Here is a 122,029-nt window from a genome sequence, read left to right on the forward strand (position 1 = left end):
TTTGAGCCAGTATTTAGCCTATACAGTGGAGTTGGCAGGGCTTTGAGCCATTAAGAAACCACCGCTCTATGATTTATGGGCCTAAACTGGGTCCGACATTTATTCATGGGGGGGGATAGTAGAATTCTAGTATAAGCGGCATTACTGAAAAATGTTCTTGTATAAAGCAGCGAGTAGATTTGGCTGGGCGGCCCACTCAAAAAGTAGGTTGAGGCATAGGAAAAACAACTCCACTTTCTTCGAGGCATAGGAAATAATCGACCGCTTGAGCCAGTCAACTTATTACTACGTAGTACGTACAACGATCCAGCCGTGAAAAGTATTGCTAAGCAAGTACTACTATTTGATCGGCGCAACAAAATTGATCAGGCTTTGCGGAGTAAGCCTTTCAGAAACGACCGCTTTACGCATGATTTATAAGGATAAACTGGGCTCCGATATGTATTCGAGGTGGGGGAACTGTAGCACTTCTTGACCTGGCACCTGCTCTACCGTACCAGGAGCTTTGCTTCCCCAGGCAGTTGAAGAGACCCGGTGACCATACCTACGGCCTCCTCGAACACTGGACGACGAAATAGCAGTGGGAGCTAGCGGGGTAGATTCGGAAATGCCTTCAATATTATGCGGAATAGTATATCCGATCGCCGGCTTGGGATGCGGCAGCAGTGCAGTGAACCTTTTTGACTTTTGGTTGAAGCTGGACCCTTACTTAGCTACAAGGCTTACCATACACAGCAAGCATTTTGCGGATGGCCGAATGCCTGTCTTAAGTACAGTATAGTAATATAAACGTATAGTACGTAGTACTACTAACACAAGCGCACATGGTCAACCCATTCACTTCTACAAGGGCTTACCATCGAATCAGAAATCCTCTTGCTGTTGTAGGTATGCTTATTAAAGTGGAGACGAAGCAAAGTTGGGTAAACACTCTGGTAGCTTCTCCGTATCGAGGTTGCCCCCATCCCTATTTTACGTATGGTTTACGTAGCAGTCTGCGGAAGTCGATCTTGCTTAAGCTTGCCCTCTCCCAACTTGTCCTATTGCGCATCATCACAATGCTCGCCAGCTCCATCGACGCAGCGACTTTGCTGTCGGCGCTTGCCTCGTCGGCTTTGATCTACGTACGTTCAATGCCCAACTGAACACAATCTGGGAAAGAAAAAATCTGACAGATGAGGCTGTATAGACGATCAGTCTGGTCATCTACCGTCTCACCCTGCACCCGCTCGCCAAATATCCTGGGCCATTCCTTGCGAAGATATGCGACTTAGATAACTTCTACCATGTCTGCCGCGGCGATCGCCACACGAATTTTTTCTATTGCCACGAGAAGTACGGACCAGTATACCGATATGGGCCAAATCGTCTGTCGTTCAACACCGCAAATGCGTTGCATGATATCCATGGGCATAAAGCCAATGTCCAGAAGGCGAGACTCTATAGTGCATTCGTGCGAGGGACGGCTGTAAGCACGTTAACGTGTGTTGATAAGGTGCGGCATGCGCAAAAGAGACGCGTTATCAGCCACGCATTCTCGGAAAGGGCGCTTAAGAGCATGGAACAGTATGTCCTTGAGCCCATCCGGGAGTTCTGCACTATCCTCCAGCAGAGCGGTGGGAAAGAGGCACTCAACATGGTAGCTCACGTCTCCGCACATCACCGTCCCCTTGCCTCTTGCGGGAATGGATATAGCTAACACCTCTCAGGATGACTGGGATACGTATCTCTTGTTCGATATCATGGGCGCTCTCGCATTTGGCCGCTCTTTCAAACTGCTTACATCGTCCGAGAACCGCTACGTGCCCGAGGTCATGCACACTGGTACCATCTTTGGAAATATCAACGGAAATGCTCTCTGGGCTCATTACACGGGCATCTCCAATCTTCTCATGCCCCAAGGCAACGCTGACCGCAAAGCCTTTCGCGCGTACGCCCAAAAAGAGGCCAGAGATCGCATGGCACTCGGAGCCGAGGGGACCGACCGCAAGGACTTCTTCCATTACTTGATTGAAGCCAAAGACCCGCAGACGGGAGAGGGCTTCACGCTCTCTGATCTGTGGAGCGAGGCCAACCTCATTCTCACTGCCGGCAGCGACACGAGCAGTACCGTCATGTCGGGGACCTTCTTCTACCTCACGCACAACCCGACGATCCTCGCTACCGTGACCCGCGAAGTCCGGGATGCGTTCGCGGGCGGCCAAGTAGAGGACATCGTCTCGGGGTCCAAGCTAAACAGCTGTGTATATCTGCGGGCCTGTTTGGACGAGAGCATGCGCATCTCGCCACCGGTGCCTGGCCCGCTGCCGCGAGAAGTATGCGCCGGGGGTGCCATGATCGACGGCATCATGGTCCCGGCAGGCATCGATGTCAGCGTCGGCACGTGGGCGATCCACCACAACAAAGACTACTACCCGTCACCACACACGTACAACCCCTCGCGGTGGATCGCGTCCGACTCGATCCCCGCGTCGGCCGGCTACGCCGGAGTCGCGAGAGCGGACGTCGAGAAAGCGCAGCGGGCATTCGCCGCCTTCAGCCTGGGACCGCGCGGCTGCATCGGGAGGAACATGGCGTACCTGGAGCTGACGCTGGCCATGGCCCGGGTGCTGTTCTTGTTCGATCTCGAACTGGCGAGCACCCTCGGCGAAGGCGGTCCCGGAGGGGAGTGGATGACCTGGGACCATTTCAATGCTTATAAAGAAGGGCCGGTGCTTCGCTTCCTGCCCCGGAAGGTGTAGGAAAGAGCAATATATCTACAGCCGATGTACTCGTGTGGCCAGCATATCTATCCCTACAGTAGGATTGGGTTAAATAATCGATAGTGGGGTCATTCGTTATTAATTAAATTCAACGCCTTCAGCCCGTTATTCGTGGTTCGGTAAACACGTGACCGGAATTATTATTAGACCGGCTCTGGGCTAATAAGAAGCCTCCAAGGCGAAAGGTCACGGAGATTGGCAAGCATTCGAGCTCTACTCCGTAACTAGCGATGGAAGAGATATAATTGAATGTAGAAGATCTAAACCTGGTGGAACGGGAGATGGAAGATGAACACGTGGAATGCTATAGGACTATTATTATCAAGTAAGTTGACGTAAATGGCAAGCAGCTTACGTAATATCAAAGCGAGCTTAGGAGTGCACCTACCAAGGTATATACGCGCAATTGAGAGTTCACAGAATTTAAAGAGGCGTATTTGTTTGAATGATTTGAAGTTCGAAATAATAGTATATTTCTAATCTTCAATTGTTAGTACCGGTACTTCAATCACGTTGTCTGCCATTTTGGGATTCTGCCTCCCGTCACCACGCGCACTTTTAAATGACCAATCAATTCCATTCGCTAAAAAAGGCTATTTGCATTTTTTCATGAGGCCACATTCCCCCTTATAGGGGAAGGAGCTCTCCGGTAATACAAAGCTTCGCAAGCTCGCTTTGATCATCATTTAACCATGCTTTAATGTGGTAAGCTAGCTAGCTATTTTAAATGTTTTCTTGGCGAGTCACTCGCGATCTTTTCCCGTTATTATTTGATGAGGGAAAGCTCGCTATTGCGTAATTAAATCATTACAGTTACCTAGCGCAGCCCTGTTTTTGAACGGCTTAAAAGCCTTGTCAACTTCATGGCATAGACCATAGAATTATTTATAACTGCTTAATTATTTCGCTGTTTACTTGATTGAAAATTCTTTGAATACCGTCGACGAGGTTAACGTACAAATTTAATCGCGTTTTAAAATCTCATTAACTCCTAAACTTTTTCTCAAAACAATCGTCGGTTACCTTGAATTTAATTTGTAAAAAATCCCGACCTGGCGAAGCAGGGCGGGACAGTAACGGTATACTATTTATTAAATAACAAGTATTAATGTAAATATATTAAAAAAAAAATTGTATGCTCAGAAAACTTTGTTTTAAAAATCTCAATTAAAAATATAAAAATGCAATCATTTTTGGTGATATAATACATTGAAATGTAGTGAAAATATTAAGTAAAAACCGTTTAAAATGATTCAAATTTACTTGTTTATTGCGAATATCTTAATAATTACAACCTTAATTAAAAAAAAAAAAGTCTTATAAACTAAAGATAACTAATTTAATTTATTCTTTTACTGAAGGTATTAATTATTAACTCAAAGTTGGTAGTGATACACGTATTTTTTTAATGGGTTTGAATAAAAGTCCGATTTTCGTGTTCCTCGCTTATTCTAGTATCTACACGGCAATTCTGATATAATCGTCGGCTCGCTTAGGTGGGCCGGCCTCCTTACATCCTTTCAGTCTTAGTCGGCGTAAGCGATTGCGGATCGGAAGCGAATTAAATCGTCTTTTATACAAGCTCGTCTTTTCGTTAGAAGATTATTATTAAAATAAGACCGTTTTAATCGATTAGCTCGTCATTTATAAAAGTCGGTTCTTTTACGAAAAGATCGTTTTAAGACCGTCCTATAGCCTTCTTATGGCCGTCCTAAGGCCGTCCCCGAACTTGAAACCGTCTCGAGGAACGTAAATTAGTAAGCATATCATCTCTTTTTCCTTTCAATTACCTGCTAGTCTACCCTCTGCTTATTACACTACTTTTTTAAAAGTTGACGAGGGCGTTTGAACGAGGGCAAACTTTTGCTAAATCGATCGATTTCGATCATAAAAGATTTAAAGCGTTGATATACCAGCCGTAGCAGCGATACCAAGAAATATCTTAGCATCGAATTTATTAAATTATTATTAAGACGATCATATTTAAGAAATGATTATTATCTATAACTATATCTTGTTTGAAATAATTATCGAACTATTTCAATTTTTTAGAGCGAGCTTATTAATAAGCTTGTTTTAAAAATATGGACGGGGACGGCTCCAAGACGGCCATAGGACGGCCCCGAGCTCGGGGATGATTAAAAAGATGAATTATTCTTAATTTGTAATTAATACTGATTTTGAACGGTCTAATAACCGTCTCTTGTAAAAGAGGATCAAAGGACCATCCAAATGACCCCTTACTACCCTTTAGGGTAGTTAAAGGGTAGTACTCCGACCAGGGGTACGATTAGCTCTTTTCAGCGCGATGTACGTAGTAGCCAGCTATCCTTTGAGCATTCAATCTATAGCAATAGCTCTTCTTAGCCCGACGCAGCCAGCTATCCCTCGAGAATTAAAGCTTCTTCTCGGCCCTCGTTAGAGCGGTGTAGCTAGCTATCCTTCGAGCATTCGATTCGTAGCAATAGCTTCTTACAGTGCGATGCAATCAGCTACCGGTATTCTTCGAGCATCCACCTTTTCCTATTATTAGGCGCTTAATCAAATCTTCCATTTTCCTCGATGGCCCAAGCTCAAGTGGATGCACCCAGTTCTACCCCCTCCCATGAATAAATGTCGAAAGTATAATTTCGCAAAGGATCTTACCAGGGCTTAAACCAATCAACTTACCACGGTACAGGCCTAAGTATTACCCCTCGAGGGTGCCTTAAAAGTTTAGTTTCCACTTTAAACCCCCTGTTTTCCCTACCCTCGAGGGGTAATACTTACGCCTGCGACGTAGTATATCTTTGAGCCAGTATTTATTCTATACAGTGGAGTCAACAGGGCTTTGAGCCATTAAGAAACCACCGCTCTATGATTTATGGGCCTAAACTGGGTCCGACATTTATTCATGGGAGGTAGTTAAACGGTTCCCCCGAATATCACGTGACAATATTCTCAACAGTTATATAGTGAAGTTGACAGGGCTTTGAGCCATTCAGAAACCGCCGCTCGGTGATTGATGGGGCTAATTATATTCTCCACACGAATTCATTGGGGGAGCACCTACCGGCAGTTGGCTAACAGTATTCTTTATTTGACTCTGTATTTGATTGTAGGATGATTTTCGACATGAGGAGCAGATACGCTGGCCGCACGAAATAGAAAGTCCGAATGCGGTGACTAATATTACTTTATTGGATATGACATCGAATAGAAATCAATCAGACAGATACATTATAAGAAGGGGATAGACATCCCTTTTGGCACTTATGTCAGATCCAGATCCGTACCTCTTCTTCCTTTTTCAAGCTTGTTTTCCTTCCTCAACTCGCACTATTGAAAGACTTGTAAGAACACGATGCTACCACTATCGTGGGTTCTCTACCCAATCTTGCTAGTCTTGGGCTTTCTGTTGAATACAGCTCAAACTGAAGAAGTGACCCTCGGTTATCGAACGGTTAGCCCGGTAAGTTCTATATGATCTATAACTATAGAGTACTAACCCCCTTCTCCTTCTACAAAGGGGATGGGGAGGGGTGTGGGGCGGGGGGGCAAGTATAAGGCCTCGCAATCATAGCATCCACCTATACTAATTACGCGAATTATAGGAGGAAGCCGCATTTACCAATATTTGGCGCAAACCTAGCCCTGAAAATTTCGACGCCCCGTTGCCTCACCAGTTAGGTGACGACCATTTTTACATGAGTGAGTTGATTTGTATTTACAGATCCTTACTTACCATTGAAATATTCGGGCTTTACCTTTTATATTCTTGTTGCTATTTCCTCTTCCTAAACCCTTAATCCTAATCACTTGTTGACGCGGAGGAGCTAATGGTCTCGATAGCAAACGTATCTCCTGGCGAGGCATTTCTCCCTGATGATTGGTACTGTATTATCAAAGCGGATGTTAAAGCTCTGAGTACTGTCGGCAAAATATGGATTCCTGAATACTACCCAGTGGCTAGACCAGGAGGACGTTTCAGACTGCGTATGTTGTGGGGAAACCTCGAAAGACGCATCGTAGACTACATCCGGATGTTCTTACCAAACCCCGAGAGGGCCTTACGCTTTTCATGGGTTCAATTTTTCAACGTTTTGCACGAACCGTTATTGCAGATGGTCATTCCAACTCAATTGCTAAGAGAAGATACGTTGCGTTTATGGGCTTATTGCGTTCCTACAGCCGAAATGATGTTAAACTATTCGAGAGTAACGGTTGATTGGCCGACATGGAATATTGAAGGAGAACCTGGGGAAGCACCTATTTCAATAGAACTAATAGACTAGTATAGGCTTTCTTGGGATTTGAACTACGAATGGAAAGCTACGAGAATTTGTTGTGAGCCCTTGGAACATGCTTTGTATTATAATCAGAATTGAATTAGTCAGAAGGGAAAGGCTCATCACTTTGATCAATATCGAACAAGAGACAACACTATCCAAATTATGGTTTTCCCTGCTATCGAGAAGAACCTTGCATGTGTCCGAAAAAAGAAAATAAGAAGAACAACGCAAATACTTCATTATTCCACGTCTTGGTGAAATCATTTAGCCAGCCAGTCAGCCAGCCAGTACCTCCGCTCCGGAACATCCTTGATACACTACAGTTGTATCCCAATAGCGAATATCCAAATAGCGAATTTATAATTGTAGAGACTGGCAGCACTGACAGACGGCTCGGCTAGGAGAACTAACGTGCCATCTATTTGTATTGAGCTTTGATATATCGAGGTCGTCTTCAACTAAGTCGAGGCCGCCAAGGCCGGCATAATGGTACCTACCTTATGCACAGGAGGCGCAAGGAGTCTTGCGGGGCCAGATGAGCGTCTAGTACCAATTTGTATAGCGGAACCATCTCGGGCAGCGAGATCTCCCTACGGACAAAGTCACGATCTTGGGCTGGATATCCGATAGGATGAAGGATGAAGATATGTTTGTTTACAATTACACGCCTGAGAGCCCTGAAACCCCTTCGAATCTACCATCCTCGCTGCCAAAAAATACGACCTTGAGGCTCACCGCGGCAGAGTCTCTTCCTCTTCTTCCTCCTCAAACCTTCCAAGCCTCGACCGGCGTCAAACGGCCGGGCTCATGCTCTCTAGCGTGCTGTACAAAGCGGTCGAGCAACTGTTATGCATCTTCGAAAGAGATATCAGACAAGGGGGGAAGGGGGATTGGCTAACTAATCATTTACTATAAGGCGCTACTCGCCCCAGCAGCCCTGCCCCCTCCTCCTGTACATTGAAATAGGTATGCGTGCCTCAGGGACATCGACTTGGTTCAAGACGACCTCGGTATATCAAAAGTTCTTAGTATCCCAACGTACCAGTATAAGACAGCCAGCTAGCTAATCGTCGGTTTCCTTACATTTCCCTCCGAGAAATTGACCGACGTGCTGTAGCAAGTCGGCACCACCAAGGCAGGACAGTACCGGTATACCACTTATCATTATCAAACAACAACAATCAATTTAAAAAATAACCAAAAAATCAAAAAATCAAAAAATCAAAAAATCAAAAAATCAAAAAATCAAAAAATCAAAAAATCAAAAAATCAAAAAATCAAAAAATCAAAAAATCAAAAAATCAAAAAATCAAAAAATCAAAAAATCAAAAAATCAAAAAATCAAAAAATCAAAAAATCAAAAAATCAAAAAATCAAAAAATCAAAAAATCAAAAAATCAAAAAATCAAAAAATCAAAGAATTTTCCACGCTCAGAAAACCTTTCTCTACCAGCGTGAATTGAACATACAAAGATGCATTCATTAGTAGTGATCTAATAGATCAAAAAGGCAGTGAAAATATAGCTAGAGAGAACTATCTTGAAGGATTTCAAATTTTTACTCGTTCTACTGCGGATATCGGAATAAGTACAACCTTCATAAGGAAAAAAAAAAAAAAAAAGGAAGAAGAAAAAACAACAACAAATGATTTGATCTAATCGTCGGTTACCTTGAATTTAATTTGTAAAAAATCCCGACCGGGCGCAGCCAGGTCGGCACCACCAAGGCGGGACAGTAACGGCATACCACTTATTTAAAAAACAGGTATTAATATAAATAAATAAAAATATGTTCTTAAAAAACTCTGCCATATAAATATAGATTAAAAATATAAAAATGCATTTATTTTTGATGATATAATAGAATAAAATGTAAAGTAAATATAGCTAAAAACTATCCCAAATAATTCGAATTTGCTTGTTTATTGCGAATATCTTAACAATTACCACTTTAATTCAAAGAAACGACATATAGATCGAAAACAAAGGATTCAATTTATTATATTACTTAAAGTGATAATTATTAAATAGAAGTTGATAATGATGCACGTATTCTTTTGATAGGTTTGAATAAAAGTCCCATTTTCGTGTTCCTCGCTTATTCTAGTATCTACGCGGCAATTCTGATATATACTCATTACTAAAATCGAAAAAAAAAAAAAAAAAAAAAAAAAAAAAAAAAAAAGATACTATTTTTACTACTTTAACTTATCATAATAAGGGGCTACGATTCTTTACCTGTACGAGGTGCCCCTTACGAATCTTCAGCTCTTTTTCTTTCTTTCTCTTGCGGTAAAAAGAAAGATAAAAAGTCTAAAGAGCCGAAATTGAATCATCGATATACGACGTCTTTTCGAAAAGATCTTTTTTTACCGGCGATTCCGAACCTCCTTCTTCTTTCTTTTTTTATCAGTCATCTGGTGTCTTCGCGGAAATGCTTCCCCATCATCGCAATGGGCGTTCCTGAACGTCCAAGGGGTGATGGAGACTCGAGACGTGCGAATACGATGGTCCTCAGGGCACATGGGTATCAAAGGGAACGAACGGGCGGACAAGCTTGCAGACCTAGGGGCAAGGAAACCGGACTAGGACACTGGTCTAGCATCGCAACCTACGATCAGCGGCATCCGCACACTCTTCCGCGATATACGAGATAAAGCACGAGAAGCTTGGTGGAGCGCAAGCTTTCTTAAGCTCTCACGCTCGTATCGGAAATGGGGCCTTCTATACCTAGTCAAGCCCCTCTCGGAGCTAGAACTCCTACGACATGTCTTACACAGACTACTTGCGATCCGAACTACGCACGGAGACTTTACTTGGTATCATACCAGGTTCTAGCACTACGACGCTAACTTAAGGTGTGCTTGCGGCAAACGCAAGTCCCCTTTGCACATAGCCTTCTGCCGATTCACGTAACGACGCTTCTTTTCTTGGCCTCACAAGACCCGACCGCGGACCCTTCCGAGCACGATCTTAGAAGCTTACGACTTCCTTAAGGGTCTCCTTAACAATCCGGCCGATTTTCAGGCCTTCTTAACCACTACGGAGTTCTACTTTAAGCATTGCACCCGATAAGGGTGCTACTCTAGCTAACTGATACTGCTTCGGTAAAGAGAACGGGGTACGCTCCGCCTTACTTAAGCTGTAAAGGCTCGTCAGATCAACCGCGTCACGGGACTAAGACTTTGGGATAGCGTAGTGCGCTCCCGAGGGAATTCTCTCTAGCACTAGTGTATTATATTAGGTTTTCTTTTAAAGTTTGGGCTTTCGTATTCACTTTTTCTTTTGTATTCGGCTGACCCCGGTCCGGCCTTGATTCCTGTCGCTACGCGACGTGAACAGCTCGCCTTTAGCTGGCTATAGCAGTTTGTATATGCTTGACTCTCTCTTTTGTGGTTTTCCCTTGATGAAAGGTTTCTTTCTATGTGATCCATCCTATTTGTAAAGGAAAGGCGCATGCGATAGTAGCTTTCGCTACAACACTTTGAATTGCTTTCTGAGGCCTTCTTGTATGTAACCCTTTAGCTTAGCACGTCGCCGTACCCTATAGGAGGTCTCAGGGCGGCAAGCTTCGCCTGCTACCCGCCCGACGTAAATAAATACAACAACAACAACAAAAAATTCTTCTTTCTTTTCGAATATTACGCCGATTACGATTTATACTTAATAAGCATACCGATTGAAAAGATTAAAAAGATTTGCGATAGAAAAGGAACGTATATAAAAGATAAGATAAGAAAGGCTTAATTCGATTGATCGAAAACATAATGTTGCGCTTTCGAAAGAGCGTTTTGCAAACACATCGGCTTTATTTAAAAGCTACGAACGCGAGCCTTTTTAGCCTTACGACGAAAGAGAACGATATTTGTATTATACGGATCGAAGCCGCTCGTAAAGCTATACGTATTCGATAATTGTCGAAAGAAAACTTAACGCATAGCATTATAAATTGCTTTTAAAAGGTTTATAAGTGTTCAGCTATTTAACGAAAGGTTTTCTTTAACGTGGTTTTTACTCTCGATTAAATAATACTTTATATATAATTCTTTTATTTAGTACGTCGCTATACTTTATAAAAGGTCCTTAAGGTCTAAGCATTGCGTTTTAAATACCCGCCCGACGTTAATAAATATAACAATAATAACAACAACAACAACTCAACATAATAAAAGAATATTAACTTGTAATCAAAATTCGATTAATTGATTAATATTAAACTCCATATAGTGCATCTTTCTATACAAAAATAATTACGATATGATTATTAGTTGATTTTTTATTTATTATAAAGAAGCAGATTTTACTGTCCCGCCTTGGTGGTGCCGACTTGCTACAGCAAGTCGGTCAATTCTTTCGAATTGAAATTTAAGGAAACCGACGATTATAATATTGCGGAAGGGATCAATGCCCAAATGAAAAGTCGGTAGCGATGCAATGCAATGCGATGCACGCATTCGTCTGATACGTACCGTAAGCGCGCGAAAGAATAAAGTCCGATTTCTCGCATCCACGCGCTGATTCTATTCTATCCTATCCTATCTACAGGTACTTAGGTATCTATCTATCTAGGTAGGTATCTAGGTATCTAGGTATCTATTTCCACGGCAATGCTGATAATATATACCTACCGACCTACCGACCTACCGACCAACCTACCGACCTACCTACTTCCTTACTTACTTACTTACTTACTTACTTACCGACCTACGCATCAAGAAAAGCGCAAAAGCACCGGTCCATATCCAAAGCCCTCACTCACTCACCCACCCACCCGCCTACTCACCATTTCTTCTACCGGTACTCCTCTCTTACTTACTTACCTTACTCAACCCAGCCCAGCCCAGCCCAACTAACATAACCAACCAACACAATATAACCAACACAACCAACACAACCAACATAACCAATACAACCAACACAACCAACACAACTAACACAACCAATACAACCAACACAATCAACCAAACCAACCAAACTAACCAATAAATAACAATAAAAATCCAATCCACTAATCTATTAATCTACTAATCCATCTATCCATCCACTAATCCACATCGACCTCTATACCATGCTATCTTTCCGCACTGAAATACCTACGAATATAATAAACAAACAAATAAACACCCAAACAAACAAATAAGTAAATAGCCATTCAATGAAATAAATAAATACTTGATTTCCTATTCCTTACAGGTAAGTACCTTAAAGGCAGGTAGGAGGTCATTTGAGCGGTCCTCTGACCCTCTTTTATAAAAGACGGTTATTAGACCGCTTATATTCAGTACTAAGCTCTTTTCAATAATAGTTTGCCGAGAAGACCGTCCTATTGAAAGAGACCGTTTTGTAGCCGTCTTATAGCCGTCCCCGTTTATATTTTCAAAACAGGCTTATTAATAAGCTCATTTTAAAAATTGAAATAGTTCGATGACCATTTGAAAGTAGATATAGTTATAAATAACAATCGTTTTTTAAATAAAATCGTTTTAATAATAATTTAATAAGTTCGATGCTAAGATTCTTCTCGGTATCGCTGCTACGGCTTATATATCAACGTTTTAAATTTTTTATAATCGGTATCGATCGATTCAGCCAAAGTTTGCACGCGTGATTTATGCGTGCAATGTGCGCCTTACGCCTATGGAAGAGGGTGATGTAGTAAGAGGTACCTTAGACTAGTAGGTAATACAATAAGAAAAATAAATAGATTATTTGCTTACTAACTTACGCTTTCCGGGACGGTTTTAAGCTCAAGGACGGCTATAGGACGGCTATAGGACGGTCTTAAAACGCCCGAGAACGGTCCTAAATCGGTTTTTATATAAAAAGACTAGTATTTAAAAAAGACAATTTAATTGTATTAAATAGTTTTATTTTAGCTACGATTTAACAAATTTAAATCGTTTGTTTTCAGATTCTATTTAATTTTAAGTATCGGCTTAAGGTGATCCATTAGCTATGCTAACTTATTAAAATCGTCCTTAAAAGAGATGGTTATCGGATGATCAGCTGACCGTTTAAATGTTCTTGCATTCCCCTTTAAGGTAGTAAAGGGTAGACTGCTAAGTAATTGAAAAAAAAAAATTTATTTGCTTATTAATCAACGTTTTCCAAGACGATTTCAAGTTCGAGGACGGCCTTAGGACGGCCACAGAACGGCTATAGGACGATTTTAAAACGGTCTTTTTATAAAAAGATCGACTTTTATAAACGACTATTTAATCGATTAAAGTAATTTTATTTTAATAATAATCTTTTAATAAAAAGACGAGCTCTAATAAAAAACGATTTAATCGATTAAAATAGCTTCATTTTAGCTACGATTTAAGTCATTTAAATCGTTTATTTTCAGATTCTATTCGATTTTAAGTATCAGCTTAGGGTGATCCACTAGCTATGCCAACCTCTTGGAATCGTTTCTTAGAGAGACTGTTATCGGATTGTCAGCTGACGGTTTAAATGACCCCTTACCTGCCTTTAAGGTAACCAACACAACCAACCAACAACCTATAATAATAAAAATCCAATCCACCAATCCACCAATCCACCAATCCACCAATCCACCAATCCACTAATCCACCAATCCACCAATCCACTAATCCATCCATCAATCCATCTACTAATCCATCCATCAATCCATCCATCCACTTACTAATTCACATCGATCTCTATACGATGCATCTTTTTATACCGAAATAAACAAACACCCAAACAAACACCCAAACACCCAAACAAACAAACAAACAAACAAACAGCCATTCAATGAAATAAAATAAGTACTTGATTTCCTATTCCTTACAGGTAAGTAGGTAAGTAGGTAAGTAGGTAAGTAGGTAGGTACTTACTCACTCACTTACTCACTTACTTCTTTACCTCTTTACTCACCCACCTACCTACTCACCCACCTACCTACTCACTCACCTACTTACTCACTCACTCACTCATTCAAACAAACAATCAAACAATCAAACAAATAAATCAAATAAATCAAATCAATCAAATCAATCAAATCAATCAATCAATCAAACAAATCAATCCATCAATCAATCAATCAAAGAGCAAAATAGCTTTTTCTCCCAGTCCCAGTCCCGCCGCCAGCCAGCCAGCTCGGGATCTATCTGTCTATCTGTCTGTCTGTCTGTCTGTCTGTCTGTCTATCTGTCTATCTGTCTGTCTATCTGTCTGTCTATCTGTCTGTCTATCTGTCTGTCTATCTGTCTGTTAATTGATTAATTGATAGGTTTGGTTTGGTTTATCTCTGGTCAATCTTTAGCTGCGACGTAAGGTAAACAAGGTAAGGTAAGTAAATAAGTAAATAAATAAATAAATAAACGAATGACGAATAAGTGTTCTTACCTAGTAGGCTTTTTGTTTTAGACCCTGACCGATCGATCGATACACACATCCACACACACACATCCTCTCCACACACACACACACACACACATCCACACATCCACACCCTCAGCGGCGCAAGTCAGGCTGCAATAATTATATATATATATATACATACATATTTTATTTTATATATTTTTTTTATATTTTTTTTTTAATTGCCTCCTAGACTAGACTAAGGTAGAAAGTAGCAGCCTCAGCCCGTAAAAGGGGTACGCACCGGCAGTAAAGAAACTCTTCTCTCGAGAGCGCTGTCGGTGACGTGCCAAGAAGCCAAGAAGCCAAGAAAGAAGGAACGCAATTCGAACTCGAATTTAGGATTAGGGAATTAGGGCGTCGCTGAGCAGATCCAGATCTCTTTCTTTCTTTCTTTCCCTCCCTAGAGTATCTAAATCCTTCCAAACCGCCCAATCCCAGCGAAAGCAAGTATCTACGTGCGAAATTCTGCCGGTGGGAGATAAGAGGTACAGGAATGAAGGCAAGCTGTATTCGAGAGACGGGAAGGACATTTTTAGGGGGGAGCTAGGTGGCTGGGTAGCTAGCTAGCATGTATGTATGTAGGTATATATATATATATGTAGGTATATATATAGGTATGGATGCACGCACGCACGCACGCACGCACGCACGCTGGAGCCTAGCAGGCAGACGCGGGAAGAAGAGACGTGAGCGTTTTGGGGGAGGGAGAGCGGCTGCTGCTGCTGCTGCTGCTCTTGCAGTTGGTATGTTTGTGTGCGGCGGTGGGATCTCGGATCTCAGAGGGGGGGTGATTGAGGGCTTGCAGATGCTTCGGACGGTTGGTTCACGTGGGCTTAGGTAGGGAAGAGGGGGGAGGGAGAGTTATTAGGATAGATAGAGAGACAGGTAGGTAGGCAAGTGCGGGATATCACTTTTTACTACTCCGTTTGATTTCGTGTTGAGGCTCGCTTAGTAGATGGGTAACCGTCGACGGCCGTCCTGCGGGAGCACTCTTCGTTACGATGCATACCGCATACCATCATCTTTGAAGCTTATATCATCATCATCATCATCATCATCATCATCATCATCATCATCATCATCAAGCTTTCGCTTTATTTTCCCGCGCCTCGTGAAGTGCCTAGCGTCATTATGAAAATCAGTCCCTGCTTCACTCGCCGTTTCCGCTGAACTGCCTCGGAGGGCAGAGGAGGGAGGAGGCTAGAAAATAAGAACATACCGCCATCAACTTTTTCCGCGCCCCAATCGAGCAGATCCCGCGCTCGATCAGGTCCTCCTCCTGGTCGTGCAGCTCCAACAAGCGAGACGGGCTCAGCCCTTCCAAGCACGCCGTGTACTTGTGCAGCCGCAGCGCGTGCAGCCACTTGCGCAGCCAGCGCGGATCCACCTCGTCGTCTCGCGGGTACGGAAGAGATTTCCGAGGGCGCGCCGGCGGGGTTCCTTCGGCCGCGCGGAGCGGGATGGCGGTGAGGTTGATGAGGGTGAGCTGGGCTGCGAGCTGGGCCTGCACGTCGTCGTCCTCGCGGGCTGGCCTTGGGTCGGGGAAGCGGTGGTTCCGGGACGAGGGGTGGCGCGGCGAAGGGGACCCGAGATAGTGCGGCGAAGAAGCGGCGGGTGATGGTGAAGAAAATGTCTCGGATGACCCGCGCGATGTCTGGGGTGGGGGGGAAGATGCAGATCCCGTCGAACGTGACCGCTGGTAATGGATCGGGCTCCGCGAGTGGAAGTATGCGATCTTGTTGCTGTTGCTGCTGCTGCTGCTGGGCGCTGTCGAGGTGGTGTTGATACTGCTCACGCTGCTGCTGCTCGGCGAAGTCGATCCGGGCGAGGAGCTGAGAAAAGCCGGAAAATCTACCAGGCGTGTCAGTGTTCTTCTCTTCCTCCCCCAGCACCCGGATGATAGGGATGATTAATGTACCTTTGGTGCAGAGCCGAGCGTCGGGGATGGGAATGTATCGGGTGGTAAGTTCGGCCTCTCGCTCCCGCAGCACCTGCATCAGGACGCGCACCTGCTCCAGCGTCGCGTCTCGCATCATCTGCAGCGTCGCGGTCATGCGCTGACTCTCGTCCAGCATCGATGTCCATCTCTGCAGCTCGCGCAGCTCCAGCGCCAGCTCGGACGCTTCTGACGAGTGGTCCATTCCGGGTATCTGTGCTGCCTGTTGGGTAGTTTTTTTTTTTTTGTTTGTTTGTTTTTTTTTTTTTTTTTTTTTTTTTTTTTTTTTTTGATTTTTCGCACGACAATATCGACGCGCTGGTGGATGGTGTGATTGTATGTCGAGGTCCGTCTTTGTTGCGTGCTGCGTGCATCAGGTCTACCGGTCGAGAGATGGCTCGGGGGAATTCCCACCTACTTGTACCGACGGCTGAGTCAATATGAGAAGGAAACGCGCTCGGGGAAATTTCGATCCCCCGCGAACGTTTGAGGGGGATTCGGCTTGGCGTCAGGGGTGGTGAGATTCCCCCACTCCTTTACCGTGCCCGGTATATAGGCTTCAAGCATCAGCATCAGCATCAGCATCAGCATCAGCATCAGCATCAGCATCAGCGAGAGTTAAAGGTAAAGGACCGCCTCCCATCCACGCAGAGCAAGTTGTAATCTGCGTGTAGATTAATTCTTGTTTCATCGTCACGATCGTCGACGGAGAGGCCAGGAGAGTGCCTCTGCGCGGGAGAACGACGGGTAGTGCCAGTTATGTGTATACTACGGGTGTAATACTGCGTAAGGTCTGTACGGTAATACTTCAGCTCCAGGGACGAGGAGGGTCAGGCGAATCAAAGAATCCGTGCTGGGATGGACGGAGCTTCCAGTCCCGCGGCTGGTGCGGGCGGATTTACTACGAGTACGAGTACGAGTACGAGTACGAGTACGAGTACGACAGAGCCCTCGAAGCCTGCGCGCCGGCCCACCCACTGCACATTCCCCCTACTACGTACATTGCCGACAAGACATCTCTCTTCGGCAGCCATTCTCGTCAGAATCCATTCGTACGACCTACGACCTACGACCTACTACCTACTACCTACTACCTACTACCTACTACCTACTACCTACTACCTACTACCTACTACCTACTACCTACTACCTACTACCTACTACCGCTACGTACTCCTCTCAAGCTCTATCCGGTTGAGTTCGTGCTGCTACAGGCAAGCCATGGTAATTTGTGGGTCATCGCTTCTCGCCAGGGATCTTCGGTCACAGCCTTGTTTAGGCTGAATAAGTATGCAAGGACGGATGACTGTCGTCGCGGCGTGGGAGGTAGTAGTACCGGTACTAACTAGTAGTACTAACCAGGGTGGATGATCATGACGGGCAGGAGATCAAGCCTACCTACGGGACGGGGGTGGAATCGGGCGGAGAGCCGACGGACATCTGCATCGCGTGTACGGCGGTACAGTAAGTAAGTACCGGTCCCTGGAGCGGCGAAGCACTGAGCATCACGGGAGCCCTTCACGACGACGTACGTAGTAGGAAGCCCCAGATATTGCATCTGGATGGTGACATGGACAGGTGGTGCCCGGCTAGGTTTCGCGAAAGGATAAGAGAAAAGCATACTGGAGATGCGAGAAACTTCCGAGAACCTAAAATACCAAAGATTGATTTTCCGCAGAAACTACCTAGGTACGTAGTAAGTGAACCGGTGGATACGGGGCCGCGCATTGCGCGCTCTCATCGGCGGGTATATTTCGCGGATGACACTGGTGCCGACCTCTGACGGCAGACACTGGCCGTAATACCTACGCGCTGCTGGTCGTGCAGCTTCCACTCGCACACGCGGTTGGGCCCGTCCAGCCACTCCCACCACACGGTAGCCCGTCCAGGTCTGGTCGATATTGATGAGGATTCCGGGGTCGGTGGGCTGTTGTCATCAGGACTCGGTGAAGCTGAGGTCTAAATGGAAGAAGTATGGAGAAGGATTGAAGCCTGAACCTTCAAGCCAGCCTCGGAGATCTCGAACCACCCACCACCCTACCCGACATCCACCGTCGCATCAGTCACTCTCTTCACGTATGCCAGCCATGACAGGTCCCTCTTTGCGTCAGGTGTGCGTTGCTTGGAATTGGCATGTTGCCGGACCTTGTGGCGCGCATCTATTCTATGACATCCGTAGCATCGCCTATCCAACATCAGCACAGCCCACCAGGGCATGTTGCCATCTTACTTGTCCACGCGTGTCTCCAAAATCGCCTTCACAGTCTCGCCAGCCTTGACGTGGATGATCTTGCTCGACGACATGCTGGGATTCGGTCCTCCATGACACGCGATGTCGTTTGAGCGGACGTCGGTGATTGGCTGAGAACATATCTAGATCTGTGAAGAGGACTCAGAAAGGGAAGAACGGACGCCGTCGTAGCTTGGAGTTCGAATGCCGTAGCTGACGGCTGGTTTGGGTCAGCGAGGAAGCCGTTGCCGCCCAAGAGGAAAGGAAGGGACGCCGTACGGTTAGTGACGCCGCCCGCTCCTAGCGGCACGAATATAGAATGCGCAAAAGTGAGAGACAGCGCCGAGGCGATCGGAATGGTGCTTTGGAATTTCACGGTGACACTTGGCGGGGGCACGAATAGCGAGGGCCGGAAGAGAAGTCACAAAGCCGGGACGAGTGCTCACCCAGGTAGGTCCCAGACGATACGAGAAAGGCAAACGCTGCTAGAAACACTCATACCAGAGGAAAGGAGCAGCACATCGGAATCGGGTTCCTGTCTTCCGCCACCATCCGACGCGCATACTCCCATCAGCAGAACAGCGGCAGCAGATGCACCAACGACGGCACGCCCAGGTCCCGCCCGCTGGCACTCCGCCGGCTCCATCCCACCGCTCGGAGCACCGAGCAGGAGCTCACGAAGCCAGCTTTTCACACTTGCAGCCAGCCACCACCGAACACGGCGAGGACGCCCCGCTCCACCCCACAGAGGGAATCGTGGAGGAGGAAGGCGTTGCGCTGCGGCCGCGGTCGAGTCGATTCCGTGGGCCCCACAGGCACGGCTTCGGGCGACGGTCCCGCATTGCCTGAGAGGAAAGCAACCCATCAATCAACCAGCGACTGCCTGTGACTCCTCAGCTGTTCCGGGGCGGAGAATGTAGCTTGCAAGAGGATGCCCCTGTCGCTGCCGGATAGTATCTGATGGCGGGAGGAGGTATACTGCCGGGGTATAGTCTGGAGGAGCGATGGACGAGCATGGCATGATTCAGCCCTCTTGTGGTTTTACGGGATGGATGTAGAGCTACCGGTACCAGCTTATGGGTTGCACGCGTTCCGTTCTCCGTTCCGGATGCGGGAGAGACTCTACCGGCAAAATCGGCAATAGAGGCGGGTGGTGAGACGTGTGGTAAACAAGCCCCTATTTATTAAGCGAGCTGGGCCGAGGATGGCCTCGGGGCCAGGAAGTTGGGCGGTATACACCCTTTCATCTGAAGGACGGTTAGGGATGAAGGCTGATACCGGTAGATCGAATACCCCCTTCCGGCAGTCAAGGGATATATATATATAAATATGTACATAGCATATCATGCGCTCGCTGACGTGGATGCTCGACTGAATGTCGAAGATGCTTTTTATCACATGTTTGATGCTCCGCACTCGAGATTTCGTGTCCCGTGCACCTCTCTCACAGCTGCTGGCTGCTGTTTCCCGCGTCCTGCTACGTTTTGCGACATCTTGGGTCGGAAGACGGGGGTACCATGTCTTATATCAGCAGACTTGTGAGTTTTTACAGCCGTCACATATCACGACGGCCCATGGCGTTGATATACCGGTACCGGTACCACCACCGCGCACACCGTTTTCCCAACACCCCCTCCGAGATCGATCTCTCTCTCTGGCGCATCCGCTTCCCGCGAAAGTTGCGTGGCAGGCACGATTGTCTCTCGGATTACCGGATGAGGAACAGCCTGTCCTGACCGGCTCGCAGCATTACCGGTACCGGTACCTCGCCGGCGAGGTAACAACAACCACAGCCAGGATCGCGAGGTGGCCCTTCGTGATGGCAGATGGGCAGATGGGCAGATAGATACGTAGTAGCTCCACTCGCTGGTATTCAGAACCTCGTTTATTTATTTACCTTATGCACGCCATGCGTGCAAGGACTTGAACTTGGATTTACATAGGTATACATATACATAGTAGTACGTAGATGAGAGAAGCCAACCCGTCGGAAATGCAAATGCAAATGCAAATGTGTGTCAACGCGGCAGCAGAGCACTTGCATCGCGTCTCGTCTTGCAAGTGGGTTCTTGGAAAGAGCTCCGTGTCAGCTACGCTTCGGGGCGCCTGCCGTCGGTGGTCTTTCGTTCCTGTTCACGTTGGGAAGAAGGAGGAGGAGGAGGGAGTGTTTGATTTTGGTTTTGGTTCTGTTGCTTGCTTTGGAGATGGGTGATAGAGCTGGCTGGCTGGCAGTGGCAATGCAGGGGGGGGGGGGGGGGGACGGAAGCAGGTTGATGGCTTGGTTATGATTGAGGGTTGATAGGGTAAGGTACTTACTAGTTGTTATTTTCATTGGTTGATAGTTTTTGTGGGGGGGGGGGGGGGGGGGGGGGGTTAGAGAAGGAAGGGAAGAGATAATAGAACTCGGTCCCGAAGATCGAGTCAAGAATGCGTTAGATTGTCGAGTTAATAAATCAGTTATGAGATTGCGTCGGTAGGTGCAAGTACTACGTAGATCCAATGCTTTTTAAAGATATGGTTGTGGGGATCCGGAGATCGAGACGCAAGGGATGGCGGATAAGCAAATAGCCGCCCCAGCCCCCACTACTGTACCGGTACCCCCACCTGCTCGCTTCTTCCAAGCAAACAGAGTTCGCTCCGGCCTTTCTTATCGGTTCCGGACACCGGCATAACGACAATCTAGGTCCATCCCTTCTGGATCGTGACTTCACTGTTGTATCAAGCCCCCTATTCTTTACTTGCTTGCCATGCGTCTTCCTTAATTCCCATTTCCAAAATTTCTCCTCATCTCAAACCCACTCACCACAGTCATTCAGCCGGACTGTGCGAGGATTCTCCGCTGGTTGCCAGAATCCAATCCACATCTCCCTCCGCCGTCGATCAGCACAGTAAGCAGGCGAGCAGGCAAGCGAGATACGATGAAGCACCACCTCATGGTCGGGACGTGGACGCGCCCCGGCGCCATCTTCACGTTTGCCTTTGACGACGAGACGCTGGGGCTGGAGATGGTGAAGAGGACGGAGGTGGATAGGGATGAGCCGATTTCGTGGATGGCGTTTGATGTTAGTGTTTTTGATTTGTTTTTGTTTTTCCAATGGAAAGGATTCTGTCAAGTGACAAATATTTGTGTGTGTGTATGAGAGAGAGAGAGAGAGAGAGAAATAATTGCTAAAAAAAAGATTTTATATCGGCAGCATGCGAAAAAGAACATCTATGGCGCGGCGATGAAGAAGTGGAGTAGTTTCGCCGTAAAGAGCCCGACGGAAATCGAGCATCTGAAGAGCATGGACATGACGCATGAAGGTACCCTTCCAGCAATTCGGAGTGTCGATGTTGATGTGGAGATTAATGTTGATATCCATATGAGCAGTGGCGGCCTCCAGTCCTGACACCAACACACGCGCAATCTTCCTCCTGCCCGCAAAGCAGCCACCGTACAACGTCTACGGAAACCCCTTCTACGACCACGCCGGCTACGGCAACGTGTTCTCCGTCACGGCGGCAGACGGGGGCCTGGACCAGTGCGTGCAGAACTATCCGTACGAGCCCCGGACGGGCATCCACGGCATGGTGTTCGACGCCTCCGAGACGTACCTGTACTCGGCCGACCTGAGGGCGAACAAGATCTGGACGCACCGCAAAGATGCCGAGGGCAAGCTGACGCTGGTCGGGTGTGTGGAGGCGCCGGATCCAGGCGACCATCCGAGGTGGGTGGCGCTGAATGGGCGGTACCTGTATGTGTTGATGGAGGCCGGCAACAGGCTCGCGGTGTATGTGATTGATGAGCAGAGCCACTGCCCGGTGTTTACGGGCTTGACGTATCCGTTGATCCCGCCAGGTGGGTACTCCTTTCTTCCTCTCTCTCCCGTTTCCCCCTCCCCTTCTCAATACCAATCTCAATATCAAGGCTATCATCAAAATACAAACATGGCCATAGCCCTGTCATATCCACCCCCCGTGAAGAAGAGCAAATAGTAATCCCTCCCATACTAACCCCCCCCCAGGCATCCCCAACCCCAAAACCATGTACCGCTCAGATGTCTGTACCCTCTCGCATTCGCGCCAATATCTCTTCGCGACCTCGCGCGCCAACTCCTTCTCCCTGACGGGCTACATCGCAGCCTTCAAGCTGGGGCCCGAGGGGAACATCGAGCGCCAGATCTGCCTGAACCCGACGCCGACGAGCGGCGGGCACAGCAACGCTGTCAGCCCGTGCGACTGGAGCGACGAGTGGCTGGCCCTGACGGATGATCAGGACGGCGGGCTGGAGATCTACCGGTGGCAGGGGGAGTTTCTGGCGAGGGTCGCGCGGTGTGAGGTGAAGGAGCCGGGGTTTGGGATGAACGCTATCTGGTATGACTAAGGGAGGAGGGAGATGAGACAGGTGGAGATGGGATAGAACTGATGAGATGGCTTGCCAAATAGATCGTAACTTTTTTTCATCCGGGCATGTTTATAGACCAAGCCGAAGGAGGCCAAGCACAGTCAGTCGTGCTTATAGAATCAACTCATTCGATTTCATCGGAGTTAATTTTCCTCTCATTCTCTCGATCCAATTGATCAGAATGAAGCATTTCTTAAGAGTCGCTTATCGATGTCAAGTCATGCTTTTTCCTCTGCTGTAATCGTCGCTCAACCTTGAACTTCATCTGTAAAAAATCGCGACCTGGCGCCAAGCGGGACGCTCATCAAGGCGGGACAGTAAAATCTCAAATCTGCCCCTTTATCATGAACATAAAACCAACCAGCTAATATCTCGTGATTGTTTCTGCACAGAAAGATGCAGCATATTGATATTGATAAAAACCCATTAATTAAATCTTAATCATAATTTGTTACTCGTTTATTGTGTTAGGTTAAAGTAATGAAAATGGTCCTTTGGGTGGCCTTTTCGGCCTGATTGGTTTTGGTGCATTCAAGGGCGTATATAAGGTAGGTATAGGTATTAGGTAGAATTGCCGTGTAGATAGTAGATGGAACAAGCGAGGAGCACAAAAAATCGGACTTTGGTTAAAGCCTGTGCATCGCTGCTAACTTCTCTTTGATAAGTAAGAGCTTTTGTAGTATGATAGATTAGGTCATTTGTTTTCGATTTATAGGACGGTTTTTTTTTTTTTTTGAATTAAGGCTGTAATTATTAAGATATTCAAGGCAGACAAGTACAATTGACTTATTCAGGACGGTTTTTAGCTATGTTTTCACTATATTTTAATATATTCAGTCACCAGAAATGAATGTATCTTTATATTTCAATGCACGTTTGTAAAGTAAAGTTTTTTTGAGCATGTAGATATATTTTTATCATTGTTTATATTAGTAGTTGTTGTTTGATAGGTTGTGTTCCGTTACTGTCCCGCCTTGGTGGTGCCGACTTGCTACAGCAAGTCGATCAATTCTTTCGAATTAAATTGAAGGTAACCGACGATTATCATACATACCGTATCTGCCCAAATCTTTCGTTCTCGTATCGGAACGGAACCTAAACATTTATTACCCCTCCATGACCTTGAAGACCCCGCACTGTCGTATTGCCGCCCCTCCATCAACCAGCATGGAGGGCACAGAGGGGAGAAGGTCGGTTAAGATCTCTTCCTTTGGGCCCTCTTTTCAATATCTTTTTTGGAATACAAAGCTTTTTATCTTCAAACTCGATTCTGTTTAAATTTATTTGTTCACGAAGATTTCATCTCTGGAGCAAGCAAGCAACGACTACCTCCAACGACCACCGAACGACTACATCCATCTACAGATACACACCCCTCTGCATCCAGCCCCCGAACACCGTAACCATGTCTCCCACGCCCGGCATCCTCTATGTGACTATGCAACCCAAGCCCTCTCTCCCACTAGACAAGTTCCACGACTGGTACAACAACGAACACGGCCCTACCCGACTCCGCCTCCCCTTCGTCTCAAACGGATTCCGGTACCGCGCCAACGACCTCGAGGTCGGGAGCACCGGCTCCGCTGAGAAGCCGGAATGGATGGCCATCTACGACATCGCCGACATGGCCGAGCTCACCCGGGATGCCTACCTGCGGCTCCGGGACCCGCCGGTCAAGAGCCCGCGCGAGGCAGACACCATGAAGGAGATCACGGTGGACCGGAAACTGTACGACCATCTACAAACCTGGGCGAGCAAGGACTTCACCGCGCTGGAGGAGGTGCAGAACGAAGGGCGGGGCAACGTGGTCGTGGCGGTGTTCCTGACGCTGCAGCCGGGCGAGGAGAACAGCGCCGAGATCGAGAAGTGGTACCAGGAGGAGCACGTCCATATGCTGTCGAAGATCCCGGGTTGGCTGCGCACGCGCCGGTTCGTCACGAGCAGCATCGACAAGAGCGCCGCGGTGGAATATCTGGCGCTGCACGAATACGCTCCCCAGAACGGGCTCGGCGGGGAGGAGTTCCAGGCCGCCGTGTCGACGGACTGGTCGAAGAAGATTATGACCGGCACGTCGGTCGTCAAGGGTAAGAGGAGACGGGTCTACGACTTATACTACACCTTTGGGCCAGCGCCGCGGTATCTTGCCTCGAACCTCGCGAGTTGGGAGTCCTCGGATGTGAAGAGCTCAATTACGAGGACGATGCCGGAGTCGAGCGGTGGGTTTGGCGCTATCGAGAGCTTCGTTACCATGAGAGATGGGGTGGAACTCCCCTACCGCCTTGAAGGATCGCAGGAGACAGACGCGCCGCTGATCGTCCTGAGCAATTCCATCTTGGTGGACTACGGGATCTGGGACGGGTTCCTGGCGGCGTTCTTCGCGGTGCCGGCGAACAGGAAATACCGCGTCCTGCGCTACCTCACGCGCGGCCGGTCGTCCTCGACCGGCAGCGAGAAAGTCACGGTGGATGTTTTGGCAGCCGACATCATTACCCTACTGGATGCGCTGCGGGTGAAGAAGGCAGCGGCCGTCATTGGCGTCTCGCTAGGGGGCTGCACGACCCTCAACACGGCGCTGAAATACCCTGAACGCGTAGCCGCTTTCATATCCTGCGACACGTCTTCCAAGTCCCCCGCGGGCAACTCGAAGGCGTGGGGAGAGCGCATCGCGCTCGCGGAGAAGGGAAACGCATGCGCGGCCTCGGGGGAGAAGATCGTGGGCGACGAACTGGCGGAGATCACTACGCGCCGCTGGTTCGTACCTGAGAGCTACGACGGCGGCGCGATGGAGAAGACGTGTTTGAGGGTCAAGGAGATGGTGAAGAGCAATAGTCTAGAGGGTTTCAAGAGCAGCGTGAATGCGCTGTTTGAGTATGATCTCCGGGAGGCCATGAGGGGGAGTCAAGTCAAGGGCGCGTTTGTGGTGGGTAGCAAGGACGGCGTGCTGCCGGGCACGATGAAGGAGATGGCTGCTGCGTATGGGGAGGGGGCGGGGGCGGGGGCGGGGGCGGGGGCGGCCTATGAGGTTATCGATGGCGCGGGACACCTGCCTATGGTTGAGAAGCCTGGGGTGTTCGCGGATGTTGTTACGAGGTTTTTAGGGTAGATTGGAGCGTACATGCGAAGGATCGATTGTAAGTAAGTACGGGGATCGAATCTACTACCTACCAGGTTGCAGCGGAAAATCGGTCGCGGTGGTGGATCGATCTATTTACTTCTGATCAAACTCAAGACATCAGCAACCATTATTTTGTGTATTCGAGGTAGCGCGTCGAAGGTAGCTCTCCATTCGCATATCGCGAGATCTCGGATCAACTACCTACCTACCTTACTTCGTCTCCTTCCTCTCATCGCACTACACTGATCGTCACTATTGAACAACTGAACCGAAGCACGAAACAGAACTCATCGTATGATACCAGGCTTTCTCAACCTCTCTCTCATCTTTCTTTCCTCTTTCAAGTCCAACTAAATGAATGGTAGCTAGCTAGCTAGCGATCCCCTCTTAGCCTTCAGCCATAACCACGACATCGATCGTAGATTGAAGGCCGAGAAGATCTACGTATCAACTGCGGAGGGACGAGCGAGCATCTGCCGTTCTGAAATACCCTTTTGGAATCACTGATTGACTGACTGGCTGGCTACGGAGAGAAGCAGAGATGGAGGGCGAGGAGATTGGGGATTCAAATTTATGATGTGTTAGTAGGTCGTGGTCGAAAGTTTGTTTTGGTGTGACTTCCATGTTGTGATTTTACTTCGTCGCTTGGATTTCCTTTTCGTCTTCTTGAGCTATTTATCTTTTACGATGGGGTTTAGTACGTTTATATTTGTTCATTTCATAGCGAGGGATTCTAGATCTTGGGGGACGTTTTTTTTGTGGGGGGGTATTTTTCAATCTTCATTCGATTGTTTAATTTGTTTATTTTCGTTTCGGCATGTCTGTTGAGATCCTACTATCGCATCTCTACGCACACCATCTCGAATCAAATCTCCAGCGCCGCCGCCGCCGCCTCGCCCACCAACCGCTGAATGGCCTGCCCGGGATGGTAATCATTGAACCAAAGACAGCTCACCCCATCCTCGTTGAAACACGTCGCATCCGGCGCCCCATAGGCCGCGGGATCGTTCAACACGCGCTCAAAAGCCGGCGTCGAGTCGACCACCCACGTCCTCACCTCGTCGCCCTTGGACGCGGCAAACTTGGCGACGGCGTCAGTCAGCAGGGCGTTGTACTTCGCCACCGCCTGGGTCACGGAGTCCCGGGCGTAGGCGTCGTTGGTGAGCATCATCGGCGTGCGCTGGATGGGCGGCACGGTCAGCGCGAGGAAGTTCCGGGCCCCGGCCGCGAAGAGGGATTCCAGCTGCGCCGTGTAGGCGGCCATCAGGGCGGCGGGGAGGGTGGTGGCCCAGCTGGAGGTGTACCAGCCGTTGCCCACGTCGTTGACGCCGATCCAGATGGCGAAGAGGGAGTTGGAGGAGGTCCAGGCTGATGCGGCTGGTGATGGCGATGATCCGCCGGGGTTCAGATGGGTGTTGAAGAGGGCGACTTGGTCGGTGAGGGAAAGCACGGTGGGAGCGAAGGGGGTGACGAGGGAGGCGTTGGTGGTGGCGCCCCCTGAGGCGAAATTGTAGGTGAGGATGTTGGGAGTCCGGCTGGTGAGGAGGGTGATGAGCCAGTTGGGGCCGCCGCTGGTGGTGAAGCCTGGTAGCGGAGGGTTGCCGATGGGGTTCTGGGCTGACGGAGGGGCGAGCGTGATGTCGAAGCCGGTTTGGGTGTAGGAGTCGCCGCTGAGAAGAGAGGTGTGAGTGAGTGGATGGATACACAGATAGGTAGGTGGTTTGGTGCAGACGGAAGTAGTGGTAGTGGAGAGATGGGTCGTGCCAAAGAGGAGAACGGGATAGGACAAGATAGGCTGGCATAGATCATCGTATAAGAAAGACACAGAAGGTAAACTTACAAAGCGAAAATGTATTCGAAAGCGCTCCCGTTCCTGGCTTGCAGGACACAGGGTGCGCCGGCCACGGCCGAGGCGAGAGTAGCGAGGGTGATAAGTGAAGAGAGCATCGTAAGAAGCAAATCAGCGCATAAACAAGGATGCAGTATACAGATAGATCGGTAGAAAGGTAGGTAAGTAGCTGAATAAAGGAGTCAACGTCTATCGCCTTGTCTTCTCTTCTCTATTCAAAGCCTTGATCAACAAAAAGAATGAATAGATGGGTAAAAGAATGAATAGTAGCGAGTCTGCCGACCTAAGAGAATGGAAGTAGCGGAGAAGCTAGGGCTCTCGTGAATAGGGGATGGGGAAGCCCATATTTATCCGTCTTATCTACCTACAGTCTGATACGAGATGAGGTGTAATGTTTACATAATTGCCTTTTCTTCCATTCTTCCGTTTTTCCGTTCGGTAGAAGGGATCATATCAACGAAACAATAGGGAGCTAGGATACCGGTATGCCTAGGTGACCGTACAATTAAACGGTAGGAGAGAGTGAAACGGCCAAGCATATATCTACTCCACTGATTTTGGCTAACTTAGAGCTTGTATGGCTCGCAGATGCAAGCCAAGTTGCATTACCAGAATATTCTTGCATCTTCAAGTTGCACGTCAAGATGCAAGAATTGAGCAATCTGTATAGCTCGCGCACGTGAATCTTATAAGGTATGCATCTGACCTCCTTACAACTTGCAATTGCACTATGCAAATCGAATTTACAGCAAAAAGCTCTAACTTCCAAGTTGCAAGCTATTTACCCCTCCCCTCCCCCCCTTTCTCCTTCCCCCTTCCCCCTTTTGTTTCCGCTTATTTTGACTATCTTTTCATCCTTTCACAACGCTACCTTCTTGCAAAAGCTTCTTTTATAGATATTCTGAGAAAGCGTAATTTGCGCAATCGCAATATCGGTGTTATTATCGCTGCGATAAGAGCATGCGCCGCTACTTGATATTATAAAAACACTCTCGCAAAAACACTTTAGCATACTTTAAAGATGACAGGTCTGTAATAAGTAGAAGAGCTCTTTGCAAGCCACTTATAGAGAATTAAAAACAACCTAAGAGTCTCTTCAAAATATTTTCGATATATAGAAGACTTGTTAACACCCAAAGCCAAAATGCGGAATACTCGATACATGCGGATTTACTACGTCGCAGGCGTAAGTATTACCCCTCGAGGGTAGGGAAAACAGGGGGTTTAAAGTGGAAACTAAACTTTTAAGGCACCCTCGAGGGGTAATACTTAGGCCTGTACCGTGGTAAGAAAGAGACTCGCGGGGAAAGCCTTTCTGATGAGAAACCTCGAGTTTGAAAGAATCGACATGACGAGGTAGCGTTATTAATCTGAAGTTTACTACGAAAGAATGATTAGTAATCATAACGGATTAATTTTTTCTCAAGTCTTTTAAGTTGCAGATTGCTATTTAATTTTCTCGTTGCGAGCCATACGAGCCTTAAAACGTACAACTTCCATTGTTAAGTGAAGTTGTTCCGGTTTAAGATTAATTCAACTGCCTACCGGTAGTTGCACAAACGTGCAACTGCGAGCTATACACACCCTAAGCTTTTTTCGCATGATGAATGCTCCGCACTCCGTGCTACTTAACTGCGGTTGTTAACACGGTACAGTCGTGATTGTTACCCCTTAAGGGTGCCTCAAAAGTTTAGTTCCACAATAAACCCCTTGGTTACGACGTACGTACTAGTAGTAGTATATGTTTTACTTTCCGTACAGCTCGGGCCGTAAGTATTATCCTTATTCATTTGTTTATCTACTTATTCACATTTTCAAATTATCCCTAATCTCGATCCTCAACAATATCACCGAATGGAATATTCCTCTACCTAATTGCATTCCATGATGCGTACGTACTCCGTAGGTAGATATGCGGGCGGATGGATTATATTACCCAGGCTCTCGTGACTCGTCTGCTGTTTGGGATTAATTGATCAATCAGTCACAACGCCCGCGAATGGAATCTAAAATTCAAAACATCCTCGGCCCCTTTTCCCCCTCTCTTTCCTAAACTACTACGTACGTAAGTGCTATGTTAATCAATTAAATTAATCATGACGTTCGCGGTTGATACAGAAAACCCTCGGGTCCTTTCTTTCCCTTGCCTTCCCCTCCCTTTCCCTAAACCATTACCAATCTATCTAGATGTCCGTTCCGTATAGCTGGAAAGATAAAGAGTAGGTTTGCTGCAGAAAGATAATGTAGGCGTCATCGTGCGGCTGGCTAAGATGGTATTCGAACAAATCCAAGGAGATACGGAGTAAGGCCTTCGTTTGTTGACGCTTGCTGGAGCGAGAAAGAAGGCTTTAATAAGATTGTGAGGATGGTGAGTGATAGTATATCGCTTCGTCTGTTCATGGATAGGGTTGTGGCCAGCGACGACGGATTTCTGAGCCTGTGCGTGGCGCTGGCTACGAACCTGCGATATTTTTAATAATATTCGTAAAGCCAATTAAATAACGCAGTCTTATAAGTAATCGAAGCGATGCACTTTAATGCTAGTCGTATTTCTTGTATTTATCGGTGGAACGAACGACGATTAAAAATACGGAATAAGTATTACAATATATTCTTTTATACGTAACTCGAACTCGATATTACCGACTAGCTTGATAACTTTATTTGATAATTGAATTCGGCTTTCTTTCGAACTCGATATAGAAAGCAGTATTTACGATCGATTATATGAAGACGCTAAAAAAACGAAGTAGATACGGTAGCGGCTTAGCTTTTCGGAACTCTCGGAATTGCTATACGTTAAAGGAACCTCTAATAAAGGCTAGCTCGAAAACGCTTACAACTACAATCGATTACGGATATAAGAGGTCGGACGAAAAGGAAAGAAAAAAAAAATCTTGATCGGATACTCGATTAAATAATCAAAAAGACGGTATATCAAGCTATTAATAACTTATCGCAATAAAAAGCGACCACAGCACTTAAATCAAATGTAACCAGATATACCGTTAACAAAAAGCATTAAGATATGTTAAAGCTGCGATACCGCGGGATCAAAGACTTAGGACTTTATATCGATTTGCGTCTTTTTTCTTACGGGTTTTTGATCTTATTAATATAAATGAACTTTGTACTTAAAGAACTATTCAATTAATTAGCACCACCTTCTTTACGAAATGTTCAAATCAAGACCTGATGCCGGCACGCTATTATACCCTTAAGGAGGTGGTAAGTCGGACTCCTCTTTAGGACCCGCAAGAAGCGTTAAAACAATACTGTGATAACAGGCCAGGTCTCCTGGGCTTATTCTCATGTGCGCCAAGCTACTTCCTTCTTTTCCTTCTCATATTCTCTCGTTCCCTTCTTTTCACCCGTGAACCATGGTTCACGCGTCCTTGGCGCTCCTTACCTTCGTGTATACAAACCTCAGCTTCCTTCAACCTCTACACTCGGTAGTTGTTGACTCTAAGCTCCATGTGATCCCCCGCGCTCCCGTGAGTTCCTCAGGTAATCGCTTAAGGTCGTCACAAACACCACTACTACTACTACTACTACGATTGATAAGGTTGCTTTAGTCGACTTTCATATGGTAGAGCAGCGGTGCAGCATACCCAAGATAGCATTTTGCTCAAGATACTGTTTGTTTATTTGTTCAAGTCTTTTCGAGGGCAGATGAGATTACACTTTTTATATAAGTGTACTCCGTATATACAAACTTTAGCACGTATATACGCGGCGAGGTCTTTCACCAGCCACACAGCCTTCAATAGAGCCGCGAATTTTGGAACCGAGGCGATCGCCGTGTTCCAATCGCTTAAAGTTTACACCGCAAGGAAGCCAGCACCTCCCTCCAGCCTCCATCTTTTTAAGCCGCCAAATCCGCGCAGTTCCCGCTACTCGGCACAGCGGTAGCACCCAAATCCTCAAACGCCCCTGTGACATCTTTAATCTCCAGGCCCTTCAACCCCTCCAGCCACAAGGCCGCCATCTTCTTGTAGCCCGCCGCCTTGGGGTGGATGCCATCGAGCAGCTCGCTCGGGTCGACGGCACCGCTCATATCCACCACGGCGACGCTCTTACCGGCCGCGGCGCGCTCTGCCACGATGGCGGGGATGGCAGCGTTGTACGTGTCCAGCGCGGGGTTGAATTCCTCGTAGCCCTCGCCCAACCGGATGATCTGTGCCACGAGGACCGCCGCACCCGTGGACTCGATGATGGTATCAATGAGCTTGCCCAGGCGAGCCGGTGCGTTGGCGACATCGACGCTGTGCAGGATGTCGTTGGAGCCGGCGTGCAGGAGCACGACGTTCGGTGGGGGGCTCTGGGAGAGGATCCAGGAGGCGGAGGTGCCGATGGCGGTTATCTCCTGGCTCACGTAACCATCGTTTCTGTTGTTGTCCCAGTCGCCGGAGGTGGTGGAGCCGACTGGTGGACAAAAGGGGGTCAGCTATTGCTTTCCTTGACTGTTGGGAGGGGGGGGATGGGTAAGGTATGCTTTTATATCACGTACCGTAGGTTACGGGGACACCGGAGGTCGAGATCGAACATTGAAGGAAGCGGCGGTAAGAATTCATGGGGTTTTGTTGGAAGCCGTAGGTTATGCTGTCGCCTAGAGGCAGTATGCGAAGAGATGTGCCGCTGGGAAGGGAACCCGAAGCCCTGACTTTCAGGTCATTTTCACGAGGTAGAGCGACTGCTTTCATTAGATCTCTCTCTTCTAACTATTCCAAGTTTCGAGGTCGCATACCGGCAGAGCCCACCAACGAGCTGCTCAACAGCAACGCTTTGCACAAAGTAGAATAGATCATGGTTGGAAAAGGGATGGGAATCTCGACAATCGATGCGAGCAAATGCGAAAGAATGAAACGACAGTAAACAAACGATTGTCGAGGGGTCACAAGAGGGAATGTCGAGGAATATAATACGCCATTACTAGAGATGGGCATCCCACTTATATATAATATATTACTTAATATGATTTTATGATTTTACCGACAAGGAGATTGGAGGACATGAAACATTTCGGGCGGGTGGGGCTCTTCATCAAAAAGCTTTTCGCTTAGACGTGTTGGCAGGGGCCATCGGATGAGAATCTGTTTCGTGGGAATGAAAATGCGTGCGGGAGTTCAGGAGGGGGTGAGTGCGTTGTCAAGAATAGAGTGGGTGGCTGTTTCATTGCGGTCCGTTGTGCCGGAAGTAAACAATAGGCCTAGATTTTCCGCTTCTCGTGGCCCAGCTGATTGCTGTTATTATTCTATTATTAACGTCGGATGGGTGGCAGGCTTTGCCTGCCGCCTTGAGACCTCTTATAAGTAAGGTACGGCGACGTGCTAAATAAAGAAACGCAAAGTATTATCTAATCAAAAGTACAAACCACGTTAAAGAAAAACTCTCTTTTAGATAGCTATAGGTCTTTAATCCCGCGGTATCGCATAATCTTTACAACCTTTAAAAGCATTTCAAGTTGGTATAGCGCAGCTGCAATCGATTATGCTCTTTCTTTACGGATAAGATAGATCGTAAGAAATATAAATTTTCGTCAAAGGAAAAAACTCAAAACCAAGTTATAGCGTATGAAACGTATATTAATATCGATTATCAAGATAATCCGTGGCCGGATCGGAATCAGCTAAATGGCTTATTCGAAGGCGTAATATCGTAGATCGTTTTAAAGCTCTTTTTATCTCTCTTTACCCCGTTCCTTTTTTATCGCAAATCCTCTTAGTACCTTCAATCGGTATGCCCGTTAAGTATAGATCGTAATCGGCGTGGTCGTCGAGATAAGAAGAGACTCGTTCGAATAGCCGATAAAAAGAAATCTTTTCAAAAGGCTACCTTGATTCAATGTCGGCTCTCCAGACTCTCTTTGCCGCAAGAAAAAGAGCTGAAGGTTCGTAAGGGGCATCTCGTATAGGCAAAGAATGGTAACCCCCCGTGGTCCAGCTGATACAGGTTAAGAAAGCGTAATTTTTGCCTTTCCTGGATAATTATTTGAACTTCGTCTGTTGTTTCGTTAAGACTGTGCCAGTTTCAGATCACATGATATTTATATCATAGTATCGTCGTAGACTCAGAAGCGGCCATGCTGCAGATGTCGGTTTGGTGGCATTGTAAGCTAGACGAGTTAGTGATCGCCGTTCTAAACATGTAGTGGGAATAAGTGAGAGACCATAACTTTACTATAATCGAGATCGCAGTCGCTCTGACATGCTCCTTCGCACTCACTTGGTCCCGAGAGAATTGGGATGGATGTACAGCTCGCACCAGCGCAGTTGATCATCCACTTCCCTGAAATCCTCAGGAGAAAGGAATTCTGCTGGCATAGGATCGCTTGATAAGAAACTTTTTTAAGGTAGAATACAAGGTGGAACTGGCGTCGAATATTTTGACTTTGATTTTGATTTTGGATAAATCCTGACGATGGATATGAGGTAGGATGACTGACTTGCAGTTCCGAAGCGAGGGTCGTGGGGAGATGACAGGTCATGTGACATGGTCACGCGGATGCTCCTCCTGGCAAGTGGGGGTGATGACTTCTTTCCCGGTCGGGTTAGTCCATTTCCAATAAGGATATGCATAAACACATACTCGGCTAGGCTCTTCTGCAAAACAATCCAACCGAATCAAAACACGCATGTGGCTTTCGTCTGTTCTTTATGATACGATCGCAACAGCTCGGAGACTTGTTCTTCCATACCGACAGGTCAGCCGCTGAGATTAAGACAACGTCGCGACCTCGTGCCTCGGTACATTGTCATGACTTCTTCTGGGACCATACCAAAACACCATATTGGGCTTGCGACTGCACATCGGATGTTTCGATAGCTACAATGGATAAAACCTGGGGCGTCCGCACATAGCCCGTTTTTATTTTTCATCTTCATTTCCATCTTCATGAGCAAGCCTCTCCTGCTGGATCGTGGGCTGCTTGTAAGAAAAAACAAAAACAAAACAAAACAAAAAAAACTCATGACTCATTGTAATTCAAAGACATTCGCCTCGACGCCACCGGCCCTCGTCTCGCCTCAGCTCTCCCTTTACCAACTTTTCTAGTTTCTCAAACAACACAATGGGCTCTATCGCAAGAGATACCAATGTCGACCTTGATGTGATCATTATCGGCGCCGGTATTTCCGGCATCAACGCCGCATACCGTATCCAGAACGAGCTCCCAGGATATAAATACACCATTCTGGAAGCTCGCGATGCCATCGGAGGAACATGGGATCTCTTCCGCTACCCAGGTATCCGATCAGACTCAGACCTCCACACGTTTGGATTCGTGTGGAGGCCGTGGTCGAAACCCAACTCCATTGCCGACGGTCCCTCTATTTGCAAGTATATCCGCGAATCTGCAGAGATCAACGGAATCGACAAGAAGATCCGCTTTCACCACAAGCTTCTCTCTTCGGATTGGTCCTCCAGCACCCAAAGATGGACGTTGGATGTTGATGCCGATGGCGAGAAGACGCAGTTCTCAGCCCGTTTCATCATCTTCAGCACCGGCTACTACGACTATAACACACCGCTCAAAGCCAGCATCCCAGGCATCGACGACTTTAAAGGAAAGATGATCCACCCGCAATTCTGGCCCGAAGACTACGACTACACCGGCAAGAAGATCATCATCATTGGCTCCGGTGCAACTGCCATCACCCTGCTCCCCAACCTGGCCGACAAAGCTGCCAAAGTCACTATGCTGCAGCGCAGCCCTTCATATGTCATGGCCCTGCCCAAAGTCGACCCTACAGGCGATTTTGTGCGCAGGTGGTTCCCAACCTGGCTCAGCCACACCCTCGTGCGGTGGAAGTTCCTCATCCTCCCTTTCCTCTTCTTCCAATTCTGCCGCTCCTATCCCAACGCCGGACGCAAGATCATCCGCGCCAACACCCAGAGACAACTGAAGGGCTCTGCCATCAAACACGACCCGAACTTCAAGCCATCCTACAACCCGTGGGAGCAACGTCTCTGCATCTGCCCCGACGGCGACTTCTTCAAGGCGCTGCACGGAGGCAACTGCGACATCGTGACCGACACCATCAAGACCGTCACTGCTAATGCTATCGAGACGGAATCCGGGAAGATCCTGGACGCAGACGTGATCATCACCGCCACGGGCCTCAAGATGCAACTCGCCGGCGGCTCCCGCGTGACCGTCGACGGCGCGCCCGTCAAATTCGCCGACAAGTTCGTCTGGAAGGGCGTCATGATCCAGGACATCCCCAACGCAGCCGTCGTCATCGGCTACACCAACGCGTCCTGGACGCTGGGCGCCGACGCCACCGCCGTCCTCGTGTGCCGCCTGCTGAAGCACATGGATGCCAGCAAGGAGACGAGCGCGGTGCCGCGAATCGGCAGGGAGGCGAAGATCACCGCGCGCCCGATGCTGAACCTGAACTCGACCTACATCGAGAAGGCGAAGGGGGAGCTGCCCAAGGTGGGTGACGTCGGGCCCTGGAAGCCGAGGAAGAACTACCTGACGGATTACTGGACGGCCGGGTATGGCAGCGTGACTGACGGGCTGCAGTTCTCGCGGGGCTTGAAGAAGGTTAATTGAGTCGATGGATAGATGGTTACTAGAAATTAAGTGTATGATTAGGTGGCTCGGAATAATGTTATATTGGCGTTGGTATGAGACGGGTATTATAGAGCATGTGTGTGTGTGTGATCCGACTCTTTCATCTACCTATCTAGATTTTGTTTTTGACCATTTCTGCGATTGTATTCCCTCTTTTTCTAAAAACAGCTGATATACATACATACATACATACATACATACATACATACATACGAACTATAAATTTGTTTGCTCTCCCATGTACATACATCTACAAAAGCCTTACTCCTCTATTCCTCTCCTCTCTCCATCTCTTTTGAAATTTCTCATTCTCCTTCTCATTCTCATTCTCATTCTTATCCTCATTCTCATTCTCATTCTCATTCTCATCCCCTTTCAGAATTAGAAAAAATGGATGGATAATGAGAATGAAAGAAAAGGGGGGTAAAGATCCAAGTTGGAGGGAGGGAGGTAGGGAGGGAGGAAGGGAGAGAAACTCTGCCTATATGATATATATATTTGCCTCCTGCTCCATTTCATCCACGTCTACTGCCTCTCCCCACCATGTCTTCGCCTTCTTCGCCCTCCACTTCATCTCATCTCATCCCATTTATAAAAATACAAAGAATACAAATGGACGCAGGCAGATATCCGCATCTCCCTCGGGGGCCTGATCTTCGGCCTCGGTCATGAACCATTCAATTCCTCTTGTTCTTCGCAATAGCCGCGGCAACATGGTCCCAGACCTGCCCGTCCATGACCCCGCTCTTCTCATTGTGCACCCCGAACAGGGCCACCGCCTTCCCCAGATACCAAGGCCGGCGCGCATCAATCGCCTGCGTGTCGCGCGCATAGTTCGCAAACCCCCAGCGCCGCCGGACCGGATAGAGGTCTGCAAGCTTGACGCGCGCGACGCGTGGCTTGCCCACGAAGTTCATAGTCGTGATGTCGATCTCCGCGTTCTTCGGTAGGCTCTTGGAGTAGCGGAGGAGCATCTGCTGCGACTGGCGCGCGAAGGCCGGGAGCCGGAGGTGGATGTACGTCACGAAGGGCGCGGACGTGTAGGCGACGTAGGAGACCGGGACGAGTCCCGAAAGCATGACTGCGTACCCGGCGTCAGCCAACTGTTTCCCGATTTCCCTCATGGGTGGTTACCGAGAGGGGTTGGATTCGAAGAGCTCCCGCTTACCGCCAGCTGCGACCCAGTTTGATTCCTCGCCGTGGAAGTGCGTGGGCGCCATCACGGTGCAGAAGAAGATGCAGAGGAAGATCGTGGTGACCTTCGTGCAGCCGAGAAACACCGTTCGGGGAGTACCGGCATGGTAGATGAGCAACCTTTCCGGGAATTCTAATCGTTTCCATCAGCCCGTATTCCTTCCTATGTGTATATATATATCAAAAGGGTAACTCACTCTTGCCGATTGGCACTTTCGGTGCGGGGGTTGTTGACGTGCTACTCAGACGGCAGCAGACTCGAAGACGAGTCTTGCTGAACAGAGGATAGGGAATCACTCTAGCACGCGGAATTCCGAGGAGCGATCTCCGTGAAGCAGGATTCTGGACCAGCAGCAGCATGATGGGCTCTGGCCTCTGGGGAAAATAATAGGGGCCGCGATATGACGACACGTGATCGATCTGCGACTCGACATAAGAGCCGCCCTTTTCAACGAAAGGCTTCAGCAGGATTGGTAGAATAATCAGGCACGGGATTTGTTTTCCATGACCCAGTACCCCTATTTAGTTACAGTTTGGATAGTACTGTCCTCTTCAATTTGCTGACTTGATGGGAGGCTGGAGTTGAGGAAGTGGAGAGAATAGCGTTCGCGAATAGCGTGAGGTTTTCATGTTCTTGCCAAGAGAGAGATCCAACGCTGGCGAGCGATTACTAAGCGAGTTTCCTCTTCGATTGTTTGCTCTCGCTCTCTCTCAAAATTACCGCATCTTTGGATGAATACCAACCTCTTCATACACAAACTTATCAATACAAGCCGCCGAGTTCTTCTCCAGCTTATATTACGACAACTGAGAGTTTCACTCTTGAACACTGGGTCATTAGAGATCCGCGACCTTGAGTTAAAAAAGAGAATTCGGAAGCGATGCGAAAGAACCCGGTAAGATCAACCTCAATGCACTTCCGCTTCATTGTTATCGACCCTGATATTGCCGGCGTAACGCGTTTTGAACTGCGCGATAGAGTCCAGGGATCATTGACGGAGCGCGACTCTAATCTAAAATCCGAATGTCAATAACCGTAGGAAGTTTTGCCGCAAGCGGAAGGTTCTGGCTGGTAGCTGCGTATTTGAGGCTGAGAATATGGGACAGCGTTCATATTCCGTAAGTAAGGATAGCTGGCTGATTAAGCCGGTGCTAGTCGAGTGAGGACAGGGCATGAAATGGGTTGGAGTAGATATAAGTACATTGGGTATTTTAGTTCAGTCAAGCTATGAAACATGATACACAGAACTTTTACATACTCGAGCCGAGACCTCATCCGTCAAAGGCTCGGTCAACTAAACACCCTCCTGACTAGGCCTGTGAGAGGGGTCATCACGGTTCGTCCGATCTGCTCCTCTTTCGCTCTGCTACCTCTGCCTCCCTTTTCTTCTTCTTTGACGGTGTAGCTTCCGTGGGCTCTAGCTTTGACTCCATTTCTGCGGCCTCTTCTGCTTCCTTGAGCATCTTTTCAATATTCTCCCTCTCAGCTAGCGTAATCGAATTCTTCACGGCCAGGGCGCTCAATACATCGCGCTTCCATGAGTTCTGCATCCCAGGGTATTTTTGGCCAGAGGAAACATACTCCTCATCCGAGATCACCTGCACAGTCTTGATGTGGTGCTTTGCCCTGCGGAAGAGAAGCAGGTCGCCGTGTATCAAGAATTTTCTTGTTTCCTCCGGCAGCCAGTTAGAGATGGTTGTCCAGGATACATGGCCATCAATCATAGGCTGCTTCTTCTGAGTTCCCGGGCCACCGATGTATGCTCCTGCACTTTGCACTAGACGAAAGCCCTCAGACCGGGTTTCGGCAAGGCCTGTAGCGTAGAGAATAGACCCGATGTCTTTTCGATAGATCAAGCTCTGGGGCAGCTGAATGTTGACCTTAGGTCTCTCTTCTGATGACATATTTTTACTTCCCTCGTTCGTATCGGGCCCAATTTCAACGAGACCTTCCGCCGATGAAGATTTCTGAAAAAGAAGCCGATGCTGGTTCATGGCTTCCACTGCTCCATCGCGTCCATGAACGAGCTCAACGAACTCTTGCGCAAGCTTGTGCTGCGCTAATCTTCGTGATGGATCTGCCTGATGCTTTTCGAGCAGAGCATCTATTTCAATCAAAGGCATGAAAGTAAACAGCTTGAGATATCTGCCTACATCTGCATCTGAGGTTCGCAGAAAAAAGCTATACAGCTCAATTGAGCTCGTTTCATCGGGGTCTAGCCAGACAGCGTTGCCGGCACTTTTGCCAAATTTCTGTCCTGACGATGTAGTCAGAAGAGGAACGGTGAAACCCATTGGCTCCCCCACATTTTGGGCTTCTTTTCTGACAACAGGATCTGAATGGTGTGTTGAAATGTACTTGATAGCGTCTATTCCAGCAACGATGTTTCCGTATTGATCAGAGCCGCCTATTTGCATGTGGATGCCTTTAGTATGAAACATATACCACCAGTCCCACGCCTGCATGATTGGGTATGTGAACTCGGCATACGACATCCCATCGCCTTTAGTCATTTTATTCTTGACACTGGAAGCCATTAGCAACTGCTCAAGAATGGAACCGCCCTGAAACTCACGTCTCTCGAGCCAACATGGTGCCCATTCGCATCCCAGGGCCCAAGACTTGCAAAACCTCCAACATAGGCATCTTGTTCCACCACGCATTATTATTTATCAACTCCCGACGCCATGCCCAATCCGGCTCATAGCCGTATTTTTTCCCTTGCACAATTACATTCATCCACAACCTTTTCAGTTGATAGTGCATCCTAGCCATGTTGGCGGTTCGTATTGAAGCTGGGTCTTTTACTCTGGTCGTCAATCGATCCGTCGGGTCGCCAATCTTCGCCGTGGCTCCCCCAAGAAGCGATAGGGTATGGTAACCGTTAAGATGCATCCAGAATAGAGACATCAGTGGCAGCAGATGACCAACGTGCAACGAGGCGGCTGTAGGATCGATTCCGACATATGCACCGAGCCGTCTGTCCGTCATGTATTTATCCAGTGTTTTGCGATCACTATGCACATCGTGTTAGAGCAGGGAGTCCAGTCTGGAGTTGGATTCATTACCCAGTGACTTTTTGGACCAGACCTCGCTCCTCGAGGATTGAGAGCATGCTCTTCTCCTCGCCCGCCCTGATCTTCTTAGCTTTCTCCTCCCATTCCAGCTCTGCATTTGCTACCTTTGCAAGGTACTTAGTACCGATCCATCTCTTCGAAGTCGGAGCAAGTGATTTCGAGGCTCGAAAGGCACATCTGGCGCAAACGTTGGGGTTCGGTCTGGTAGAGCTTCGAATTAAGGAGCGAGATGCCATTATGGCAATTGTCTGTCTATCAAACCATACGCAGCGGAAATTCTGAAGCCGCCTTGGCTATCATGGGTACCAGTGAGAGATCATACAACCAGGAGAATGAAAGCACTTGGTGTGGGCCAGGCAGAATGGGGGTTGACAACCGCAATCAGCATACTTCAGTATAAAAATTATACGCGCCTCGCGCGCGGCAAACATGAGATATAGTAGTCACGTGAAATAGACGCCGGTGGTGCATTCTGTAATTGCCCCTCTCCAATATTCTCGGCTTCCGTTACTGCATCTGCACTTGGCATTGCATTTGCAGCATCTAATCTGTACTCCACCTGACCTTTCCTACCTCCCTTCCTCTTTTCTGTTCTCCCGAATGTGCAAATCCTTGTCTTTACCTTATTTTGGTAGCTGTGATCTTCTTTACTCTCTTCACAGCTTTCAGCTACAAGCTAGTACGTACATAATAGTACGTACATAATAGATAGCCAGCACTCACAATGACAACATTCATTAGTGCTGCGGACGGCAACGAGATTTTTCAGGCACTATACATCCCCAGACAAAAGGCTACTCCGGCTACGGATGATCCCAGTATGTTGGCATCTATCTCGACCTACCCAGCTCTGGGTCAGGTAACGCAAATCGAGAAGCATACAACTGTGTTTATGGCATTGCTCGAGGTTGACCAGGCTCGAGCTTCGGATCCGTGGCAGGTCTCGCTCTGGCACTCAGAGGGGAAGGATTGGCGGGAAGTGCCTATGGACCCAGTCGTCAAGGAAACTGCACGTCCTACTGAGCTACAAGCTGTCAAAGCAACTAACGGAGTTGGCCTGGCCAAGCTCTACTTTAGTACCCCTCTCGAAATCCGCCTCCCCACTAGCTTCACTATCAAATTTCGCGCTGGCCCGAATGAGTCGTGGATATGGATCAAGGATCATCAGGGCATGACTGATGGGGCTGCCATGATGAGCACGGTGACCAGTCAGGAAACCATTTCAAGCGAACTGAGAAATTACGTCTCGGGACTTAATCCGATATTGAACTCGAAGAATTACCGAAGTCAGTCACCTGGTACCACGCTATGGACTGTTGAAGTTCCAGTTGAGGGCGCAACTGGAGAAAAGTCCGCTTTCAAGGACATCAAGTTTGGCTTGCCCTGGGGAGAAGGCAAATTTTCAAGGTATATCTCTGTACTTTCATGACATCGCACTGTGCATTGAAAGCGAGAACTCGAAGCCAAACATTTCTTGTTCTTTAGAGCCCGTGAAGCTTTCAACTCAGCTAATACTCTGAAGATGGTTCGCTCTCATACGACTCTGGTCTCCATGGCTCGTACCCCGACAAGGAAAGGACCATTTCGAATTGGACAAGGAAGCAGTTATGTGCTCATTTCTCAGCCTAACCGGAAAGCATTTGGTTTTGCTGGCACTCACGAATGCTGCGGATGTCATGACCATGTTTACAAGTGATGGCGATGGAAACGTTGTCCTGCATGTAAGTAGCCTTCCTGACCAGTGGCTTGCTTTGAATTCTACTAAATAATTGCAGGTCCGAAACGATAGTGCAGAAACCAAGAATTCTCATGTTCTTGTTGCTCTTGGTGACAATTTTGAATCTGCTAATGCAGCCGTTATGTACCATGCACGAGGTATTGTGTCAACCTCGCAAGCCGCGAGTGGAGAGGTGCAGAGGGAGACAGAAGCTTTGATTTCGAAAGAGGACGACGAAAAGATTAAGTTCTGGTCCGAGAATTGGTATGATGGCTTGACGTACTGCACTTGGAACGCTCTCGGCCAACGTCTCACTGAAGAAAAGGTCTTGAAGGCCGTCACGACCCTTGCAGAGAACAACATCAATGTGACCAACTTTATCATTGATGACAATTGGCAATCGATTGACTACCTTGGACACGGCCAATTCCAACATGGTTGGGTAGAGTTTGAAGCAGAGAGAGAAGCGTTTCCTAATGGTCTGAAGCACATGGTCAATCTCATCCGAGAGAAGCAGCCTAGCATACAACATGTTGCTGTTTGGCATGCCATCCTGGGGTACTGGGGTGGTATTTCACCCGATGGGAAGATTGCCAAGACATACAAAACTGTCAAGGTGGTAAGAGAGGACGCGGAAAGAAGAAATTTGCCTCTAGGTATGAACTGCTCTTAGATTTAACTGTCCCACTGTCCGACTAACGTCTTTCTAGGCGGAGAGATGACAGTGGTAGCAAAAGAAGATGTTGCTAGATTCTACGATGACTTTTACAGATTCCTGTCGTCCTGCGGGGTAGATGCAGTCAAGACTGAGTACGTATTCCGGGGCGGAGCTATTTACCCAGGCTTCATTCACATTTTGACTTTTTCAGTGCCCAATTCATGCTCGACACATTTGTTTCGGCAAAACATCGTCATGATCTCATACCAGCTTTTCTGGATGCTTGGAACATCTCCACCCTTCGACATTTCAGCGTGAAGGCCATTTCCTGCATGTCTCAAACACCAGCGATTCTTTTCCACTCTCAAATGCCAATGAACAAGCCTCCTATTCTCGTCCGGAATTCAGATGACTTCTTCCCTGAGGTCCCGACTAGTCATCCATGGCATATTTTTGTCAATGCTCATAATGCTCTTTTCACCCAGCACTTAAACCTGATCCCTGATTGGGATATGTTCCAGACTGTTCATGAATACTCTGGGTTCCATGCTGCTGCTCGATGCGTCAGTGGGGGCCCAATATACATCACTGATATTCCAGGCCAGCATGATCTTGACCTCATCAACCAGATGACTGGCCCTACTCCTCGTGGTAAGACCGTCATCTTCAGACCAAGTGTTATTGGCAAGACCTTGGATCAATACATCGGCTACGATGATGACCACTTACTTCTAGTCGGTACATACCACGGTAAACCCATCCATCATTCTTCCTGGTTTCGTTTCTCACACAACACAGGTGCTGCAGTGACCGGAACTGGCATAATCGGCTTCTTCAACGTCTCTCAACGCCCCCTCACCGAACTGATCCCTCTTTCCAAATTCCCCGGCGTAGTCGAAGCCCAATACTACGTCGTGCGCGCGCACTCGAGCGGCCTCGTATCTAAGCCCATGCAAGTTGTCGACACCAATAGTCTGCTAACCCTTTCCCTCGGCGTTCGCGGTTACGAGATCATGTCCGCCTACCCTCTCCGCGGCTTCTTCGACGATAAGAAGATCGAGACGACGTGGGTTGCTAATTTAGGCCTGCTGGGTAAGATGACCGGCGCGGCGGCTGTCGTGGGCAACAAGATTACAAAGTTGGAGAATGGACGGATCACAATTGACACTAATCTGAAAGCTTTGGGTGTTCTTGGTAGCCCTTATCTATTTCAATCCCAATCCTATCATGATGCTAACCAGACATAGGAATCTACGTCTCGACGCTGCCTAGCCTAGGCTATAAAGATAACATGATCATCACGATGCAAGGGAAGGTGTTGCCGCTGCACACGGTTACGACCAGCAAGACAGACGAACACGTGCTGGATATCGACGTGGAGACAGCGTGGAAGGAATTGGAGTTGCAGGCTGGCTGGAGCAACGAGGTTGAGGTCAAGATCTACATCAATCCTGCTTAGACCATCAATCTATAACCAACAAGCAAGAAACCTAGGGCTAGAAACGGACAGGACACGAAGATTGGGTACACTGGTTTACGGATGCAAGGGTAGATAGATAGAGGACAGTGAGACGAGATGATGAGCTAGAATACGTCTGATAAGAATATATATGCATGCCTATGCTAGATTCGCGAGAAATTGCTAGTTAAAAAAAATGAAATATAAAAATGAAATATAAAAATGAAATATAAAAATGAAACTTGATAAGTAATAAATGCCTTTACGCTCTTTTCCTTTCCTTTTTAAAAGAGCGAAGACAGGAAAGACCAGTTGCAGGGCAGATAGGAGGTCGCAAAAAGTAAGGCATTGAAATATATTATTATAATGAAAATCGAACCTGTGAAGCAAGCAAGCAAGCATCTGGCTTTATAATATGTTTTTGCTTTTCTTTCAATGCTTCCTTCGCGTAAGCCGATCAAAGTTACCGACCGACCGACCGACCTTTGATTCGCTCTCTTTTCTATTACGGGAGCGGTTATAGTTACAAGTCTCTTCTTTTTCCAGGAGATAGTCCCGGCCATGTCATGCAACGCCGATGCTGATACACACAACACATACATGGAGATAGCCACTAAAATCCCAGCCCAGCCCAGCTCATAGGAACAGCAAAGACAGCCCCTCACACATAACCTCCCTCCAAGACCCACATATACATACAGTCCCCTCTCGAAGTATGCCTACAGCCCAGCGATAGCCTTCATGAGCACCTCCAAACCCCTCTCACCAACCCCATCTTCCACATCCTCGCCCACTGCCTGCCTCAAGATCCAGCTGACATCACTCTGCACGCCCAGCGGGATATAACAACCGCTCTTCGCTTTCTCTAGACTATCCTTCAGCCGGCTCGTATGCTCCCATTCCTTAGCCGCCACCTCGGCCCGATCAATCACCTTTGCAGGAATCCCGCACATGGCCGCGCAATGCATCCCAAAACTGCCTTCTGCAACCCCGTCCTCAAGTCTATACAGGAACGTGACGCGGCGGTTACCCTCGTCGACGTGGATCTGCATACGCTTCGGTGCGATTTCTGGGTGTCCAGCGAATTCGGTGGCCAGGGAATGGTAATGCGTGGCGAAGAAGCCGGTGCAGCCGACGTGCGTCGCGACATGATGGAGCACGGATTGCGCCACGGCTACGCCGTCGTAGGAAGATGTGCCGCGGCCGAGCTCGTCGAGGATGACGAGAGAGCGGGGGGTGGCTTCGGCAAGGATCTTCTTGGTTTCGGAGAGCTCGACGAAAAAGGTGGATTGAGCTGCGAATATGTTGTCGTTGGCGCCGAGGCGGGACATGATGCGATCGACGGGGGTGAGAGTTGCTGAGATGCACGGGACGTAACAGCCGATTTGGGCCATGATTACTGCGACGCAAGTCTGAAGATCGTCAGCACGGAGCTACATCTTTCAAAGAGATGGCTTACCATTCGCAAAATTGTTGACTTTCCAGCCGCGTTGGCCCCAGTCAACAGATTGATGTTCGCCGCATCTCCACCGAGCTTCACATCGTTGGGGATGAAGTCCGTGACATTGGGCAGCATACAAGGATGACGAAGCTCCTCGAACTCGATCACGCTTCGTTCGGACTCGACAAAGGTTGGTCTACAGCTTGGCTCACCAAGAGCTGCTGATGCGGCGGCCAGACTAATAAGACAGTCAAGATGGGAAACAGTTCTGACAGCTGGCAGCCAGAGACTGTAGTCCTCGTCAAAACGTGCATACAGTTTTCGAGCGACCACTTTCACAATCTGGCCGTGGGTCTCCTGTGCCTCTTGCAGTTGGCGAATGAGGGTCTTCAACTCTGGGAAGTAATACCGCTTAAATGCCGCCGCAGAAGACATCATTTGCCAGTCCTTGGGGACCTTGATAGAAGCAGGGACTTCGAGCTGGTAGACTTCCTTTCCAATGTTCTTGAAGTTTATCTTTTGGCTCCCACCGAGCTCCTTCCGCTTACGCTTTAAAAGATCTTCCAACTCTCCCTCAATCTCTTCGATACGGTCTTGACTTTCATCGAATTCTTCCTCCACTCCTCGTTCAGGCACCAGGATTCTCGATTCTTTGGCCTTCTGATGATCGAACGCCGTCTTCCAGAATTTTATTGGCCCCGTGAGGTCGGGCATGGCATTGATGAGACGGTCCACAATTCCCTTGCCTCCTTTTGCAGATCTTTCCAATAGCTCCATTGTGTATTCGATTTGCTCAAAGCCATCGATAACCTTGACAAAGTCATCCGGTCTACAAGATCCGGCATGGATTCTAGATATCAGTCTCTCCAAATCTGGCATGCTTGACATTGACGCAACGAATTGATCACTGAGAGTCCGGTCCTTGTTGAGCATGTCCACGGCATCTAAACGTTCGTTTATTCTGTCGGCATCGGCCAGCGGATGGCACACCCACTGTCTGAACATGCGTTTGCCAAACGGAGTGACGCAGCGATTGAGAAGAGCGAAGAGAGTACCGGCTTTACTTCCATCGAAAGTGTTGGCAAAGACCTCCAAATTGATGAGGGTCTGTCCGTCCAGCACCAGGGTGGTTCCTTTTTGGATTGGACTGTAGGCGGTGAAGTTCTGTTGGCTCAAGAGATTCCGTTCCAGCTTGAGTGTCCTCAGATATTGAACTAGAGCTCCCATAGCAGACATCAAGGCGTCACTACTTTTAGCCGCCTCAAGAGCTTCTGGCCAGATTTCACTACCCCCCTCTTCCGAGACAAAGTATCCATTACAACCCAGCTCACGTCTGGTGACTTCAGCAGTCCAGAATTCACTACTTGGCTTCAGGTGATTCCAGATTGTCGTCGGAGTGGTGTTGTTTTTCAAGATCCGAAGTGCCTTGGTAGAGAGATGAGACTTCTCCAATAATAGCTCCTGTGGTCGAATTTGGGCAATCAAAGTCTCGAATTTGGTGAGATCAACGTCGTCCACGAACTCAGAAAGGAAGAATTGGCCAGTTGCGGTGTCGACAAAAGCAACTCCATAGGACGGTAAGTCATCAATCATTTGTTCCTTGATCGCCACGCAAAATGTCGCCATGTCGTCTTGAAGCATACTACCCTCAACTAAGGTCCCTCCTGTAAGAACACACGCCAGCTCCCGACGAATGATCTTGTCAGCCTTGTTAACGACCACTTTCTTCCCAGTACTCTTTCCCTCTGCTTCACGCATCTCTTTGCCAAGAGCAGATTCGCACTGGTCAACGCGAGCAATCTTGTACCCCTTCGCCACAAATTGATTTGCCCAGTGATCCAAGGACATTTCTGGAACGCCGACCATTCGCATATTGACTCTGTCGGTGAGCTTGAGATCAAATAGCTGGTGACCAATGGTAGCATCATTCTCGTATAGCTCGTAGAACTTTCCCTTCTTGAAGAAAACAACCGTGTCCCAGAATTTCTGTTTGATCTCCCAGTATTGCGTCTCGAATGGCGAGAACTTTGCCCATGCCCCTGGAGGAATATAAACAGTTCTGGGGTCATAGTCTGGATGTCCAATTGGGTTCCGATCCATGTCCTGTAGATTGGCTAACCACGGGTAACGGTGCTCTGGCTCACTCTTGCATGCCTTATCCTTGGTCTTCTTCTTGTTCGATAGCGGAGTCTTGAGAGTGCTGGCTGGCTTCTCATTTAATAATTGGGTGTTTTCGGGATCATATTCCCATTTTCTAGCTGTTGAAGTCTGTGGGATCTCCATGTCTTCGTCCTCCTCCTCCTCCTTGTCGAACGCTGCTGGAGGTGATATGTTTGAACGCTTTCGAGAGACTTGAGTGGAAGCAGGGCGTTTTCTCTTCTTGGATGGCTTAACGGGTGCATCTGAATCGTCGTCTACCACGAAATCGTCCATCTCTTCTATATTGAGTTAGAAATTATATATTGGCATGGTTAAGGTTCGTACCATCATCCTCGATAGCACCGTCAAGACCTCCAATGAACGCATCATAGTCATCGTCCTCCTCTTCCTCTACCTTTGGCATTGATTTCCTCTTCCTCTTTGTACATAGTACGGCTGGGTCGAAAGCGTCCTCATCATCTTCGTCGTCGTCGTCGTCCGATTCGGCGTAGCTGACAACCTTCTTCGCCTGGGAAGACTCGAATTAGCAGTGTGCCAGAACTTCGGGGAATATTTAAATTTACCTTCCGAGAAGGACTACTGCCCAGAGCCAGAGCATCTCTCTTGGCGACCTGCTGCACTGTCTTAGCAGACGTCGAAGGCGATGGCAGTCCATGGACCTCTACCTCTGCTGGAATCCCGCCGTTCTCATTCTCCTGCGAGCTCGATGGGCCCGGAGCATCACTACTGGGCACCGGCGTTATGCTCTTGACAGCAGTGTTCCGAAAGGCGGGTTTCTTTGGCGGAAGACTCGGTTTGGCCATGGCATTGACGGCATTGGAAGTTTCATTGTCCTTCAACACAGCGGTAGAAGCTAGAGGGGTGGGTGTGGAATTCGGAGCCTTCTTCGCAAAGAAGCTATTGATCGATCGTTGGCCGGAAGGGGGTGCAGTGCTGGACTTTTGGGAGGAGGGCGTTGCTCTGGCTGTGGGAGCTGGAGTAGCGGATGCTACCTTTGGTTTACCCATTCTGGTGGTTTGGGCAGTCTATGGCACGGTATAGTAAAAGCACAAGTATCCAGGTTGTATGGTTGAGGGTTGAAGGGTCGAGTACCGAAAGCGGCGGAAGACTCAAAAAACACTTTAGACCGCGTCTCGGGTCGCGAAACACGCGCGAGCTGCCCCGCCAAGACAATATCTGCCGACTTTTCCCCGGCGACGATAAGCGACAGGTATAACAACATTGAATCCATGTGTCCATCAACTTTACTAGAGCTACAATCTGTAAACTTCGCAAGACTGTGATTCACCGCGCTGATATACAGCCACTTACAAGTAATTATATCCTTGTCTTATCCGAGCATGTATTATCATAAGAACACAGCACAGCTTCAAACGGTACAAAGATTTTTAATTCTGGATTCATTGCTTTCATTGTATTGACAGCGCTTAGTTGAATACTTTGAAGGTCCTCATGCACATCTTCCTATCCTAGGACACGTATCCTCTTGAGGTTGCCTCCCTCACAACCTATCCCAGTCCCCAATTGGAAATTCCAGCCCCGAACTCCATTGTAATATACACAATACACGCACGATCAACCCTCAGCCAGCATCTACGCGCTCTCTCTCATCCTGATGAATAATTCTCCATCATCGGAGCCATCGACTCTCACTCACCACGACGTGCTCTCTGCTCCCGGGTACCATCTGAAACAGCACGCTGGTGGTCCGCACGCTGTCTGGCAATAGGCAAATCCATCTCTGGTGGAGGAGCTTGTACTACCTCGCTTCGCTTGGCTCGGCGTCTCTCACGAATGTTGGTATAGTCTGGAGCTCTCACTGATGCTCGTCTTGGAATTTGAGGATCAGCGGTAGGGATCGATGCAGGCCTAGTGGCATGGCGACGCGAAAGTGCTATGGAGGTTTCTGTCATCTCGGATGGGTGGGTGTCGCTTGAGATTTGATATCGAGATCGAGCTTGGCTATCCGTTGGCAATGAGAGTCTGTGTGGAGGGCCAATTGGTGTAGATTGGACGTGCTGAGAGCGCGCTGGGGGTCGGGTCGGTGGATTATCAAAATCAGGTGAATCATGTCGGTTGATGATACTTCCGAAGTTGATCGCTGATTGCCGGCTACCCCAGAGTGATTCGGTGGTCTTGGAACCGTGTTGCTGATTGCCCTCATCGTCGTACTGTCTCAGGTTCTTCGACGTGAGGCGTGCGTTGCCGGCGGTGCTAGGCCTCGATCGAGTCTTGCTGGTCTCAGCTTGGCGGATTGCTGGTGGTACACCACGCCTCTTCTCCTCGATATCTGTATCTCTGCCCTGTGGTTCTGGCCTAGCTTGGTGGATTATTGGTGGTAGCTCACGTCTTTTCTCCTTGATATCTGTATCTCTCCGTTGCGGTTTTGCCTTCTCACGCCTCACTCTGCGCCTCGGGACGTGTTCCTCGCGCTCAGCCTCTGTGTATCGATCTTCGGTGACCTCGATCTTTGGAACTTCGCGTCTGGCTCTGTGTCTGGAAGAATCCGTGCAATGTTGGGCAGTATATTCGATTCTCAGATTCTTGTCCATGGCGCGAGAATCCATCGAGTGCTGTTTGCGTTTCTCTTTCTGCCGTTGGTGGTCCGAACCACGCTTTCTCTCCTCACTTCCTTCGTCCTCCTTCTCAACCTTGTGGCTCGATGGCTCTGGCGCGTCTTCGAACTCAACTCGTCGCTCTCTGCCCTCCTTGTTTTTCTTCTTCAGGTGCAAGATCGAAAGAAACCTATCCATCAGCTTGTACCTGCCACTGGGTGATGCTCTGTTCGGCATCTCGGCTCCAAGGTCAAGGTCGATTGAACCTTCGTGTGCCTGTTGGGTGTAGAGTTGGCGGTTTTGAGAGTGTGAATGAGAGAAATCTCGTTTGCTTGCCACGCGAGACGGTGATCCAAGAAGCTGAGCCACATTTCGTCTTTTCCAGGCTGGGACATCAAGTTTTGGACGTTGAATTCTATCACCTCCTAGCTCAGAAACCACAGATACAGTTTCCATGTTGTTGTTGTGGTATTGGCGCGCAACAGCATCGCACTCTTGCATCCAAAAGTTTGTAATCCCACTCGATAAATTGATGCGTGCTTCTGGTGGATCTATGAGGGATGATTTTTCTGAGACATTGTGATCTGAAAGTTCTTTTTCTGCGTGTGCTTCCTGTTGTGCATTTTGCCTCTTTATCTCCCATTCTGCAGTCAGCCATTTTCTTCTTTACACAGTGTTTTGAAACTCCCGCATGTGCAAAGAGTGGCATGCAGGAAAGAGTTCTTTCTGTCTGGGAATGAAAACAAACCTCTGCAGAAGCCACTTGTCTCTCCCACCCCATAACCTTTGCACTCACGCTCTGGCTAGGCGTAACAGAATCCTTTGAAATGTTGCGATCCATAGCAGGTGCATCACCGTAATCTGTCTGCCACTGTTCATGCAGTCTGTCTAGTTGAGTCTTCTCCTTGTGTGCAGCCACTTGCTCTGCGCACTGCGCTAACACATCATCAACCCCTCTCATCAGTTCTCCTAGCTCAGCATCTGGCATCTTTCTGTGCAACTCCCGCACTGCTTGTCTGACCTCAAAGATTCCATCATGCTTGCTTAGCCAGAAATCACCAAGCAAAGCCCCACTTCTGTTGTGAAGGCGTGCAAGTGCAGCTTTAACGGGTCCTAGGGCCAGACGAGATGAGTTATCTAGAGCCCGGACCTTTTCGCAGAGGTCACACATAGTGGGCGATGTAGATCATGCAAAGAGTCTGAAGGGTTTCGTAAAGCCCAAGATGATTGTGTCCAAGATGGTTGTGGGTCTGATGGTTGTAGGTCTGATGGTTGTAAGTAAGAAGTCTTTCTCTTAAGGAGGAAGAGGGGTTCAAAAAATTATAGCTGCAAACGCACACTAGTGAAGGATTCAAGTCACAGCTAGCTTGCTATTGTTATCCGTGAGCTATTTTACTAAGGTGACAATAAGAGACAGAGACCCATAAAGTCTCACGCGTTGTTTACGCGTCTTGAATTTCAACCCCTTTTTCGAAATCCGCCCTCTACGCCAGAATAATCTTAAACTCAACATATTGCTCTAGCTTTGTAAACATTTTAGCAAACAAGGCTGCTACTATAACTCAATCCATACTTTCTCCATCTAAGCATATCTTCCTAGCAGTGACTATCCCTTCATATATCATTCCCGTGGAGTATACCATGGTGAACGCACATCTATATACCTCCAAGTAAACGAGCTTCCTCCTGCCAGACCCATGCATCAGCTCTCAGTCACCAAACCAAACTCTCAAAATACCCCATCCCATCTCTAAGCCAATCTGCTACCTCCTCAAAGCCCCTTTAATTTCCAGCTGGAGCTCTATTCCTGCTAACCGAGCCATTGTTTACAAAACCCAATTGATAGTAGCCCTCCCCGTTTCCCAGGCGACGGATCGGAGTTAACCAATTCGAAGCGAGTAAGTCACCTTTGTCTATCCATCTCATCTGCCGTTGGGACTCACTACACTCCTAGACCCACCTCCCCTGTCGCTGGTAGTCGCTGGCTGGCTAGCTGGCTGGCTAGCAGGATTACAGCATCATCACCTTGATCGCCTTCCTTGCTTCTTCCTTTTCCTATTTACTTATTTCATACCAAGCAAGGAAATCTTTCACCTTCTATCCTATATTACCCTATCCCATCGTATCTCCGATTCCTTCGCTCATCTTAACAAACGAGCGATGCTGCCCAGACTAGAAAGAGAGAGGAAGGGAAGGAGGTCCGCTCGGTAGTTAGCAAGCACAAGTAAGTAGAACGGTGCTATTTACATCTCACTGGATAAACCAGGTAGATTAGGTACGTGGCGCGGGCGCGCGTGCGGGGAGAGGAATACGCTCCGTTGGCTTTACCATTATAGATATAAGTGAATTAGATCCGGAACCAAAGAAGCTTGCTTATGTGAGAATTGACAAAGTGATTTTTCAATTCAGCTATGTCTGCCTGCTCCTCTATTCGGCTTCGGCCCTTCGGGTATGGTATGGTACTATCTCATCCAGCACGCATCCGTATATAGCCGCCTGCGACTCACATAACGCAGCTGCGCCGTTCAGATCCTCGCCGCTACCGAAACAGGCCTCTGAATCCGACTGATCTGCACAGCCGATTGCCTTTTATTTCTTATTAATCTCGACATGGTCGTGCTCACTGGCTCTGACCCTTTCACTTCGAATGTAATATAACATTCAGGTCATGACAACAACCTTTCTGCACTGCCGCATGACCTTCAAAAGGAGAAAAATAAAAAAAAACCGCGGACCTCCCTCTTCCTCATCTCCTCCTCATCTCCTCCTATCTCCTCCCTCTGCACCCTCGCCGGCACAATATCCGTCCCAGCCATCATCACCCGATCCGGCGACGTGCTGACTGAACAGCAAACATGCTCTTCGGACGGATGGGGATTTGGAGCGCGACGGTGTTCGGCGTCGGTTGTTACATCTAGAGGAGTCTGATTTCGACGACGCCGGGGAAATGCGGTGGTTGGGGGAGGGGATTGTTTGTCGGGGCGCTGGGATTCGGACTTGTACCTGACGGGTTCGGGGCGATGTCGAGGTGTCGTTTGATCTGGGAGGGCTTGCTGGTGCCGTGGAAGCCTGGTGAGGCAATGGGTCGGGACTAGAGGCTCGAGGGGGGTGTGATTGAAGGCGCGTCGAGTCATGAGCAGGAGAAAGAGGAGGATGCGCATAGGATGGCGAGTCTGTCGAGATGAGGGCGTATATGGTTGGGAGCCACCTGCCGTATTCGGGGGGTCTTATCCACGAGCTCCGTCGGGAAAGAGCTGGGCGCCGAAGAGTATGCGAAGAGGAAGGGAGTCGAAGTGGGCGATGATGAGCATGCTGCATACATGCCTTTTGTGCCTTTGTTTACTTCGATAATTTCGCTTCTGTTGAGAAGATGTGAGAGCCTAATTATTCTCCCAGACTCCTGCCACTTTCATCAGTTCATGATCAGCAAATGCTAATGAATATAGTATGGTTTTGAAGAATCCGAGCTTCTAATTAATAGGAAAATATAGTTATATAAACGAGAATGAGAAAAAAGAACATACCTAATTCATAACAGACACAACCGCTTGCGCCAGCTTCACTCTCCACAGATAGTTCCCTCCCAGGACAACCAGCTCATCGCCCGCAAGCGCAAAATTCGAAATCGGCAAATCAGCCGCGTGCTCCGGCGTGAAGAACTGCACATTAAACATCCCGAGCACCTTCCCAGCCGGACTCCTCACCACGATGCCCTCCCCCTCGGCCGTCCACACCCGCCCAGAGGCATCCACATGGATCCCATCCGCGATGCCCTGCCGCGTGTAGGAGAACAGCCTCCTGTTCACGGGCAGCATGTCCGCGTCGAGATCATACTTGTACACAGCCGAAACACCATCCGCGGCGCGGTTCAACAGCGCCGCCTCTTTCGTACCCGCGAAGTCCGTCACGTAGAGGCTCTTGCCGTCAAGACTGGCGCGCACACCATTCGGCAGGCCGATATCCGTCGCGCTGATCACGGGTCGGAAGAAGTTCTCCTGCGGATCGTACTGCGAGACGGACGACGCCATGGCGCACCCGTGCTTCACGTACTCGATGGACGAGAAGAACATGTACTTCTTGCCCGTCTCACCCTGCGTCACCCATGCCACATCGTCGACGTTCACCCTCAGCCCGAAGTAGCTGCTGACCACAGTCTCCGCCCTCAGCGTGTTGACGTCGACTTTCACGACGCCGCCGCTCTGGCCGGCGTTGCCGATGAAGTCCCCGGAGGTGCCGAAGTAGACGGCGCCTTCGAAGAAATAGCCGCCGCTGGCGCTGATGATCGGGTCGCCGGTTGAATTCACTTGCGTGACGGCGTTGGTATCGAGATCCAAGCTGAAGATCGAGACGGGCGGGCTCTGCACGGCCGAGGTGAACCAGACTTGGCGCTTCTCGGGGATCCAGGCGCCGGCTTCGAAGGCGAAGAGCGAGTCCCTACGTTCTACGAGGGTCGCTTGGGGGTTCGGGCCTACGAGGGCTAGAAACTCGTCCGAGTACGAGATCAAGGCGGCCGATTTTGCCTTGGAGAAGAGAGAATTGTGCGTGTCGTCTGGAGTCGTGGTGCCGTTGACGAAGGTAAGGTTAGTATTGGAAGAGAACCCGAAGGGCAGGACTCGGGTGAGATTTGGATGAATGGACACGATTGGGGCCAGGATCGTCTGTCCATTTGCGAGGCTTTGAAAGTATGCGAGGGCATTGCCGTTGAAGGGCGAGGTAGAATACGATTGTGCCTTGACGAGTGACGTGTGAATGAGCGGCGGCAGAAGCATCGAGATCCAGAGTTGGACCATGTTGGCGGGAACAGTCAGTACAGTGTTTAATTCAGAGTTTAGTAGCGGCCGGTTCAGAAAAGTAAATTAGCCCTGGAAAAGCTTCTGCTACTTACACAAAAGCTTAGTATATATGATATATACGGAGCACAGTGCTCCGTATCCATAACACTAATCCGATATTGCATGATCAGACGTCGGACGCAAGGGTCAAGGGGAACGGCAGATCGTCGCTATTCTATGCGATATACGACGTTCTTGACAGCTCTGCGAGTCGTGCATCTAACGAATCACCACGTCCTCCCGGTATCCAACGGGTTTATTTTCGCAGGCTAGCTCTAGGGGGTAGAGCTCTCGACGTCTTCCGTCTAATGCAATGGGACGAAACCAAGGTTACAGACGAAAACAAACGAGCAGCGCATTACTGCACGATGCTGAATTTTGACTGACTTTCTTCCTGTCTACGATAAAAGCAAATAGGTGCAGACGGCATAGTAGAATTGTTTAGCATTGGTAATCTAAATCTAGGATAGCTTCAAGCAGCATTAACCACGTTCAATCACCATGCATAGCAGTTGCCACCACTCCGATGTTATCTGGGAATATACCATATGTGCTGTATAGTGTATACTACATAGCATATGCAAACGTCAGACAAGCGGCGGCAGTTTTGCTATATAACGCGTCACCGGCCTCTGATCTCAGTTCAAATAACAGAACCTACCATATGTAAACCTCAGCACAGCACGCCCGCAGAGCGCCGGTATCCGGAGATAGTTACACATATGAAGGTAGTACCCCAGGATCTGAACCAAACTTAGGAGCTTGTATCTTCCCTACTATCCGCCAAGTAAAGTAAAGCATCCGGCGTATCCAAGAACGAAGTCGCTGGCGCCCAGAATCAGGGTAGGAGGTACGCTTTAAGACTTGTAAAGAAATATTCCGTCTGCTGGATGTGCAGATGTCGAGAGCCCCAGTACCGAAGACGTAGCTCCTATAGCTGTAGAAATGGCATTGGAGGGCTCATATCCAGCCCGATCGTATGCCTGCAACAGTCCGCCAGTGATATCCGATCCAGCCCAGATGATGACGAAGAGATGAGGGCCAAAAGCTGCCAGTGTTCCAATCTTGGCGGCAAGCTTCCTCCAGTCGAAATGCATACGTAGATGGAGATGGATGCGAATATAGGGCAGTATCGACCTTGGTAAATGTCGATCGAAGAAAATACCGTGGTATCTCTGCGATGTTTTTTTTTCTCGCCGCGTTGAGGTATTTTATGTACTGACTCAGAGTCTCTATTGGTCTGTTGGGATCTGCGGACGAAATACTCGAGCGCGTACGTCCGCTTCGTCGCTCTTCGAGGGATCAGCCACAAAATCCGGTATCAGTGCTTGCATAGTTGGTGATATTGAGAATAAGTTGAAGGCAGATACGTACCACGTCTCGAGGGAACGGGAATGTATGCGGGCATTCAAATTTGAGGGCCAATTGATAATTTTTCGGCCTCCTCTGGATTCATCATCCCCGCTGTCGTAGAGAGCTCTGCACAACTTATCGAGGAGACTCAAAATCTTGCAGTCCATCTATGTGTACGTACGCCCCGCACCACCACCAACCCTCCATGATTCCCGTACTGTCAGCCGCTGTCGCGTCAGCGTTAGATAGCTAGTTATACGCGTGAATTGGCACGCGTATATAGAGCTGATGTTTCTGCCAAGGGGCACGCACAAGCCTGTCGTCCTTGTTATAGCGAGTACGCCTTCATATAACGAGATGACTCTTCATAAAAAAAATACTAAAAAGTAGATATGCATGTATACAAAGGGCGTTCCCTTTCTTCTCGGTAAGCATCAAATTTCCTAAACATAAACTGCAGTATTTTCAACCACTGTCTCTCGATAACTCCATACCGACGCCTACCTAGCTCCGCTCTCGCTTACCGGATCGGCAAAATAAAAACAAAATAAGCTAAGCTAGCTAAAAGCCCGCCCTCCTTTTCAAAAACAAAAAAATATGAAGAAAAAAAAAAAAAAAAAAAAAAAAAAAGAACCAAAAACTCCGATGCAACCTTCTGGGTACATCTTAGAAAAACCCCCTCGGGGTAGGGTTTATTTTAAGCTCGATTTATGGCGACTTAATCCTTTTTAATTAATTTCGACCCTGGCGGAAGATTTTAATTCGGTTTGGTTAATCGGTGTTTCGCTGTTAGGCGACACCAGTTAGCAAGCACACTCATACCCAAGTAAGCGATAGAAACTTACTAAAGTCGAGTGCCCCGAAGGACGAAAGTAGGTGTGGTGGGTGGTTATTTGAACGAGATAACATTTTTTTTTCCTAGTTCCGTGCCGGTGTTTTTAGCCCCGGTATCTAAAGTCACTAGATCCCTTTCTCCTTGATAATACTACGTCTTCACTACTAGCTTCAGCTAACCTTTTTTTAAACGCACTATTCTCAGAAGCTTGGTACGATGGAGTCGCCCTGCGTTTGCGGGATTCTGTCGGATTGCAAATCATACAGAAGTTCTTTTCAAATGGCTCTGACAAAGGCCTTAAAAAAATGAAGGCTACCCGCTCGACAGCACTTCCGAAGCTTCCAGCAGCCTTCTTACGATGCTCTTGACTTCATCCAAGGCCCCGGGATAGGCTGTTTCATATTCTCTAATCAGTTACCCACTTGTACGATTGAATACAGCTCTCCAAGGCCAAGGCACTCGACATTGTATAGCCCTTCCTCATCTTCGAATGGCCAAGACAGAACCTCCTCTCTGGCGAAAGCCAGGTATACCTTTTGCTGCAAATGTACCGACCGATACTGACCAATCATCAAGTTTCGCGCCACCGGCGTGGTAGAGACTTCTGAGGAACGCCAAAGAACCCCCCTTCTCCGTTGATGCATAAATGATCATCTCGGACACTTTTGGAGCTCGATGAGTAATCAAAGCATGCGAGCATGGCATTAAATATGTCTTGTTCATAAGCTATCTTCACTTATCTAAACGCCAGAACCGAGTATCTCTATTCTCAACGATCTTGGCAACTCGCGGAACGAGGAACGATAGTTAGAAGACATCCGATCTAATGCGATACCCCCGTCTTCTTCTGATCCATATGAGCAGGGTGCCAGTTTTTTCATCTTTATGCAATCACTGTGCCTTTCCCCCTGGACCAATCCGCATGGTCAATCAGGTATTCGAGATAGCATAGCTGGTATAGGCATGCTTTGGTCTTTCCGTACCAGTTTAAGGTTTTTCTTGTCAACAAACATGTTCAGCGATTTGGTAATCGCGGGATCAACTAGACAGCCATTTCTTGTGAGTAGGGCTGCGACCAGTATGTCTACAGCAGCGTCTCGTGTCTGCTGCTGAAAACGGGTTTCCCCCGGCTGTCTGCCTTCAAGTACGGGTGTGCATCAGAATTTACCTGCTCGACAGCCTCCACGGAAACAAAACCCTTAATGATGACCCCGTCATTCTCAACCATAGGCTGTATTAGAATATAGATGTCATCTCAATGGATGCATTCAATCTTTGGTCCTTGTACTGGACCCATTTCCTCTTGTTTACTATGAGCGATTCGATTCGATGAATAGATATTCTGACGTCTGGTGAGGTTTCACTTGAGTAACAGTATGATGCTACAATACGTGCCTCTCTGGAACAATTACCAATCCAAGTATATTTTTTTACCTCAAGTTTAAAAATAAAGCGAATACCTTTATCCCGCAACAAAGTCAACAGTGGGGAAGTAGCGAGTCGCTTAGTTTCTGTTCGGAGCTTATCGCCCTCTATCGATCGTAGGAGCCCACTCTTCTAGTGAGGCAGGAGATCCCGAATAGCTTCAATCTCTCCCACTCTAGACTTCCTGAGCAATTGAGATTCTCTTACCGTCCTAGGTCCGAAGTAGCGGCTCGCGTCTCTTTGCCCGAAGCCGGTCTGCAAGGCTGACATCGACATAATCTGAGTTTCGGAGTGGGTTTGGTTGACCGCTTCAAGATATATTATCCAGGAAATGCTCTTTGATCTTTGCCGATCCATATATAACACCATATCATCTTATATTTAATTCTGTCCTTACTCATTCCAAAAATGCCAGAGAAACAGTACGATGTCATTGTAGTTGGCGCCGGGCTGAGTGGTCTTCAAGCAGCGGTCAGTATCCAGGACGCTGGCCTATCCTGCATCGTCCTAGAAGCCCGTGACCGTGTGGGAGGGAAAACATGGTCGGTTCCTCTCGCAAACGGGAGAGGCACCGTCGACATTGGAGCAGCTTGGATCAACGACACGAATCAATCGCACGTCTATGCGTTGACGAAGCGGTTTGGGATTGAGCTTGTGCAGCAAAACACAAATGGCGACTGTATTTTTCAAGATATCGATGGCTCTACACACGCATTTCCGTACGGCACTTCACCAAAGGTATGATTTCCAGCTGTATACCAAGCCATTGGGTGGTACGTGAGACGGGAATAGGAGATTAACGGCGAGTGCAGTTTTCTGATGCCCATGTCACAGATCTGGAGAGGATCAGGGACATCATCCACGATTTGTCTGTAGCCTACGGGTCCAAGGCCAGCAGTGTTGAGAACTATGACCAAATGTCTTTGGAGCAATTTGCTATCAGTAAAGGAGCAACGAAGCGGACCGTCGATATGCTAAAGGTTTGGTCTCGAGTGATGCTCGGAATCGAGGCACCAGATCTGAGTGCGCAATTTTTTATCGAATACGCCGGTAAAGCTGGGGGATTGAAGCAAGTGCGTTCAGATCAGAAGCACGGGGGCCAATATCTGAGATTCAGAAAGGGTACTTCTTCACCCCAAGCGATCAGATCTAGGCCATGTAGCTAACAGCAGCAGGAACACAAGCCATCGCCATCGGCCTCGCCGCTCTCCTCAAACCCAACACCATCCGCCTCTCCACGCCGGTGTCCTCCATCACAGACAGTGGATCATCCGTAACAGTAACCACCAAGACAGGCCAAACCTTCGAATCCACCAAACTCGTCCTCAGCATTCCCACACCACTGTACGTAGACCTCACCATCTCGCCTCCCCTCACTGGCACCAAAGCCACAGCCACCTCGTCCACCACACACGGCTACTACAGCAAAGTGATCCTCTGCTACGACCACCCCTGGTGGACCCAAACCCCCGCGACGTCCAAATCCTGCGGCCTCGCCATCTCGTACCAGTCCCCCGCCGCCGTGATCCGGGACACCTCCGTCCCCGAAGACGGGCACTACTGCCTAACCTGCTTCGTCGGCGGCGCGCCCGGAATCGCATGGTCCAAGCTACCGCCGCACGAGCGTCGTGCTCAGGTCCTGTCTCAGGTGTCGAACATCTACGGGAATCGGGAGGAAGTGTACAGACCGGTGGAGATCTTCGAGCAGGAGTGGACGAGAGAGGAGTACAGCAAGGGCGCGCCGTGTCCGGTCATGGGGCCGGGGGTGCTGAGTCGAGTCGGCCGGGCGCTGGCGGAGCCGGTGGGTAGCTTGTTCTTTGTCGGGACGGAGACGAGCGAGGTCTGGAGTGGCTATATGGAGGGGGCTATTCGGAGCGGGCTGAGGGGTGCGGAGGAGGTGGTGGAGAGTCTGAGGGGCCAGCGGGGCGTGAGGGCGAAGTTGTAGTAGGGGAGAGGCAGAGCTGGAGGGGATCTCTCACGATTGTGGTATGGTCAGCGTATGGGAATGTCTACTCGGCGCTACAATCTATCATATATAAATCAAAAGAATACTTGCCCATTTATCGTATTGATCCATACCCATCTTCGAAGCAGCACTATCTTCTCATAAAAAGTATCCATCCGCCACATATCCTCTTGGGAAAAAAATAAAAAATGAAAAGTCCCACAATCAAGAAAATCACCTTCGGTGTGTCCATCTATCCATCCACACTACCAAAGTAGCTAGCTAGCTATATAAACACTACGCTGGCACCTTTTGTAGGCTAGAGAAAGAAACATTGATTTGAAAGCGCAGCACGGCGGTGAAGTCCACGTCAACATCCTACTTTCTCTTCAGCTGAGAGAGTGTGTGTGTGAGCGAGTGAGTGGGTGGGTGGAAATCGCATTTATGATAGGTGGCAGGTGATAGATTACTGATCTGGGCGATGGGTGTTTCATATCCTGAGTAATATATATATATAATATTTTTTTTTTTTTTTTTTTTTTTTTGGTTTCGCTGGTGTTGAAGTAAAGTGGAGAGAAATTCTTCGGGGTTTTGACGAAGGGATGCTTGGATGTGTTTGATTCTAGCAGTGCTCGAGTGCAAAGGGAATCAGCACTACGTAGCAAGGACTGTAGGGTTAGGGAGAGGTTGGGCAGCTTCCTCCGGCACAGAGAGTACAACATCATTCCTGTTTGTAATCGGTTGCATGAATCACGCTGACAGACAGTCTCTGGAGTCTGTCTACCTTAACCGAGCAGCAGAGTTGTGAACTCGGTTAACTCAACTAGGGTATCTGTAAGACAGCCCGAAGAGCAGCCGCAAGCGAATACCAACAAGACTGAATACGGAGTCCGGACGGATGTTAATGCTATGCGGCTTGTATTTATCTGTTCGCTAGCCGACGGATCTTTAGCTAGCTTCTATCAAGAGATCAATTAGTTAAGAGAAAATTTTAAGAAGGTGGACGGGAAGGGATAACAAAGATTCATGAAATGATCATCTAAATCTTTTCTTATATCTGATACATGATTTTCTGATGAAAAGGTATCATGTACGGATGATTATACGCAAAGAAAAGTTTCATAGAATAAAAGAATTGAATCTTTCGTAGAAAACAGTTATTTTGATCCGGATCTAGGGCTTACATATCACCGGTAATCAGATGGAAGAGAAGAGGAGGAGAGAAAAGACCTGGAAATCCTTATATCCATTATTGCGAACCCCTTATTGCCAGGGCGCTCACCATCAGAAACTAGCTACCGCAATCCAGAGCCGCTTCCATGTACCCAGATTTCTGCTGGATCCCCCAACCAAGTGTCGCCGAAGAGAAAGGAACAGCCGCCGCCTCAGCAGTATCCACCCTCGCTGTGTGAAGGACTAGCAAGAGGCCAGTCGTCCGATTTCTCGCCCCTAAACCAGATATCGCGCAGCTTCAAAGTGATAGCCCCCTTCAAAGTGCGCTGACCGTCCTCGTCAACGAATTTCTTGACGACCAGGCCCTCTTCTTGAAGGGCATGAACGCCCAGCGGATCCTCCTCAACCTCCCAGCCTTTGTTCACGACGAAGCTCTTGATCTGCTCCTCAATTGTGATGTAGGTGAGAGTTGGATCGGCTTGATCTACAACGTCATGTTCAAAGGGGCTCATGAAGATGTCGGTGTCAAGGGCCAGTCCCCGGCTGCGCAAAGACTTTAGGCGGTTGATGCGGTTATAGTAGCCATGCGCGAAGAGGGTGACCTCCTTGAGACCCTCGGCGAATGGGAAGCTATCCATGACGGAATCGATCTGTTGGATACCATGGCCCCAGCACATCTCGTCATCCGAGCCCTCGTTCATGGGATTGGCATCTTCGATGGGGTCGCAGCCAGACGGGTTCTTGATTGTTGTTGCAATTCCAATGCAGATCGATTTCGAGCCTTTTGCAACTGCACGAGCTGGGAGTACGTCAATGGCGGGGATGTTGTGGTGTTGAGTCATGAGACAGATCTTCTCCTTCTTCCAGTTGATGAAGATGGTGTCAAGTTCAAGGCTGTAGATCGTGAGACCCAAAAGTCGGTGCTCCCGATTGAGGTGCATTATGGCCGGGGCGGTGCAGGTGGTGTAGTAGACTGACTCGAGACCGTGCTCGCCTCTGCGCGTGCGTGCATAGTAGATGTCCACGTATTCGCGGTCTGGCTGATTGGTCATGAGGATCTGGACGCGAACATGTTTGGGAAGCTTTGGGAAGAGGTGGAATTCGGTGAGGGGCACGAAGGGGGCTGCTGGGCGAGAAACCTCAGTGATCGTGGCGGCTGGCTCTGCAGAGAGCTCAGAGACCGAAGCGTGGACGGCTGCGATGTCCTTGCGGACAGTGGCGTCGATGATGACTGGGGCTTGAGTGATGTTCGACATGTTGATGGTGAAGGTGACTGCCTAGAATAACCTTGTAGTAGTTGTTGAAGGTGATGTTATCTAAGAAGCTGCTTCCCAAATCAGTACACGATGCAACTTGATAGGCGGAAGTAAGTTCGATCTCTATAACTTACACTTCTGAAAGTTTTGGAAGACGAGCTCGACACCGGTCTCGATCTGGCTTTGCAAACTTTGACGGTGATGGTCTCGAATAACCTTGTAAGAGTTGTTGCAAGTGGTGTTATCTAAGAAGCTGGTCCCCAAATCAGTACACGATGCAACTTGATAGGTGGAAGTAAGTTCGATATCGACAACTTACCCTTCTGAAAGTTTTTAGACTGAGGAAGAACTCGACACCGATCTCTGTCTAGCTTTGCAGACTTTGACGGTACTGGGGCTTGACAACGTATCTTGGAGTGACAATGGCTTGATGAGTGATGTTGTGCGGGGTGTGCTTGGGGTTGATGTTGATGAAGAAGGAGGAGAGGTTGAGACGGAGCAGAAAAGGAAATATGTAGTGGGCGGGGCGTGGAAACTGGCGCTAGTGGCACCCAAAACAACGCTAGTGCTCTGCGATATCAATAGCGCATTGGTGAGTCAGAGTTGATAGTAGAAACGGAGCTGAAATCAAGTTGGGAAAGAGCTTATGGGACATTGGGCGGTGAATGGATACCTTCGATCTTATCTAAATTCAATAACGCTTGAGAGAACTGGCATTCTAATAGGGGAGAAGCTGATCTTGACCTTGGCGATCCACGTATTCGTTCTTCCAGGAGAATAGTGAAGTAGAGGAATTTGAGTTCAGGCGAAAGGGAAGATACATATTAGTAACAAAAACCATCAAAGAAATGCCAGAATCCGAGCTCTAGCAAAGAAAGCTGTTTGCGATTAACGATATGACTTTGATAATTAGCATATGCAATAAAGATAAAGCCGAGATTTAAGGTCGATAAGTCTACAAATAACGTTGATGTTAACGGAAAAGCTTTGGTTTAAATCATATCAAGAATTGATAACCGAGCTACAACAACAGATGCGAACGAAGTGATGAACGAAAATTAGCCGAAGTAGTTGATAAACAACGCTAGTGTTAACCGAGAACAACAAAGTAACGGCAGTCATCGCACAGAAGTGGGCTGCCTCCGACTTCAGCAGCCATCCCTGTAAATTACTATGGCTGGAAACACATGGGATACGATAGCCAGGCAGAGCGGGTTCTCTAGGCATACATTCATGCCTTTTCAAAGATTCAAGGTGGAGTTGAGTTTTAATTACAGGGTCAGAAGTGGTACGTATACAGGATCCAGTTTCTACTCCTGCCTATTTGTATAATAAGTTCAGCACGAGCTGCTGATTTCTAATTGTTTCGGCAGAGTAGAAGACTTGACTAATCAGGCTCCTCAGTCACCGAAGTAAAAGAAAATCGAATGTACAGACATGGTGTAGCATCCCAGGGCGAAGAGCAGAGCCCCAATGTTAGGTGTTTCTGCAACAATAAAAGGGTTCATGGAGGCCAAAACACCATTATTTCAGGCAAAGAAACTATCCCCACCCCTTACTAAAGCCCAGTGAACTCTCTACCATTTTGCATGCGACAGGATCTCACACGGGCGCAGTCACAGACAGCTATGAAGCAGTCTACAACTCCAACGCATTGCGATTCCAACTTGATCCGGGTAGACCATCGAGTTAAGTCATACCACAGCACTCAAATCCAAGAGCGGGAGAAAAATACTCTCTAAGCTATCCCACTTTCTTCAGACTACAAATCGCCAACCCCCGAAAACCACTCTACGCCCACAAGCACCAACCCCCGCCCCGCGGCCCACCCAGCCGCATCAAACGACCTCCTCTCGACAAATGCATCACCGCCGACCTCCCCTCTCGCGAACTTGAAGCCTGCGGGCTCCCGGAAGAGGAGGAAGAGATACCGATGGGGCGACGCCCTGGAGAAGAAAACCGATTCTCAGCCCAGCCAAAGCCATACACAACATAGCACCTTTCGCGCAGGGGAGGATTCTGATGAAGTTGGGAGAGGGGAATGAATATAGTGCCTAACGTACGTAGCGTCTTTCGGCCCCGGACCAAGGTATGCCGTTGCAGCGAGCGCGGCATCCTGCGACGTGCTGCCCGTGAGCCCGGTCACGATCCAGTGGCGCCAGTACGCGAACTTGGGGTCTTCGGGCGTGGGCGCATCGGGGTCGACGAGCAGGAGGGTGTACGATGTACCGTCTGCCTTCTTTCTCACGGACATATGCAATCTCGTCAGGCTCGAATCACTCTTACACTCATTTTGATGTTGACTTTGAGAGGGGGGTTTTGGGCTTGGACGGGGGGGATGGGGTGGACCACACAACCACACAACCACACAACAATACACCTCGCTGTCGAAGGTCACGATGGGAGCCGTCGTCGTCTCGCTTGTCCGGAGGACGTTTCCGAGCGAGACTTTCTGATGCCCGTAGGTGAGGTTAAGGTGGACGCTTGGCGTGAAGTCTTTTGGTATGAGGGCTGTGGAGCCCGGGGCAAGGTTTGCTGCTGCCAGCGAGGCGAGTAGGTTTTGGAAGGATGCATCAAGCGCCATGGTAGTGCTTGGTTATGGATTGAAGTTTATACTTTTCTAAGCTTTTTTTTTTTTTTTTTCCCTTCCCTTTGGAGAATGCTTGAAGCGTCGAGCAGAGTTGGGGGATCTTTTACACTCCACGTATTGCACTTACGGTGTATTTTATATTTCACTTGTAACTTCTCAGTGGTGGATAAACAATGCGGGCAGGGCCGAAGGAAGTCCTTGGCCTCTCGGTATGGCTCGCTCTGGAGGGACGCGAAACGTGATCTATTCAGGGATGGTGCTTTGGCATGTACTGACGTAGTGTAAACACAAACCCACAGGCCAAATTCCATGCAGCAAATCAAGCAAAGACGAGCGGATCTTGGTGTAATTAAAAGCAGCCCACTCTGATGATGGCATCGGTGCTCAGTGTGCAGCGGCAAGTCATCACCTGATCTACAAACACAAACCCAGTCTCTCTCTCTCCCTTGCTGACTGCGCTCGCTCACAGAATATCCGACGTCTGTATCGATGCCACATTGGATGAGAGCCCAGGACAAAAGCCTAAGCACTACCTACTCGACAAGATCATCTCTTCCGATGCGCACCGCGACTGTCTTCTCTCCTCATCAGTCTCAGAACTACATGGAAAGGCCGATATACTGTCTTGGTGGTGCCGCTGTTCAGGCGGGTTGTGGAGACTCTTGCTTGAATCGAAATCGAAACCGAAATCGAAATCGAAATCGACATCGGAGACTCGTGTAGGTACCGTAATTAGCACCAGTGTGCGAGATGGACTTGTGCTGTAATGTACAGTAAGACACCGCAATAGGGAGAACACAACAAAGCAAAGGGTGAAAAAGGCAATGGATCTCGTCGTCCTTCGATTCCGCCAGCATCTGGGCAATCCTCATCGTTGTCATCTCAGCAGGAACACGTTTTTATCCATGTCCTAATTAACTAATTAATTAGACGTTCTGGACTCCACAAGGCTGGAGAGTGGAGTAGCCGGCGCTGTCCCTCCCATCCCAGTAGCCGTGACGGTGAGGGTCCGACCTCAATTGACGACGGGCTTGAACTCTATTTCTTCTGTGCCTCTCTGATTCCTTGCCTGGATTTCTCTCTTCCTCTTGTTATCACCACCTGTTTGCGCGCACGCTGCTTGCTTTTCTCTCCCTAAGATTCCCTCCCCTTTCTATCCTCGAGGACTCTGCTGGCATGCGAGGTGAGGCCTAGGTGAAGTGAGACTTCACCCCACGGCTTAGCTGCCAGACTAGATAGGTAGGGACTGGGAAGACTTGTAGGCGTGAGGTACCGCGCGAAGGGGCTGGCAGCAAAGGAGAAGAAGGGCCTGGGACGAATTGGCCGGGACAACTTTATTTCTCTCCTGCCTGGATCGTTGGCTGCAGATCCAAAGCCCTGACGAAACTCGAACACCATGCCGCCCTTCAAATTTCCCGCAGTCTCTCGCCGCGGCGGGCGTGAATCAGATGGGGAGGACGTCTCGAACGAGTCGAACGAGGTGGACTCGAAGGCTACCCCAACTGACAAATGTGCATCGGCGAGAGAGAACAGCCTGATGTCTCTCGGCCTCCTCGAACTGCTCGATATCGACGATCGGCCTGTGCTCGTTCTCGACCTCGCGAGCCCGACAAAACGCGTCCCGATATATCACAATGCCAGTCTTCAAAGGATCCCCCTCCTAGAATTGAAGGTTGGGGATGGGGTGCTGTGCGCAGAAGCTTCTGCGAGAGACCCTGACTACGCCGCCTTCTTGGACTGGGCAACCGCTCCTCATCAAAAAGAGCTTCCCCACATCATATATTGCGGACTCTGGTGGACTGCGAAAACTATAAGGAACCGGTGGAGGATCGTTACGGGGGCAGAAGCAGGCGGACACGACTATACGGGTGCAAAGAGACGTCTTTCCGAAGCACATCGGGTTGCCCGCGCTCAATCAGCCTCTTCTCCTCGGCCTTCGCATTCTCCAAGTCAATCTCGCTCGAAGTTGACGTCCGACGAGTCTCTCGAAGCTCAGATTTCAGCCTTCCGAATGCGCGAAGTGGCACCTACACAATCTTTCCCTACTCACGACAATGTGGAGAAGCCGAAAGTCGCAATCCCCGAACACAGGCTGGATTTCATAAAAGCATACCCGGCTGTCATTCCATCGCCACATCTCCAATTTTTCATGGAATTCGATTGGGGTTCTACTGGCGTTGGTCCGATTAGCTCCTGGTCGACTAATCTCCGGCAAATGGTCAATATACTTATGACTGACCCCCGTCCAGCGGCGATGTACTGCGGTCGAGATAAAACGATGATGTATAATGAGGCTTATGTCCGAGTTACCGGCCAAAAGCATCCCGGAATGATGGGAAGACGGTTCACAGAAGCTTGGGCTGAGGTCGCAAGTGACTTCACAGAGGCTTTCGAGAAAGCTTACATCAATGGCCAGTCGTATGTGGTCGACGACGCCCGTTTTTATATTGAGCGACATCCGGGGTATTTGGAAGAGACATATTTTTCGTTTTGTATCATTCCATTTTTGGTTGATGGTGGCGAAATGGCCTTGTGCGTTGCACCATTCCTTAATACCGCTGGTGCTTGAAACCATCTTGCATATCACTAAATCTCTATCAGTTACAATCCGGTCTTTGACACGACGAGGCAGTTCATCGCAGACCGGCGAATGGCGTGTCTCTTGCGCTTTGGACAATACGTGAATGCATCGAGAGACCAGAAGGAGTTCTGGCAGCAAGTCACCATTGCATTTCGAGCGGATCACACGGACCTTCCGTTCGCGCTGATTTATTCCGTCGATGGTGATTTCAACGATACGATATCCGAGGCATCTGACCAGAGCCACGAAAGTCGAAAATGGGTCCTCGAAGGCAAGATTCGCATCCCCGATTCGTGCTCGAACATTCCGGACCGGTCGACGGAGCAACAGATGGAAGATTTCCTCCCTGGCTTTCCCGAATTGATTCGAGCCGAATCCCCGACATTGCTTCTCGCTGGAAATGGAACCATGCCCGAGTTTATCGCTCGAAACATCACTCTAGCGGACAATGAACCAGCGCAGTCAGCTATCTTCCTTCCCATTCGGTCGATTGGCGACAATGAATTTGGCTTCATGATAATAGGTTTGAACCCACGCAAACGATTTGATAGTGATTACAAAGTTTTTTTGGAGTTACTAAATCGACAGTTAGCCACTTCTCTTGCGGTCAGTCACCATGCAAAATTGATCCAGTGTGCGTTGACTGACATATATCAAGTCTGCCGTGCTGTTCGAAGAAGAGATAAGGAGAGCTGCCCGAGACAGGAACCTCCTCACCAAGAAGCTCGCTATCCAAACTTGCGAAGCGCTGGAAAACGAAACTCGATTTCGACGTATGGCTGATCTAGCCCCAGTAGGAATGTTTCACATAGACCCTGCGGGAGTTTTGCTCTATGCCAATGAGAACTATTATGAGTAGGTTCTTTCCACCGAGATCTTGATATTCCATGCCTGACTGTCTGCCCAGGATTACTGCACATCCTCGAAATGTCGTTACACCAATGGTACGTCTCCTCATAACTATCCAATGCGGGCGAGAAGACCTGACGAAACCTCCAGAGCTGGCTGTGTGTTCTTGCAGATGAGGACCTACCTCAGATGGCTACCGAGTGGTCCAAGTTGCTCCAGGGCGAATCGGTTAACCTTGAGCTGCGATTGCGGCGGCAGTTTAACGCCGAGGAGCTTGTCGATGGTGAACGTGTCGATGGGAACCGTTGGATCTTGGCTGCTGCATACCCAGAGCGTGCCACAGACGGTACCGTAATTGGTATCCTGGGCTGCATCACAGACATCAGTCGGCAAAAGTGGATGGAAGGCTTCCGAACTCGGAAAATGCTCGAAGCTGTGGAGCTCAAAAGACAACAGGAGAATTTTATCGACATGACATCGCAGTACGTACCCGACACTCTAGGATGCCATCTGGACGATTTCCACTGACTCATGTAACAGTGAAATGCGCAATCCACTGTCCGCAATCGTACAGTGTGCGGATTGGATCGGGACTTCGCTTTCTAAATTCGATTGTGATGAGGCTGATGTTGTCATCCCGCGAGATGTTATCGATGGCTACGCCGACGCAACCGAGACGATTGTTCTTTGCGCTCAACACCAAAAACGAATCATTGACGACGTTTTAACGCTGTCTAAGCTAGACTCGGATCTTCTCGATATCACTCCTGTCGATGTTCAACCAGTGTCGATGATTCAAGCATCCCTGAAAATGTTCGACTTTGAAGTTCAAAGTGGTGACATTGACTTCAAGTTTCAGGTGCTTCCTTGCTACACTGCGTTGGCTGTGGACTGGGTAAAGCTCGACCCCAGCCGTCTGCTTCAGGTGCTGATCAACCTGGTCACAAATGCTATCAAATTTACGGTGAACGAGGCCAAAAGGCAGATTGTGATCAGTTTAGGTGCGAGTCTCACACTACCGGATTGTAACCAAATCGAATACCTGCCTCGGACCATCAACCGCCGAGACATGACTGGAGGGAGTGCCTGGGGCGATGGGGAGCCGGTGTACCTCTATATTGAAGTCCAAGACAGCGGCCGCGGTCTTGATTCGACTGAGCGTAACCTCCTCTTCAAACGCTTTTCCCAGGCATCCCCCAAAACGCACGTTCAGTATGGAGGCTCTGGGCTCGGGCTGTTTATCTGTCGGCAGCTCGCTGAGCTACAAGGTGGTCAAATTGGAGTCGCCTCCTCGGTGGGCGTCGGAAGCAAGTTCGCATTTTATGTCCGGGCAAGACGATGCAGTCCTCCGCCTGCAAGCCCGTCAACACAGATCGTCAATCGGCCGCGGCCCACCGGCCTTGAAGCAGCCCGCAACCCTGGCTCCGAAGCCCCGAAGCAGGATAGCGCACTACCGACTCCAACTCCCAGACACGTCTTGGTGGTAGAAGACAATATTGTCAATCAGAAAGTCCTCTCCCGCCAACTCCAATCCGTCGGTTGCCTCGTCTCGGTCGCCAACCACGGAAAAGAAGCGCTCTCGTTCCTTGAGAAGTCCCGCTTCTGGAAAGGTAACGAATTCAGGGGGATCGAACTCTCCGTCGTGCTTATGGATCTTGAAATGCCTGTCATGGATGGTCTGACGTGCGTAAAGCACATCAGGCAGTTGCAGAAAGAGGGGTTGATCGTAGGCCACGTGCCCGTTATTGCCGTCACGGCGAACGCGCGGAGCGAGCAGATTAGCACGGCCAAGGAGAGTGGGATGGATAGCGTAGTGACCAAACCGTTCCGGATCCCGGATCTGTTGCCGGAGATAGACAAGCAGGTGCTGCTGGGGAACGCGAGGACTATTGAGCGGTCGGCTAGTGCTCCTGTTTGAGCGTCGGGGGAGGAGGAGGGGGTTTAGCCACAACGAAAAGCTGGAACCAATCATAAACGACAGGCCATTTCTTCTGTTTGAAGATGAGTTGCAGGATCTGTTCGCATCTGGGCGTTGGATACCCATGGAAATGGATAATTTTACTCTGGGCGGGGGAGGTGGAATCTCTGTTCGATTTTAGCGGCATTTCTGGGAGCTAGGTTGCTGGGTTTTGGAGGGGGGTTGGGGAGTGGGGGACTTGGACCTTTGTCTTTTGGGTTTTAAATTCAACTGCGGCTATCTATAATCAATGAAGATGGAGTACAGAGTACAGTCGCTGCAGCATAGATATAACCTGTCCGTACATATGGATCGAATCAATCAGCGAGTTTAGGTGTACATGAGTATATTCCTCGCTTCTGATCATAGTAACCAGTCCTAATTTTTTTATTATTATTATCTTTTGCTTTCTGATATGGTATCTCATGCTTTCGATTTTCTTTGTTTATTGTTGTTATGGATTTATATAATGCAGGTTTTTATTTTGCTTCTTTTTGTTTGAAGGGAGGGGGTTGAGTATGCTGGCTAGTGTACTAATAAGCTAGTAAGTATAAGGGATCGCGATGCTATGTGAATTATAATATTGGCTAATCCAAGTGGTATTAAATTTTCTTGTATATACTTCCTTTTCTCTTCCTTTTTCCCCCTTTCCCTTTTTCCCTTTTTTACTGGAGGGGGTTAGATGGGAGGGGCAATTCGCATATTAACATATAATCCCGATGCGACATAATCCCATCGACATTAATATTCCCCGCGCTTTTTGTGTGGCGCCGGATAGAAGGCGGAGAGAAGGGTTTGGCCACTTGGCGGTGTGTGGAACAACACCTCTCCAGATCGCTGCTTAAAATGGGCGTATGGTCGCTGTTAGGCTGCTGTTGGAGAGAGGAGCTGATGTCAACGAGAGAACTGGATATCTAGGAAATACATGGCAAGCTGCTGCCGCCCGAGGAGACTTAGCACTCTTGAGATTCTTGCTTGCTTCTGGAGCTGACATGAACACTCGCGGAGGTTGCTATAATACGCCTCTGAAGATGCAGCACATGGTAGTCATGAAGTGGTCAGATTCTTGATGGAAAATGGGGCTGAGCTCATTGCCCAAGGTGGCATCCATGGTTCTGCGCTGCAAGCGGCAATACTATGCGGGGGACGCAAAACGCGGAGCAGAGCCATTGTAGATCTGCTCTTGGAATACAACGCAGATTGCAACGTCTAGGTTGGGGACTATGGGAGCGCCCTGCAAGCCGCCATCTCAATCGGCGATACAGGACTCGTAAAACGGCTGGTCAATCACGGAGCTGACGTGAACGCAAATCCGGGGCAGTACGGGACTGCTCTGCAGGCTACGTGTTACGGCAGAGATGCGGGCCTCGCGAAGACACTATTGAACATCAGCGCAGATAGCAACGCCGCTGGTGGAGGGTATGGGAGCGCAATCCAGGCCGCGGCGGCGAGCACCGACAAGTAAGAGATCATTCTTCTGCTGCTGGAGAACGGCGCTGATATCAACCAGGCAGGTGGGCTGTATGGCAGCGCTTTACAAGCAGCGTCTGCCAGCCCCGGAGCAACAGCGGTCCATATCTTGGTGAGGCATGGCGCGAATCTCCACGTCAAAGGTGGTTTGTATGGCAACGCCTTACGCGCCGCCGTATTCTGGAACAGGAAGCCTATTGTGAAGCTCTTCTTGGAAAGGGGAGCCGACCCAAACGCCATCGTGGGCGCGAACCGGATTATGGAAGCACCATATGGCAACACTCTGTACGTAGCTTGTGGCAGAGGCAAGCTTAGCATTGTCACAGCTTTGCTGGACCGCGGAGCAGACTTGAACGCGCAGCAGCTGTGGGCAGGTAAAGCTCTCGGAGCTGCCATAACGGAACTTCATCGAGAAGTGGTAGAGCTATTGCTGGAAAAAGGCGCGGATCTGGACCTGTTGGATCGGCAATCCGGGGGCAGATTTGTAGTTGAAGATGGGAACAATATAATGGCAAAAATGCTTCCGGAAAAGAGGAGGAAAAATAAGTCGACGGGCTGAGGTAGAAGCAAGTAGGTAGTAAGTAAGAGGATCAAGACAACCAGATGACTAGAAAGTTAGGTGAGATAGCCGAACAACACTGTACAAAAAGAACCAGCACGTGATGTTGGGGTGGTCGGCTGGAAGACATCAGCGGGAACAAACAGCATGGCCGGAATGGTGGCACAGTAAGAGCAGCATGCGCAAGCCCACCATGATGCTGGTGTCGGGGGAATTAAATATAAAGAGAAGAGGAGGGGGGGGGGGGGGGGGGGTGAGGGGTCATCTGACCAAGTATGTCCGCAACTGCTTCTCTCGTCTCTCTCTCATCTACGAATATCAAGCGTCACACCGCGAACACTATCCCAACACCATATCGACTCTGCACGCTCTATCTTGGAATCGAGTCTTGCCACTCGGTACCTACGCACTGCGCCCCATCGGCACACCTATCTACTGGACGAGCAGCAATTGAGTTAAGGCGCGGGCTGTACGGCATTGCGTTGCCTCTTGGACTGAAGGACGTGAGAAGCATCAGCCAAAGAGAACGGTAGTGGAGGCAACAAGCGGTGCATATCTTTAGAGGTAGAGAAAGTTAAGCACTTATCCATCTGCGCAGCGCCACAAACTAACATAATAATAGCAACGACGAACCGCAGATCAAGAGAAGAAAAGCATATCAAAATACTTCGAACAGCAAAACATTGCCTCGCCCATTGCATCGCAACCCTCCGCCATCACACGGTTCGCAACCTGAACGTCACTGCGTGCTCAGTCCTGGTTTCTCCTGCTCTGCTCTGCTGTGCTCCAAGCAGGTCAACGACGACAAGTCCGGCTCAACTCAGCCCTGACCTTCACACCATCCATCATCATACATTCGAAGGCGAGGGACAGACGACTCGAAGTCAAGTCTTTGGTGGGGGCTCTATAAATACCTACCTACTCTGTAATCCCCTGCGTCTGCAGCCGAAAAGTTAACTGAGCCACACGTTACACACTTGTGACACTAAACTTACCGCCACTGCTGGCTAGTCATCACTGGGCGGTCCTGGCTAAGTTACGCCGTCCGACGATCTGTTGACTGTGAGTGGCCCAGGCGGGCAGCTTCAGGGGTTCTCCCCCAGACACGCAGCGTAACCGCGCCATCTTATGATCTCGCCCTCCCCGAACAGCCAAGTCCTCTGTCCGTTAGTCCGAACGGACTATTGCAGTACTTCCTCTGCCTCTCCCGCCATCAATCTCGCGGTATTAACCGCTGCCTTCGACAACTCACCGACAACAAATTATCTCTGCTCCACGATCCCCAATTAACGACTTTGATTCGGCCTTAGACAGATATACCGGTTGATAAGATCGTTAGGCGACAAGTTTTGAACAGATCTTAGGGGTTGACCTTGCAAAGATGTCGGTGAGTCGCTGTTTCAACTTCTTCTCATTCGCGTGTTTTGTCTCAAACTCGAGTCGGGTCTGCTTCAACCTTCCTGATCTCTGCCGACTCTTCGTGATCCTTTGCTCTCTGAAAGACAAGCAGCAATCCGAATTTTCGCAGTCAAAGTTCCTCTGGTAGAAACTTTTCCATACTAACAATCATGGCACAGTACGGCGGGTCAGTTCTCCCTGCACCGTCGAATTCTCGGGAGGCGCTCTCACGACGAGTCCGCCGAGTCCTGAAATGACATGACACGTACCCCTAGAGACTGGACAATTGTGCTGATGATAGTGATTATATAGATACGGACGTCAGGGTGCGAATCCTTTTGATCAACGAGGCGGCGAGACGCAACAGTACCAACAGCCTTCTTACGGGCAGCCATCACCACAGTATGGTCGCCAACCATACGGTCAACCAGCTATGGGGCGGGACGACTACGGTGGTCAGTACAGCACGTCACAGATGGGCAAGAAAATACTAACTAGCCCATCGCAGGTCAAAATGTCGAAATGGAACCCCTAGCACAGAATGGTCAGCAATTCGCACAAGCCGGAGACCCCAACGCAATTCTCAATGCCTGCCGCGATGTCGATAGAGGTATCCTGGAGATCAAAGAGGCTATGAAAAGATTGGCCATACCACAACAGCACGTCCTGGACAACCCGGGAAATAACTCTAGCAATGAGCTGGATTACGCGACTTCCGAGATCATGGCCATGTTCCGCAATCTGACTGGAAAAGTCAAGGATATCAAACTGAAGCCCGAGTCTGGGACACCAAGAAATGCCCCCCAGGTTGGGAAGGTTGATCGCGAACTCAAGAAGACCAGAGAAGCATACCTAGTGTTGGACGCCGAGTTCAACAGAAGAGTCAAGGAACAAGCAGCACGCCAATACCGGATTGTTCGCCCAGATGCTACCGATGAGGAGGTCCGCGCTGTTGTCGAGGATAGCAACCAAACAATGTTCACCCAAGCCCTCATGCAAAGCGATCGACGTGGCCAATCTCAAACCACTTTGAATGAAGTAAAATCGCGTAACGCAGCCATCAAGAAGATCGAGAGCCAGATGATCGAGCTCGCTGAAATGTTCCAGGATATGGACAACCTTGTCGTGCAGCAAGAGGCAGCCGTCGTCAACATAGAGATGAAGGGCGAGGAGGTCGTCGAGAATCTGGACAAAGGAAACGAGCAAATCGGAACCGCGATCCAAAGCGCCCGAAACACGAGAAAGTGGAAGTGGTGGTGCCTTGGTATCTGTGGTATGTTGCCTTATCTAGTCCTGTCATTTCCGCGTAAATACACTATCTTCTAACACATCTCCAGTCCTGATTGTCATCATTATCGTAGTCGTCGTCCTGATCTACAAGTTTGTTATCCAGAACAACGATACCAATACTACAACCACCGTCCAGGCCGCCACCCCCAAACGCTTCGTCCTCTCCGACTACCTTCCCGCCTCTAAGCTCGCAAAAAGCCGTCGTGCCGTGCTTGAAAAAGACTCGACGTTGTCTTCTAGAGCCGCTGTTCCAGGCGTGGAATGGGTCCCGGCGTCGAGGAAGTTACGTCGCTTTGCTGCATGAATTTCTTTCCGTCGTACTACATAATAAGCGGAGAGGGGCCTGTATCTCAGTGAAAGCGTGCTGGGCACCTACCTATTCACACGGTTACGTTTTTCCTTTGCGTCGTTTCAAGCACATTTCAGCATATCCGATGGGGTGACGAGCATTCGACGGCGTTTCGGCCACTATTTTGCCTTGTTGTTATTCGTCTGTGGCTCACTGTATAAATGTCTTCCCTCTGTTTTGGGTTCTCAAAAGAATAGGGAGGGAGGGGAGGCAAGGGGAGGGAAGGGGAAACATTCAGGCCATTATAGACTGTTTGAGTATATTCAGGCCATTGTAGGCTGTTTGAGTACATGCCATCGCTCGCTTTTTTTTCTTTTTTTTTAATTATTCTAAGTGGTGGAGCGCTAGTTGGGGTTAAGTGCGGAGGAGAGAGGGGAAGGTGGGAAGGGGATGAGAAGAGATATGGGGGTGGATAGGGTTCGCTTCTGGGGTTCACTACTCTGTGGATGAGAGTAGATAGGGGAGAGGCAGATGGGGAATGTAGATGACTCGTTAGATAGGAAACGTTTAATTCACCTTTTCTGTTTATTGAATTTCTCCCTTCTAGGTGCTTATTTGCCTATTTGCCTACTGATTCTCTCGCACGCGGCTCCAATGCGTCCCTTTTCTATTGTGGAGGGAAGAGCTCCAGCACATACTCGACCGCGAATCAAGAGATATACAGATACACACAGTCATAGCAGAATGGTAGGTCAAAAGCAAGGGGAAAGGAAGACGTCCGCACCATACCCGAACGTATGCCGTATGCCGTATGCCGTAAGTATGCATATGTATATGTACTATAGATTACTGATGATTCAAGAAGCAACAGCAGCCAGCCACTCGTCTCCCTACCTATATACCGGTACATATATACATACATACATACATACCTACCCACAGGCCACACGCACCCGCGACGCACCCACAAGCCAGAGGCGCCTGGCAGTGAGTAAGTAAGTAGTACCAGTACCAGTACTGAAGTAGTAGGTAGTAGGTAGTACGGTCCCAGACACAAGGGAGGGACACCACAAAAACCAACCAACCAACCAACCAACCAAACAAACAAACAAACAAATACAGAACACGCGCGATCGCCAGCACGATACGGTAGGTATTAATTGTTGATTACCTAGCGGCGGATGGATGGATGGATGGATGGATGGATGTACATATATACCTTATCTACGTATCTATCGTCTTATTTCAACTCAACTATACCCCCCGGTCGAAACAGCTCAGTTCCAATCATGTGGCCGATCATAGGCTGGCTGGCTAGAGCTAGGGTTGATAGTACAGCTATAGCCAGTCCCAAAGCGACAGCTGGTGTTCTGAGATCTGAATCTAGAAAACGAAAGCTAAAGTTGTGAGGCAAAGCAGGCCGTCTTTTGGAAGAGGGAGGATGGAGGAAAGGAGAAACGGAGGAAAGGGGGGGAGAGAAAGGAGGAAAAGACGGAAAGTACTGTGTAGCCATTTCCAAATCTCCAAATCTCCAAATCCCCATACGTACATATCCGACATCACATCATATCATATCATATCATTACCATGCCCGTTGCTTTTCTTTTTTCTTCCCTTCCACTTAGCCCCTACTTCACGGCTCACGCTTCACCACCCTCCTCGCCACCACCACCACCACCACCACCACCACCCCCCAAACTCTCACGGCTTCCGAGTCTGACGACCCGTCTGAGAACACACATCTTGCGATCAAAGGATTCGAGCAGGCTTTGCATCTCGTCCTCTCCAATCCCAGTCCCGATTCCCACACCCACACCAGATCCCAGCCCGCTCCCTCTCCCCCCCCCTTCCCCTTCCCTTTCCACTTTCCCCTTCCCTTTCTCTTTTCCTTTCCCCTTCGCACCACCTCGACCTTCAGCCAGGGACAGACTCCCCAGCCCGCCGCCGCCGGCACCACCAGCACTGCTGCGATCGATGCCTGTCCCCTCAATCCTCAACATCATCCCGCCAGCAGGAGATACGTTATCGTTTTCCGTCTCGTCCCCACCCTCCTCGATGTCGGCGCCGTCCCACGTAGGCGCCCTGCTGATGTCCGCGCTCAGGACGGCCCAGCTGGGCGTGAGGCTTGCGATCTTGGTGACGGCGTCGCCGGCGCGGTTCACGTCGACGATGACGATCCTCTCTTCTCTGGCTGCGTCCCTGGTGTGTGAGGGTGCGTTTGTCCCTCCCTCTCCGCTTCTTCTTTTGCTTTTGCCTTTTCCTTTGCCTATTTGTTTTGCAGTTCCTTTGAGCGTTCTGGTCCTGACAGAAGAGGGTATGCGGGTCTCGCCTCTCCGGAACGTAGCGCTCGAGGAGCTGGATCCGGTATCTGCATCCGCTTCTAATCCTGGTTCTTCGTCTTCATCTTCATCCTGGCCATCATCATCATTATCGTCGTCGTACTCATCTCCTGCAGACTGATATCGAGCATGTTGCGTCTGCGCATCCACGCAGCGCAACAGCGCCGCACTCAATACCCCGCTATCCTCATCATCCTCGAAAATATAATGCACCTGTGTAGGGTGATGCGTGCTCTTCTCCTTTTCCTCGCCCGAGAAATCGATATCGTTCACCAGCGTAAAGAAGGGCGCGAAGGGCGGCCGTAGTTTTTCCTTGCTGTTGCTGACCTCTTTGGCATCCTTGCTTACTCCGGCTGGGCCGCGGGCTGGGTCCTGCGACTGCGACTGCGAGGTTGAGGCATCATGGACTTGGTGAGGGGAGGAGGAGGAAGAAATGCCCTGCGCTTTCGAGACCCGGTCCGCTGACGTGTTGAGGGGAGGTGGAGGTGGAGGCGGGGGCATAGCTTTCGAATCCGTCTCGAGGTTTCTCTCGGGTTCTGCTGCTGTGGAAGCTTTCGAGGTATCCTCGTCTTCTGCAGCGCCGTGGGTTTTGGTATCGCTCTTCGTGGGAAATGTAGCTGTGTTCGTAGCTGTATCTGTATTCCCAGCTGTATCCACCCCAGCAGTCAACCCAACGAGCGAATCCTTCCCCTCCTTCGCATCCATCGCCGGCACAGAAGCTTTTTCACTGGTAGCCATGATCCGTGTATGCGCGCATGCGTAAGCCTATGCGTTTGTGTATATGTTGTGTAACTTCCCTCCCTGCGTCCTTCTTCCCTTTCTCCCCTTTCCTACAGTTCGTAAGTACCTAGCGATAGCTCGCTCGCTAGCTTGCTCGAACCCTTTGAAAACGAGTCCCGCTCTGCTGTAGATCGCAATACTTCGTGTACCCTAAATAATGTAGTATGTATCTTCAATCCTACTCGTACCACCTATCCACCTGTCCAGCCCAGCCCTGTTTATCGCGCGGTTGCCTTTAGTTGGGTAGGTAGGTAGGTAGGTGGAACGAAAGGAATAGAAAGGATAGGAGAATAGAACAGGAGGATAGCAGAAAGAAGAGGGACAGTGAAAGTATTCGTCTATCTCTGCCTGTGCTTTGCACTGATGAGTTGCGTGGCGTTGCGTTGTACTTGATAAAGCCAACCTGATGCAACGACAAGTAGGTAGATAAATACCTAGCTCGGCTTTATGATGATATCCGTAAGTAAGTGTACGGAGAAAGCCTGGACCCCAGGGCCCAGACCTATAAATAAATAACTATCTTATCTTAGCGCCATTTCCACTGCCCTCCCTCCTCCCTCCTCCTTTCCCCTCTCTCTCCCCTCCATCTCCATTTCTATACTACAACCACTCTCTCCTCCCCTCTCACTTTCTAACCTCCTCTATCAAATCAAGTAAAAGACCTCTCTTTTCACTTCAGAATCCCTTACTTTCTCGCCCAACAAAGCCCAGAGTCCAATTTTGACATTGCTTTAAGCTATCAATTTTCGATATCTTTTTCACCCCATCTAAATATCTACATATTTAATTGTCTTTTTATCCAATTCAATTCACATCATCTTCTTTAATGCCAATCACCAATCACCAAACAAACAATAAGCAAGGTTTATATATCCAATATATCACACTTCCTCCATCTAATCCAAGACAGATTTTCGACTACCTAACCCCTTCTTCTCGAAATCCAAGACCCCCCCAAGATCCCAACCGTTTCTACCCAATCTAACCCAAATAACTACTTTTCGACTCTCTTTCGAGTTCTCGATTTCTCCTTCCATGTACATCCCCTCCTCGATATGGTCTGCTTGACGTCCCTCCCTCGATTATACACTATCTACAACTCGAAACTCCCGCCGTACCCAGCCACAACGCCAGAGAAATGTCCCGTGCTTGCTCGCATGCCAATTAGAAAAGGAAGCCAGAAACTACCGCTATGAGTTATGCTTTCTCCGAGTCCGCCTGGCCCTCTCCCTTCCTATCCACCGTCGTATGCATCGTTATCCTTTCCCACCGGTCATGTCTGTCATCCTGAGGATCTATCCATCCGCAATGCCCAAGTCCGTTAACGCCAAATCGATCGATCCGAATCCGCCGAGGCAGCTATTAATCGGCTAAGCACTCGCGCACTCACAATAAGGCAAAGCCGAAGACTCCACCACCAACACCCATCAGTCCCACCGTCAGCGCACCAACAGCCACGGCGCTCCACGCGAACGGCTCAGGGCCACGACCTCCGGCGTTCTTCTTGTGCGTCTCACTCGGCTCCGCGAACCCGCTCGCAGCATTTAGACCAGTCGCGGTCGGGTTATGCGTAATGCTTGCATCGGTGCCCGTCACGGTGCCCGTCACTCTTGGAACACCCGTCGCAGTCTGCGTGACCTGCTCAATGCCAGATGCGGTGACCGCACTGGGGATAGCGGCACCGGCGCTGGCGAAGGATACAACATTGCTGTCTGTCGAGTTGAAGTCTGTTTGGGCCAGAGCGATCTTGTTATTTTCGAGATCGTAGACGGCGTAGGCGGAGCGCAGGAAAGTGTCGCCAAATAGGACGGGGAGGTTGCCGGCGGCTTGGATCCCGAGCTGGCAAGCGGCTTGGCCGTCGGAGTAGGTCGGGGTGCGGCCGTTGGTCAGGGTCAGAGGGAGTACGAGATCGGAAACCGAAACTCTGATCGTTGGACCACCTGCACCTCCGAAACCGTAGTTCAAGGTTCCGTTGTTATTCGCTAGATCGCAAGGGACGACGATGGCACCAAGTTGCTGAGATACAGTTGCTCCGAGCTCCTCGAAGACTATAGCAGCTAAATCATCTGGGAGCAGAGTAATGGTAGTGCCAGAGTCAAGAATCGCAGCCACAGCGTAGTCGGAAGGCGTCAACTGATCGGTTCCAGAGGAACTGGTGGCTGAAAGCGAGGTGAAAGCAACGATGAACGAGGAGACGCGCTGATTACGGCTCGTGGGGTATACATCGATCGAGATCAAGTCACCGGTATATTTAGCTGTATCTACACCCCCAAAGAGGATGGAGCCAGTGCTCGATTCTGTCACGTGTAAGTAGGTTTCTCGCTACCGACTTCAAAGAGCACTTACGCAGGTCGTTCAGCCACAAGCTATAGGCAGCCGACTGGATCATGCCCTGATTGACCATCGCATGCGGCAAGTTAGGGTAGACGGTGCCGTTTCCGGTGTCCGTGTTCGCCTCGGAGATGTTATAACCAATGCCCATGATACCAGTTCCAATCGTAGTGTCCAGCGCAACTCCCATCTGGAACTGGGACAGGGTACTACCACCAATCTCAAAGGTATCCTGGAAGTAGTCTCCGGTTGCACCACTACCGTCGACATAGGAGATGTTGAACTCGTTCTGTCCGACGACTAAGAAGGTAGAGGATCTCTGAGGGTCAACTGTTTTACTCGCTGTCAGCTTGCTTCTCTCGCTCTCAAGGCGTCGATCGTGGATCCTATCCCCGAGTCCTGTAACCTAACCAACCCCCCAACTCTCCCAAGATCCGAATATGACACACGGACGAAGACTCACACTCTCCGTTAGGACATGCCTCCTCCCGCACATCTCTACACAAGCTCGCCTCCGTGGCCGGGACCCACACATCACTGCTGCCGGTATCGATCTGCAGCTGGAGCTGCTGGCCCGGCGTGCCCACACTGACGTTTGCAAAGTACAGTCCTTGCAAGCGGGCGTTGGTCAGATCGGCAGTCACGGTATCGGCGCGCGCGAAGAGTCCCCGCGCGTCGAGCGAGCGACCTTGCAGCGACGCCTGGCGGGCAGCGAGCTGGGCGGTGTGCGCCACGGGGGAGCGGGTGATGTCGAAGAGGATCGTGTTGGCGGAGGAGAGGGTGGGCAGGGAGAGGAGTAAGGTGGGGAGGGAGAGGAGTAAGGTTGGTAGGGAGAGGAACATTGTTTCTTTTCTTCTTAAGGAACAACAGGGAGATGGGGGAGAGAGACGTTTTGTTCTGGTTGTTGGTCGTGATGTTGACGAAGAGGACGAGGAGAGAGAAGTCGAGGAGAGAAGGTGCTGGAGGATGGAGGTGAGGTGAAGGAGAGGTGAGGTGAGGTGAGGTGAGTGAGGTGAGTGTGAGCGTGAGTGCGAGTGTAGGTATAGGTACGAAATGAGGGTGGGTGTTCGTCTCGTCTCGTCGTCAATCTGGTCGTATCTTTGAAAGGAGGTCAACTTTCAGACGAAGGTGAAGGCGGAGCTGAGGGAAACCAGAATAAAGAAACTTGTTGGAGGCGAAACGAGACAGTGACGTCGGAGGAGAGGTCTGTCGGGGGCTCGGGGCTCGGGGGGTCGGCAAGTCGGTGCAAGCGCGAGGTCGGCAACGATGATATCTATTTGAGATCTATATACAACCAGCTATCTAATCTATGTGTGTGTATATTCTTCCAAGTCCTCGTATATTTGTTTATTCCCAGTCACCAAACGAACAGATTCTATCCCTCCAACCCAATCCCATACCCGATCCCATACCCAAGCCCGCACCGTCCACCGCTTATCCCAGATAACCGTGCGCCGCCAATAGCTTGTCTTATCGATTAAGGCTTTTTTTGGCCCTTTTTTTCCCCCCTTCCCCTTGCCCTTTCCCCACGGAAACCCCCGAATCCCGGGATCCCGACCCCAGTTGCCGATCGGTAAGGTAAGTAAGGTTAAGGAACCAACCTTACTGCAATACCTACCTAAGGTACCTACCAACCTACGTATCAAAGCGCCGACCCAGATCTTGCTCAATTCTTACTTATGGAGTACGGAAGTACTTACCTAGCCTTATCACCCACCCGATCCGATTCCCGTGACCCATCTCACATGTTACCTCCTACATCTGACATCTGACATCTGACCCATTCCTCAATATCACCCCGTATCCGTACTTCGCGAGTGGTTGGTTCACTTCAACTTCAGCCAAGCCCAGTGCGGTGCCGCGCGGTGCGGGAGTTTCACCTCTGACAAAGAGCAGCCTATCAAACGGACCGAACGACAGGAAAAGAAATTCGAGACCAGAGCCGTAGCACGAACAAAAAAAAGAAAGAAAAAAAAAAGAGGATCTTTTGCGTGTACATGGTGAGTTCCTTACTTCCATTCCGGATACGATGGCGTAAGCCTTCGTCAGCCCTCCTAGCGTCGAGGCGCAAGCCGTTTTTCTCGCCACAGACGCCGGACCCCCCCAACCCCGTTGACTTTTGGCATACCAGTCGCTGTGCGGGTACTGGTAATTAAATACATGATCATACAATCTCTCCTCTACCCCCGATACCAAACCATCCCCGCCATCATGGAATACAAAACTCAATCCAGCTTCCCAGGTAATCCATCTGGCTCCCCTTCCCTTCCGCAACCATCCCCTTGACCTTCCTCTCAAACTCTTCAAAGTTCAACTTGCCCCATCCGCCCCTCTCCTCTGCCTCCGTGCTGGCCTTCTCCAGCTTCCACAGCTCGAACAGCGCCTCTCTCTTCGGTTTCCTCCGCGCCTTGGGGCCTTCCCGTCTGGCTTCTGGGGCCGAGTCTTGGAGAGCCCCCCCAGCATCGAAGTCGCCGTCGCGGGTGGAGACGTCTGCGGCACCTAGAGGGGTGAGATTGGAGGTTGGGTCTGCCTCTAGGTCTTGCATAGAGCTGACGGGAACGTCGGCGTCGGGCCGGAACTGGGGCAGGGTCGGGTCGCGATAGGTGCCAGCGTCTGAGCGAGGTGAGGTCGTCTGAGGTGGCGGGGATTGAGTGGTAGACGGAGCGGTCGATAGACCCTGTCCATCACCATATTCTGCAACAATCGACACGACTTCACTCGAAGGGGCTGAGTTTCGAATCGACCGCCCTGGATCGGACCCCGACCGGTCAGGAGACCCGGGAAGACCGGCGGCGATTCGTCGTTGCCTCCGAATGGAAGCAGCTGTGAGTTCGCTCACGTGGGCCCTGAGCTGTTCGCCCACGATACGCACAGCTTGGGCCCTGACCTGTGCTTCAGACACCGCGGCTGGGGTCTCCGTAAGGGAGGAGTCGACTTGGTATCCCGAAGCTGCTAATAAGTCTTCGAGAGGTCGCTCTCGGATTTCCTCAATCTCAACTTCCGGGAACTGCGGCCACATCGGGTTTGATGTGAAAGCTTGGGTGGACCGTGGAGATTCTGCCTTGGCTTTGCTATCTTCAGCTTCTCTTGCAAGAGCCCACGTGTTGAATTCGTCCGTGCTGTACAGGAGGCGCCACCTTTCCCTCGCTGACCTGAACTTTGCTGCCTCTATAGCCAAGTCTTCCCTGTCCTTGAATAACGGATCAAGCAGTTCGTTGAAGGCTTGTTGTGTGACTTGATACAGGATCTCCTTCCCAGCATCTCTTTCGGCGCCTGGAATCTCAATACCCCCCCATCTTTCAGGGACACTTCGTGAAGATGTGGACGGATTTGAGCGAGTGTCAAAATCATCCATATCTTCAGCAAAGCGTACCTTGGAAGAAGATCTAGAACGGATTTTCGGCCGTCTTGAAGGGCCTTTGGAGCTCTCTCCCACCATGTCATCCTGAGCTAGGATATCGTCGTCCTCATTCCAGTCAGCTGGAGGTTCTGCGCCTTCCTCTTCGTCCGTATAGAAATGCCTCCTCTGCCACCTCTCACGCACCTCCACTTGAGCCTGTTTGCGAAAGAGTGCATGCTGAATAACTGCCCGTCTGCTCTCTCTCCGCAGAGAATCCACTGTAGTTCCTGGTCCGTCAATAGCCTCCAGATCTTCGGCCGTAAGCGTAATAGTTGCCGGAGGCCACGCATAATCAGATTCCGGTTTCAACCACTCGTCCTCGGAATCGTCAGTATCCATTTCTACAACATTCGCCTCTGGTGTGTCAGGTTGCTCCATGAGTTGTGACATAAATGGCGCCGGCGTACCTATGTCGACGTTAGGCTCTTCCTGGCGAATCTCTCCTAGACGATGCCTGAATTGTTCCCGCTGGAGATTTGCGAGAACATCGGGCAATTGCTCTACAGTTTGTGGCGGGTCCACCAGCGCTTCCCAATACACGGCGCTGGATGTCGTTCTTGGTCGAGCCCTTCGGTTCCTCCGCGATGGTGGCACATCCCTCTTGAATAATTCTTCTCGATTACCCGTATCGTTGCTGCTCTCGGTCATTATACCCTTGCCATCTGTTATTTCCTGATCTCCGCCCGAGCGCACCGTCTTGCCTTCTCCGGTTCGTGGATCAGGGGCTCGAGGGAAACGACCATCCAGGCCAAAAGCACTGCTGAGAGGTTGCCGGCTACTGATCAAGCGACGGGCTTCCGTACTGTGCATCTGTGCCTCTTCTGCTGTCTCAATCATGACGCCGTGTATCTTTCGGTGCAGCACATAGTAAGATCGGAATATTCGCAAGAAGTCCTTCCTATCAACGTAGCCATCACCGTCAATGTCATAGCTATCGAAGATTCTCTTCCATTTGTCTTTCTTCTTTCGATAAGCAATCCCATGGAGGAATTCAGGAAAACTGATGAGATCATCCTTATTCGTGTCGTAAAAGGCGAACATTCGGTCGAAGATCAGGCTGGGAGCCGACTGTCTGTACCCGCCTGTAGGAACCAGGCACTGCTCGAAAGTCCTCCGATCCATCGCGAGACCGATCTCGTACGGGTCCTCTCTCCAATCCGTATTTGCCATGAATGTCCATTGCTCCCAATATGCGTCTAGTTCCGGTTTTTCAAATCCCGTTTCTCGAGACAGCCTGATGGTAATCTCCCTCGGTAGCTGTCTCATCACAGATTCAGGGTCACCAGAGTAATATACCGGTTGTATGTGCTTCGGACCGAATGAAAATGCCGGAACTCTAATCTTGTAGAAGATGTGTGTCTTGTTGTGTAGTCCTTGGGCTTCGCAGCCTTCGCAGAGGTCGTAGTCGGCGCAATTCGCACAGCGGTAGCGAATGCCTCTAATGGGCAGCATATTACAGCTGTTGCAGCCGCATCCCCGATGAACATATGCATTCCGTCTCGTAGCGTCCTCCGAAACCCGAAATAGAAGCTGGACTATGTTCTGCCCGTTGCGCTGATATGTAGGCGGAAGATTTGACCAGCTGTACTCGTCCTCGAACAACGTGTCATCCACCACCGTTTCTCCGTCCGCCAGGGCCCTCGCTACCGGCTGGCCTTCGGCGTTGTTCTGAGCTGCGTCATCTAACAAGCTGCTACGGCCGTCCAGCCCAGGAGTGTTCTCATTCGTGGTGGCTCGCCTCCGTCGTCGGTGGACTGCATTACTTCGGTGAAGCGTAGAGCTTTGAGAAGAATCATGGACTGAACTTCTATAGTAGAAGAGTGCCACCGTAGTAGCCGCGACGGCCACTATTCCAAACACTGCAATTCGGGATCGCGTGAGAGTGCTCGAGGCCGCGGAGGATGAGGCTGACATCCTGAGGAGTACGCCTCGGGAGCGCGGCGAGTCTACCTAGGAAGCCATACATCCAGAGGGAGACGTCATCACTGGGGCTTTCATGTAGCTGTCCCGATCAAGTGCAATTTAGGATTCTCCGAGGTGGTTGGCGGTGGTGAATGGTAGTGCTTGTTGTGTCTTTGGAAGCTTAGCTGTTGTGCCTCGAAGGTGCTGAAATTCGAGGCCACGGATCAAGCCGCGCCAAGATGAAATGGTCTTCAGCCTTGCAACCTTCTCTATGATGTCAAGCAAGTCACCACTTCAGAATAACATCATATTTATCATGTTCATCATCTCCATCTTCTCAAGTTCCATTTTCACGCCATTTTAGAATCGTCTCCTCCGAATCCATGTCCCTTTCAATAACTGATTAATATCCTGCTCTGGTCCAGTATCATTCGATGGCCTACCTATTTATCCCCCAATGGACAGCCAGTGTAGTATCCCGCTTTACGGATCCATCGGTAACATTTTCACGTAATCCTGGGTATTCGTCGTGGTACACGCTTCAGACAAGTTTGATACCTCATCGGGAGTGCTTCCACATTTGCGATCAGGGACAGGTCAAGAAACCGCTCTTGTCTCGGAAGCGTCTGGGTATAGCAGTGACTTGGATGAGGTGTTTGGACGTAGGGACACCAGTTATCGGTATACCCATCGGATTTCAGATTTTGCAAGAAACTAGATCTTGCGCAGGTGTTCTGAGCGCCTAGTTGGGTGCGGCGATGATAGCTGACTCTCTAGGTCGAGAAAAGGGTCCCTGCGCGCTGTTTGTCTCCAAGAAGACCAAGACCAAGACCAGAGTGTAGAGCTCAAGCGGAGATTGTCGAATACAAGAGAGGCAAATGGGTGCACCTTGAGCTCCAGAGCATCTGATTTTGATGCAAGGGCTGATTTGAGAGTTGGTCGTCCGAGTCTGCAAACGCCATGTCTTCGAGTGAACATTCTCCCTGGACTTTGTTGGTGATGTCGGTTGACAATGCCACAAGTGGCTTGTAACCCTCTACATCTCTAAAGGCAGATTCTATTCACGGGAAAGGTTTTTAAATATCGGTCGAAGATGAATGCAGACGACAGTGGATGTTGCACAACGGTATAGGAATGAAAAACCAACTTTACCCTGACGCGATAGCTCCTTCTGCTGGTATCGGTAGTCAACACCATGGCAGCTCTCTCGGTTCGAATCATTAAGCTAAGCGAGGCAGCGACGAACTTCATTCCATTTTCCCGACTTTCATTTCGTCTAGGATGACTATGTCGTGCTGCAGCCAACTTCCTCTGATAGATTTGACGTATGATGCGGTTTTTGCAACGATCAAACTGACTTGGTGTCAAAATGCAGGTCTGAAGTCTTAGAATCCCCGAACATTTTGCCGAGTTACGATGGCGTCCGCCGCCTCAAGCTTCACTTGATCAGAAGTTCGCAGTGTTCATCAACTGATCATGTATAGGCCTTAAATTTGTTGAATCTCCGTATTGCATTTTTTGTTCCATTTGTCGCCGTCCATTTCAAACTTCAAGTGGCTGGGTTGGCCATTCAGCCCTCCTAGTTTCGCATTATCCCTATTGAGATCTCGGACGATGCGGGTTTCCAGCGCAAGACTCAATCTCCATCCGATCTCAGCTGAGATGCGTCTTGGCCGAGGCCTTCCCGCTGTCATCCAGACCTCATCAGCCGCTTGGCTAGAATTTCGGTTGCTTGACAGTTGTCACAATGATCCTATGCATGGAGGAGATGCCGGATGAAAGGCTGGAATGATTTTCACCCGTACGCCACCTCGTATCAGGCATGAGTTGAGCAATGATCAAAGGTTTTGCGCCCTAGCACAACTCGCGTTTACCCAGAGGGCAAAGGAAAACATTGGTCGGTCTGATCGACGGACGACAGCCAGCATATAATGGCAAGGGAGGGAGGGTATCGATATTCGCACTGCTATCAGACATCTTGCCTGAGCGCTTTCCACCTACTGTATATAACTTCCTATATTTCCTAGAACATTCTTTTCTTCCCGCCATCTACTTTACCTTCACTTCTACCTTTACACAATTATTCTAGTTCTGCGAACTATACATTCTAAAGAGTGCTTCAACCCAGTTTACACCTTGATCACTAGGCCGGACTACTTCTTCAACTCTCTGATACCACATTACTGTGTCCAGGTGACCTTTGCTTGATCATTACAATGTATTTACAAGCACTTATTCTCTCGGTCCTCGTGGCCATGGGTGAAGCTCGGTAAGAAATGTCTCACACGCCTCGATCGCCACCCGTTAACAACATAAGATTCGCTCAAGAACAAGTCCCCATACCAGCTATTTCCGCTCTTGGGGCATTTGGAAATTCAGGAGACGCAGCTACCCTCGCCGGCCAATCCATCTCATTTCTCCTCGCTGCCGCCAATCCCTGTGGCAAGGTAAATCTTTTCAAGCCTAATAATCAACATATTTGCTAATATCTGTAGCTTTCCCAGGCGGACAAAATCGTCGCAACTCTCGGCACCGACCCACAAGTCATTGCTGCTGCTCGTGGTCTCGTCGCCGCTGAGCAGAATTTCAATCCCTTCAATGTCGCCATCCCATCCATCTGCAGCGATGTCTCTCTTCCCGCCACTGCTGAGCTCCGCGGAGTCGTTCCCCTCGTCGACCCTGCTGTCACAGGATCTGATGACGAAAATTCCAAATCTGCCACCTCGCTTAATACCCCGTTTGATGCTACTGGACTGAGCGTTGCCGAAGTGATGGCCGCTCAAGGATTCAGTAACTTTACCACAAAGGCCGCTGATGGCACCGCAGGGGCTGCTCCAGCTGCTGGAATCGGAGGGGTGGCTGCTTCATCTGCATTACCCCCAGTCTCGTCGAATGTGGCCTCGATTGTCAGTGCTGCTGTTGGTGCCTGCGCGCCACCAACAACTCTTGTTCCTGCAACAAGAGCTACCGGTAAGTCGTCATCCCCCTCTTACGCTTTCTACATATATTGCGGTCAAACTATCCGAATTTTTTCATCTCCCCTGAAACATAATTTTCTATCCAAAAAAAATGCAAATACTGACTTGGACTAGCATCAACAGCTTCCTCCGCCTCTCAGGATGCTGTTGCTAGCTCTGGGAATGCCACAGCTGCAGAACCAGCCCCTGGTGGAGCAGGAGCAGTAAGAGATGCCGTCAAAGGAAGCTTTGGTGGCTTCGTCGCCTCCTCTATCGCCGGAAACGACTTCGGAACCTGCACGCCCACTATCAAGTTCGAGGCCGGACTGAACGGCCGTAAAGAGACCGAGTTCACATTTCAAGCCATCGATCCCGTCGTCAACAAGGGTCAGCAAGAAGCCCTGAACCCAAACATCATCACCAACCGGATCTGCGATCAACTGGGTAACGTCTGCGGAGCTAGCGATGCTGGCAAAGCCGCGTGCTTGTCGGCGAAGGCTACGATCTCTGCTCTTGGGACCAGGGATCAGACTACTGCTGACAGGTGGAATGAGTTGCTTGGATTCGCTGGCACAGATACCAACCCCGATCAGGCTCCCAAGACTGGCCTTGTTGGCCACACCTAGATTTTCACGCGACTCTCCTTCGGTTACAAACTTCTACTAGTCACTTAATATCTGGTCAGATTACTAAGGTAAGACAGTACTGAATGATGGATAAATAGACGAATACATACCATATTCATCTACCTAGTTCATAGATTCCAATTACAGAAACATCGATTTTGATTTTTGTGCACTGGATCGTGGATAGGCTTTAACTGCAAAGCACCGAGCCTCTAGTATATCCCAGTGGATAAGCACAAACTCCGGATGGGGGTTGCCCTGTTCGCATCGAGACGGGATACAGGGGAGGTAAGATCCAGCACATCATATTTAGGCTTTCCTATCTTTACTCCCATGTGTCTTCCTCGTGCTTCTGGTTTCCTTTGAGGCTTTACAGGCTGTCGGAGCGATATTTGGGAGTCGTAAATCAAGTGAAAGGGCTGATCTCCGCGCTAAGCAGTAGGTCGGATACGTTGTGCCTTTGGGAGCTATCCCTGGAATTAAAAAATGGACCCGAAGAATGCCAGGTAGAAGTTATTTGCTGTAGACTTTCCAAACGGTAATCTAGTCATAGGAGACCGTACTGATGCTTCTTCGTCACTCCTGAACTATTTCCAAATTGTGTAAGTTTGTTGACTTTCGTGCCCTTAAGCGAGTTACAAACCTGATCTCTAGGGGTTAATTAGTTCGGCGACCGTCCTTGCCGATTCTCCGGGTGAATTAGAAAATTCTGAGAAGATCTGGTACTACAAATACTTGTGGAGTTGGTAACTAGGAGTTGGTAACTAGGAGTTGGTAACTAGGAGTTGGTAACTAGGAGTTGGTAACTAGGAGCGCCTTATAAAGTCGGGCTGCTGACCACTCCCAGATCGGGACGAGAGAGCGCCAAGAGCTGTACCCGCATTCTGGCCGCATTTCACACCAAGAACGCACTTTCATCGGATATCAACGCAACTGACTGTCTGGACGACCATCGAAAGGTCAAAGCCGGAATCCCCAAAGATAGATCACTCCGAGTGCCAGCAAGGTACTGACTAATACTCATATCGAATCAAATCCACGTGTCACGTGTCACGTGTGCCAGCGCTCACCTCATCGTTTGCACCATGGCCAAGCGGCTCGCGTTCTACGGTCCTCTGATCCACTCCCTCTCTTCCGACCAGATCGAGATCATGGATAATGCACTCGTTGTGGTCCAGGATGGTACAATAGTCTACTTGCAGAAGGACGTGCTAAGAATTCACGTTGAAGGCATCTTGACCCGACTCAAGCTTGGCCCCGACGTAAGGCTCAGACATCTTTCACAGGGAGAATTTCTCATCCCAGGGTTCGTCGATACCCACAATCATGCGCCTCAATGGGCGATGCGTGGGCTCGGTCGAGGTCTTCAAATTTTGGAATGGCTTGACCAGGTCACGTTTCCCAACGAAGCCAAGTTCACAGACCCAGAGTACGCACGAAAAGTCTATACCGACTGTGTCGATGGTTTCATCCAGCAGGGGATCACCACAGTTTCCTATTACGGATCTCTACACGGAGAAGCTACCAAGATCCTCGCAGATATCTGCCTGGCTAAAGGACAGCGAGCTTTCGTTGGGAAGTGCAATATGGACCGGAACGCACCAGATTACTACAAAGATCTTGACACTGAGGAATCGCTGCGTGTCACAGAGGACTGTATTGCGCATATTCGCTCGATAGATCCCAAATCAGAACTCGTGACCCCCATCTTGACCCCCCGGTTTGCCATCTGCTGCAACGACGGCCTCCTGGCAGGCTTGGGAGAGATAGCGAAACGCAATCCCGACCTGCCGGTACAGACACACTTCAACGAAGCGCAGCAAGAGATAGACTCCACACTTGGCCTCTTCCCGGAATTCACTAACGAAGCAGACCTGTACGAACACTTCGGACTGCTGTCACAACGATCCATCCTAGCTCATTGTACTCACATGACCGACTACGAGATGGTCAAGCTGCGAGAGCTGGATTGTGGCGTGGCCCACTGTCCCATTGCAAATACCACTGTCGGTGGGGGCTTCATGGCTGCCCCTATCAGAGAGTTCCTGCGCCGGGGCATCAAGGTTGGGCTAGGAACAGACAGTGGTGGTGGATTCTCGTCAAGCATCTTGGACGCCATGCGTCAGGCGTTCATTGTATCGAATGCGAAAGAGTTGATGACGCAGGGTAAAGACCCAAGCCTGTCACTGGAGGAGTGCTTCTATATGGCTACGCTGGGAGGAGCCAGAGTTTGTTGCTTGGATGAGCAGATTGGCAATTTCCAGATTGGCAAGCAGTTTGACGCTCTGGTGATCAGTACAGCCAAGCAAGTGCGCCCAACGGCTCTTACGATGATGGAGGAAGGAGATTCTTTGAAGATGACCTTTGAAAAGTTTCTGATGAGTGGCGACGACCGGAACATCAAGGAAGTATACGCAAGGGGTCGATTGATAGGTTCTCAGCAATGAATCTTTCGTCTCGCCGCACTACCGCAGCGACACGGCGTGCTGTTTTCTGAGCTTTTCATTTCTGCCCAAGGCTAAGAACAGGTCTTCATATCAGTGCCTTCCTTCTGCTTACGCTATTTTAAACACCTGCATATAGCACTTGGTGTCAAAACAACAGGCAGGAGTGACCGGGCTGGATCGAACCGGAGCATCTAAAAGATTGATGAGAACTGGCACAGATGGCTCAGATGATTATAAAACTCTCACTTCTGTCCTTTGCTCCCACCCTTCCATCACGTCTCCACTTTTAAATAGGGCACTACACAACATTAACAACCGATCATCTGGCCATTATTATAGGGTATGCTAAGCAAGTTGACGTTGAAGGTACTGAAGCCGAGGGACTTGAGATTCAAGGAGATGTAAGTAGCGGTCGGGGATTGCCGAATGTAAGCGACGAGGCCGATGGCGTAGAGCGGCCAGATACCGTAGTCGCGCGCGGCGTTCCAGAGTCCAGAGCCGACGAGACGTGATGGCTTGACGGCTGTGCATATCGTCTTTGGGCCTTTGGAAGGGTCGTAGCGCAGGACGCGGTTGACGACGATACGTATTAACCTCGTGGTCCGTGAACCAACCTTTAGGACGGAACTAGATCTTCGTCTGAACTGCGGATGCGGGCAGCATGGGGAACGAGCTCAGCCCCACGAGGAGGATGTTGAGACCCTCGAGCAAGAACAGCCACCGCCAGCCTGCGAGCCCTAAAACCCCACACATATGGAGGATTCCGAATGCGAGGAGCGAAGTGAGATGGTTGCCATGGAGAGGGTTGTCAGAAGAAGCTGAGCCGGCTGGGCAGCTCTCTGGATGGGCAGAAGTAGGACAGCCAGAGGACGACGTCAGGGATGAATTCACCCTGAGTCAACAAATCAGTAAAGTAAGTTAACCCTGCGGGAAAAAGTTGTTTCTGGAAATACTTCTAGGAGACCCAAAAGACTGCGTGTGGCATAGAAACCCCTCCCGGATAGCCAGACTGCGACATTGCAATTTGCTACGACGGACCACAGTGCAATCTGCATCGGGATCCAGCGATCGGGTCTAGGCTTCTTGGAGACCAATTGAGACGGGAGCTCGGCTGCCAGGAACGAGAGCAGAAATATGACATTTCCGAGGTTGTAATCTGTTTCCCCGTCGGCAAAGCTCTGATGTTTGCTCGTAGTCAACGCACTATTCGTGGTAAGGTTGAAATCATCAAGTAAGTTACGGTAGTTATCTGCCACCGCTTGGACTAGATTCCCTCTATCAACTTGGAGGCCAAAGCACATAACGCACTAACATTTCATGAGCTGCAGTGATTTCATGGGGCCGTATTAGGAGTTCTCACCGCCCAGAGACTTAAAACTATTTGTTGTCGATATATGCAACGTTTTTTTTTATCAAGGTTGTAGTTATTAGGATATCCGTAGGAAACAAGTAAATATGAATCATTTAAGCCAGTTTTTGCTTATATTTTCACTACATTTTAATGTTCTAGATTACTAAAAATGAATGCATCTCTATATTTTCAATCTACGTTTGTAAAGCAAAGTTTTCTCAGCATAGAGAGATTTTCTTTTCCTCATTTGTATTGATAGTTGTTGTTTAATAAGTAGTATACCGTTACTGTCCCGCCTCGGTGGTGCCGACCTGCCTGCGCCAGGTCGGGATTTTTTACAGATTAAATTCAAGGTGACCGACGATTAGATAGATGATCTTGGATATTTTTAAACCGCATTCTTTGATAAACGTGGTTTAAAAAATCTGGACGAGGACGGCTGTAGGACGGCTATCAAACGGTCTCCAGCTCGCGGACGATGAAAAAGGTGAAGTAAGTATTCTTGGTTTGTGATTGCTCGAAGAATAGCTGGCTGCACCGGGCTGAGAGGAGCCATTGCTATAGATTGGATACTTATGGGATAGCTGGCTGTAGCGCGCAGAAAGAGGCTGGAGTGGGGCTGTTGCTATGGATTAAATGCTTGAGGAACGGCTGACTGCATCGCGCTACGAAGGGCTATTGCTATAGGTAGATTGGATGCTCGAAAGACAGCTAGCTAGCTGCATCGCGCTGCGAGAAGCTATTACTATAGATCATATACCTTAGTTCTATAGCTGCGAATATTAAGCCGCAAAGTCGGGAAACCTTGCCCCGGAGCTTGCAGGAGGCCGTAAGCTTTAGCTTGCGGCCGGGCTGAGGCGTTACATCTTCTTTACATCTTTGCAAGGCGTATCTCTTATAGAAAATTGATGTAGCGTTTTGGTTCAAAGGCCTCGGAAGGCAGCTTTCGCACTACGACCGGGGCGAAGCGAGGTCGCCTGGCCCCGGAGCTTGCGGAGGGCTGCCAGGGCGTAGACCTCGTTTATCATACTGTAGGTTGCGATGCAATTCCCTGGGTTTATCATTGATCGGCGGTTGATACTTCAGCGCCTCCTTCCTTGCAATACTCAGATCCCTTCCTTCTCACGTTTCTCTCTCTCTGCTTACTGTTCGGCAATATCCCAATACACGTCTCGTATGTGCGGCCACCTCGCTTGTCCTGGCCGGTAGCTAAGTAAACGCTTGGCGATTTATCACTTCCTTTCTGATCTTCTCGTATTCTTTCCTAAGCCGCCCTTTCACAACTTGAGGCTTGAGTCGTTCGCAAGGGCTTGCAATGTAAATTGCCCCGTCTGAATCCGTGTAGGTAAAGAGATCATGGTCTCGGAAGGGGATACAGTGATCATGTTTAGGACAGCGCACTGTGGTGAATGTCAGAATCTCGATTGTTTAAAAACATTTAGTAGGTGGCGATTATATACAAAGTGGTAGGAGGCTCGTTATCTCCTGGCTTGGTAGCATGCTCTTCGTTCAAACTCTCCCCACGTGAGCCTGATTTGAGGATGTAAGTGGAGGGGCTCCCTATGAAGGATAAAGATGCCCAATTCCATCTGCCTATAGAGTTGTACCTGACATCTACATTGTTTCCGATAGAGTCTTCCGAGGCCGTGAACTATCTGCAAAGAAATCAAATGCCGGGGGATAGGATCCGCGTCCGAATTTCGTTCGATTTTGTCTATTGCTACTTTTTCCTTTTTTGCTAGCGCTGATACATTCGCGTGTAGCGACAGCTGCACTCCACAGCTCTACCAAGATGCATACGAATATTTTGCTTTAGAGAAACATTTCATTCGTTACTACCTGATCTCAATGACAGATTGGTGGATTGTGGAGTTCGCGAAGGGGTGGAAGAGATTGCAGAGTTGTGGCATTGCCGGGGAAAATGGAGGTTCCGGTGCAGACAGCGTGGAGAGGCACCATGGACATGACTAGGCTCAAAGATGCACAACCTATGGCAAATTATGCTATCAGCTCATTAAGTTGCTGCTTTCATTCATTGGCAATCATAAAGTGATTGCATATACGAAGTCTTTATATATCTTTTCGTGGTTTGTGAAGCATATGGAGTGGCGAGACAAGCCTCTTTCCCTCGCTTGGTGCTGCCCAACGGGCACTTTACATCTTGAGCAATCGAATATACTCACACCCGAGATATTGCTCGCTATACGTCCTAGGCTCCAGGCACACAGTAACAGCAGAAGTCAATGATGATTTCACTTGCTTCCATTCCAAAATAATCTTCGGCTCGCGTAAGTAGGCCTCCAGAACAAAATCCAATGCCGCAACGTGAACCAACTCCAGTCCGTCCAAACTAGCCTGCAAAGTCCAGACTCTCAGGCCCCCCGACCACCAAAATCACCGCCCAAAACAAAGAGGGGGCCAAAGCGTACCTCCACCGTCTTCTTGACGGGTTCTTCTATGAATGTGCCGTTGGCTCACAGTTGCCGATGCCCTAGCTCCCCCCAGCCCCCAACTCCCAACCCCCATCTCACCTCCACCTTCACCTCTACCCCCACGCCTTCAGAACCACGAGTTCTGCCAGCCGCGCGAGCGAGCCTGCCTCAAGTCTTTATCCCTCCATCGAACTTCGTACCGCCTGGCTCCTCCCTCCCCAGTCCGCAGCTGGCTGGATTGCAAGATGCACTCTTCCAGCCAGGGAAGAAGTCTCTCTGGCGAGACCGACGGGTACAGAGCCTGGAGGGTGAGAAATATCTCGTTCTCGGTGCATTGTTGGTGGTGCTGTTGGTAGCTATCCTCGGGACTGAAAGCGGGCTCGGCGGCGAGAGGTTCGTGCTTTATCAGGGTCATGATGGGTGTGGTGTGGTTGCTGATGATGTGTGAGGTTATCGATAAGTGATTTAAGGTCGTGATGCGGATTTCTGGGTGATGAAGTGGTGATGTATTTTTTCACGTCCTTTTTTTTGGGGGGGGGGGGGGGGGGGGGGGTGATTTAACGTAAAGTTACTGGACCGGTCAGCGCTTTGGCTTAAATAGGGATTTCTTTTCTAGCTATGGAAGCGGAGGTGTTCAGTCATACACATCTTGTGAATAGAAATGTTCTTATTCATTACAGCACCGTCACCTAAGGAGACCACATCCCCAGGAGCATAGTCATACTACCGAGAAAACCCGGCAGTTCGAGTCCTACCCCCGTCGAGCGACCGACGCCTCCGCCGGCTAACGTTGAATTATTGTTGTTTTTCTTTATTCTCGAAGTGTTGACCCTTGGTTTTGTTGGGAAAAGTGGTTTTACCGTTTTACGTATTAGCAGTTACCTAGTACTGCAGGCATAGTTAGGTAGGCCTCAGTACCAAAACAGGATTCAAGGTGTGTACAAGCCGGATTGATGATCCGGTGTTCGTGCTAAGATAGGGGTTTTTCGTTATCGTGACTAGGTACGCCTTATACCTGAACGCTTTGATAGACTTCAAAGAAAAGGGGGCAAGATAGAGTAAAGGAAAAAAGGGAGGAGAATTGACCTACTTCTCACGAGTGTCGTCTCCGTCTCATCTCATCTAACCTGGTACTAAGGCAACGCAGCCGGGTAAAGCCGATGACTGGTAAAAAAAATAAAAAATAAGCGATCAGCTTCCGTACGAACATGCGCCTCTGGGAATATTTTTCTATAGTCTAAGACGGTCTGGGGACGGCTCGGTGATGGTCTCATTTTAGCTATCATCTAAATCGATGAATCATACCTAATAGCCTGCTGCTAACGATGCCAACTGGTAGCATTTAGTCATGGGATTAGAAGCTGGCAATCATTTAAAGGGCATAGCATCCCATTGCTCCTCACGGTAACTACCTTAACTACCTACCTACCTACCTGCCTCCTGTGCAGACCCTCGCTCCTTCCTATTTCTACCGGAACAAGAAACGTGGGCACTGTACCAGTGCACCAGCGCACCAGTGCATCAGTGCTTCGGTGCATCGCAATTTCATAAGACCAACCGCAATCCGCTCATGAACTCGACGCAATCCGGGAGCATCGACTGCAGCATCAATATGCCTGACTCTCACCAAGATTTCGATGGGCTTATAGAAGCCTACCAAAGAGCCAACACCGCGTGGTGGAAGTTCCATTTTTATCAGGACTATGATTTCGAGTCGGCAAGCTTCGTCGTTCAACTTAGAATCGTATGGTTCAGGTTCCAAGCGTGGTCACTGGTTGTGGGAGACATGAAACATACATGGGGCGATGGCCTTCTCCCAGCACGGCTCTTCAAGCTCATAACTTCACGATTGCATTGCATCGCTGACCTCTTCGAAGACGCGGTACAGCTGGAAGACTCTCATATCTATATCACGTTGAGAGCACGGAGGGTGCGATCGAGGCAGGTCCAGGCTGTGATGTCCAGAATGACCTTGGCGATCCGATCAATTGGCTTCAGACTCGACGTGTTAGAGGAGACAGGCAGCGAGCACATGGACTATGTCCTGCGTTCGAATTCGGATTATATGGATCTCCTGCCCGCTCTGGAAGGCTACATTGACGAGTACGTGCTCCGGCCACAGCCACTCCCTGCCTCTCTTGAGTGTTCCACGAGCCGTCGGCTCCCAGGACGGCGCTTGAGTACACGGAATAACTAACCATTGCTAACTTCATAACTCCTAGGCTCGAAGCACTTCTGACGGAGGCGGCAAGAAGAACGAACACGAGTAGCTGGAATGAAATGACCATCGCTCTAGTGGGAAGTCTTCGCCGAAAAGACATCGACCTTGTCCTGGAAGCACTAGGAGGAGGTGATTCAGCCACATCGAGCTCAATCCGCGCCATCGAGAACCTGATCCAGATGAAGGATGCAAAGCTGCGTCATTCAAGAACGCTACCTATCGGAAAGTGCTGGCGACTGGAAGAATTCGATCTTCCAAGAGACATCCAACTCCAAGATCGAGTATTGGTTGCACCCAAGAAGGATTATGAAGACATCGTCGGGCCAGGGCCTTTCATGTTGGAGAGAAGGCGATACGACCGCGATAGCAGCCCTGAAGGTAAGGAGCCATTGAAAGCCCGCCTGGACCGATTGGCCTTTCTATTAAGTTCTGAAATACTTGATGCAAAGAGTCGGAACTTTATAGTACTTGGATATTGTAATGACCCAGGTTCGCAATCTTGGTGGATGGTTTACCGTTGGCCCTTTTTCTCCTCGATGGAGATGAAGCGTCTAAATCCTCGGAAATATCCGATCATCTCTGATCTGAAGAGCTTGTTCGGGATGGCGGAGTATGAGCCCCCTCTGGAAGTCAGATTTAAACTGGCTCACCTGATTTCCAAGTCACTGGGAGAACTATTCAACAGCGGCTGGACACACCAAAGCTTCGCAAGTGATAACATACTGCTCCCATCATATCCAGATGTAAGAGGCCCAAAATTCGAGGCTTCGATCTTTCCGTCGCCATACTTGGTCGGATTGGAGCTGTGCCAGAGTCCCGGGACCTCGCGAGATGCACAATCTGCAATATATCGCCACCCTGAGTGCGGGGGCAAGTCTGGATCCGGATGGAAAATGCGGTACGACATATACTCGTTCGGTATGGTGCTGTATGAAATCGCCTCATGGGCCCCGCTCCTCCTAAATCGACAGAAGAGAGAAAGTTTCTCTGCCAACAAACGCTACTGGAGGGAGGAAGAGGTACCAGAGCTGAGACACCGAGTCTTCGCAACCGTCGAAAATCAGATGGATTTCCACATGGGATCGACCTTCCAGAAGGCGGTACGATGGTGCCTCACCATGACGGACGATGAGAACGAAGAGGAATGGCACTGTGCCAGGGATTTCCAAAGGCACGTTGTTCAACCTCTTGAGAGATGTGCAGTGTTCGGCGAAGAGTCACGTGGTATCACTTCGAGGTCGCGCCCACTGCTGATTCAGAGGCGTGTTCGAGAGCTGCGAGGGGAGAGCGAAATTGAGAGTCAGGTTCTTACTGAGGATACCCGCATGGAATTTTAGATCCTGCAGATCTTCGGCGTCGTGGTGGTGGTGGTGGTAATGGTGATGGTGATGCGACGCCGGGGTCGAAGAGGTTAGCGAAGGGGACCTATATCATTTGCAGTACAGGAAAAAAAAAAAAAGGCGTCTCGCAGATTGGAACTCAACCATGTACTCGGTATTGGTTGGATCTCTTTCAAGATCTCGAGCGCCTCTCGTATTCTTACCATGGATGGATGAGAATGGGGGGATGATCTCTCCCTACGCGGTGTCTATTTTTCTTATTCTTTGCCGACGGGAGCTTCTGGCGAATCGTTCTCCTTTTCAAAATATATTTATATAGAAAACCTAAAAAAGAAGAAAAAAAAAATAAGAAAAAACAACCCTTTAGGGATTTTTTTTTTAAAAAAGTATCTCCGTAATCTCTGATACCAAAAGTTGTGATTTCTCCTCCACACCAGATTGTCCTGAAGGTGGTAATACCACTATACCACCCACGCCACTGGATACTGAACTGTCGTGGTCTTATGTATTATAGATATGCTGTGAAATTTTTTGGGCGGGAAGGGAGGGTTTTTTTTTTTTTTTTTTTTTTTTTTGATCGTTATTGTTCATTGTTGACTTTCCAGCGCACGGCGCGACATGGGGGTTGGAAGGGTTGGAGGTTTATCTACCTACTTGCTTTGGGATACTCATACAGTGACTTACTTTTCATCTCTCTCTCTGTATTGATTGTACTGTGTTGTATTGGACTGTACTGTACGGACGAACTTGATTTTTTTTAATTCGGTTCTCGATTCTGGATTATACTTGTACTTCCATTTTTGGGAATCTACCTCTACCTCCACCTCCACCTCCACCTCCGCCCGACCACCCATCAACCTACCCATCCACATAGCCAGCCAGCCAGACTAACCAGCCCAGCTCAGCTCAGCGGTAGTAGGAAGAAAGAAAGTACGCGACTCCCCATTACGCCTCTCTGGCTCGGTCGGTCGACTGGTTGATAGCATGGCAAAGCATAGCAAATCTCCCAGCCCAGCCCATCCCACCTCACCATTATCTAGGCAATTAGTTTCATTACTTACTTACCTACTTACCTTGTTGAACACCCACCCACACACAGACAGCCACACACACATCACCTCTCCAAAGCCAGCCTCTATACTATACATACACAGCGCCATCCTCCACTCCTACGACGAACCATCAAATAAATATATACATAAATACTTACTTACTTACCTACTTACCTACTTACCCGTGCAGCCAGCCCATCCGTAAGCAAACCTCTCGCGCTCCTGCGTTAGTAAAGACGCGAGCTTTCGCTCGGTGCTGGGACACAGTACCGGTCTTCGATAGGCTCTGAAGCGTCCGCCGTATAACTGTAAGTAAGATTGCATGTACTTACCGAGTATCAAGAGGAGAGGCGTCGTATGTATGTATGTATGTATGTACGTAGGCGGTTGGGCCTCAAATTTCGAGGCCGTTTAATAGTGTTGAGCTCGCCGAGGCAGAGAGTGGCTTGGGCGACGGGGAAGGATAGGCATCGCAAAGCAAAGCATCTCACACGAGAGGCCGCCGTCCGCGACCCTCCCCCCCAGCTAGGAAATGAAGCAGAGCACCGAGATCATTTCACCAAGCGCGGCAAGAAGAGAGCCGAAAAGAAAGCACGAGAGGCAAAAGGCATAGGTAATATTCGCGATTCTGCCATCTATCTCACCGCCGCTACACACCAGTAAAACCCCTTTTCCCCCAAAAATGCAAGGAAGGTATCCTGCTCCAAAAACGAGAAAACGCCTGTCATGAATCATATACCCAGTTCTCTACACGCAACTCCTGAGTAGAGTGGATACTACTTCCGTCCTCTGGCCAGCAATTTCTCACCAAGTTCGGCAACGGCACTGCCCCAACTTGGCTTCGTGACAAGGCCCTTTTCCTCTACAGAAGAACCACAGCGGGAAAGAAGGAACTCTGCCATCTTCGGCTCGTTGAAACGCTCTCCGTAAACGACAGTTGCGTGTGGCGATATCTCGACGTCAATGCCGTTCTCTCCAGACGCACTGGTAAGTTGGAATGCGACTTCGACTTTAGTAGTCAGGGGTCCGATAAGGAGGGACGATTTAACAGAGATGGAGTCGTCCGATGTCTTGCTGACCTCGGTTGGGCAGCTGATGGTAAGGAGGCGGACGTCGTCTACGACCTTTGAAGCCTTGTTCCATGAGACGCTGACAGCGCGGAGGAGATCCTTGATTTGTGTTTTGCTTTGAGGTAGGCCGCGGATATGGTCGCGAATGCTCTGGAGGAAGAAATCTTTCTCGGTGGTCAATGGAAGAGGATTCAGTTCGCGGTTGGCACCGATGTACCACAAGTCTATCCATGAATTGGCGGCCTGCTCCGTAGGGCTGGCCGAATTATTTGCCCGGAACGAGGATGCATCGAAAACGAGTTCAATGTCCTTCCGATATGTCATGGACGTGGTTGTACCCGAAACACCTGTGATTGTCCAGCCATGTTCCCTTTCGATAGCATCGACTTTTTCTATGGTGTGTTAGTTAAGCGCTGGCGAGGAGGGAGGGGAATGCTTACCTTTTAAGGTACTGATCTCGCTCGAAGTCCAGCCTCGGCATTCTTCCCGGATTTTCTCAGCCTCACGGATCTCCTCCAAACATAGTTGCTTACGCTCGATACCAGCCTTGATCTCAGACTCCTTTCCTTTTAACTGTCTGCGTAGATCGGCTATTAGTTGCTTCTTGGCCTCAACATCGGCGTCGACAGCAATTAATTTCTGCCGGGCCTCGCTGAGCTCCTCTTGGTCGCAGTTGGCAATTTCCTCGGCTGCGGACTTCAGGTCAGCTTCCTCAAGCTGGAGCTCCTCAGCTCGGCGAATCAGCTCCGGCAGAACAGCCTCAAGCAATTCTTGTTGGTGATCAAGGATCTCCTCGTCTTCCATCATACCCTCTGCTGACTTGAACAGACCCTCCTTCAATGTCCCTAGAAGGGTCATACGCCATTCATACCACATCCCCTTACTTAGCAGACGTGCATGAGTCTTGACGTTCTTAAGCTGGTTGTCCATCACAACTTTGATATCTGGCGTGGCGGAGATGTATTCCCGGAACAGAGGTGGATTCTCTTCGAAAGTCTCGGTCTCGATTTCCCGTACGGTCTTACGTCCTTCAGAGATATACCTCTTCAGCTCTTGGCAAGCCTGGACGACGTTAGCAAGAAAATGGGTGGTGTGTGGACCCTGACTTACATGTTGGAATAATTCGAGCATCGGAATGGTCGCGGCGCCAGCTGCAACACAATCTTGGAGAGAGATATGCTTGTCTTCTCCAGCGGCTCTTATCGAAGATCGTGGTGCAATTGTGTGTCGTCGCTTCGTTGTTGTCAACTCCATGAATCGAATGCTGGTCATGTTCAAGAAGTCCTGAAGTTGAATTCGGTCATCGCCCAAGCTCTCTTCATCGATTTCGGGCTCTTCCACGGGTGGCTTCTCGACGAGGGGGCCAACCTCCTGGGAAGAAAGGCCCACTTCTACATCTTTGAATCGACCTTGGTGACGAGGTGTGGTGACCGTGGCCTTTTCAGGCGATGCAGTTGTTGGGGTTGCCAACTCTTCCATACTCTTGCGAGAAGCACGTGTCACCCGTCCAGTAGTGGTCTCGGCTTTCGTCGGAGGAGCTTGAAGCTTGACGCTTTTGACGGGACTTCCTTGGAGACCTTTCAGACGCTTGACACCTCCATTGTCTTCCTCTTCTTCCTCCTCGTCATCAAGCTCGACCGGGCGTTTTCCAAGGATACCTTTCGCAGCACCAACATGCAAGCTCTTGCGGCCTCGCAGAGGGTTCTTCTTCTTCGGAGTCAAGCTTTGTATCATCTCCTTCAGATTGAGTGTCGCATCTTTCTCTTCCCCTTGATCGGCCTCGCGCTCCATGATTGCGCGCCCACTTTCGCGTTCGCCTTCTTGTTCTCGTTCTTTGTCAAGTTCTGCTTCCATAACACGAGGATCCTCAAAACGAACCGCTGGAATGGCCTGCACAAGTTGACTGGGAACAAAAGACCGGGCTTGGTTCCCAATTGAGCCACGACGATCAAGCATCGCTGCAACCCGTGGTGACCCGAGCCCAGTCTTATCAAGACCAATACCAGAAGATCGTCTTGGTTGAGGAGTGAGAATGAAGGTTGGAGTCGCAGCCCCAGTGGTTTTATCTTTCTGGAAGAGCATGTTGGGTGTAGACAGTTGTTTTGATTTTCCGGAAAGGGGGGTTGAAGCCGCAGCATTGATTTCGGCCTTGAAGAGTAGCTTAGGCGACGCGGTACGCATGACAACATTTTTGGAGGGAGGGGTTTTGCTAGGAGTGTTTGCGTAGGCAGGCTTTGGGGTAATCTGCTTTAGTGGAGTCGCTGGCTTCTTGATTGGTGTACCACCAATGCTGAGCCCTGACTTTGGGGTACTTGACTGTTGTGCTTCTGCACTGCGGCGTGATCCTTTGCCTCTGAAGCCCTCTAGACTGGGACTTCCAGTCTCAGATGCCACTGTATGACTTGGTACAGGAATCTTTGGAGGCGAATTTGATGGCAGTTCTGCTCGGAATGGGGAGCTGCCAAAATCTGTCTCCATCTCCATAGTCTTCTTAGCTTGCAACCGACTTCCGGTGCTTCGTTGAGGAGGAAGAATACTACCAAGAGCCATGGTCATTTCCATGCCGACTGTAGCATCTTGCTCCGAAGTAGCCTCTGGGATAGAAGGCATGATGCCGCCCATCGCAACAGTCATATCCATCGTCTCATCCTCACTAGCAGACTCAAGGCTCCGTCGACTTGACTTGTTCTGGGCCATCTGAGTCGATGCCATGGAAAGACGTCTGCCAGGCTTGTTTGATTGATTAATGCTTGAGAGGACACCACCAACAACAGACGTAAATTCCATGGTCATGTCTTCATCATTGGAGGGTATATGCTCGTCTCGACTCGGCTGTATGCCTCCCATAGCCATAGTGAACTCCATAGTCTCGTCTCCTAGTGAGGTTTCTTCAGCAGATGATCTTCGACGCGTACTCTGACGGCGATTCGAGGGCATAGATTTTCGTCTTGATGCGGAGACCTTTGGTGCAGGGTTCGAGATGATACCCCCAAAGGCCCGGGTTACATCCATAGACATCTCATCCTCATCTTGCTTTGGCTCTGGCTCTGGTTGTTTACCGGGAAGAATTCGACCCATAGGCCTAGTCATGTCCATGGTGATATCCATAGTCATGTCTTCCCCATCAGATTGCGCGACCTTTTGCTGGGCTCCCGCCTTAAATGCAGGAGAGAATGGATTCACATTCTCTTGGTCCATCTGGGGGTCGAGATATTGGACTGCAGTCTTTTTCGACCAAGGTGCGAAGGATGCAACTACTTCCTCCTCCTCTTTCTCCTCCACAGGGCCGGGGTCGCCATGTTCGTCAAAATCGATACCTTGGGTACCCGCTTGACGAGCAGCTTCTTTCAAAGCCTCGTCCAGTCGGGTTGTACCCGTACTATCTTGAGAGACTGCGGAAGCCATCGACATGTTGGTCGTCTCGCCCCCGTCTAAGCTCATCATTGTCCCATCTTCATCCGCAGAATCGCTGATTGAGCCATCATCGACGATCTCCTCGGCTTCACCATTCGAGCTAACACTAAGCGGGCTTGAAGAAAAGCCCTCATCGTCTGGGTTGTTGAAATTCATAGGAGGAATTACGGAACTTCTTCGCCGCTTCTTCTGATGCAGATCTCTCTGCTGGGCAGGACTAGCAGTAACGGTGTTCTCCTCGATTTGCTCCGGCGGGGTAGAGGGTGTTTCCACAGGATCAGAACTGAGGGCACCTGGGTTTCGGGCATGGGGCGACACTTCAGTCCCCCCAGACATAGATGATGCGCGCCGAGTGGAATTGGTCGCATTGGAAGATGTGGTAGAATCCTGGTACTCGACGACAACATCCCAGGTATGAAGCGTGGCTTCTGGCGCAAACGACACTCTGCGATTGGCAAGCGACTTACGTCGAGCATCTCTGCGGGATATAATTTCCTTCTCGAGCTCTTTCCTCTCGATTTCCTCGCGCTCCCGTGCCGCAGCTTGTTGTTCTTCCTCGGTCCGCAATGTGACTCTGGTCTCGTTGACAGCAGGACTACCAGCGACTTCAAAAGGGTTTGAAAGCTTCTCGGTGCCTGATATAGTCGGGCCGGGGGTAGCAAGATCAAAGTCGATCAGGTTCTCAGTCTTCTGCAGAGATGGCGGGGTTGCTTTCTTCGGACTTCCTTTACGCGTCGAGATGTGCGCCGGGATTTCCCTGAGCGGCGGCATTGTAGGTTTCAGGATTGATCTCGGGGGAGGATGCGAAATAGTTGCGAGAGACTTCGTACATGTTAGCCAATGTACTCCGGTTTGGACATCAAGAATTATGTACCTTGCGCCTGTTTCCACTGCTATCCTTCAGAGCATCCAGCCCACCCGGCCCAATACTTTTGCTGCGCGATTTCTTCGACGGCTTTTCAATCGGCACTGCTCTCTTTCCTCCTGCGAGAGCTCCAAGATCCGCCGTCATGTTTTCCTGGTCCATACTTTGCGCCGACGGGACGTGGGCTAAGGACTTTCTCGATTTCGGTCGCGTCGCCGGAAGGGTGACATCTTGTGAAGCCATGATTGAGAAAGGAGTTACAGCTCGGGTATGGGGTGCGGTTTTCCGATCCAGCTGTTCATGCAATCGAGGGCCGTTGGGGGGCGATCATGGTCCGCGAAAAAACCGTGATCCGTTGCTGGGCTTCCACAGTCACGTAAACAAACAGAGCGTGTCCGAGTCAGGCATAAATTAAGGCACCAGTAACAGGATCGAGCCACGACGAGCCACAAGCTACGCCACACTGCGCTCGCTATTGGGAGTGGCATAATCACGTGTCCCACACTCTAAGCGAACGAAAACTCCACCACCCGCACACGAACCCAAGGTCTAAGGAAAAGATTCAGACACCTCGACTTCACGACAAACCGCAACCATGGCCACCGAATTGACCGTCCAGAGCGAGCGCGCTTTCCAGAAGCAACCACACATCTTCTTGAACTCGAAGTCCAAGTCGAAGTCCACCGCCGTCGGAAAGGGAGGACGAAGATGGTACAAGGACGTTGGGCTGGGATTCCGCACACCCAAGACCGCGATTGAGGGAAGCTACATCGGTACGTGGAATCTGCGGCGCTGGGAAGTGGGAGAGTCCGTGGCATTTCTGGCCTGTGGGAGGATGCGACAGGGCGATTGAACGCGATCGGAACACAGCAACGAGGTGGCAGGGAGACGAGCCGATGCGCAAATATTCGCTGGAAAGAGAAGAGACATACTGACTCTCACCCACCAGACAAGAAGTGCCCCTTCACCGGTCTCGTCTCCATCCGTGGTCGTATCCTGACCGGAACCGTGGTCTCCACCAAGATGCACCGAACCCTCATCATCCGCAGAGAATACCTGCACTTCATCCCAAAATACGCCCGTTACGAGAAGAGACACAAGAACCTTGCTGCGCACGTCTCGCCGGCTTTCCGTGTTGAGGATGGAGATCAGGTCACCGTTGGACAATGCAGACCTTTGAGCAAGACAGTACGTACTCGACCACAATCTCCCCAGATCTGGACCCGGTGTTTCTCCCTCTTGGCGGATGCGAAGCTCCGTTAAGGCTTTTACGGGCAACAACGCTGACAAATTATGTTACAGGTCCGATTCAACGTTCTCCGTGTTCTTCCCCGAACTGGCAAGGCTGTTAAGCAGTTCTCCAAGTTTTAGGCGCATTTTCGATGGGGTTTTGACATGGGCATGGGGTTTGTTCGCTGCATTCAGGGCAAAGGGTTGTCAGATACACGCTTTGCAGAAGCCGGCCGGAAAAGAATTGTGCATAGCTCCTGAAAGTAATGCATGAAACCATTCTCTAAACTTGTTCCTTTCTTTTTTGGTAAGGTCTCTGGTGCTTCTGTATATGGGGTGGGTGGCTCATCAGCAACGAATGGAGCATCTGGTGGAGGCGATGCAGTCAGTGTATCAAATGCGACCTACATTCTATTTTTAGCACTCCCTCCTGTGACGAAAAAGGCCAAAGCCTTCGCTCCAAATATGTCTGGTCAAAATTAAGGGACATCATTACCACGCTGAGATCACGACTCTAAACCAGCTCCAAATATGCCTGGCCAAAATTAAGGGCCATCAATTCCCACGCTGAGATCACGAGATCTCCACCAGCCCTGTCCCCATCCACCTCCTCGCCTACGGACGTCAGAGTCGAATCTGGACAGTCACTCCGGCCCTGCAGCCCTGCAGGCCTGCAGGCCATCGCAGCACGGATATGACCGACGACGGGCATCGCACCTCTCAAGATGTGATCAACCACCACCCACGCACCCACGCACGCACCCAAACAACAACAACAACAACAACGACGACGACGACCAAAATAGAAATAGTTCAACCGCCCATGCCTACCTAGGTACCTGGTTGAATAGGATGGATGGTTCTGTCTCATGCGCGTTGGGATGGCTCGCTGGGAGTACCGGTACCGGTACCGGTAGTACACTGTGGTGAGGGGGAGGATAACCTGAGCTCGGGCGCTCGCTGTAGGAGTCAATGTTTGCGGGCAGGCGGGCGGGCAGGCATAGATGAGATGAGATGAGATGAGATGAGATGAGACGTGATGGGATGAGATGGGATGAGATGGGATGAGATGGGATGAGATGGGATGAGACGAGACGTAAAGTGAAGTGAAGTGAAGTGAGGCCAAATTCGCAGGCAGTCAGTCTATATCTAGGAATACAAAAGAGGCCTTTAAAAGTGAATGAGATGGATGTCAGATGTACTGAGCGACGTGACCTAGGTAGGTAGGTAGGTAGGTAGGTGCCTTGCTTTTTTTTTTTTTCCTTTACTTATCTCTCTATCGAGTGCGGTTGTTGTAACCGTCGGCGTTGTAGGTTGTAATTAATGATTGAAGGGTGGTGGTTGTGGTTATGAATAGGTAGGTAGGTAGGTAGGTAGGTAGGTACCTTCTCGTTTACTCTGTAGGTACCTAGGTGCTTGCTGCACCCTTTTTTTTTTTTTTTTTTGTTTGTTTGTTTCGGAGAGTACAGATTAGTATGGTGTTTTGAAATATGGTATAGCTTTTGCAGATATATTTTCAGTATTGGGTTAGTGTCAAGTAGGTACTGAGTTAGTGTCAAGTAGGTATTAAGTAGGTATTGAATAGGTATTAAATAGGTATTAAGCAAGTACTAAGTAAGTACTAAATAGGTATTAAATAGGTATCAAGTGAGTATCAAGTAGGTATCAAGCAAGTGTCACGTATTGAGGATGCTAAGCTGAGTTGCGTCTGATTCTCACGTCTACCATAACAACCGGCAAGCAGTTCAAAACAAAGCTGTCTCGTCGTAGTTACACCACCAATCTATAACCATGACCATACGTACATACTCTTGTTTGAAGGGAACAAGAATGTGTTTATATATTTGTAAATGAAGAGCGAAAGATATTTGCAGGTTGAACTTGAATTGTGGAGATGCGGCACCGGTACTTCTCTTATTTCACGCAGTAGGAGATCTAACAGGGTCGTATGCAGAAAGTAGCAAGCAGCAAGTAGCAGCAAGCAGCCTTAGGATATAATAATTGTTATTGTCTATCTCGCAATCATTCGAGCAGCTTCTTCTCCCGTTAAGGATATAGCTGAGTTGGGGATTGATGTATTTTATAGTAGCGCCAAAGGGGTGATAAGAGAGAAGAGAGAAGAGAAAAGAAGAGAAGAGAACAGAAGTGCAGAGAGGAGAAGTGAAGAGATGAGACAATAATAAGACAGTCAAGAACAGAAGAGAAAAGAGGAGAAGCAGAGGAGAAAAGGAGAGGTAAGACCAGAGCAGGTGAAACAAGAAGACGGTGAAAGGACAAGAAAGGAGACAAGAGAAGAGGATACCAAGGCAAGAGCCCGCCTCGGCCATCTATCTTCTCTCCCCGTATCGGATCGCATCTCCTCTCATCTCCTTGTCCCTCTCCGCACACCGGGCTTGTACCTCTTGCCCCGGCCGCACACCTATTCGCGTTCGCGTTCGCTTTCGCGTCATCAATCAAGAAAGCAAGTCCAAGTCCACATCCCAGCATTGATACCTATAGCAAGCACCCTATCCACGCCAACCCAGTCTCACGGAGCCGAGGCGACTCTCTCCCTCTCCGTCAATCAATACAATACAGTACCTACAGATACGTCATCTCTTCTCTCTCTCTTCTCTCTCTCTCTCTTTCTCTCAAACTCCCTCAAACTCTCAAACTCTCACTCATTTGGACCCTTGAGAAAGACGCACGGGTATGATGCAAGTACGTAGGTAGTACTTAGTAGCATGGTCCCTAGGTGAGTGAGTAAAGTAAGTATGTACGTAGTACTAACTAGACTTTTCTCACCTTCCGAACGGCACTACTACCACATACAGTAAGTGAGTCCGTCGACGTGTACTTTTTAAACCTTTCCGTAGTCTGTAGTACTACTACGTAGTACGTACACTCTCGCTCGTGTGGAGAAAAAGTGGGTCATCACCAGCACATCACAACTCCACTCAGCACATCAGATTACCAACTCCGCACAGCCGCGCACCGCACATCTCAGCACGGTACCAAGAAAACACGGCCATTGGCCAGATAGGGGGGGCTGTGTGGGGTGGGGGTCGAGAGGGCAAACGGACCGACTAAACAACCCACTCACTCACTCACTCACTCACTCACTCACTCACTCACTCACTCACTCAACCAACCAACCATGCCAAAACTCTCGTCCGGAACCGCTCTGAATTCTTAGTACGGCCTGAACAGGAAGGAAAATAAATAAATAAAAAAACAAAATAGATGAAACGAAAAGATTAAGAATAAATAAATAAAAATACATTAACAAATAAATAAAATCTATGATTCAATCAATCATCTTCTTTTCTTTGCGCGCGGATCGTGGGAAATTCGGTTTTTCGTGTGATTGGGCGCAATGTGGGGGTTTGGTGCATCTGGGCCTCGTCGAATGAATCGTGGGGTTTTTGACTTGGAATTTGCTTGTGCCGAAGCAGACCTGCCATGCGCACATTGCACTTTCGAGTATTACCAGTAGAACCCTTTACCGCACGACAGATTTTGCATTTGTTGTGAAAGTCAACACACGAACCGACGGACCCCGCCACCGAACTGACCAACCGCGGCTGCGGACGCTCGAGCCTGAGTTTCCCACTCAGGGGGGGGGAAGAGGTTGCAAGGAAAAGGGCGCATCCGGCATTCTGACTGGCCGGTCGATCTGCATATCAATTAATCAGTCAATCAATGTTTATTCTCAAGAGATTCAACAAGCCGTCGCGAAGTTGTGTATGCCAGGCTATCGAGTCAACCGACTACCTCCTCCTGTGCATCGATTCAATCGTTCATTTATTCATTAATACTTATTATAAGAAGTTTGGCCGTTGGGGGGAATCTGACGGATTAAAATAGAGATAGAAGTAAAGGAGCAATATGGAAAGAGAAATGGAACCCGTGAGATTTCCCCGGGAGGAACATGGAGAGATTGTGCGACACAGGCGCGAAAAAAAGAATTGTCATTTCCCAAAGTTCCGCCGTATCTTCGCTTGTAGCTGCTGCCCAATCTTCTCGTTCCAGCCGAACGTCAGCGCGTTCGCGAAGCCGATGAACTGCGTACTCGACTGTGCAAACTCGAGGAAGCGCGATTTGCCGCCCGAGGCCTGCGTGATGCGCATAGCGATGCCCGGGATCCACAGCACGATCCAGAAGATGGGGTAGGCGTGCAGCAGCATCGCGCGCTGGATCGACAGCTGGTGGTCCCTCTTGCCCTGCGAGCGTAGGATGGCCACGTTCTGCGGGTCCGGCGGCGGCCGGGTGATGGCGCCGCGCAGCCGGTCCATCTTGGTCTGGTAAGGCGTCGGGCTCGGCGGGAGGGGGACGATCTCCTCGAACGTGTTCTCGGAGCAGCGGCAGACATGGCCGTCGCCGCGGGTTGAAGAGGACGAGGGCGCGGAGCCGTCGGAGGTAGCTGGTGGGAGGGCGGGTTAGCAAAGATACAATATGCATGTCACAGCCCGGGAGCGTTACGTACTCGTCTGCATCTCGATATCATAGCCCATCTTCTCGTCCAGATTCCGCTTGTTCGCCTCCCGCCAGCCCTGCACCTCCTCGGATTGCACCATCTGGCTCATCATACGCGCGTGGCGACGGATGTGGATCTGGATATAGATGCACATGCAGAGGACGGCGGCGATGATGGCAAACCGCCAGCCGTGGGTGAGGACGTAGCGCAGGTAGGTGGGTTCCTGCTTGAGCCAGCACCAGTTGCTCGACGCCGGTACGTATAGGCCTTCAATCAGCCCAATGCAGCCTGGAACGGGAAGAGCAGCGTTAGCTAAGTGGTAGAGTGGTAGAGGTGGACAGTTGTACAGTTGTACAGTTGTACAGCTGTACAGTTGCTGTAGTCGCCGCGGAGAGAAGAGCGCGACTTACTGGTGATGACGGGCAGGAGCCACGGTGTCAGGCAGCTCAGCATAATTTGTCCCAGCGAGAGTTCGCGGCTCGAGTTGTTGGACGTCACGATCCACATGGTGATCATGGTGATGATGAGAATGGAAAAGTCGACCGCCTGGTCCTCGCGTTAGCTCCCACGCATCTACCATCACCGCTAAAAAACACCAGAACATCCAAACACCCCACCACACCCCACCACAACACTCACCTGTATAGAAAGCTGCCCGACGAATCCATTGAGTGTGCATGCATTACCCGCCTTCAAGCGCTCGTTCTTGATGACCACCCACAACCCGGAACTGCTATTATTCACAGCATTGATAAGATCTGTCTTCTCTTAGCTCTCCGTCTGTCTCTCTCTCTCTCTGTCTCTCTCTCTCTCTCTCTCTCTCTCTCTCTCTCTCTCTCTCTCTGTCTCTCTCTCTCTCTCCTGCTCTCTCTCCTTCTCTCACACACAACACTCCCTCTTCATCCACCTCTTACACCTACACACCCCCACACACCCCCACACACATCCCCTCTCTAACTCCTCGGCAGAAGATAAAAACATCAGAACCACGTACCGGCGATCGTCAGATTAATAATCAGGGCGTGGCGGATGTGCCGCTTCTGCGGCAAGATCATATAACAAACCAAAATGAAAGTCGTTCCCAGCACCGACAGCAGGCTGCCCGTCAACGTCAAAGCCACCAGCGGAGTGTCGATCGTCATCGCGAATATATTTATGTGTATATATATATAAATATATATATATCTCTCTCTCTCTCTGTCTCGGGCCCGATTTCGATGGTGGTTGGGCGGGCACTCGGGAAAGCGAAAGCGTGCAGAGACCGGCAGCGATGGCAGGTAAAGCACTCGAAGATCCAGGAGTGTCGACGATGATGGTGTTTTTGGAGAATCGGAAGAGCGGCCAGCGACGATAAAGGAACGACGAAGGTCAGGTTGACGAACGAAAGACAAGTCGTCTGTGCAGGGAAATCTGGCGGTATATGACCTTGATCCAAGAGAAGAACTCCCAAGAAGGCAGCGCGCGGACTGCAATCTGGTCCTGCCCTCTCTCCCCGGAGGGGAGTGCAATCTACTCTAACTGCTGAACTCTAAGTCTCAGTATCCACTTCACCCTCGGTGCGGAACGGCGCAGCGGGGATTAGACTTTTCTCCGTTCGTCCCAAGTTGAAGGACGACACAGTAGATACGGGCAATGATGTACTACACGTAGAGGAAAGAAGTCCGTTCCGTATAATCATGGAGGTGGTTATTTTGAACCATGGCCTGTGCCAGCGCCGCAGCCCATCCTCGTCCCGGATCCCGTTTCTGGCCCTGGGCTGGTAGCAAAGGGGACAGGGAACATGGAGGGAAGGGGTGGGAAGGCGAGCCAGGCCAGGTCAGGGCTGCCACGCGCGTCCTTTTTTGGTGCGCCGCAGCGGTAATAGTAGGAACTAATAGTAGTATACTACTCTCTTTTACTTCCCACCTGTACTCCGTACTACGGTACTCCACTGTGCGGACACCACGCGGGCCGTCAAAAACGTCTTTGCATGCAGAATTTGGAAGTTACCCAGCCCTATCGACCTATCATAGCCGGTGCCATCGGAGCAGAGGGGGGCACCGAGGCAGCAGGGAGAGGGCCTCTGAAACAGGAGGCCCGACTCCCTTCGAGTCATGGCTGATGCATGCAGCACAACCGGTTTTAGACTTTTGGCTTAGCCTTTTGGCTTTTTGGCTTTTTGGCTTTTCGGCTTTTTGGCTTTTTGGCTTTTTGACTTTTTGACTTTTGGCGATGGACCCGACCCGCCGACCCGACCGAGGTTGAAGCTGGGGGTCCACGGTAGAGTGAGGTCAGGTACGTACTAGTACCTCCTCGCAAGGTACGAACTACTAAGCTAAGGTAAGCTCAGGTACATGGTCTATCACATTGAATAAGTTTCAAATGCAGGTCCGGATGATTGATAAAGATAGGTGATGATGACAACATCGTGCTTCTTGGTGAGGATAACGGGATGTTTTTGTCAGCGCCTTTAGCTAGCTATCGCTATCCTCGCTAGGGAAAGGGGCTCGCTTAATGTTGGGGGTCGCTGCTGCTCCGTACTGTCCTACGCTTCGTACGCTGTGCTGCGCTGTGCTGTGCTGTGCTGCGCTGTGCTGTGCTGGATTGTACCGTGTCGGAATGTACTTTCCGGGCCTTACTCTGCCTCCTACTGTAGCGCCCGCGACGATGGTATAACCGTCGCATTACAAACCACGTCGAGGGTTCACCAACGACTGGGGGGCCTTGGCGCGCATCCGGCAGTTCCACCCCCCCCTCTCCCCCCTCCCAAAAATCCCGAATACGCCTAAGTACTACGTAGTACCTCCTCTCACCCACAGACTAGTACCGTCCCTCCTCGGCCAACCTACCGTACCGTACAGCAGCCCAAAACCTACCCATCCTGTACCTCGAACGATGCTACGCATCTACCGGTACTCTATCTGCCAAAGCCCAATAACCGCTCACCCATCCATCCATCCATCCATCCATCCCGCGACGGCGACGGAGGAAAGAGAGGGGGAAAAAAATTTAAAAAAATTCAAAATTCAAAAATTATCACAGTAATAATAATAATAGTAGTAATAATATTAGTATTGAATACGACGACGGGCCGCGTCGTCTTCCCACGTGTGAAAGAAAGGAAAAAGGGAAAGGAAAAAGCAAAAAGAGATTCCCAAAGTGTAAACTAATTGAAAGGGAAGGGAAGTGTAGAAGGGAAGTGTAAAAGGGAAGTGTAAAAGTGAAGGGAAGTGTAAAAAACGGAGATGGTGTAGTAAGTAAGTAGGTAAGTAGGTACCCTTTTTTTTCCTTTCCCCCCTTTCTTCATCTTACGTCGGGAAGGGAAGGGAAGGTAGGTAGGGTAGGTTGGTACGTAGGTTAGGTACGTAGGTTAGGTACCTGTACGGAGGGAGTCCGCTACGTAATTCTGCGAAAGGAAAAATTTGGGGGGTGAGGGAGGTGGAGGGGGGGGCGCCATCCGGGTTCCCGGCTGGGTGGGTGGGTGTGTGGGTGTCCGGGCGTACGTGCGCGAACTATAAGATAGTTGTAGTTGTTGTAAGCAAGTAAGTAAGTAGGTAAGTAAGTTGTGGACTCTTACAGTAGGTAGGTAGGTAGGTACTTACTGTAAGGAGAAGGGGGACGGGGGGGGGGGAGGGGGAGGAATTAATTAATTTATATATGTATATTGTTTATTTATTATTTATTTATTATTTTTTTTAATTGATTTTTTATTATTAATTTAATTTACATAGATTGGTAGGTGGGTGGGTGGGTGAAGAAAGAAAGATAAGAGATAATTGCCTAGATGGTTGCGCTTTTTTGGTCCTTTTTTTTGGGGGAGGGGAGGGGAGGCGGGGGCGGGTGATGATGATGATGATGGGGATGGGGATGGGGATGGGGGATGGGGATGGGAGGAAGGTAGGTAGGTAAGCTCGGAGTTTAGACGGAGCGTATGCAGAGTGTAGGTACGTACTCGGACGTAGAGTGATACACACTGATCTCCCTGGTCCGGGAGGAGCTGCATGGGGGAATTTGGATGGGGAATTTGGATGGGGGTGGGATTGGGATTGGGAGTGGGAGTGGGATTGGGAGTGGGAAAATAGAGAGGAGAGGAAGGAGAGAAAGGGGAGACTGGAACAGGAAAGGAAAACTAAACTCGGATAGTGTAGGCTTGGGAGCTGTGACAGACAGACAGAGACAGAGAGAGAGAGAGAGAGAGGTAACATTGTAGCTAGCTAGCTTTACAAGGCTGGGTTAGGTTGGGGTGGGCTATACGAGAAGGGGCTTGATCGGATGAATAGGCTTGCTTGCTTGCTTGCTTGCTTGCTTGCTTGCTTGCTTGCTTGCTATACAATTCCCCTTCTTTTTTTTCTTTTCTTTTTTTTACTTTTACCTCTTTTTTTTACGTCTTTTTTTGGGGGTGTACGGAGGATGACAGGATCGGGAGCTACGTAGTATACGGATAGGTACTACGTAGGTTACGGTACCTCGTAGGCACGTCGATCATCAAATTAAAAGTTCATGAATGAAATGAGGAATTAAATGAGAAGGAAGTAGGGCGGGAATGGGGCATGCACAGACTACGAAACGGCGCGTGAGCTGCTGGATGGGTGACAGGATGTTTGTTGGGCGGGCGGGCTGGCTGGATGGATGGAGGGAGGGTGTGCACTGATCTGCGTATGGTTTGTCGGTGGGTTCTGGCTGGACCTCGTACTCTCATTTTGTTTATTTACTTACAGACTTCGTGGTCTAAAATGCCGGCTTGGCATCCTGCTTGGATGGTTTATCGTTTGCGTGTGTTTCTTTTTGGGAGGGCTGCATGCGTGGACGCTGAAGCGTGTGGGTCTGCGTGTGTGGATGGTGATGGTCTCGATCAGTAGGTCTACAGTCATTAAGGTGGGTGAATTTGATTAGACTTCTGGTATCCAAGCCGAAATGGTGTATTGGGTGAGTTGTAGTTGTACCGGTTGGGTTGTTGTTCTTTGGTTATGCTTTTTGGGGGCGGGGGACCGGTGGACCGAGCTGGAAATTAAGTACTTGTGCGAGGAAAGTAACTCAGTAGTAAGCAGACAAGTACCGTATCGTTACTTTGCTGCTTAGGAAAGATTTTATGGTTGTCCGTCCGGATGTGTGCGTGTATGCGGGTATAGGTTGTTTTATCGGATGGATGGTTTATTAACTGGATTGCTTGTATCACTTTGAGTACTTATTACATACCTACTCTTCCGTATCTGTGGTTAGTAAAACATGGCGCAGAATAGAGATATATCCATAGGGGTGTTTCGAGTGGTATTATGGATTGGTTTGATATACTGTACTAGCAAGCTGCGTTGTGATCTAGATTCGATCTAGACGTTATGTTGCTACGTAGTAGGTATTATGTTTTTATTACTGATACTCTTTCGGTCCACCTATCTGGCCTGTATATCGAGCAAGCAAGCAAGCAAGCAAGCAAGCAAGCAAGCAAGCAAGCAAGCAAGCAAGCAAACAAGCAAGCAAACAAACAAGCAAGCGAGCGAGCAAGCAGTTCCAATGATTCCTCCTCCCACAGCACAAGATATCTCCTCCCTCTTCAACGGGGAAATCAGAACCCAGAAACCCAGTCCACTCCACCCGTTCAACCTACCCACCCCCCCTCTCCATCCGCTCCCAACCAACCGGCCAGCAAGGCGCACACAAGGCTTACAAGAAATCCACCTTCTCCCCTATCCAATCAAAAATCATACTTTGCCCACAGCTCAAAGGCCACGTTTTCCCCCCCCTTTTTTTTCCTTTTTCCCTCTTCTTCTTTCCCAGCGCACGTCTCCCTCCCTGACCACACCCCTCTCCGACACGGCTCATACCCAGTCGCTCACGGCTTGTCACTATAGAGTTTGGGACTACGGATAACTCGCACTGCTCACCGCTCCGTGCGTGCGGACGGTACGTACGGTACGTACGGTACCGGTACTGCTACGTCGTACGTCCTACGTCCTACGTAGGTATGCGCGGATGCACAGATGCACAGATGCACAGATGCAGAGCCTGGGTCCCCGTCCCCAAATTCTTGATCTGAGGTTATCGCCAGACAGGCGCACATGCTCAAACACGGCCGTTTAATTTTTCGGTCTCTGTCTGGAGTCTGGAGTCTGGACTCGTCTAGGAGACGGGGAGGAGACGCGGGAGAGGGAGCGCATCTCGCGCTTTCAATTTTTTTTTCCGTCTTGACTCGTTCGCCTCGCAAACGTGTCCGGTTTGGAATTTGGTTAGAGGGAGAATTGAGGATGGGGGTGTGGGGTAGTAGTGTATTGGGAGGATGCAGTAGTTAGCGGGTGGATGAGCTGCCGTTCCTAGGCTTTGAAGTTTGCTTACGAACCGGGAGTTTTGAATGGGGATTGAGGGCCGACAGGCAGAGGGGGGGGGGGGGGGGAAGAGATGCGATATGCGATTTGTGCCTCTCTGGCTGGCTTTGACTGCCTGTCTGTTTGATAGATGGACATCACTACAATTGCATAGCAGAGCTTGCATATGGTAATAGATGTAAATGCTACCTGTTCACTTGACTTCGCTTCGTCTCGCGTATAGCGTAACCGAACTTTTCCGTGGTTGTTGCTATCCACTCCATTAACTGGGTATCCGTAGGGCTGAAATTTGGGCCTTGTACGGGGCATTTTTGCTTGGCCTGCTAAGTAAAATCGTATACCTCTTACAGGTCAAGAGGTGTTTTATTTCCCTCTCTCCTTAGCCCGCTAAAACAGACTTGACACGAATGCGCGGGAGCCGGCCGTGGTAAAAAAAATATAATCTGTCTCGTCGGCCTTTTTGCGATTTTAATGTTCTCCATCTTCAATTCCGCATGCCCGTTCCTCTGTCTCCTCGTCCTCCCCCTCCTCCTCTCATTTCGGGATATGCGGAGAGAACGTGGTAGGATGGACCGTCTGTGTCCCCCGCCATCGTTGATCCAGATGCGAACTACTACCGCCTTATCAGAATGAGCAAAGTAAAAATCAAATGATCGCCAGGATGTGGCCACTGCGCCGCCTCTCCCCCTCCAGATAGACAGACAGACGAGGCAAGCGCAAGAATCCCTTTCTTCTGACTCGGACTCTGCTTCTTTACCTTGTCCGCTATTCCCATATGCGATGATGATGATGATGATGATGATAATGATGTAGTAATAGTCTTAATGAACATGTGTACATTTTGCCATCTATCTTCTACTCTTTCATATCGAGTCTGCCATCCTCTCCATCAACAAGAGGCTAAAGAACAGGAAATACTCCGTCGAGACAGGGAGAGGGAGGGGCAACTCAAAAAGAAGAGAGGGCACAAACCACCCTACGGCTTCAACGTCAAGGCTTCACCTCTTCTTGGCTTGCTTGGTAGGTAGGTAGTAAGTGTGTGTGTGTGTGCTCGTGCTCACGAGCTCGTGCTCTTTCCTCCTCTTCATCGTCCCCTTCGTCCGATCAACGCAAGCCCTCAACCCCACCCTCTCCCACAGATTGATTAACCAGCGCGCCGGGAATCTCTGGGCGGGTCTCTTGGAAGAGATACGGAGACGCACCACTCGGGAGTCTGACCACTCGGCGCCTTTCTCAGCTCCTGCATCTTATGCATGCATGCATGTACTGTACTATACTGTACAGTATGCAAATGCAAATGCAAATGCAAATGCAGATGCAGCTTAGACAGCTGGGTGCGGAGTCTTGAGCCACCCCGACATCTCGGCGTGCATGCGCGTCGCACTTTACGTAGCTTTTAAAAATACACTAGCAATACGTAGTAGTAGTGGTACGCACGAGACTTCGGGAGTAGTGAAAGATGGTTATGTCCCCTTGACCCTCCGCGGCAATATTAGAAAATGTTTCCGGTCCGGGGAAGGGATACGTAGGGGTGCAGGTTTCAAGAGGCGAATAAAGGGTCTGGAGTCTATTATACTTTATATACGGCGTGCAGTTGCTAAGTATAGTAGGTAGGTACCTAAGGTACTAGGTACTGTGCTGCGTACGGCCACAGGCCGAAAGCAGAGCGGGAGGCGGGCATTCCCTAAAAAGTATGGGAGCGGTACGTAAAAAGTACCCTTCCATACGAAGTATATGCATCCAGCTACAACTCTGTAGCGGTTTAATTTCGCATCTGCTCACGACTCCGTTCGTGGCCTGCGACGTGTGCGCCCGTGGTAAACATGCCTGGGATACGTGCTAGAGAAGAAGAGGCTGAGCCACAGTCAAAACAGATGAGCTGCTTCCCTACAGTAGCTGTGGGAACTCGGAGTATAGTTACGGAGGACAAGAGATACCCGATCTCGAGGGCCCCTCTTCCAAGACCCAACCAAGCAACCTACTGATGCAGAGGGACCTATGGCAACGGGGGAAAAAAAAAAGAAAGAAAGAAAGAAAGAAAAACAAAAACGTCCAAGCTTGCGAATGCGCCATAGTAGGTACAAATTACTACTACTAACTACCACGGTACGGGCCTAAGTATTACCCCTCGAGGGCGCCTCCAAAGTTTAGTTTCCACTTCAAACCCCCTGGTTACCCTACCCTCGAGGGGTAATACCTACGCCGGGGACGTCGTAGTTGTAGCTATACTACGAATAATAACCTTTGCCATCGCACCCATTTACGTAGTACTACCGTACAGTAGTACGTTATTTACCGAGAGTTCTGCTTGCCTGAGCCGAGCCACGTCTACGATATACAACGTACATTAGCAAGCCCCATCTGCGAGGCTGGAGGAATGTGAAACGGGCATGCGGAGTGCGTACTACGTATGTGAAGAGGTACTATAATTAATTGTGAGTACGTAGTCAAAGTTAGTTAGGTTTGTAAGTATGGAGGTTCGGAAGAGAGCCCGGAGCGTTTTTTTCTTTTTCTTTTTCTTTTTTTCTTTTTCCGTATCTGTATATCATTTGCGACGGCAAGCTCGGCAAGGCTCATGCTACTTACGACTAGTTGTGGTTGTAGGTAGTACTTTTGTACAACGTTAGAGTAGAGTAGGGTCCGGTCCGGTCGGGTAGAGTAGAGTAGAGTAGAGCCTGTGCACCTTTAAGGTTCTGCGGACCACATACAGATACGGTAGACCGCTCTGGCAGCTGCTCCCCATGATAGCAAAATAATACCCTTCCCCAGCGTAGTGATCTGTTATCGTTCAGCTCACGCGCCATTTCGTGGTCTGTGGACCAACATCCGTCTCCACTTGATCTGCGGAGTAATCTACAATATCTCCTTCTGACCCTTTTTTTTTTCCTTTTTCGCGCGCAACAAATATCTAATCCGTCTACTCGTCGGCTTACGTGGGCCTCTTTTCCTCCTTTTAAT

The 122,029-nt window shown here is 49.5% G+C and overlaps 36 protein-coding genes across 38 annotated transcripts; 16 read left to right on the forward strand and 20 right to left on the reverse strand.

Moving 5' to 3' along the window:
• Positions 1 to 1,058: 1,058 nt before the first annotated feature.
• L3040_005343 (uncharacterized protein) lies at positions 1,059 to 2,741 on the forward strand (the record flags this gene model as incomplete). The annotated part of the gene is made up of 3 exons (XM_007288772.1): positions 1,059 to 1,124; positions 1,190 to 1,639; positions 1,710 to 2,741. The coding sequence occupies 3 exons, from the start codon at positions 1,059 to 1,061 to the stop codon at positions 2,739 to 2,741; spliced, it is 1,548 nt and encodes a 515-aa protein (XP_007288834.1).
• A 3,364-nt stretch (positions 2,742 to 6,105) lies between these two features.
• Positions 6,106 to 6,969, forward strand: L3040_005344 (uncharacterized protein; the record flags this gene model as incomplete). Its single annotated transcript, XM_066157337.1, has 4 exons — positions 6,106 to 6,213; positions 6,356 to 6,452; positions 6,594 to 6,737; positions 6,866 to 6,969. 4 exons carry the CDS (start codon positions 6,106 to 6,108, stop codon positions 6,967 to 6,969), a joined length of 453 nt encoding a protein of 150 aa, XP_066011643.1.
• An 8,515-nt stretch (positions 6,970 to 15,484) lies between these two features.
• Positions 15,485 to 16,544, reverse strand: L3040_005345 (uncharacterized protein; the record flags this gene model as incomplete). The annotated part of the gene is made up of 3 exons (XM_066157338.1): positions 15,485 to 15,523; positions 15,623 to 16,254; positions 16,322 to 16,544. The coding sequence occupies 3 exons, from the start codon at positions 16,542 to 16,544 to the stop codon at positions 15,485 to 15,487; spliced, it is 894 nt and encodes a 297-aa protein (XP_066011644.1).
• A 1,832-nt stretch (positions 16,545 to 18,376) lies between these two features.
• Positions 18,377 to 18,643, reverse strand: L3040_005346 (uncharacterized protein; the record flags this gene model as incomplete). Its single annotated transcript, XM_066157339.1, has 2 exons — positions 18,377 to 18,524; positions 18,570 to 18,643. The coding sequence occupies 2 exons, from the start codon at positions 18,641 to 18,643 to the stop codon at positions 18,377 to 18,379; spliced, it is 222 nt and encodes a 73-aa protein (XP_066011645.1).
• A 282-nt stretch (positions 18,644 to 18,925) lies between these two features.
• Positions 18,926 to 19,418, forward strand: L3040_005347 (uncharacterized protein; the record flags this gene model as incomplete). The annotated part of the gene is made up of 2 exons (XM_066157340.1): positions 18,926 to 19,019; positions 19,081 to 19,418. The coding sequence occupies 2 exons, from the start codon at positions 18,926 to 18,928 to the stop codon at positions 19,416 to 19,418; spliced, it is 432 nt and encodes a 143-aa protein (XP_066011646.1).
• Positions 19,419 to 21,487: 2,069 nt separating this feature from the next.
• L3040_005348 (uncharacterized protein) lies at positions 21,488 to 22,932 on the forward strand (the record flags this gene model as incomplete). Its single annotated transcript, XM_007292533.2, has 4 exons — positions 21,488 to 21,631; positions 21,764 to 21,872; positions 21,940 to 22,407; positions 22,574 to 22,932. The coding sequence occupies 4 exons, from the start codon at positions 21,488 to 21,490 to the stop codon at positions 22,930 to 22,932; spliced, it is 1,080 nt and encodes a 359-aa protein (XP_007292595.2).
• Positions 22,933 to 24,358: 1,426 nt separating this feature from the next.
• Positions 24,359 to 26,056, forward strand: L3040_005349 (uncharacterized protein; the record flags this gene model as incomplete). The annotated part of the gene is made up of 1 exon (XM_007292534.2): positions 24,359 to 26,056. One exon carries the CDS (start codon positions 24,359 to 24,361, stop codon positions 26,054 to 26,056), a length of 1,698 nt encoding a protein of 565 aa, XP_007292596.2.
• An 877-nt stretch (positions 26,057 to 26,933) lies between these two features.
• L3040_005350 (uncharacterized protein) lies at positions 26,934 to 28,015 on the reverse strand (the record flags this gene model as incomplete). Its single annotated transcript, XM_007292535.1, has 2 exons — positions 26,934 to 27,738; positions 27,909 to 28,015. The coding sequence occupies 2 exons, from the start codon at positions 28,013 to 28,015 to the stop codon at positions 26,934 to 26,936; spliced, it is 912 nt and encodes a 303-aa protein (XP_007292597.1).
• A 3,767-nt stretch (positions 28,016 to 31,782) lies between these two features.
• Positions 31,783 to 32,725, reverse strand: L3040_005351 (uncharacterized protein; the record flags this gene model as incomplete). Its single annotated transcript, XM_007292536.1, has 3 exons — positions 31,783 to 32,342; positions 32,428 to 32,610; positions 32,665 to 32,725. 3 exons carry the CDS (start codon positions 32,723 to 32,725, stop codon positions 31,783 to 31,785), a joined length of 804 nt encoding a protein of 267 aa, XP_007292598.1.
• Positions 32,726 to 33,987: 1,262 nt separating this feature from the next.
• L3040_005352 (uncharacterized protein) lies at positions 33,988 to 34,411 on the reverse strand (the record flags this gene model as incomplete). The annotated part of the gene is made up of 3 exons (XM_066157342.1): positions 33,988 to 34,032; positions 34,093 to 34,205; positions 34,363 to 34,411. 3 exons carry the CDS (start codon positions 34,409 to 34,411, stop codon positions 33,988 to 33,990), a joined length of 207 nt encoding a protein of 68 aa, XP_066011647.1.
• Positions 34,412 to 34,986: 575 nt separating this feature from the next.
• L3040_005353 (uncharacterized protein) lies at positions 34,987 to 36,474 on the forward strand (the record flags this gene model as incomplete). Its single annotated transcript, XM_007292537.1, has 1 exon — positions 34,987 to 36,474. One exon carries the CDS (start codon positions 34,987 to 34,989, stop codon positions 36,472 to 36,474), a length of 1,488 nt encoding a protein of 495 aa, XP_007292599.1.
• Positions 36,475 to 37,172: 698 nt separating this feature from the next.
• On the reverse strand, positions 37,173 to 38,049 carry L3040_005354 (uncharacterized protein; the record flags this gene model as incomplete). The annotated part of the gene is made up of 3 exons (XM_007292538.1): positions 37,173 to 37,576; positions 37,664 to 37,822; positions 37,887 to 38,049. 3 exons carry the CDS (start codon positions 38,047 to 38,049, stop codon positions 37,173 to 37,175), a joined length of 726 nt encoding a protein of 241 aa, XP_007292600.1.
• A 972-nt stretch (positions 38,050 to 39,021) lies between these two features.
• On the reverse strand, positions 39,022 to 41,003 carry L3040_005355 (uncharacterized protein; the record flags this gene model as incomplete). Its single annotated transcript, XM_007292539.1, has 3 exons — positions 39,022 to 40,216; positions 40,266 to 40,706; positions 40,759 to 41,003. 3 exons carry the CDS (start codon positions 41,001 to 41,003, stop codon positions 39,022 to 39,024), a joined length of 1,881 nt encoding a protein of 626 aa, XP_007292601.1.
• Positions 41,004 to 41,491: 488 nt separating this feature from the next.
• L3040_005356 (uncharacterized protein) lies at positions 41,492 to 44,601 on the forward strand (the record flags this gene model as incomplete). The annotated part of the gene is made up of 7 exons (XM_007292540.1): positions 41,492 to 42,174; positions 42,290 to 42,488; positions 42,543 to 43,140; positions 43,195 to 43,294; positions 43,354 to 43,892; positions 43,941 to 44,336; positions 44,390 to 44,601. 7 exons carry the CDS (start codon positions 41,492 to 41,494, stop codon positions 44,599 to 44,601), a joined length of 2,727 nt encoding a protein of 908 aa, XP_007292602.1.
• A 719-nt stretch (positions 44,602 to 45,320) lies between these two features.
• On the reverse strand, positions 45,321 to 49,209 carry L3040_005357 (uncharacterized protein; the record flags this gene model as incomplete). Of its 2 annotated transcripts, none has more annotated exons than XM_066157343.1 (5): positions 45,321 to 46,013; positions 46,061 to 48,480; positions 48,527 to 48,710; positions 48,766 to 48,813; positions 48,868 to 49,209. In XM_066157343.1, 5 exons carry the CDS (start codon positions 49,207 to 49,209, stop codon positions 45,321 to 45,323), a joined length of 3,687 nt encoding a protein of 1,228 aa, XP_066011648.1. The 2 variants fall into 2 exon arrangements, with proteins under 2 accessions (XP_066011648.1, XP_066011649.1); XM_066157344.1 differs by having other exon boundaries at positions 48,766 to 48,816.
• A 642-nt stretch (positions 49,210 to 49,851) lies between these two features.
• L3040_005358 (uncharacterized protein) lies at positions 49,852 to 51,928 on the reverse strand (the record flags this gene model as incomplete). The annotated part of the gene is made up of 2 exons (XM_066157345.1): positions 49,852 to 51,369; positions 51,506 to 51,928. 2 exons carry the CDS (start codon positions 51,926 to 51,928, stop codon positions 49,852 to 49,854), a joined length of 1,941 nt encoding a protein of 646 aa, XP_066011650.1.
• Positions 51,929 to 54,281: 2,353 nt separating this feature from the next.
• Positions 54,282 to 55,547, reverse strand: L3040_005359 (uncharacterized protein; the record flags this gene model as incomplete). Its single annotated transcript, XM_007292542.1, has 1 exon — positions 54,282 to 55,547. The coding sequence occupies one exon, from the start codon at positions 55,545 to 55,547 to the stop codon at positions 54,282 to 54,284; it is 1,266 nt and encodes a 421-aa protein (XP_007292604.1).
• An 899-nt stretch (positions 55,548 to 56,446) lies between these two features.
• On the reverse strand, positions 56,447 to 56,997 carry L3040_005360 (uncharacterized protein; the record flags this gene model as incomplete). The annotated part of the gene is made up of 3 exons (XM_066157346.1): positions 56,447 to 56,637; positions 56,813 to 56,881; positions 56,964 to 56,997. The coding sequence occupies 3 exons, from the start codon at positions 56,995 to 56,997 to the stop codon at positions 56,447 to 56,449; spliced, it is 294 nt and encodes a 97-aa protein (XP_066011651.1).
• Positions 56,998 to 59,610: 2,613 nt separating this feature from the next.
• L3040_005361 (uncharacterized protein) lies at positions 59,611 to 61,147 on the forward strand (the record flags this gene model as incomplete). Its single annotated transcript, XM_066157347.1, has 3 exons — positions 59,611 to 59,940; positions 60,015 to 60,324; positions 60,378 to 61,147. 3 exons carry the CDS (start codon positions 59,611 to 59,613, stop codon positions 61,145 to 61,147), a joined length of 1,410 nt encoding a protein of 469 aa, XP_066011652.1.
• Positions 61,148 to 62,532: 1,385 nt separating this feature from the next.
• On the reverse strand, positions 62,533 to 63,576 carry L3040_005362 (uncharacterized protein; the record flags this gene model as incomplete). Its single annotated transcript, XM_007292545.1, has 1 exon — positions 62,533 to 63,576. The coding sequence occupies one exon, from the start codon at positions 63,574 to 63,576 to the stop codon at positions 62,533 to 62,535; it is 1,044 nt and encodes a 347-aa protein (XP_007292607.1).
• A 1,762-nt stretch (positions 63,577 to 65,338) lies between these two features.
• Positions 65,339 to 66,160, reverse strand: L3040_005363 (uncharacterized protein; the record flags this gene model as incomplete). The annotated part of the gene is made up of 2 exons (XM_007292546.1): positions 65,339 to 65,522; positions 65,640 to 66,160. The coding sequence occupies 2 exons, from the start codon at positions 66,158 to 66,160 to the stop codon at positions 65,339 to 65,341; spliced, it is 705 nt and encodes a 234-aa protein (XP_007292608.1).
• Positions 66,161 to 67,562: 1,402 nt separating this feature from the next.
• L3040_005364 (uncharacterized protein) lies at positions 67,563 to 71,514 on the forward strand (the record flags this gene model as incomplete). Its single annotated transcript, XM_066157349.1, has 7 exons — positions 67,563 to 68,698; positions 68,768 to 69,270; positions 69,340 to 69,353; positions 69,406 to 69,602; positions 69,655 to 69,691; positions 69,747 to 70,078; positions 70,137 to 71,514. The coding sequence occupies 7 exons, from the start codon at positions 67,563 to 67,565 to the stop codon at positions 71,512 to 71,514; spliced, it is 3,597 nt and encodes a 1,198-aa protein (XP_066011653.1).
• Positions 71,515 to 72,584: 1,070 nt separating this feature from the next.
• L3040_005365 (uncharacterized protein) lies at positions 72,585 to 74,318 on the forward strand (the record flags this gene model as incomplete). Its single annotated transcript, XM_066157350.1, has 6 exons — positions 72,585 to 72,596; positions 72,767 to 73,014; positions 73,064 to 73,135; positions 73,213 to 73,397; positions 74,100 to 74,146; positions 74,205 to 74,318. The coding sequence occupies 6 exons, from the start codon at positions 72,585 to 72,587 to the stop codon at positions 74,316 to 74,318; spliced, it is 678 nt and encodes a 225-aa protein (XP_066011654.1).
• Positions 74,319 to 74,963: 645 nt separating this feature from the next.
• On the forward strand, positions 74,964 to 76,574 carry L3040_005366 (uncharacterized protein; the record flags this gene model as incomplete). Its single annotated transcript, XM_007292549.2, has 5 exons — positions 74,964 to 74,969; positions 75,160 to 75,167; positions 75,293 to 75,435; positions 75,489 to 76,253; positions 76,318 to 76,574. 5 exons carry the CDS (start codon positions 74,964 to 74,966, stop codon positions 76,572 to 76,574), a joined length of 1,179 nt encoding a protein of 392 aa, XP_007292611.2.
• Positions 76,575 to 78,199: 1,625 nt separating this feature from the next.
• On the reverse strand, positions 78,200 to 79,636 carry L3040_005367 (uncharacterized protein; the record flags this gene model as incomplete). Its single annotated transcript, XM_066157351.1, has 3 exons — positions 78,200 to 78,342; positions 78,463 to 78,758; positions 78,900 to 79,636. The coding sequence occupies 3 exons, from the start codon at positions 79,634 to 79,636 to the stop codon at positions 78,200 to 78,202; spliced, it is 1,176 nt and encodes a 391-aa protein (XP_066011655.1).
• A 1,428-nt stretch (positions 79,637 to 81,064) lies between these two features.
• On the reverse strand, positions 81,065 to 82,851 carry L3040_005368 (uncharacterized protein; the record flags this gene model as incomplete). The annotated part of the gene is made up of 3 exons (XM_007292551.1): positions 81,065 to 81,975; positions 82,025 to 82,339; positions 82,473 to 82,851. 3 exons carry the CDS (start codon positions 82,849 to 82,851, stop codon positions 81,065 to 81,067), a joined length of 1,605 nt encoding a protein of 534 aa, XP_007292613.1.
• A 1,367-nt stretch (positions 82,852 to 84,218) lies between these two features.
• Positions 84,219 to 87,323, reverse strand: L3040_005369 (uncharacterized protein; the record flags this gene model as incomplete). Of its 2 annotated transcripts, XM_066157352.1 has the most annotated exons (2): positions 84,724 to 84,736; positions 84,787 to 87,323. In XM_066157352.1, the coding sequence occupies 2 exons, from the start codon at positions 87,321 to 87,323 to the stop codon at positions 84,724 to 84,726; spliced, it is 2,550 nt and encodes an 849-aa protein (XP_066011656.1). The 2 variants fall into 2 exon arrangements, with proteins under 2 accessions (XP_007292614.1, XP_066011656.1); XM_007292552.1 differs by having other exon boundaries at positions 84,219 to 87,323.
• Positions 87,324 to 87,745: 422 nt separating this feature from the next.
• L3040_005370 (uncharacterized protein) lies at positions 87,746 to 88,153 on the forward strand (the record flags this gene model as incomplete). Its single annotated transcript, XM_066157353.1, has 2 exons — positions 87,746 to 87,992; positions 88,089 to 88,153. The coding sequence occupies 2 exons, from the start codon at positions 87,746 to 87,748 to the stop codon at positions 88,151 to 88,153; spliced, it is 312 nt and encodes a 103-aa protein (XP_066011657.1).
• A 1,413-nt stretch (positions 88,154 to 89,566) lies between these two features.
• Positions 89,567 to 90,894, forward strand: L3040_005371 (uncharacterized protein; the record flags this gene model as incomplete). Its single annotated transcript, XM_007292553.2, has 4 exons — positions 89,567 to 89,580; positions 89,629 to 89,758; positions 89,807 to 90,281; positions 90,404 to 90,894. The coding sequence occupies 4 exons, from the start codon at positions 89,567 to 89,569 to the stop codon at positions 90,892 to 90,894; spliced, it is 1,110 nt and encodes a 369-aa protein (XP_007292615.2).
• A 1,085-nt stretch (positions 90,895 to 91,979) lies between these two features.
• L3040_005372 (uncharacterized protein) lies at positions 91,980 to 93,341 on the forward strand (the record flags this gene model as incomplete). The annotated part of the gene is made up of 1 exon (XM_007292554.1): positions 91,980 to 93,341. One exon carries the CDS (start codon positions 91,980 to 91,982, stop codon positions 93,339 to 93,341), a length of 1,362 nt encoding a protein of 453 aa, XP_007292616.1.
• Positions 93,342 to 94,149: 808 nt separating this feature from the next.
• On the reverse strand, positions 94,150 to 94,678 carry L3040_005373 (uncharacterized protein; the record flags this gene model as incomplete). Its single annotated transcript, XM_066157354.1, has 3 exons — positions 94,150 to 94,233; positions 94,295 to 94,605; positions 94,654 to 94,678. The coding sequence occupies 3 exons, from the start codon at positions 94,676 to 94,678 to the stop codon at positions 94,150 to 94,152; spliced, it is 420 nt and encodes a 139-aa protein (XP_066011658.1).
• Positions 94,679 to 97,251: 2,573 nt separating this feature from the next.
• On the reverse strand, positions 97,252 to 97,539 carry L3040_005374 (uncharacterized protein; the record flags this gene model as incomplete). Its single annotated transcript, XM_066157355.1, has 1 exon — positions 97,252 to 97,539. The coding sequence occupies one exon, from the start codon at positions 97,537 to 97,539 to the stop codon at positions 97,252 to 97,254; it is 288 nt and encodes a 95-aa protein (XP_066011659.1).
• A 1,155-nt stretch (positions 97,540 to 98,694) lies between these two features.
• Positions 98,695 to 100,682, forward strand: L3040_005375 (uncharacterized protein; the record flags this gene model as incomplete). The annotated part of the gene is made up of 2 exons (XM_007292556.1): positions 98,695 to 99,227; positions 99,347 to 100,682. 2 exons carry the CDS (start codon positions 98,695 to 98,697, stop codon positions 100,680 to 100,682), a joined length of 1,869 nt encoding a protein of 622 aa, XP_007292618.1.
• Positions 100,683 to 102,513: 1,831 nt separating this feature from the next.
• Positions 102,514 to 107,329, reverse strand: L3040_005376 (uncharacterized protein; the record flags this gene model as incomplete). The annotated part of the gene is made up of 4 exons (XM_007292557.1): positions 102,514 to 103,199; positions 103,248 to 103,869; positions 103,918 to 107,043; positions 107,096 to 107,329. 4 exons carry the CDS (start codon positions 107,327 to 107,329, stop codon positions 102,514 to 102,516), a joined length of 4,668 nt encoding a protein of 1,555 aa, XP_007292619.1.
• Positions 107,330 to 107,681: 352 nt separating this feature from the next.
• On the forward strand, positions 107,682 to 108,457 carry L3040_005377 (40S ribosomal protein uS17; the record flags this gene model as incomplete). The annotated part of the gene is made up of 3 exons (XM_007292558.1): positions 107,682 to 107,859; positions 108,036 to 108,274; positions 108,389 to 108,457. The coding sequence occupies 3 exons, from the start codon at positions 107,682 to 107,684 to the stop codon at positions 108,455 to 108,457; spliced, it is 486 nt and encodes a 161-aa protein (XP_007292620.1).
• Positions 108,458 to 112,266: 3,809 nt separating this feature from the next.
• Positions 112,267 to 113,914, reverse strand: L3040_005378 (uncharacterized protein; the record flags this gene model as incomplete). Its single annotated transcript, XM_007292559.2, has 5 exons — positions 112,267 to 112,718; positions 112,782 to 113,060; positions 113,183 to 113,318; positions 113,412 to 113,530; positions 113,767 to 113,914. 5 exons carry the CDS (start codon positions 113,912 to 113,914, stop codon positions 112,267 to 112,269), a joined length of 1,134 nt encoding a protein of 377 aa, XP_007292621.2.
• Between the last annotated feature and the right edge of the window lie 8,115 nt (positions 113,915 to 122,029).

This window comes from Drepanopeziza brunnea, assembly GCF_022702325.1.
Source record: "Drepanopeziza brunnea f. sp. 'multigermtubi' strain 214-2 chromosome Unknown ctg8, whole genome shotgun sequence".
Classification (NCBI taxonomy): domain Eukaryota; kingdom Fungi; phylum Ascomycota; class Leotiomycetes; order Helotiales; family Drepanopezizaceae; genus Drepanopeziza; species Drepanopeziza brunnea.